This window comes from Lynx rufus, unplaced genomic scaffold (genome assembly GCF_022079265.1).
Source record: "Lynx rufus isolate CCGP_SWC_20201006 ecotype Redwood Valley unplaced genomic scaffold, mLynRuf1.p SCAF_16, whole genome shotgun sequence".
NCBI lineage: Eukaryota > Metazoa > Chordata > Mammalia > Carnivora > Felidae > Lynx > Lynx rufus.
In genome coordinates, this window is record NW_025814830.1 from 50,651,373 (window position 1) to 50,790,429 (window position 139,057).

The following is a 139,057-nucleotide window of genomic DNA, read 5'->3' on the forward strand; positions in this document are numbered from 1 at the left end:
TTGGGGATACTGGGAATTATGAATGTTCTGGGTACAGAGCAAACACTTCAGTTTAGCCAGGTCTAAATCACTCCGTACAGAATGCTTCAACTACTCAGCTCCCCACCCGGCAGAGCACAGTAGAAAGCAAATGCCCTGAGAATTTCATAACGGCTTTGCTCTCGAGTTAAGTAAGATTTTGCTGTCATATTCAATATGACAACATGTCAAATTAACACTCCCTCAATATAATATATCACCAATAGGAACTGTTCTCAAAAACTTCAGTACAAAAGCCATTTCAGAAAAGTGCTTAAAAATTAACTGGAGAAAAAGAACTAAGCTAGAGAAGTGGCCAAGGAGAGTGGAGGAAGGTCTTTAACCTCAAAGATGTAGTCATTTAAAACAAAACAAAACAAAACAAAGTAGTCATTTTATGGAAGGGAGTCACATCACAGATAGTATAAATCAAATTTTTAATATACTTATCTCCTGGGGAGTTTATTAAAATGCAGGTGCTCAGTCAGTAGGTGAGGGGTAGGGCCCGAGACTCTGTATCTCGAACAAGCTGCCAAGTGATGCTGACACTGCTGGTCCACGGACCACAGTTTGAACAGCCGGAGTCCAGATGTAGATGAAGGCCTAGTGAAACGAGAATGTTCCCTTTCTGCCGTTCCTGCCTCCCCACATCCTCCCAGCTCCTTTCATACCCACTCATCCTCTAGGAATGAACACTCAGTCCTCTAACTGTTCAAAGTACAACCATTCCTTGTGAGCAACGTCTCTGTGGGCTAAAATCTTACGCACGGGACACCTGCTCCCGGTAGTGCAGCTGATTTTATCATCTGAAAGCTTTCCCGATAAAAAGTACTTGAAAATACTCAAGAACACATTTCAAATGAAATGTGTGAGGCATAGCTGACCTTACAGGAAAGCACAGAAAATCTATGGAGGCTGAAACAGAAAACTGTAAGCCAAACAGGTAAATGCATCAACAGATGCGCAGTATCCTAGACCAGCCCCGTAAACCTAGAAACAGGTTTTCATACACAGGCCGGACAAAGATGGAGAACACTGGGTCTGTAGGAGGAGTGGTACGGAGATAAGAATCCCACGTGGTGCCAGCCCCCAAAAGGCACCCCTCTAAGAAAACGTAACTACCATAGGGAGACCAAAGCCTGACACCGTGAGCTCCAAGGAGAAAAAAAATTTTTCACCCAGAATTCATAACCATGAGTTTTCTTCCCTCACCTCATTACTCAAGTGGTCTAGGAATTCCTAAACGACAAACTTAGCACAAAAGGTGGCTCTGACTCCGTAATCCCTCTGGGGTACCTAAGCAGAGGCAAATACCAGAGCTCTCAAGGGTGTAGAGGTATTCTCTCTCTCCTCTCCCTGCATCTCCCCAGCTCGTGCTTCTGTTGTCTCTCTCAAAAAAATAAATAAGTAAATTGAAAAAGCAGCAGCAGTAGCAGCCTGGCAAAAAAAAAAAAAAAAAGGGGGAGGGAATGGGGGGGGCAACTGCAGCAAAAATTGCTGGTCCTATAGCTACTCCCTGTCCGCCATGATCCACACCAGCAAATCGAATACCTGACATCCTGCCTCTCCCCAGCCGAAGTCCATTTCAGATTCAAGTCTCACTGCTTAATGGATACCAATTCAGTAAAGCCTAACTGTAAGAGAATCTGAGAAAATGTGGGACTTGGCTTTCCAGATGAAGCAGTATGGGGAAGCACACGTAACTGACGCTGAGCAAGTTCATCAACCACAGACAGGGACTTCCTTAACCACGCAATGGTGTCTTCAAGAAACGTACTGCAGGGGCGCCTGGGTGGTGAGTTCAAGCCCCGCGTCGGGCTCTGTGCTGACAGCTCAGAGCCTGGAGACTGCTTCGGATTCTGTCTCCCTCTCTCTCTCTCTGCCCCTCCCCTGCTCATGCTCTGTCTCTCTCTGTCTCAAAAATAAATAAAAACATTAAAAAAAATCTTAAAAAAAAAAAAAGAAACGTACCGCAAACACGTCACTAACCAGTGAAATGTTCGGATTTAATGTCAGTAACAAAACTAGTCTGATGCTGCTATTAAACACTGTACTAGATGCCTAAGTGCAATTTTTTTTTTAAAGTGTAAGCATTAGAAAGGAAGAAGCAATACTGTTAATACATTCATAAGTGACATGACTGTCTACATAGAAATACCTAAATAATCTATAAACTATTAGAATTAAAAGTCAGCAGACTTTCTAGATATAAAATCAATATAAAGAAAGCAACTGCATTATACCCATAATAATAAAATAGAATATGTGATTTTTAAAGTACCACTTAAGAACAAATCTAGCAAAAGATGCGTAAGGTTGTCATTTAAAAATCATTTAAAAAGCTGGCGGGGGGGGGGCACGACTGGGTGGCTCAGTCGGTTAAGCTTCCAACTTCAGCTCGGATCATGATCTCACAGTTCATGGGCTCAAGCCCCACAATGGGCTCTGTGCTGACAGCTCAGAGCCTGGAGCCTGCTTTGGATTCTGTGTCTCTCTCTCTGCCCCTCCCCTACTCATGCTCTATGTGTGTGCCTCTCTCTCAAAAATAAATGAACATTAAAAAAAATTAAAAATCATAAAAAATGTATTTAGAAACATAGAAGACCAGAAAAAAATGGAGAGACGTATACCATGTTCATAGATTCAAACAACTTAATATCAGTGAGATGTATTCATATATGTCTGCAACTATTTACAGTATAATTTAGAAACTTCTAGCACAGTTGAAGATGTATCCTTACAGCTCAACAAAATCCAAGGTTTATACTCAAGAGACGCTCTTGCAGACTGCACAAGACATATAAGAATGCTAACTAAAGCATTTTAAAAGCAACAAAAATCCAGTGTCTAAAGTGACCATCAACGGGAAAATGCATAAACTGTGGTACAGTCATACAATGGAATATTACACAGCAGTTAAAATGAATAAAGAAGAGTTTCATTTAGCAACATAATTGTGAAAAAAGTGAGCTACAGAAGGCTATACACATCATGACAACTTCTCAACAAAATATTTAGACATGCAAAATCATACAGTTCATGTGTACTTACATATATATTGCAAGTATAAAAACATACATGGGAATGAAATATATCAGAGCAGTCTATAGTCACCTTTGATAAAGGAAGGAGAATGGGATTGGGGTGAGACATACAGAAGGCTTCACCCACATCTGTAACATGTTATTTATCAAAAAAAAAAAAAAAAAGACCTGAAACACAGTGAAACATTAAAATTAATAAAAGTTAAAAAAAAATTTAATTAGTAAAGCTGGATAGTGGGTACGCGGGTGTTCATGTAGTATGTAGAGTTTTCTGTGAACCTGAGAGGTTTCCTTTACAAAGAGAACGGCAAGGTTGGCTAGCTTAACAAAGGTGACACACGTGTGTGTGTCCCTCATGCTGTCAGAGGTGGTTCACACTGAGCGGGTGTCTTCCACAAGTTTCTTCAAGCGAGAGCAGCTCAGCCAGCTCGATCCCCCGCCCCGCCTCTCTATCATCAGTCTCGTTTTCAACGTTCCGTCTTCCCAGATGACCAGCTGGCTGTGAGAGCCGAGATGCGCTCGGAGGAAGGAGACTGCCCCCCAGGCTTCCAGCCTAGGCCACCTGCTCTACCTGGAATACCACCGAGTCAGCAGGCTGGTAACAAGGCTTCCTCTGGCCTCCCCCTGCACTCTCCACTATGGACTTTCTCCTCCAGGAACCTCACCGTGTGGGGGGGCAGCGTTTGGCAGATCTGAACCCCCGGATATAAGAGCACATAAAGGGCACCAATTTTCATCTGACTGTGGTGGCAAAGCCACCTCACCTGGGACTTGGGGACTTGTTCTTTTGCTAAGCACAGAAAGATCTCTGGTGTGTCCACCTGGCAGGCCAATGACATCACCTTTATAGATTTACCCCAAACGCTCTCAGAAAATGAACTTGGTGCTTTAAGCCAAAAACTCCATGGAGATTAAAGTGGTTTTAAACCCCATTTGTGCAGGGTCAGAAAAAGTTCAACTTTCTACCCTCATTCTAAGTACAACTGTGCAGTGTTTCTTGTAGTAAAACGTTAATAAATTTGTCAAGAACAGAGAATCAGGGCTCAGGGCAGTCTACAAAATTAGACTTCTCAGGAACACCTTGGCCTGAGCTCTTCAACTTGGAGAGACGGTCCTTTAGGACCCAAAGCCGCTAGAAATCCACACTAAGTACATCTATCCCTTCACTCCGTATCCGGCATAGCCCTACAGTGTCTTCCCACCGCCCTGGAAAGGAAACCCAGATTCCTCAGCAGGACTCAGGTGGTCCCTTGTGACGCGCACCCTGCCCTCACTTGGACTGTGTCCAGCTCGTTCAGCACTGTAGTACCAGCACACGATGAGGTGCCAGGTGCCTGATAAATGCAAGAGGACGTAGGACGTCTGCTCCTTCCCACCCCCTCTCCCTCCAGCCTCTCAGGCTCCTACTACAAGTGGCAGTAAAAAAATTTTAAATTAAAGAAATAATAAAAAATTAAAAAATAAACCAGAAACCCCCAGGAGGAAAGTGCACTTGCTCTGCAAAGGAGAGAGAAAACTGAGATTTCACTCGGATCCGCAGAGGGCTGGGAATAGCAGGCAACTGGCGACATGTCCCAAACCAGAAGAAGGTGGTGGTGTCGCAACAGAGAAGCAGACGGCCCAGTGCTGGGGCACAAATCCAGCCATCAAGGCACAGGCAGGTCCCATTTCCTCCCTGATCCACCTAGCACACGGTGACTGTAGACCCTTTGAACTCCAGCAGTCCTGGACTACAGGTGCTCCGTCACAGAGGGCACAAGGGTCTTGCGTTAGCGTACATTTTGGGGGACAGGTACTTTCAAGTGGGAGAGGTGACCATCAGGGGGCCATCAGGGAGGATTCTTTGCATTCTCTCTGCCCGGCAGCAGCGGCAGCGGTGCGCCGCAGGGGGCCGAGGTCAGCTGGTCCCAGCTCGGGGAGCCTCCTGTGAGCACCTCTTCCCAGCTCCACCGTCAGGGACGGGGACATCGGCTTGGCAGGCTGAAATCTGCCGTGGCAGGATGGACACCACAGAAAATAGCAAACGCTACTAGTGCCTTTTATTTTCCTTTTCCAGGGTTTTTAAACATTTACCAGACACGACTAGTTACGGAGAACCATGTTAGTGTGCCTGAGATGTGGGTCCCCGGAGAGCAGAAACAGAGCCCGGGTGACAGCAGCACATCCCATACAAACAGGTTACTCATTGCTCTCTGAAAGGAATACTTTCCATTTCCTATGGTGCTTCATTTTCGGTTTTGAATTAGTTTTCTGGGGGGAAAAAAAGCCCAAAACAAAACAGTATCCCTGTCGGCATGGGCCCTGAATCTCACTCACTTCTGCATCCTCAAAGATTTCACTCCACAGATCCCTCCTTTCTGGCATTCTTTTCAGGAGACCACCCTTTCCCAAGTGTCACTCACCATTTTCTTTCGATTTTGCAAGTCCCCCTCTCGACCTCACATTATCCTTTCCATCAGAGCCAAGCCCTTCCAATTACTTGTGTCCCTCCGGCTCAGCCCTTATTTAATCCAGTGACACTCCATCCTCTGGACCCTTCCTGCCCATCTCTACGGTTTGCCTTCTCTCCCTACACCTGCTCCTTCTCCACATATGGGGCTCCTTTTCTTGTCCTGAAATAGTCACGGAAATGCACAGAAGACACACCCAACTGTCAATTACTGGAGCCAAGGGACATCAGGGTGTGAAATCTATCAAATTTAGATTGTCTCGGTGTTCCACCGAAATGTAGTATTTACATAATTTTAAAAACTCAAGTGGCCCCGAAGTTTCATCTATAAAGCACCTCAGGCGGCGTGCTACCACCTCTGGCCCACAGGCTGCCAGCGGCCACACGCAAGCTGTTGTCTCCCAATTCCGTCGTCATCCAGACAACTACTACGCTCCGGACCTGCGTCCTCAGAAGCCGAAGAGCCATCTCCGCCCAGGGCCTTCCGCACACACCTCGAACCCAGCACTCTCCCCCACACCTCTGCTACCCCCCCCTCCCACTCCCACTCGGGGCAGGGCCCCAGCAGCATGCAGACACAAATGCCCAAGACCCCCTCGCCAGCCAGGCCGAATCCGTGTTCAAACTGCCCTCAAATCCAGCCATTTGTGTGAATTTCCAAGCCTCTTTGCTATTTCAGGCCTTCACTTACCACCCAAATTAGGACAAAAATCGAACGGGACTCCCTGGGTATAACCTTCTTTCTCCAATCTATCTCCTAAACCATAACCAGAAAGATCTTACTAAAATGCAAATTGAAACACATCGCCTTTCCAACTAAGGCCCCTCCATAAATCCCTAATCACCATATTAAAATCTGCAACTGGTCACAAGAGCATCGAAGAAAAATTTCCAGGGGCGCCTGGCTGGCTCAGTCAGCTGAGCGTCTGACTCTTGATTTCAGCTCAGGTCATGATCCCAGGGTTGTGGAACTGAGCCCCGCTTCGGGCTCTGTAAGGAGCATGTAGCCTGCTTGAGATTCTCTCCCTCCCTCTGCCCACCTCCCCAGCTCACACTTGCCTCCTCTCTCAGAATAATAATAATAAAAAAATAATAATAAATTCATTCGTTTAAAAAAAAAGAAAAAAACTCCAACTGAATTCAAAGACATCTTTTATCTTCCTCCACCAACAGCTCTCATACTCGTCATGTTAAACAATTTGAAGTTCCCTAGAATGCATTCCATTTTTACTCCATTTGTCAAAGATTACCTTGCTAAGTGGCTTTCTTGGAATGGCTCCTTCTCCTTGAAGGCTGGGTATGGATGCCCTTTCTATGTTTTCTATGACACCCACCTCATCATGGCACTACTATGCTACTGTAATAGTCAACTCATGCGTTTACTACAAGCATCTAAAGGCAAGATGTCTCATTTCTGCACCTGTTCTGACTGACAAGGAGGAAGGGGCTGAATAAATATTCGTAAATCTCAGTCTCAGAAAGGCCCTCAGAATTAATTCTACTTCTTTCTCCATCTCTCCAGCAAATGCCTGCTCCTCTCTGTGACCACCTTGCTCAGTGAATATCCAGCCCCTTGAACACCTCTTATGATGAGAAAAGCACTTATTGAACACTACTATCAACAAGGCCTCACTCTGGACATATACACAGACTTCACTAGAAGGTGCACACAGCTCACAATCTGTCGACATCTCAACTGACAAGAAGATCAAGACCCTGCTGCGGCTGTGGCTGGAAGCTGCTGACTTCTAGATTGTCACCAGTTTCAGAAACACCTGGCAGAAAGAGCCCTGGTGGGGGTGGGGGGGGGTAGGGGTGACCACTAGAAATGAATCTGGAAACAATAAAGTTGGGCCATTTTCATATAGTTAATACAGCTGAGACTCCCCCAAACTCTTTTTGCCCTAGCTTGTGTCTTCAATGTTTAAGCTCCAAAACCAGTACATTGTCAAAAAGGAGAGTCTAATGGGACCATTTTACCCTAATTGCAAGAAAGTCTAAGAGAACAGAGACCATATGATTCAAGTCAATTATTTTATTGAAGGAGATAAGTTACGCAAATGTTAACTGATTGTTGGCAAAGGGAGGGAACATGTTACAAGTCAGGTGTGTTGGCAGAAGGGAGAGAATACCTAAGGCTCTCTGCCTAACAAAATACTCAGAATCGGGGTTTCCGTATTTCTCCATGGCTTGATTTCTCATGGGTCACTTTCTGTCCAAAGGATTCTGGAGACCAAATGAGGTAAGATTCTTTCAGTTATCCACCAAGAGGTTTTAGGTCTTCTCTCAGCTAAGGCACCTAGTGGAAGTATACAGGCAAACCTCAGAGATCTTAAAGATTTGGTTCCAGACCACAAGAAAGCAAATACCACAGTAAAATGAGTCAAATGACTTTGCTGGCTTCCCAGCACATATAAAAGTTATGTTTACACTACCCTGTAGTCTAGTGAGTATACAATAGCATTACGTCTAAAAATCAATGTACACGCCTTCATTAAAAAATACTTTATTGTTTATAAGGTGCTAACCATATCACCTGAGCTTTCCGCAAGTCAGTCTTTTTGCTGGTGAAGGGCCTTGCCTCCACGTGGCTGGAGCTTCTGCATCAGCGCCTGCCGCTTCACCTTGGACTTTGAGGTTAGGACGACAGTCTCTTTCCTTTGCGCCTCACAAATCAATATCGGCCAATTTCAAGCTTTTCTTGTGCAGCTTCTTCGCCTCTCAGCCTCCATGGAACTGGAGAGAGTTAGCACTTTGCTCTGGATTAGGCTTTGGCTTAAGAGAATGTTTCCTCTTCTATCCAGACCGCTGAAACCTTCTCATCAGCAGTAAGTCCTCTCGCTCTCTTCGCATTTGCGTGTCCGCTGGAGGAGCCCTTTTGATCTCCTTCGGGAACTTTCCCTTTGCACTCACAGCTTGGCTAAATGATGCAAGAGGCCTGGCTCCGGCCTATCTCCGCTTTCAACATGCCCTTCTCCCTGAGCGTAATCACTTCTAGCTTTTGACTTAAAGTGAGAGACGAGGGACTCTTCCTGTCACTTGCACCCTTAGAGGCCAGCGTAGGGTTCCTAACTGGCCTAATTTCAATACTGCTGAGTCTCAGGGAACAGGGAGGCCCGAGGGCAGGGGGAGACGAGGGAAGGGCTGGTAGGTGAGCAGTCAGAACACACACAACGCTGATGAAGTTCACTGTCTTCTGTGGACACGCTTCGTGATGCCCCGAAACAATGACAATAGTAACATCACAGACCAGCCTAAGAATTATAATAGTGATTATAAAGTTTGAAATATTGTAAGAATTACCAAAATGCAATACAGAAACACGAGGTGAGAAATGCTGTTGGAAAAATGGCACCAATAGACTCACTCGACGCGAGGTTGCCACCAACCTTCAATTTGAAAAAAATGCACTAGCTGCGAAGCTCAATAAAATGAAGCACAATAACACGAGGTATGCCTGCAATTTATTTTTCAGATTCCTCTGCGGGATTAAAAAGTCTTTTTCTCATCGCATTGCCATGCTCCCTGCTCTTGGTCCTCTTTTCCATGTACTGGAAAATAAAAGGAAAGGGGAGAAAAGAGACAGCAGATTATATTACCATTTATATATCAGCTGAGTTAGAGATTTTAAAATATTTGCAAAATAAGTTGTTTCTGCTGATAAAATTCTTATTTGTCTTTTATTTCACTGAATCTGAAATTGCAAACACAGTACAGCACCTACATCCTAATAGATGCACAAATATTTACTGAATTAATTTCTTCCCAAAATATGAATTCAGGAAATATTTGAGTGAGTATTGTCCCTGTTCTTTAGGAACTCACGATCACACGCATCTAACCTCTGCTTGAACACTTATAGTTATGAGGAGCTCACTACCTTGAGAGGTAACCTATTTCGCTGTTGGCCACTTCCACTTGTTCCAAAGTGTTTTTTATGTTGAACCAGTGTTTCCATGTAAATTCTCCTACTGACTATTTCTTCTTGCCTGCTATAATGTGGCAAATATCTGGTTACAGATGACCCACTTACTACCTCTTTTTTAGGCTGAACATTCCTGGCTTCCATAGAGGTTCACAGAACATGGCTTCTGCCTTCTAATAGCTACCAAGCACCTTTTATAAAGTGCTTTAATATCAATATTCCTGATAAAAAAATATCACAACCAGAATTAAATACAGTGCTCCACACAGTCTGATAGATGTGGGCTACAGTGGACCTACTAGTTCTTAGGACCTAGACATGTTATTTCTATAAATATTATCAAGAGTAAATGGCTCTTGGCAACCATATTATCCTATTAGTTCACGTGGAAACTTCTAGTCAGCTAAACTTCCCAGGATTTTTTTCATTATAAAGAGTCATCAAACGGATTCTCCCCAAATCCTACATTTCTGTAATTAGTTGGATCTAAATGCAGTTTTCACCTGGAGGTTTTCAGCCTAGTATTCTGATCAGTAGGTTATTAAATAACAGGAAATACACAGCCTGGCACTTAGACAATGCACTCATTTAAAGCAGAGAAACCTGAATTTAAGTGTTTTTACATGGATATATGTACAGGTTTATATACACCAATACAGACATTATTTTAAAGGTAAATGAAGGGTCCCTATGAAAAAGGGGAAAAATATAAAAGTAAATTCAAGTTGAAAAAACTAAGTATTGTGAACAGCTAGACATCAAAATCTTTTAGGAGCCAGAGATACGGGAAGAGGCCACAGAAATGAAATCAGTGATAGAGAGCTAACTAGAGACCTGACTGGATCCCCCGCCTCTGACCCCTGAGACAATGGTGTGGAGGTTCATGATCAGTACATCTTCGGGTCCTGTAACCTCAAATACAGGGAGCTAGGCTAGATGATCTTTAAGAAGTTTCTGGATCTGAAGTTTTGATTGAAGAGTTATAACATAGCTTCTGGAATGACAGTTTCCGAAATTTTTTTCTTCCCCATCAAAGGACCACTTCAAATTACAGATGAAACACCAGGTCCCTTTAACCAAAATCATTCCTTTTATCTGTCATACATTAATTTTCTTCTGAAGATTTTTTGGGGGAAAAGGGCATTTCATTGCTTTAACAAGTTTTGGTTTTGTTTTTTTTTAAAGGCACTATTCTAGAACATGGAGAGATACATACTCGGAGAAAAATATTTGATATCTATTTTTAATCACATATGCTGGACTGCCCACCAGCAATCAGGTTGGGAGAAGGGTTTTAAGGGTAAATCTTCAGAATACTGTGTAGGTGGCCCAAAAAAAACAGGTTAAAGAGCAAATTATACTCTATATGTTAAGATATCCCCAAAGGGAGTCCAGATGGCCTCTGAATAAAAGAAGGAAAAGAAAAATATATGCATGTGATGTTATTCACAAAACTTCACTGAACAACGTAGATAGAATGGAAGCTCAGTTAACCAAAAACTAAACCAAACCGAACAATTAAGAGGGACAAAAAGGATGCTGCAAAAGTAATATTAGTGATTCTTTCAATAAAATGGGGAATGGGGGGGGCAGTAACACAGTGGCAAAGAGAGGCAAAGGGAAACTGGCCAGGTCCTTCTAGTTAAAAGCTTCAAGGAATAAAGTACTCAAATGGCACATGAAGGAAATGGTAGAGGAGCACGTGAGAGCGGTAAATGGTAAACCAGAAAGCATTAAAGGCAGAGAGGAAATAAATGAGCACAGGTTCAGAGGACTGAAGCATGAAAGTACAGACAGAAAAACATCCATAAATCAGGTAATGAAGCAACATAAAAACCACACAGAGGACTTAGAAAATAAGTCAAGGAGAAAATCTAAAATTTATATGAAAACAAAGTAAGAAAAATATCTACAACATCCTACCAAACGGTCACTAACGTCTCAGGACCGCCTGGGAAGAAAATTTCATATAAAGATCTAATCACCACACCAATGGCAAAAATTATTGAACCACAAGAAGAAAAAAAAATCTAAATTTAGGGGAAAAGGAGATCAGACACAACAGAAAGCATGTGAGAAATAAATCGCTGCAATGAACACCACAGTGTGGGCTTCGTTTTCCCATAATCCTTATGAAAACCAAACAAAGCCCTAGGTTCAGCTTTCATATAAACTAGCTTTACCACTGAAGAAAAACTCTTGAAAAATCAATTTAAAACACTTATACATGTACATGTTTGTGCAAAGAAAATGATGACCCTGAAGTGAGAACTCCAGAAATTTCTTCAAACAGTAAAGACACTAGAAAGGGACTCTAGGAAGAGAAAAAACAGACAAAACCAAAAAACCTCCAAAGCCTCAGATTGGAAAATACAAAAAACAAAAATATAGATGCTGGACAGCTTCAAATATTATAACTAATACCTTTCACCATGAGGCAAATAGGAAAAGAAGTTCAAAAATATGGAAAATGCAAAAAAACTGGAAGGCAGTTTTTAATAGTTATAGATTTTTTTAAGGTTTTGGACATAACACAATTCATGTGTGAAAAGAAAGGGAATTAAATTTCTTTTCGAGGCACCTGGGTGGCTCAGTCGGTTAAGTGCTGGATTTTGGCTCAGGTCATGATCTCACGGTTCGTGAGTCTGAGCCTCATGTCAGGCTCTGTGCTGACAGCTCGGAGCTTGGAGCCTGCTTCAGATTCTGTGTCTCACTCTCTCTCTGCCCCTCCCCTGCTCGTGCTCTGTTTCTCTCTCAAAAATAAATAAACATTTTTAAAAAATTAAAAAATACATGTCTTTTCAAAGATTTCAAAAGCACCCTACTATATGTCCAAGTCCATGTCATGGCCTCACACCGAGTTTAGGAAATGAGTGTTTCCAATCAAGTCAAACTAGATCCCTATGGCTTGTACGTGCCACGGTTATAAAGAAATTCACAATTTTAAACCTGTGAGGAGACCATGTCTGGCTCCCGGCATGTTCTATGAGGGAACAGGCCCGAAGAGTATCTGTTACCCACTACAGGTAATAGCTGACTGTCAGAAGTCTTTCTGCTAAACAAATTCAACTTCCCAAACCTTGCAATTCATACAGGAGAGTTACAGTGATTACAATAAGGAAGTTGTTTTCATTTATGTGCATGCAAAAAACAAAAAAAAAATCTTAGCAATGTTCTAACTGTCCCCAGAAAAGGCTTTTATTTCTCCTCTTGGTTTTAGGGGAGGATGTACGTCTAAAGTCAATTCTCTCTGTTATACTAAAATTCAGAATAAAAATTAATAATGGCAATATTGTAAAATATTGTTCAAAAATGTTCTATTCTACTGTTCAACCATTTTTATTCTTTAACACTTTTCTTACCTCATTCTTCAAGCATTTTCTCATCTCCCGATCAAGATCATTGCAATGACCAAAAAATTTCAGAATGCTGTGCTAAAAGGAAGAAAAGGGGTAAAATATTTCATCCCACAACATGCTAAGGTCTCTGGCACACAGAATTTAAATACTTATTCCTACAGAAATGGGTTTAATGTGTCAGCACATTGTTAATAAGCAAATAGGTAAGTCACAGGTATGAGGTGTACAAATAAATGGACTTATCCTGGCCATCCTAAAGGAGAGATAAAAGCTCTGTAGGTAGAAATGAAAAACCAAAGACTTTTCCTTACTAAAAGGGAAGGCTATTAAACTGCCAAAACCTCACAATGACAGAGTGTAAACAATTCTGTTTTCAAGTACCTCTGTCTTTAAGGGCATGTTAACATCACAGCACAATCCATCATCTACTACGGGCAGTGATGTCAAAGTGCACTGTGGCCATATTAACATGACCAGTAACTTCCTTCAATAGCAAACACTCTGTCCCACTGAAGAATTACCTAATATATGCTGAGTGCCAACACTATTTTCTCATTGGCCTCCATTCAAAATGTCATCAAAATACATCAGAAACATGTAACACTATTATTAAACGGTCTATATGGACCACATAAACAAGCCACTAATCCACAATATCAGAAAATCTATGTCTGAAGTTCAAAGTCTGCTTTCTTTGAAAAGCAAAAATAAAAATCTCCTAGTGGTTTCAAGGCCTATGACAATGATCATGGCAAAAAGTACAAATGCTCCAAAGCAGATCATGATGAAGGCTGAGGTCAAGAACACGAATTTTTAGTAGTGCCATAATTAGTGCGTTTGCACGTCACGATTTTTAAGGGTGCCCAGGACAGCATGGTGATGGCCTAAAACAACATGCCATAAAAGCTGAACTTGTAGTTATAATAGGCACCTGTTCCTTTTCTTTCCAATTAAGGCTTTCATGGAAACAGACAACACATAATTTATAAGCTATGCCCCTCGCTACTCTTTTCCCCCTGCTTCATCGCCGCTTTAAATGTCCTCTTCTGGTCCGGTCAATGAATGGGTTGGTTTTCCTGGCAAGCATTTAACGTAAACTGACATCTCCTACTGGTTGCCTAATGACCTTTTCAGAATAAGTATTTCTTGTGTATTTTTCCTAAACTATTTCTCTGACCACAGATGAACGGGAACAATGCATTTTCACACACTTTCTGGTGAGGCAGAAACAAAAGAAAGGATTAATGTTTAGAATGTAAGGCAGTATTTCACAGTTTAGTTCACAGTGATTCCTATCACCCCATACACATACATCTTATGTTTAAATCAAGGACAGCAGCTATTTTTTTTTCGCTTTCACCCCAATATTTAAGCCCAAAGAAATACACTCTTGTGACATTATGTGCAAAACAAACCCAGAACGCCCATGGACTGCAGTTCTCTTGCACACACAGAGCAAAGGCCTCCAGTGTGTGATGTCTGTTTCCAGAAAACCAAACTGGGCCAGTGATTGAATAAATGGGCAATCAATCGATATCTCGAAGACAAGGACTAGGGATACAGTAGTGAGGAAGGTGGACCTGGGCCCTACTCTCACAGAACACGGTCACAGAACAGAGTGAGTCAACGAACAGAGTGACTGTTATAAAACAGTTGTTCTCTGGGGCGCCTGGATGGCGCAGTCGGTTGAGCGTCCGACTTCAGCCAGGTCACGATCTCGCGGTCCGGGAGTTCGAGCCCCGCGTCGGGCTCTGGGCTGATGGCTCAGAGCCTGGAGCCTGTTTCCGATTCTGTGTCTCCCTCTCTCTCTGCCCCTCCCCCGTTCATGCTCTGTCTCTCTCTGTCCCAAAAATAAATAAAAAAAAAAACAAAAACAAAAACAAACAGTTGTTCTCCAAGTGCAGTCCAGGGGCACCCACGAGTTCCCAGGAGCTCTCCAGGGGGTGTATAAGATAAAAACTATTCTCCTGATAATCAAAGATCTTACTTGTTTTGTTCATTGTCATTCTCTCACAAGGCTACAGTAGAACTTTCCAGAGGCTGCTCAGAGGACAACATCATCAAAGACTGGACATGAGGCAGATAGGAGACTCCAGCTATATTCTATTAAGCCAGAAACCAAGGAGAATTGCAAAAATGCAAAAACAATGTCATTCTTCTGTTTCTTAATGTTTATTTGTTTTTAAGAGAGAGAGAGAAAGTGCACACGTGCACGCAAGCAGGGGAGGAGCAGAGAGGAGGGCGGACAGTGGATCCAAAGCAGGTCCTGCAATGACAGCACAGAGCCCGACGCAGGGCTCAAACCCATGAACCGTGATCATGACCTGAGCTGAAGTCAGAAGCTTAACCAACTGAGCCACCCAGGCTCCCCAAAAGCAATGTCATTCTTTTGACTCTGTCTTTTGTTTCAGAAAATAAGATCTTTTTTTGTGAAAAATTACTATGTTAACATGTACTGGATTTATTATTGTATTTTTATATACATTTACATTTTTTTTAATTTCTCAGTTTTAATTTCTATTTCAGTAAATATCGGTAGCTAGAGTCCACACACACAAAAGTTACTTGGGGTCCTCAAGAATTTTTAAGAGTGTATAGGAGTCCTGAGACCAAAACGTGTGAGAAGTACCTTGAAGTAGGAAATGGACTACGTATGGTGTTACTAGAGGACAGAGTGACAACACCAAGAGAATCTAGGCCAGGAAAGGAGGAAATGAAGAGGCAAGGACAGATTACAGAGAATAAAACCTGGAGGATGATGAAACCTGGTATAGCATGCGGGGAAGAGGAGATAGTGAGGAGGGCTCCAAGATAAGCCAAGGACAAAGCAAGCCCAAAGCCTCAGAAGAGAGAAATGTGTGCTCCACACAACTGCAGAAAAGGTCGCTGGGGAGCGAGGGGAAAAAAAGAGTGCCGGAGGGTGTGAAACCCAAGGCTAAGTAGGGGCCATGTTCATGAAGGTCCTGAAACAACACGAAGGAAGAAAGTGAGATCGCGTACCGCAGCAAAGGGAGCCGGTAGAGGGGAGCGAGGCCTGAACGTAGTTTGAACAGTCACTCCTGACGCGGTGTGGAAAGTGAGCGAGGGTAGAGAAGAGGACAAACCCGTCAGGGGACCCGGTTGGCCCCACGAGGAGAACACTGGAATTAACTGGTGTTCAGAACAGACACATAAATCGGCGGAACGGACTAGAGCCCAGAAATAGACCCAGTCATGTGTGGTCAACAGATTTTTGACAAAGGCAGCAAGTTAATTTAGGAGGGAAAGGCTGGTGTCTGCAACAAATAGTGCTGGAAAAACAATCCCCGTAGAGAAAGGAAAACACTGACTCCTACCTCATACCAGACACAAATATTAACTTGAAATGGGTCACAAACCTAAATGTCACAGCTAAAAGCCTGAAACCTTCGGAAGAAAAAAAGGAGAAAATCTTTGTGAGCAGGAAACACACAAAGATCCTTAGAATGCAAACAAACAGACAAAAAAACAAAACAAAAACAAAACCCCTCACAAACACTGAAAGAAAAAACTGGCAATTAGACTTCATCAAACTTAGAAACTGCTCTTTGAAGCACAACCTTCAGAAAGTGAAAAAGGATGCCACAGACTGAGAACATACTCACCACATGCTTGCCAATGTCTTCAATTGTCAAGACAGGGTCTTGAATGTCAAATGAAAACAATTTCTTAAAACTCAATAAAGCAAACAACCCAATTTTAAAATATGGGCAAAGAAAATAATATTAATTAAATAAGTAAATTTTTAAAATTAAAAAAAAAATAAACTATAGGCAAAAGACTGTATGAATGGTCAACAGGCACATGAAAAGATGCTCAAAATCAGTCATCAGGGAAACACACTCTAAAACCAAATGGGACGCGACTGCACACCCACAAAATAACCTTAAATATCATTAAAATAACGTACAAATAAAATAACGTATAACGTATAAATAACGTTAAGATAACGTTAAGTAAAGACTTATGATATCAATTCTGGATCTACATGTATGCTGAAAAAAGTCTGTCTCAAGTATATTGTCACCAACAACGTTCTTTGAACAAAAAATATCTAACTTCACAGATCAGAGGTAGTACTTACTACCTGTTAGCCTTTAAATTTTACTCATTTAAATGATACATACTGATATTATAATTTTATATATCTACAGTTTATGAATATCATGAGGAAAATGCATCATGCAAAGTTAAAGAAAACCACAAATGTTCCTTATAACTGTCTCATGCATCAATTATATGAAAAAAGCTTAATATCTGACATCCATAAAAATATTGGCTTAATTGAATATATTCCAAAAATGGGTTTCCTTTCCATTTTGGTTTTAACCATGGAATTTTACTTCCATTCCACTAACAAGTAAGTAAACCTGCCAAATTAGGCCAATCATAATTTAAACCTAGCTAAGATCTAATTATTAAAAAAAATTTCAATCTCCTTTAAACACAGAATGATGGACATCAAGGAAAATCTTAGAAAATTCTTACAATAATTGCATTATGATCAGAAGAGTCAGATTAACGTAATTGTTCTAACATCCTGTAATTAAAAAAAGGAAAGTATTTTATTGAAAGAACATGGGTTCTGACTGTTACATATCATTTCAAAAGTTCCCTAACAAACTACCATGCTTAATTTTTAGTAATCACGAATGGAAATGGTATCTGAAAAATCACAAGCATCAATTACTAATCTTTAGTAAGCTAAGATGCGCCATATTATCATTCCCCTTCCACCAGTGGAGGTAACATTTCACATCACTGTGTTGTACCTAAGTTTCATCTTTGCTTTACGGTCATTTTTCTGAACTCTTACATTTTTGTGACATTCCTTAAGCAAGTTAATCAAGACGTTGCATTCTTCAGTGTGCAAGTGTGGAGATAAGTCAGGATGCATCTTTAGGAGAAGGGATGGAGCGCAGCAGAGCGACCTGTGGATACAAGAGTGTCTTGAATATGTGTGACTGTACTTGTTAATGCGACCTAAAGCTACTTCAGTAAAAACCTGCAGTGAGCTTTATCAGAAAGGAAAGCTCACCTTAGGCAAATTATTAACCTTGAGCCTCAGCTTCCTTATCCAGCAGTTTAACAGATTCAGCAAGTTATCAGGTGTTCAGAGAACCTGCAGTTTCTAAAGAGGCCCAACCCTGGAAAGAAGTGCTCTAGCAGAAACGGCCAGCCTCTCTTAATAAGCCTGATTTCAATTATTTTCCCCACATTCCTGAAATTGATTACAACTCATTTTGTTCAGATGAAATTCTACAAAACAAGAGAACTGGTTTATTAATCCTTTTAAAATGTATACTCCTCTCAGAGGGTTAAAGCCCCATCAGTCTCACATTAGTGTGAATTAACATGGACTGTTTTCTTCCTAACATCTGGCTGAGAAAATCTAACTAAACAATGAAGAGAAACAAAAAGCAGATGTGAAAAAAGTTTTTCAGTTTAGCAGATCTGTCCATAAAACGCAATTATTAAAATGAAAGCAAGATGCTGAAATCCCAGAAATTAAATTTAATTGGTTCATTCACAAAGGAGAAAATTAGCAGCCAAGGTCAAAGGAAAAGCATTATTTTGAAGTGTTTGCTATAGTTATGTAGCACTATTTACCTACTCTTTTTTTGTAACCTATTCTTTTGAACTTGGAAAAGATTATCAAAAGAAAGAACCAACGATTGCTTTAATCTTCTAAAAGGTTTCAAGAAAGAAAACCTAAAATAATGACCTTAGGCAGGACCAAGAGTTCTTAGGTCAACAGCACAATTCATAAAAGAAAAAATTGGTAAAATCTTATCAAACTTAAAACTTTCTCGCTTCAAAAATATACCATTAAGAAAATGAAAAGACATAGGCATGGAAAGTAGAGCACAGGGAATGCGGTCAATAATACTGTAATATGCTTCTCGTGGTGAGCATTTCATGATGTATATAATAAATTTATAAAAAAAGGTTAAGCCACACTTTGGGTGATGATGATGTGTCAATGTAGGTTCAGTTGTAAAAACACACAACTCTAGCAGGGGGTTGCTGATCACGGGGGAGGTTGTGCATGTGTGGGGCAGGGAGCACATGGGGTCTCTCTGTACGTTCTGCTCAATTTTGCTGTGAACCTAAAACTGCTCTAAAAAATAAATATCCTACAAACTGGAGACTAGGGGAAAATATTTGCAAATCATGTTTGAAAAAGGACTTGCTACCTAGAACATATAAAGAATGCTTACAAACCAACCCAACGTTTAAAATGGACCCCCAGGGGCGCCTGGGTGGCGCAGTTGGTTGAGCGTCCGACTTCAGCCAGGTCACGATCTCGCGGTCCGTGAGTTCGAGCCCCGCGTCGGGCTCTGGGCTGACGGCTCAGAGCCTGGAGCCTGTTTCTGATTCTGTGTCTCCCTCTCTCTCTGCCCCTCCCCCGTTCATGCTCTGTCTCTCTCTGTCCCAAAAATAAAATAAACGTTGAAAAAAAAAAAAAAAAAAAAAAAAAAAAAAAAAAATAAAATGGACCCCCAAAATGGGCAAAAGATTTGAATACTTCACAGAAGATGGTACGAGAATGGTTAATTAAGCACATAAAAAAAAAGGCTGAACACCATTAGTCACAGGGAATTCAAACTAAAACCACAATGAGATACCACTCATTTCCACCCGAATAGCTATAATCAAAAAGTCAGACAATACCAAGCAATGGTTAGGATGCAGAGAGAACAGACCTCATGCATTGCTAATGAAAATGTAAAGTAGGACACACTTAATTTGGCAGTGTCTTAAGGAGTTAAACACATACTTACCAAATGACCCCTGACCACGGAAACCGCACTCCTAAGAATATACCCAAAAGAAATGAAAACATAAAACCACACAAAGACATGTATGCTAATTTTGACAGCATTATTCATCATAGCCAATACTGGAAACAATGCAAATGTCCAATAACCTGCCAACTGGATAAATAAATGCGGTATGCCTAGACAATGGAATACTATTTAGCAATTAAAAGGAATGCACGGACACAGGCGCCAACGTGGATGAACCTCAAAGCACCAAGCTGAATGAAAGAAGCCAGATTCAAAAGACTATATATGATTCCATTTATATGCCATGTGTAGAAAAGGCAAAATGGTAGAGAAAAAAAGCCGATGGTTTGCCTACACCTGAAAATGAGAGGATTATTTGTCACTGGCCACAAAGGAACACATCTGCGCGACGAAAGCATTTTAAAACAGGATTGTGGCAGTAGCCACACAATAGCAGTTTACCAAAATCACTGAACTCATGGTGGGTGAATTTTATGAAATGTAAATTATATCTTCACAGAGCTAATACAAAAACGTTTGAGAATTTCAAACTGCCTATCTACTTTCCACTCTCAACAAGTCCTTACAAATGTCTAAACAAAGAATTCCAGAGCATTACAGTATCCCTACTATTTCAGAACTCCATTTCCAAAAAGACCAGTGGATCACTGTTCCACTGAGTGACTGACTACACATGCACACACACACACACACACCACAAACCACAGCTGACAATCCCAAACCAGGCTGCTATGCCCAACTAAGTCCTTGAGTCTCTGAAACACATTTGGAAATGCAGCCAAGTTCAAGTTTTGTTTGCCTGCCGCTGACTACGAAGTCTTCTTAATGACATAATCTTTTCCCTCAGAAAAATGAGGCCTCATACGGTCTAGAAATTTAAGTTATCTAATGTACTATTAAGTCACTTAGAAACTGTCTTTTTATTTTGTAAATGTGACAAAACATTTTCACCTCTATCAACCAAGTCCTCAGATTTGTGCTTTTACAATTTGGAAACAAGCTTATGATGTACTGAAATGACCTCTTTGATTGGCCCATTAAATACTTTAGAAGACACTTTGTGGCTGAGATAAATACACCCACACTGTATATAAGTACAAATGCATACATACCACGATGTATATTTTTCCTCCCTCTGTTACAAAAGTTTATGCGCTGTAGACCCAGCCAGGGTACCAATAAGATAACTTCCTCTCTACTTAGTATCTTATGTAACTATGTCAAAGAAGAGAATGGTTTCATATAGTTTCCTTTTCCTATTCTTCTTGGTAAAAAACTAAACTACTACTTCTCAATCTACAGCTCCAAACACTGACCTACCTAATCCCTTACCTAACAAATTCCTTGCTTTATCAGTCATCCCCCCCCCTTCCTCCACCCCACCTTTTCAGTGAGATACCCTCTTCTTCTTTCCCTCTGTCCACCCTGTACCCACACTCTCTTCCAGCGCCCGGCTGGCTGCGCCTCCCGTTGGTGCTTACACGGGTGTACTGCCACACTCACAGCTATAAAACGATGCCACTGTTCCCACAACACTTGCTGTGAGTGCTGATATCTTCCAGCAGCCATCTTTAAAAGCCTATTCTGGGGCGCCTGGGTGGCAGGTGAGCGTCAGACTGCGGCTCAGGTCATTATCTCGCAGTTGGCGAGTTTGAGTCCCGTGAGAGGCTCTGGGCTGACCCGCTCGGAGCCTGGAGCCTGCGTCGGATTTTGTGTCTTCCTCTCTCTCTCTGCCCCTCCCCCATTTGTGTTCTCACTCTCCCTCTCTCTCTCTCGAAAACAAACATTTAGAAAAATAAAAAATAAAAGCCTATTCTAATAAACATTACTATAACTCAAAGTAATTTATGAGCTGAAGAAAACTAAATATATATTCCATATTCTTACTTTTAACATTCCTTCAAGGCCATGACTGTATCTACATTATTAGTGTAGAAAATAATTTTTGAACACTTACCACACACTGGGCACAAGTCTTCTAATCCTTCCAATAACTGTAAATTCATTGGAACCGTAAGAAATTGGCTTTTTTGTACTTCAAGTATGCATTACTCACATTTTCATATCAAAAATAAGTCCCAGGTCACATAGCAAGTGGCAGAGTTACTACTACCCAGTGCAATCTCTAAACCAGGAAAAATTATTCCCACGTTTGAAACAGAAAACTTCCCAGCAGTTTGTGGGTGAAATAAATCCAGATAGAAAAAACTATTTCCCAAAGAGCCTCTGGTTGGCTACAAGTCCAACAAGCACTAATTGCAGGTTCCAAAGAAGACCATGTAACATTATCCTGCATTCCTAGAAACAGAGGGTCAGTCTACCTCAAGAAGAAGAACAATACTGTATTCGTCCTGAGCAGCCAAGTCCAGAATATTGACAATGTGAATATTCCTGGAGAGACTGCTCAGGATGAAGACGGCTTTGCCTCTACTCTTAAACTCTTCTTCTCAGGATCCGTAAGAAGCTATTAATGAAACTGGGAATATTTACCTATTTAGGGAGGCCCCCATCAGAGTTGACAGATAAAAGGAACAACCTGGTTAAGTAGGAGAAATGATGGATCTGAAGGCAAAAGTTGTGGACTTATCTGTCCATAGGTTATAACACTTTGGTTACTTAATCTGACCTAAGTCTCTTCTTCCATAAAATGGTATTAGCTCTGGACCTATATCTCTGAGGGGTCATGAGGTTTAAAATAACACATGTGGGAGTATCTGAAATGGTAAGCAGTGAGCGTGACATTTGCAAAGTATTATTTGTATATGTGAAATGCTCATCACATGACGGGAAAGGCTGAACTGAATCTGCAATGGTGTTTCCAAGGTATTTCTGAGGACAGGTCTGGAAACCAAAGAGTGGAAGACGTCATCTTCCTGGAGCTGTCCAACAATGAAGCAAGCTGCAATGGGAAGTTCTCGGTTACCTGTCTTAATGAACCCCAAAGAGACTGGCTACATCAATTAAGGATGTCACAGAGTGTATTTCTGCACTGCATTCTTCAGTTTCTTCTCAAATCGAAGTTCACAACTAAACGATTTTAACCTATTTTCAGAAATGAAATTCGCAATGGATAAAAACTTATCACCACTAGGAAAATACAAAAAAAATTTCAAAAGGGTAATGCCAAAATAATTATGAACATCAGCAGCACTGATGAAACAAAGGTGAAGGGAACATTTGTGATTAAGACTTCACATGTGTCTGTGTGCACTAAGAAAGAGGAATAAATTCCATTCACACTGTTATGATTTAGACACAAAACTTCAGTCCCACTTTTACACTGGCATTTAGAAAACACCAGGTTAACTTGTCACAGTTAAAGGGCTTCCCTCCCCAACTCCACCCAATGCCTCTAGAATGCAAACGTTTATACTAAAACAGATGCTGAAACTCTTTAAAAAAATGTTCAGTTGTGACAATAACTGGGTGATTGGCCCCTGCAAAGCAATTTTAACCTTTACTTGGGGGTACGCTGGGAGGACAGAAGCAGTATGGTACTCTCACTAAAGACATAAAGATTTACAGTCTTATTCACCTGATTCTACCAAGACAGAGGTAAAATTTTCCTAATGAGTATTCCATGATAGATTTCAACCACCAGGTGGCACAGTTTTAAAAAATAAGCCAAGAAGTAAGCAATACACGACCTCTCGTAAAGAAAAAGGAGTAAGCATTTTAGTAACACCTCAGCAAATCTATAATCACGAGGAGGAAACCCCCTATTTTAATGTCACTTCTGTTTTCTTTCCAAAGATTTTGCTGTTTTGTGGCTGCACCAGAAAGAAATGTACTCTACAGTTGCAATTTCTAATGTCTTTTTAAAACAAAAAACAGGGGAGCCTGAGTGGCTCAGTCGGTTAAGCGTCCGACTTCAGCTCAGGGCATGATCTCACGGTTCGTGAGTTCAAGCCCCGCATCGGGCTCTGGTGCTGACAGCTCGGAGCCTGGAGCCTGCTTCGGATTCTGTGTCTCCCTCTCTCTCTGCCCCTCCCCTGCTCGCACTCTGTCTCTCTCAAAAGTAAACATCAAAAAAAAAAAAAAAAAAAGTAAAACAAATCCAGAAAAGTCCCTTGTTTAGAGTTTGAAAAATCTGTTCTCCAGGAAAAACTGTAAACTTAATACACAATGCTTTCTAAAACATGCATTTTTTAAGGCCTACTTTCAGAAAGCCCTGGAATTAGTTAAATTAGTATTTCTGCAACTATTTCAAACTATGCACCATTTTCAGCAGAAGTAGCAGACGCAGCAGGGTACCGCCTACCCTACAGTCTTCTACTTACCACAGTTGCAAAGGGACCCAATCTAAACATCTGCTATTGAGTGACTAGTGCTCCCAAACACAGACCATGCCCCACTGCTACCGAAAGGAACCCCTGGGCTGCCTGGGGCAAAGATCCGTAAGGCTCTCAAGTTCCACCACATAGTTTCCTAAGGAATGGAAGCTGCAACTCTCCCTGAACAAACAACAGTACTCAGCAGGTGCTGGGCATTCTGCCAAATCACCTGAATTTCAGAGAAAAAAGAATCAGTCCATATACCTCAAAGAACGCACAGGCTAGTGAGGGAACGTTCTTGTAAATGCACATAGTAAATGCCCAATCAATGCTTGCCAAATGTTGAATTCAGGATTATTGTAGAACTGAGAATTGGTTCACACCTCAACATAGTTAACAACAACAACAACAGCAAAAGAATGGAAATGAGTGAGGCTCATTTTAAATAAACTAAACACGTGCAGAAGCCTGTATGTACAGGAAAGGAGACACAAGGGTGTCACAACAGAATTCCTTCGCCAGCGCCAACCTCTTTTATGCAGTTAAGGTTTTAAATGAAAGTTTCCAGAACGCGGGTTTACTTAAGACTCTTCATTAAGCACCTTGCGTGAACCTACAAACACGGTAACTTTTAATTCCAATAAAAGGGACCCGAATGTCTACCTTCCTTGCAAAGTGTACTGATGGGGATCTCCATGGATTCTCGCTTCGCAAGACAGACTGGTGGCAACTTTCACTGCAGCTGACAGGTGCAGCTACATGCAATTTCTAACTCCGAGATGATAATAATAATCATGCGATTCATTGAGCGCTCACCGCTCCTAGTGTCAAACGCTGTGAATGGCTTCCCTTCTGACCATCGATGCGATGGGTTGTACCCATTTTACAAGCGTGGAAGCCGAGGCTCAAGGAGGGGAGGAGCCCACCCCATCCCCCGCCCAGGTCACTAGGCTCGCGAGTGGCGAGACAGACTGCAGCGAAGAGAGAAAGGTCTAGACCAAAGCATTCTCTAAACTACCTCGGCAACTGCCTGCGGGCGGAGGGCCCCGGACGCGCCTCCAGCTACAACCGCAAAGCACCCCGCGCGGTGGTCTGCCTCGAAGCAGGGCGAGCCACGGCCGCCCTGAGAACCAGGGACCTGACCTTCAAGGTCCCAACCTCCGACAGGGGCAGGAAGGGACACGGCGGGGAGCGCGCGAGCAGGGCACGAGAGGAGGGACAGGTGGGTGTCCCGCGGCCTCCCAGGACACCGCGGCCAGGAAGAGAGCGCTCCTCGGAACGACCGGGACTCCTGAGACTCACCCGACTCGAAGCCACACAGGGAGGACTGAAGTGACAGTCACCAGCGAAGGCTCCCCATCCAAAGGCCGGCAGCCTGGGCGCCGGAGTCGCAGCAGCTCCGGGTGGCAAAGTCCCCCGCGCCCTCCACAGCTGACCCGGCTCGGCTCGGCCAGCCCCCGCTGCTCCCGGCCTCTGAGGCGCATGCGCCACCCGGCCTGGACGGGCCCATTTGCGGGCGCTGGGGGGAGGGAGAGCGAGTGCACTGAGGCACGGCCGGGCCTAAAAACAGCAAACCGAGCCAACAAGCCAGATTTCGTGGCTGAGGTTAACTGCGTTTAACTAATGGTCTCTACCAACAAGAGTGATGCGGGGACTTGGCGAGTTTCACTTCTGCCGCTCCCCGACGCAGCTCCCTGTGCCTAGGGTACAGTCCAAAGATAGAGCTCCGGGGTGGGCGGGGCTGGAGGGCGACGGGAACTGCAATTGGTGGCTTTGAAGGAGCAGCGGGCGGGAACGGCTGCCGAGAAGAGACACTGCTGGAGATGACCGACTGTAAGAGGTCCGCGCGCGGCGTGGGATCGGGACCTTGAGTGTGGCGGGAGCCTCGAGAAAGCCACATCTCAGGCTTGTGGGGCGACTTTTTCACGTCTGCCACACGTCTCAAGGTGCGGGATTGGCGCTGGGCCTCGGGCAAGAAGTGGGGGACTACAGTTGAGGCCGGGATGAGAGGGCGGTGATACTATCCGTTACGTCACCTCCGCCCGCAGTGGGGCGGGGCCTTACTGGGATGTACGTCAGTTCCGGAGCCTCCGCCAGTTGTCACGTGGCGGGTTACTTTTGCTATCCGACCTTTGGGTTCCTGCTGTGCTGGGAGTGGGGTGTTTTGGTTTTTTTTTAAGTCAGCCTTGGCATCCGTTTTTTTTTCCGTCCGTGCGCCTGTCGTATTTTTCCTAATGCTCCAGTGGCAGCCCTTCCATGTAGATCTGCAGAAAAGTTACCTAAAAGGGCTCTTGTCATGCATTCATTCAGCAAATGTCTTGAGGAGCTGCTATATATATGTATGTATCTGTATATATGTGTGTGTGTGTATACATATATGTGTGTGTGTGTGTGTGTATATATATATATATATATATATATATATATATATATGCCAGGCACTGTGCTACTAAGAACTAGAAGTAAAAAGAAATTAGTCACAGGGAATCAGGAGTTTGTTCAAGGGTTTACCAGCTTTATTGGTGAGACTGAATGCTCTCTACCAGAAGTCTGTAGAATGGCATTTTGCAAACTTAACCCAAAATGAAGAATCTTCTGAAGCATTCTAAAAGTGCAAGCTCTCAACGCGCAGCTGGGTGCCCGACTCCACCCCCACCCCTCTCCCCCCAGTTCAAATTGATGGAGCCCTGGGAATGCATTTTTACAAGCCTACCCCCTCCTTTTTCCCCCTCCCCTGCCTCGCGCCAGTGTTTTCAGTGGGAGAGGTTTGTTTGATATATCAGTGACTGTTGGACCCTATTTCTTCCCAGGGTATCTCCTCGCACACTGCTTACGGAGAATATCTAATGTTTCATTCCACATGTATTTATCATTTAGGGATATAGCCATGAATAAGGCAAACATAGTTCCTACTCTAGTGGCTCAATATTTTAAGACAGTAATCAATAGGCAAGATCATTTTAGTTTTGTGAAGACAGTAAGCAACGGAAGGTGGGGAGATACCTTTAGAATGGGTGGTCAGGGGCGCCTGGGTGGCTCAGTTGGTTAAATGTGCAACTCTTGCTTTCAGTTCAGGTCATGATCTCAGGGTTTGTGGGCTCGAGCCCTGAGTGGGCTCTGCGCTGACAGCTTGGAGCCTCTTTGGAATTCTGCCCCTGCCCTGCTCACTCTCTTCGTCTCTCTCTCAAAATAAACAAATTAAAAAAAAAAAAAAAAGAATGGGTGGGCAGAATAAGCCTCTCTCAGTAGAAGCCATCTGAGCTGAGACCTAAATTCAAGAGTTACCCAGGTGAATAATGTGCATGATGAACCTGAATGTTCTCGGCAGGGGTAACTGCAGGTACAATGAGCCTTCTCTGGAAGTATCCTTCTGTACTAGAGGAACTAAACACCAATGTAGCTGGAGTTCAGAAAGCCAGAGAGAGAGAGAGAGAGAGAGAGAGAGAGAGAGTGATAGATGATGGGGAGGGAGGCAAAAAGCAAACCCAGGGCCTTATAGACCATGGTGAGGATTTTAGTGTTGACATTAAGGTAGGTTGGTCCTGTATCTGGATAAGAAAACAAATCAGAGTCCATTTTCATGATCTTGATCCTGTTCTGCTCTCTATTATTTTTCCCTTTCTAAAGTCCTAATAGTTCCCCACCTTTTTTTTTTTTCCTGGAAGTGTTGTTTTCAGTATCTTCTTAAAATCATGTCGACTGTCAGTATCTTTTTGGAAATGGGCAATGGTAATAGATTGTATGCGATGTTAAACACTCAAGTGGTAGCATTGAGTCACAGCCTGGATTCCTATAGGGGGATACTTCTCTCTTTGTCCTTTTGCTAATCTCCTAGGCATGGTGGAAGTAGATGAGATAGACAGACTTCTGCCCCTTTTCTTAAATTTGGATACCAAGGTCTCGATGCTCTTTCTTGTCAGATAGGCAGAGAATTTAAATTTAAATTCTGCAGACACCTTGCTTCATCTTTGTTGAGAAACCATGCTTGCTTTTGATGTGCCATATATATATTTTTTTTTTTCAGTTTATTTCTTTTGAGAGAGAACGTGCCCGCACACATGTTGGGGAAGGGCAGAGAGAGAGGGAGAGAGAGAGAGAATCGGAGAAAGCAGGCTCCGAGCTGCCAGCACAGGGCTCGACATGGGGCTCAAACTCACAAAAGGTGAGACCATGACCTGAGCCAAAATCAAGAGTTCATTGCTTAACTGATTGAGCCACCCAGGCACGCCTGTGTACCATATTTTAAAATGGGGGGCAGGGGGAAGATGCCCATCAGTGCCCCCAGATGAGGTAACAGTTGAGATCAGCTGCCACCCTTGGCCCACAGCTTCTGCCCTGAGGAAGGTAATGAAAGGGCTCAGAACCCCCCTTCCCAGTGCCACAGCTGTAAGACAGCCACTAAGAGATGCTCCTGAAGATCATTGCCCTTGTCTGTTGCTGAGGGAGCCATGCCACATTTGGGGCTCAAGACCTTTGGGATGGTTGAAGACTCTCCCTGTCAGGCAGCAGGCAGGGAAAGTGAGGTAATAACACTATGTTAGCTGGTAATCCCTTAAATGAGAAAGAGACTGCAGCCCTCTTCACCTCTATCTCTTACTGTGTCCTCTGGACTCCTGCATCCTACTGTTTATCAGCATCTCCTCTTGGAGGCTAACAACCTTCAAACGTACATGTTCGAAATGGAATTCTTGAGCTTGCCTCTGCCCACATCTCTAGTCTTCCCCAACTCAGGGGATAGCAGTTCTGTCCTTTCAGCTGCCTGGTACAAACACTGGTGTCACCTCTGGTCCCTCTTTCTCTCGTAACCCCACATCGAGTCCATCAGGAAATCCCGTGGGCTCTTTCTTAAAAGCAGATCCAGAATCTGACCTCTTCCCAACCCTCCCCCTCGGTCCACCATCATCTCCTACCTGCATTGCAGCAGCCTCCTACCTGGCTTCCTACTTCCGCCCTCCACCCCCTCCAAGACAGTAGCCAGATTGATCCTGGTAGAAAACCTAAACAGGAGCATATCCCACCTCTTCTCAGGATCTTCCAGCAGCCAGTGTCTGTCAGAGTAGAAGCCATCATCGTGGCAGTGACCCCTGGGCCCTCCGTATTCTCTGACCTTATTACCTCCTCTGTGCCTCCTTACTGTCTACACTGTGGCCTCACTGGAGGCATCCTTCACATCCTTCACTGTTCCTTGAAAGCCCCAGGGCTTTTGCACTTGCTGTACCCTTTGCCCAGCAAGTTCTTTCACCAGCCAGCCACATGGCTCACTCTTTCTTCCAAGTACGGGCTCAACTGTCACCTGTATGAGTCCTACTCATTCCATCCCCACCACCCCGACTTGTTCCCATCCTGCTCCACTTTAACTATGGTTCGTTTCCTAACACTGCTCTGTTCTCTCTGCAGCACTTACCACTTTTCACACAGTTTATGATTTTCTTGTTGCTTCTCTCTCCCCACTAGAATGGATGCTCACACTAGCAGGGTTTTTGTCTTTTTATTTTTTTAAGTTTTTATTTATTTATTAGAGAATGAGCAGGGTAAGAGCAGGGGGGTGGTGGGGGGTGGATGATCTGAAACGGGCTCTGTGCTAACAGCAGGGAGCCCAATACAGGGCTCAGACTCACAAACTGTGAGATCATGACCTAAGCCAAAGTCCATTGTTTAACCAACTGAGTCACTCAGGCGCCCTGGGATTTTTGTCTTTTTGGTTAAAGGTGTATCTCTCCCCCATGCCTGCAAAAGTGCCTGGCACACATGGGTGCTCAGATTTTGTTACGTGAATGAGTAAATGAATGAATGATTTACCTGTCGTTCCCATCAAAGATTAAAATACTCTAGCCTGTCAAGGAGAGGGAGCACTAATTTTTAAAACCTCCAAAGCCATTTAAATATGTGGCTTAAGGAGAGAAGAATCAAATCCTCCTTTTGAAACACTTTGCAGAATGACTGCAAAAAAAGGTAAACGTTTGGGTGTTTGACCTACAAATCAAAATCCTGGCTAAAAACATGCTGAAAAATTCCACTAAGTTAACCTTTGATATTTGATTAATACTTTGCTGTGCTGTTTTTGTTTTTATTGAAGTGCCAAAGAGATGGATGAAACTGTTGCCGAGTTTATCAAGAGGACCATCTTGAAAATCCCAATGACTGAAATGATGACAATCCTCAAAGCCTGGGATTTTTTGCCTGAAAATCAACTGCAGACAGTAAACTTCCGGCAGAGAAAGGAATCTCTCGTTCAGGACTTGGTTCTGCTCTGTGAGGTGATAACAGTGTTCAAGATGATGAACCTTAAGCATCATGCAACCCCTTTGGTTTTTTCTTTTTTTTTTTTTTTTAATTTTTTTTTTTTTCAACGTTTATTTATTTTTGGGACAGAGAGAGACAGAGCATGAACGGGGGAGGGGCAGAGAGAGAGGGAGACACAGAATCGGAAACAGGCTCCAGGCTCTGAGCCATCAGCCTAGAGGCCGACGCGGGGCTCGAACTCACGGACCGCGAGATCGTGACCTGGCTGAAGTCGGACGCTCAACCGACTGTGCCACCCAGGCGCCCCGGTTTTTTCTTTTAATAAGATTTTTTTTAATAAGGTTTTTTTTTTAATGTTTATTTTTGAGAGAGAGAGAGAGAGAGAGAGAGCAAGCATGAGCAGGGGAGGTGCAGAGAGAGAGAGAGAGAGAGAGGGATGTAGGGTCTGAAGCGGGCTCTGCACTGACAGCAGTGAGCCCAGTATGGGGCTCAAACTCAACAAACCATGAGATCATGACCTGAGTCAGATGCTCAACCGACTGAGCCACCCGGGCGCTCCAAAGGTTTTCTTTCTTTTTTCAGTGTTTATTTATTTGGAGAGAGTATGAGTGGAGGAGAGGAAGAGAGAGAATCCCAGGCAGGCTCCCTTCTGTCAGCACGGAACCCAGAGCAGGGCTCGATCTCAGGAACTGTGAGATCATGACCTGAGCCGAAATCAAGAGTCAGACACTTAACTCACTGAGCCACCCAGGCGCCCCACTTCCTTTTTTGAGTCTAAAATTTAGTGCATGGGGCGCCTGGGTGGCGCAGTCGGTTAAGCGTCCGACTTCAGCCAGGTCACGATCTCGCGGTCCGTGAGTTCGAGCCCCGCGTCAGGCTCTGGGCTGATGGCTCGGAGCCTGGAGCCTATTTCCGATTCTGTGTCTCCCTCTCTCTCTGCCCCTCCCCCGTTCATGCTCTGTCTCTCTCTGTCCCAAAAATAAATAAAAAATGTTGAAAAAAAATTAAAAAAAATAAAATTTAGTGCAGCTGCTAAGCTGTGAAGGGATGTGGGCTATCTACTACTACAGTGAGGAAGAAGCTAATTTTTGATTGGCTTTTTCAACTTCCAAAGAATGCCTACGTATCAGTAAGAAAGTGACCACCATGGGGGAAAATACAATCCATACAAGTTAAAATAATGAGAAGTATTCTTTTTTTACCTATTAGATTTTGCACCTAAAGATGAAAAGGTTAATACTCAGATGTGTTGGTAAAGTTGTATGGGAAGAGACCCCCTCTTTCACATATATTTATTAACTTTTCGTTTTAAAACAATTTCAGATTTTCAGAAAAGTTGCAAGCATAAGTATAAAGAACGCCCCTAGGGGCGCCTGGGTGGCGCAGTCGGTTAAGCGTCCGACTTCAGCCAGGTCACGATCTCGCGGTCCGTGAGTTCGAGCCCCGCGTCGGGCTCTGGGCTGATGGCTCAGAGCCTGGAGCCTGTTTCAGATTCTGTGTCTCCCTCTCTCTCTGCCCCTCCCGCGTTCATGCTCTGTCTCTCTCTGTCCCCAAAATAAATAAAACGTTGAAAAAAAAAAAAAAATTTAAAGAACGCCCCTATTCCTGTACATTCTGCCCTCATTCACTTTTAAATAGATATGCTTTATGACCCAGCAATTCCACTGTGGGAGATTTATATGGAAAAATTAATAAAAAACAAGGAGGTGGGGCACCTGGGTGGCTCAGTCGGTTAAGCGACCGACTTTGGCTCAGGTCATAATCTCGCAGTTTATGGGTTCAAACCTTGCGTCAGCTATGCTGACATCTCAGAGCCTGTAGCCTACTCCGGATTCTGTGTCTCGCTCTCTCTCTGCCCCTCCCCAACTCGCTCTCTCTCTCCCAGAAATAAACATTAAAAAATTAAAAAAAAAAAAAGAGGTATAAATATTATAATTGATACTCATATACTTAGGTACAAACATGTAAGTATTTATACATAAATAAGATGTTAAGTAGCCTTGTTTAAAAAATAAAAAATTGGGAATAGCTATACATAGGAGAATAAATAATGTTACGTCCACATAACAAAATATTCTTCAGCCATTCAATAAGATAAACTAGATCTTTATGCACAACATCAAAAAACGATATATAATATGCATGATGTCAATGGATGTGTGTAGGGCATTGGTTCTCAACCAGGACAATTTTGCCTGCAGTGTCTGGAGACATTTTTGGTTGTCAAACCTGTGGGAATACTACTGGCTCATGCTGGGCAGAGGCCAGAATGTTCCTTAACACCCTGGGACAGCCCTCCACACATAGAATTATCCGCCTCTGAATGTCAGTAATGCCCACTTGGGAAACCCTGATGTAGAGGAAGTTTAGAGGGATACAGCTGATTAAAAAACAAAACAGGAAGTTGAAAGTGATGAGTGAGGAGTAGATTGTGGGGGGAGGAGTGGAGAGTGCCTTTACCGAGACAGGAGTCGGGTGTATCTGCTACTTGGCAGGAGAGCAGAGATCGGTGACACTCGTTCTAAGCAACTCTAAAATGTGCTGTAAGTGTAGCAGAACCCAACTATCCCCCACGTTCACTCAGTATTTTATCTTCTCTTTCAGAGTAAGCGTGCAAGTCTCCGTGACGCAGCCCTTTTAGACATCATTTGTGAGTGTCGGTGATTTGTATTTACACTTACCCCATCCCCTTTTGTCAGAGAGGCAGTTCTGGATGTCAGTCAGGTGGACCTGGTTTCAGTCCCTCCTCTGTCACTTACCAGTCTCTAGTCCTTCACCCGGTCACATGGCTTTGCTAGGCCTAGACTCTTCCCAAGAAAAATGGAGAAACAATAGTACCTACTTCACAGGGTCGTTGGGAGGGTTAAATAAGATAATGCTTGAAAAGCTCTTTTAGCACGGTCACTGGCACACACTAAGCACGTTTGTTAGGCTCTGTATCTTTAACAGAAATTGAAAATAAATTTCCGAGAATTTGTTCCTATTACAGTGTAACTTGTTACCTCTCCTCCCCTTCCATTTCTTTCTTCCCCTCCCCCCCCCCTTGTACCCTAGGTTTCTTCTCTGTATTTTCTTCTTTAAGATGTTTACTTCCCTCATCAGGAGGCAACAGATTGTGGAGTCTAAGAACACAGACTCCAGGGCCAGATTTCTCGGGTTCAGTTCATGGCTCTGTCATTGTCTCCCTGTGAGTCCTGGCGGAGGCCCTTGACATCTCTGCCTCGGTATTATCATTGGACAAACCTTTATAATAATCATGATGTCACATAAGGTGACAGTGAGGATGAAATGAGTCCATGTCATGTTCTTAAAACAAAGTCTGGTATGGGGCGCATGGGTGGCTCGGTCGGCTGAGTGTCTGACTTCGGCTCAGGCCGTGATCTCGCAGTTCATGAACTCGAGCCCCACATCAGGCTCTGCCGACAGCTCAGATTCTGTGTCTCCGTCTCTCTCTGCCCCTCCCGTGCTCACACTCTGTCTCTCAAAAATAAATAGTAAACAAGGGGGTGCCTGAGTGGCTTAGTCGGTTAAGCTTCTGACTTGGGCTCAGCTCATGATCTTACAGTTGGGGCAGTAGGTTCGAGCCCCACACCGGGCTCTGTGCTGACAACTCAGAGTCGGGGGCTGCTGCAGATTCTGTGTCTCCCTCTCTGCTCCTGCCCCGCTCGTACTCTGTCTCTCTCTCTCAAAAATAAATAAACATTAAAAAAATAATAATAAAATAAATAAAGAGTAAACATTAAAAAACAAAAAAATTCTTAAAAAAAAACCCTGGTATTTACTAATTAATCATTATCAGTTGATATTAACTGCCTCCTGTGACCTGGGGCATAACAACATTCATCTCTATATTCCGCTCCGACTATGAAATAGCTGAATTCATTTAGCGCATCTGCCTCTGGTTGAGTGTGTCTCACTTTCAGTGACTGGATGATGTCTAGACCGTAAAGGGTAGATCCACATAGTTCCCCTCTCTCACGCATTTGTTCACATGTTCTTTGACTACTACCACGCAGTGGGCTGTATGCTAGGCACTGCTGGGTCCAACAGGTTGATTCATACTCTCTTAAGAGGCCTCAGTCTCGGGGGGAGACAGGTCACTGAGTCACACAAATGCATTCTCACAGACTGTCGCAAGTGCTGGGAAGGAGAAAAGGCAGGGGGTCTGTGAGACCAGAAGGGGGTCGGCCACACCAAAGGTTTAGGAAAGACTTCCTTGAAGACGTGAGCTGAGAGCCACAAAGGATGAGTGGCATTAACTAGGCAAAGGGGAAAGGGGACATAAAGGAGCAGGAGAGCAAAGGGCACAGCACCAGAAGGTCTTGGAGCAGGAGGGTAAGTAGGGGAGCAGAGAGAAGGCGGGAGATGGGAGTCCAGTGCTGCAGGAGGGGGTCAAAACAAATGAGGCATAGGTAGGGGGGTAATTCAGAGACTCAGAAGCCCCTCGAAGGATTTCACTCTTTATTCTAAGAATAAAGCCAAGCCCTCCAAAGATAATGAGCAAGAAAAGAATCAGGTTCTTGTTTTTTCAAAACTCTCAGTGCAGAGACAGGGACGAGGGAGGACGGGAGAGACCCAACAGCAGCCTGTTGGAGCAGCCAAGCAAGACAGGGATATAGCCTGAGTGAGATGGGAGGTGGGGGGATGGAGAGAAGAGAGCGGGGGCAGGAAATGCAAGGGTTAAAGCGGACTGGACTTGGCTGGTAGCTCAGTCCTAGCAGAGTGAGCTCCCGGGTAGCTTTAAGTGCTACGGAGGAAAGCAGTGCAGGGCACAGGGCGCAGTGGGCGGGTGCTTTCTTTGGGCAGGGGATCTGGGCAGGCTGCTGTGCATAGGTGGCCTCCCAGTAGAGACCAGAATGAGGGGCACCTCGAGCTCGGAGAAGAGGGCTCCCGACAAAGGGAACAGCCAGTGCGAACACCAGTCGTGAGGAGCACAGCATCCCTGTTCTGCTGGCTGAGTGAGGGGTTCCATGGAGGAGACCCGTGTGGGAATAGAAGAAATGGTCTAAGTAAGAGTAGATGCGAAACCTCTACTATATTGAGTAATTCTTTATGATATGTTTTAGTTGTCCGGGGGAAATTTAATCCACGTAAAATTTATATTTGAATAAAAATGTGTATGACGTAGTTGATAAGTTGCTGTTGTTTTCTCTGGCATCATATTACATTAAATACATATTTAAAATAGGTATGTATAAGCACGTTACTTGAGAGTTCTTTGATGTGATAGTAATAAGCTCTTCCCCCCTCTCTCAGATACTCAATTTCATCGGCACCAGAAAGTTTGGGATGTTTTTCAAATGAGTAAAGAACCAGGTAATGTTTTCCATTTTTTTTAATTTAATTTAATTTAATTTAATTTTTAGTAATCTCTACACCCAACGCGGGACTTGAACTCACAACCCCCAATATCAAGAGTCACATGCTTTTCCAACTAGGCCAGCCAGGCACCCTGGTGTTTTCCATTTTAAACTGAAGTTTATATTTTATATTTTGGCATTTTTAAAAGGAACACTAATATGTTCCTCTGAAATGTCTCTTCTTTTGGGGGCACCTGGGTGGCTCAGTTGGTTATGTGTCTGACTCTTGGTTTCAGCTCAGGTCATGATCTCATGGTTCGTGGGATTGAGCCCCAAGTCAGGCTTTGTGCTGACAGTGCGGGGTCTGCTTAGGGTTCTCTCTCTCTCCCTCTCTCTGCTACTGCCCTGCGGGCGCTCTCTCTCTCTCTCTCTCTCTCTTTCTCTCGCTCTATCTCTCACATAAATAAATAAACAAACAAAATTTTTTTGTAAATGTCTCTTCTTTCACAATGAGTAATTTCAAAATTACTCTTTTGTGGGAAAAATGAGAAGTATATTCAGTGACACTGTATCCCAGGTACCGGCAGCATTGGTATGATTAGATCAGTGTCCCTCTTTGACGTCACACAAAATACTTAGCTTCAGAGTCCTTGCACATGTATTTCTTGAACATTTGTCTTTATTGATTTGTCTTTACTTTCTTTTGACCTTGACAGGTGAAGACGTTGACCTTTTTGATATGGAACGATTCAAAAGTTCATTTGAGAAAATTCTTCGGAGAGCATTAAAAAATGTAAGAATAAAATTTATCTGAATCTCCACGAAATTCAATTTCAAGGCATCTGTGCAGTTAAAATTTGCTACTACCTTGGTTTGGGTTTGTAAGAATTTTAATTAATTTTAATTAGTAATATCCCATACTATTCTAGGCCAGATCAGAGATAAATCCTACTTCCTTATAGAAACTTTTCCTACCCCTTACCTGTCAATTTGAGGCCAATTGCTTCTTTCTCAAGAGGAGCATCACGGACCAGAACTATCTGGAGTGATGGAAATGTTCTCTGTCCACGCCACTGGTACACGGGCTAGTAACCACATGTGGCTATGGAGCAGTTGCAATGTGGCCAGCATGACTGAGAAACTACTACATTAATCTCATGTAACTGTAGTGAATTTCAGGCCAGTGGCTACGGTATCGGTCAGTGTCACTCTGGAGCACCCGTAGAATCTTCAGCTCCCCTCCACTGTCCACAGGTACCACCGAGTATCTTCTCGTAGGTTGAGGCAGTCATGTTTTTAACAGCCTCCCTTACTTCATTCTCTTCCCACCTCAATCTGCCTCAGTCCTGCTTGCATGGAAAGACAGGACCTATGACTGTCCCCGTGCTTTGGCTGCCCGCTCCAGAAGAGTGGTGTTCCCTCTTCATATGTAGACTCCACGACGTGGTCTTTATGTCTCTTCAGCTCACGCTTTGTGACGTCTGCCATACTTGTATGCACACCCTCGTCACTGAGCATCTTCCCTCATTTCTTTTCTTACGGAGACCCTTCTGTGTGACGTTTGAATCCCCCCCTACCCCCGCATCCTCAGAGGGCCCACCTGCCTTATTCTCTGTTCTCCATCCCATTTGTGATTGCTTCTCTACCGCTTCCCATTCTACTGCTTATAAGCATGCTCCGGTCTTGGTGGAACGGCATCCATTCTCCATGCTCGTCCTCAAGCTCTGTTCTTGCTACCACAACACTCTTGGGAGGAAATATTTATTTCTTGCCCCCGATGTGTCCTTCACAGGGAGGGGGGTCCCATAGGCCCAAGGGCACCGGCATCCCTCCACCATCCCCTTCACCTTTCTCTGGAAGGAGCGCCAACTTAACCTGAGTGAGAGCAGGTGCCCACAGGGACACACGTTCTCATCTGTTCGTCCAGGGCCAGCTCTGCCCCTACCAGTGGAGGCTTCCCAGAGTGGTTATGCCACCACTTATGTGATTAGGTCTGCCTGACTGGATTTTGTTTTCTGGAGGGCCACCTGCCTGTGGGTATGAGCCAGTCCCCATTTCTTAGTAAATATGTGTTGGCCTCACCTGCCAACTCTTTTGCCTTATTCTCAGTTGATCCAGAAGGACAGGGAAGAAGGGTGGTATTTAGTGGCCCCCTTCAAAACCCTTCCCCAAAAGACCATTTGAAAGAGTAATGCAGGGACACCTGGGTGGCTCAGTCAGTTAAGCGTCCGACTTCAGCTCAGGTCATGATCTCACAGCTCGTGGGTTCGAGCCCTGCATCAGGCTCTGTGCTGATGGCTCAGAACTTGGAGCCTGCTTCGGATTCTGTGTCTCCCTCTCTGCCCCTAACCCACTTGGATTCTGTCTCTGTCTCTCTCAAAAATAAATAAACATTAAAAAAAATTAAAAAAAGAAAGAAAGGGTAATGCATCCTCACCGGCTTCATGCTTAGGCCCTTTCCATTCTGGCCAGTGCTCTTGCTGCCATATTGAAACTGAATTTTAAAGGCAGCAGTTCTCACAGTTTGATCATCAACATCACCTGGGAACATCGACATGCAAACACCTGGGCTCCCTCAGACGCTGTAAGGGTGGGCCAAAGCCCTCCAGGTGCTTGCTAACGCCCAGTCAAGTTTGAGAACCTCCCTGTTCAGGGGCACCGGTGATATCACAAAATCCCATGGCCTGTTCTCTTTCAGCAGTAACGCCAATTGCAAACACCTCTGTGTGTGAGGCCTTGCGCTGAGTCCTTGCCACTCACTAACTCACTGCACCCTCCTGACGAAGCAAGGGTGGGTCCCACAGGGGCAGAGCGGCAGAGCCATGATTTAAACGCGGGCAGCTGGCTTCGAGGTCATACTCTTCACATCTACACTGGCAGGGTCTCACACCTCCACCTTCCACGTTCCAGATGCACAGCATCCATTTCTTGTGCTCGGGAAGGTCAGGTGTCAGAGAACAGCCAAACCCTCTTGATCCTGAATCTCTTGTCTTCTCCCGGTTGTCGTCAGCCCATCCTAAACTGCTGTTCGTGACCACCCTCCTTCCTTTCCTCCTGCTCTTCACTGGAGCATCACCACAAGGTTCTGCACTCAGCCCTCCCCTGGTTAGTTTCGGCTGCGGCGAGAGATGGGGGAGGTGGTGACAGAGTCCTTTGTCGTTTCCCTGTCAGAAGCTGATCAGTTGTCCGAACACCATTTGTTGACTAATTTAGCCTTTTCCACTGCGTATAATCGTTGGCTTCTTCAGATTCATTCACACTCTTAGGGTCCGTACTCCTGATATGTTTCTCCTCGTGCCCTCCTGGATCCCCTGCCTGCCTGTCAGGTGTCACCACCTGTAGTCTACACTCCACCCAAACCGAACCAGTCTTCTTCAAGCCCTTGAGCTCGCCATAGGCTGTTCCCTCTCCTTGGAACGACCTCCCCGACCTGGCCTTTGCACAGCTCGCTCTTCCCTATCCTTCCGGCCTTTGCACGGCTCACTCTTCCGTATCCTTCTGGCCCCCTCAGGGAGTGTCCCTGATCCCCCTGGCAGGCGGTCCTCTGTCCTGTGCTCCTGTCACCATATGCCTCCTACTTCCTGCTTTAATTGTCAGCCTTCCTCCGGACCCATAGTCTCCCTGAGAGGAAACCAACTGTGCTGCTCCCCTCTGACAGCATGAATGGCCTGGGCACAGTCTTTGCCACCTCCTTATCCACCTCCTCATTCCTTTAATAGCTGTAGTTTTAAAAATATTTAGGGACACCTCGGTGGCTCAGTCAGGTGAACGTCTGACTCTTGATTTCAGCTCAGGTCATAACCTCACAGTTTCATGAGTTCGAGCCCCACATCGGACTTTGTGCTTGCTCTCTCTCTCTCTCTCTCTCTCTCAAAATAAAGGGTGGGGCAGAGAGAGAGAATCCCAAGCTCCACACTCTCAGCACAGAGCCTGACATGGGGCTTGAGCTCATGAACCATGAGATCATGACCTGAGCCAAAGTTGGATGCTTAACCAGCTGAGCCACCCAAACACCCCTCAGTTATTAGATTTCTTCTCTTCCATCACTTCTGCATTCCAAAAGCTTTTCCCTCCTGAATGAATTTCAGGCAGACTAGTGGGAAAGGCTGGGTGAACAAAGGAGCTTTTTTACTGGTCAGATCTTCCTGCCCGAAAGGCCGGCAAATGCCCAACACCCTGGTGTCTTCTCTGTCTCCCCTCTTCCCCTGCCCTGAGCTGGACCACGTGTGCCAACCCCATTTCTCAACTACCCGAGGACTCCCAGCCGACTTCGCTGTCTTCCTCCTGACTTAACTAGCAGCTGGATAACCCCACTTTCCAAAAGGCTGCTGATGGTGATGTCATGCCAAGTAGAGTCTCCTGGTGCCCAGGACTGAATAGTAACTTGCCTGCTGCTCTACAGGAGGTGTCTTAACCTTTCTGTGCCAAGGACCTCTTTTGCTGTTAGTGAAGCTTATAGGCCACTTCTTGAAAGTCATTCTTTTTTAACTTTTTTTTAATGTTTATTTATTTTTGAGATGGAGGGAGACAGAGCGTGAGTGGGGGAGGGGCAGAGAGAGAGGGAGACACAGAATCTGAAACAGGCTCCAGACTCTGAGCTGTCAGCACAGAGCCCGACGCGGAGCTCAAACCCACGAACTGTGAGACCGTGACCTGAGCCGAAGTTGGATGCTTAACTGACTGAGCTACCCAGGTACCCCTTGAAAGTCGTTTTTAAATGCTATAATATAGAGAATTACAAGGAAAACCAAATACATGAAAATACCATTATTAAGGTATTAAAATACGAAGTCGTGCTGTAGTACTCATGTGCTTCTTTTTTTTTTATTTTTTTTTTTTATTTATTTTTTTTTCAACGTTTTTATTTATTTTTGGGACAGAGAGAGACAGAGCATGAATTGGGGAGGGGCAGAGAGAGAGGGAGACACAGAATCGGAAACAGGCTCCAGGCTCTGAGCCACCAGCCCAGAGCCTGACGCGGGGCTCGAACTCACGGACCGCGAGATCGTGACCTGGCTGAAGTCGGACGCTTAACCGACTGCGCCACCCAGGCGCCCCATCATGTGCTTCTTTATTAACGCAGTAAATAATCTCACAGTAGGTCTAAAAACAACTAGTTTCAAAGTAGTGATGGCATAAATGATATTTTTGAGGCATGTGCAACGCTATAACGGGGTGAGAAAATATTTGGGATTTGTCCAGACAACAGAGTAATAGTTCCTAACATTCTACCGTTTCCTTGCCTACCTTCACGACTGAAGGAAATGCCAAAGTTCAGTTAGTTTGTAGACATGCTGATTCTGATCAGGGCCTTCAGGTTACAAACTCTTGCCCTTGAACCAATGGGGTAGAGAAGCTGGTATGAGAGGGAGCCGGGAGCCTAACTTGGGGGGTAATGGATGGAGCCTGTGCTACAGGGGATCTGATCCAGAGCCTTTGAGGGTACGGTCTCTGTATGCCAGGGAGAGAGACACGGAGAGAGAGGCAGAGTCATTAATCGTATGTCTTACCAGGTAAAACTATTCAAAATACATTGTTCTTAGGAAACTTATAAAGAGTGGCACCTAGGTGGCTCATTTGGTTAAGCATCCAACTTCAACTCAGGTCATGATCTCACGATTCATGGGTTCAAGCCCCACGACGGTCTCTGTGCTGACAGCTCAGAGCCTAGAGCCTGCTTCAGATTCTTGTGTCTCCCTCTCTCTCTGCTCTTCCCCCGCTTGTGCTCTGTCTCTCTCTCTCCCAAAAATAATAAACATTTAAAAAATTAAAAAGAAAACTTATAAAAAAGAGACAAACTAAAAAATATGTTTCAATTGTAAAAGGGTGGCACATTTACTTTCCTTTTTTTACCTATATATCATGTAGCACAATAATGGTAATCTGTACTAAATATATTAACATAGTTAAGTACGTAGCAATTCTGTGTGTTGTAAGCTTCATTTGTTTCCCATGCTAAACTTTTTTCTGCAATGTTCAGTAACCAGTTATGACCAGTTTACGGCCAGGGTACCCCTGGCCAGCAGTACCATCCCAGGTTAGCCAAACCACTTAGGACACTTGGCTGGACTCATCTCCTAGTTCAGCTTGAACAGTATTAATCTGAGCTATCCTCAGTGAAGCGTGCTTTACCCTTGCTGTTGAAGGATGATATCTATTAAGGTAGTTTCTTGGGAAAATAGTAAAGGTCTGCATCTGGGCCTTACCTCTTCAGGTATCGGAATATCATCTTTACTAGAACAATGTGAGATAGAACATCTTAGCCCATTGATTTTTAACCTTTTTTTGGATCATAGACTCTTGTGAAAATTTTGGTAAATGATACCGCACCCCTCTCCAGGAAAACGTACGTGTGTGCCCAACCACACATCCAATTTAGGAAGGACACAGACCTCTTTTAAGCTTCTCCAAAAGCCCTTGCTTACATTATCCTCATTGTAGGCTAGAGAGGTTACCTGAATATGTTGAGTGCAACCGATATTCTCTCTCTGGTAAAGGTGAGCCCTCCACGTAGTGCCTTCAATCTTGATTTTCCAGGCTTCGCTTTTGTAATGTGACACAAGCCAGCAGAGGCCCACTGGGCGCCTGTCGGGGCCAAGCGCTGTGGCTCCTCACTCGGGCAGGTCAGACAGCCCCGCACACTCCACACCCCAACCTGGGGAGGGCTCTTTGTTTCATATACGGAGGGAATGTGGGAAAGCAGCCAGATGAAGAGTGGGCGGAGTCGGAGTAACTGCCTTCTTACCACCTGCTTTCTCTGGGGATCCAAGAGGGAGGAAGTAAGGAGACGTGGGCAAGCCAAATGCATCTGCATCGACTGCCTCCTGTCCAGAGTCTGACTTCCAAGGGAAAGCTGAATTGGGGGGCAGTTAAGAGTCTAGGAGGAGGCCATTAAGTTCTAACCCAACTGGCAATTACATTTAAAAGTTTAGAAAGATCTGTATTTTATCCATGAAATGGAAACCAAGTAGAATTTTCTATATTCTTGCCACGTAACTTTAGAGTAATCATTAGCATCTGAGCTAAATGCGTAAGAACATTTGGATTAATATATTTGAGCCCATTACTCCACAGAAATCTTACCATTAAACTTTATAGTGCACGCTAGGTCTGTGCTCGATGTCAAAAAGTCTTGTTTATAAATCAGGTATGCCATTTGTAAGCTTGCCTTATTTCATAAACTCTTACAGGTCAGTGAACAGTTTTTCAGGACAAGCCCAAGAAATTGTTGAAAAATTGTGATACCCTGATTGTAGGGTTTAAAATTTGTTTTCCTTCTGGGGTGCCTGGGTGGCCAGGTCAGTTAAGCGTCCAACTTTGGCTCAGGCCATGGTCTCATGGCCCGTGAGTTCAAGCCCCGCATCGGGCTCTTTGCTGTCAGCACAGAGCCCACTTTGGATCCTCTGTCTCCCTCTCTCTCACCCCCTCCCCTGTTCACGCTCTCTCTCTCTCTCTCAAAAATAAATATTTTTTTTAATAAAATAAAATTTGTTTTCTTTCCAAAAGACTTTGCAAGGCATAGATGTGTAATTCCAAACAACCACAAAACCTTTTCCCAAAGATTCCCAGAACACTGTACTGAAAACTACAGACTCTGCCAGATCTCAGCCTGTGTGCAAGGTTACACAGACATCCTTCACCCCTAAGGAGCACCAGTTGTTGGTGCTATGGATTTTTTTTTTTAATGTGACTTTTTTTTTTTTTAAGTAATCTCTATGCCCAGTGTGAGGCTTGAACTCACAACCCCAAGATCTAGAGTCACATGCTCTACCGACCGAGCCAGCCAGGCCCCCTGGTGCCACAGATTTTAATTAGGAAACTTAAATCTTCTTTTTATTAAGGTGACAGTCAGCTTCAGAGACGCTGAGGAGAATGCAGTATGGATTCGAATCGCCTGGGGAACACAGTACAGAAAGCCCAACCAGTACAAACCGGTTTATGTGGTGTATTATTCCCAGACTCCCTACGCCTTCACTTCCTTCTGCCACCTGAAGAGCAATGCACCCCTTCTGAGTCAGGTATGGAACCAATTACTATAAGCTATAGTATTTTTATTACCCTTATCTGCGAGGTCTATGTAGGTTTAAACTGCTCAATAAGCGTTTTATATAAAATGCCACATGTAATCCTTGATTTCCTAAAATAAGGAGCAGAAAGTGTTCTACAAGTGGGAGTGTAACACAAGTATTGGTTTGGAGCTCTCTTACTGTCTTTCAGTCTAGAAGAAATATGCGCTTCAGCGAAGGAAACAATCGACAGAACTAAAAGGCAGCCTACGGAAGGGGAGGAGACATTTGCAGATGACATATCTGATAAAGTGTTAGTGTCTAAAACCTTTAAAGAACTTATGAAACTCACCACCCAGAAAACAAATAATCCAGTTAAAAATGGGCAGAAGACATGAATAGAGACTTTTCTAAACAAGACATCCAGATGGCTAACAGACACGTGAAAAGATGCTCACCATCACTTATCATCGGGGAAATCCAAATCAAAACCACAATGAGATAGCACCTCACACCTGTCAGAATGGCTAACATTAACAACGCAAGAAACAACAGGTGTTGGCAAGGATGCGGAGAAAGGGGAACCCTCTTGCCCTGTTGGTGGGAATGCAAACTGGTACCCCCACTCTGGAAAACAGTAGGGAGGTTCCTCAAAAACTAAAAATAGAACTACCCTTTGATTCAGCAATTGTGCTACTAGGTATTTATCCAAAGGATACAAAAGTACAGATTTGAAGGAGCACATGCACCCTGATGTCTATAGCAGCATTGTGTACAATAACCAAAAAGTATGGAAAGAGCCCAAACGTCCATCAACTGATGAATGGATACAGAAGAGGTGGTGTCTACATACAATGGAATATTACTCAGCCATCCAAAGAATGGAATCTTGTCATTTGCATCAGTGTGGATGGAGCTAGAGTATATTATGCTAAGTGAAATAAATCAGTCAGAGAAAGACAAATATCATGTGATTTCACTCATATGTGGAGTTTGAGAAACAAAACAGATGAACATATGAAAGGGGGAAAAAGAGAAAGGGAAACAAACCATGAGAGATTCTTAAATAGAGAGAACAAACTCCAGGTTGATGGGGGGAAGTGGGTAGGGGATGGGCTAAATGGGTGATGGGTATGAAGGAGGGCACTTGTGATGAGCACTGGGTGTTATATGTAAGTGATGAACCCCTGAATTCTGCCCCTGAAACGAATACTACATGGTATGTTAACCAACTTGAATTTAAATAAAATGTTGAAAAGAAAAAACTAGAAACAAATGAGGGTAAAGCAACTGGACATCCACAAGGAAGAAAAAAAAGATTGTGTAGGCTTTGTACCCTTTACAAAAAATAAACTCAAAAATGGATCATAGCAGTAAATCTAAGACTATAGAAACTATAGAAATCTAAAACTACAGAAACTCCTAGAAGGTGGGGCACCTGGGTGGCTCAGTAGGTTGGGTGTCCAACTTCAGCTCAGGTCATGATCTCCAAGCTTTGAGTTCGAGCCTTGTGTTTAGGCTCTGTGCTGACAGCTCAGAGCCTGGAGTCTGTTTCAAATTCTGTATCTCTCTCTCTCTCTCTCTCTCTCAAAAATAAACAAACATTAAAAAAAAAACTAAAAGGGGCGCCTGGGTGGCTCAGTCGGTTAAGCGTCCAACTTCAGCTCAGGTCACGATCTCGCAGTCCATGAGTTTGAGCCCCACGTCGGGCTCTGGGCTGATGGCTCAGAGCCTGGAGCCTGCTTCTGATTCTGTGTCTCCCTCTCTCTCTGCCCCCTCCCTGTTCATGCTGTGTCTCTCTCTGTCTCAAAAATAAACGTAAAAAAAAAAATGTAAAAAAAAAAAAAAAAAACTAAAAAAAAAAACAAAAAACTCCTAGAAGGTAACATAGGAGAAAACCTCTATAGCCTTGGGTGTGGCAATGATGTAACACCAAAGGCACAATCCATTATAGAAAAATATATAATAATTGATAAGCTGAACTTCATTAAAATTAAAACTTCAGCTGTGCAAAAGACAACATCAAAAGAATTAGAATATAGGCCACAGAGTGATAGAAAATACTTGCAAAAGATAGGTCTAATAAGGGACAGCCTATACCATGATTTGTCTGCCTGTTACCCAGTATACAAGTGGGCAAGAACCCTTCTGGGTCCCTTGGCATGCGGTGCTCGATTCCACTGTTTGCACGGTGCCATTTTGGTTTCTGAATGGATGCTGAATTTTAATTGTTAATACAGGGAACGGAGGGATGCCTGGGTGGCTGGGTCAGTTGAGCATCCAACTCTTAATTTCAGCTAAGGTCATGATCCCAGGGTTGTGGCATCGAGATGCACGTCAGGCTCTGCACCAAGTGTGAAGCCTGCTTGGGATTCTCTCTCTCTCTCTCTCTCTCTCTCTCTCTCTCTTCTCTGCCCCTTTCCCCTGCTCACGCATGCACGCTCTCTCTCTCTCTCTAAGTTAAAAAGGGACATGTGATACCGAAATCACTGGAAAACGGCCACTGAAGGAGTGAATTCTGTGGTTATTTTGTATCACCAACAGTCATAAAATTATATTTTCATGTAATTACCTTATTGTAAAGTAAATCACAAAATATGTAGGATACAACCTCAGTTTGTCAAACTCAGAGTCTTGGATTCTGCCTTCTAAAGTATTATTATTGCCACCTTTCATCATCAGTCATTTCCTTGTTTGGGAAATAAATAAATGGTTACCTTCCATATAAGAAAAGGAAGAAGTAACGTGTGCTTAGTGCAAAAATTCAATCAAATACCATAGATATTATAAATATCGGGATAAACACGGTAAGCCTCATGGTCTTGATAATTTTCACTTCCAGGCGCTGACAGTTGCTAGCAATCACCATAAGATTGTGAAAATGGACCTCAGAAGCCGGTATCTGGACTCTCTGAAGGCTATTGTTTTCAAACAGTATAATCAGGTGAGCCCATCAGTGACTCTGTGAAGTTGTGTGCGTCTCCATTTTCTCTTTCACACTTGAGTTAGAAGCATCTGGGCAGGTGGGAAAGTCCACCTCCAACAGAAGGAGATCACTTCTGATATTACTGAAGCGGAGAAAGCTCTCAGTCAACATGAAAGGAAACAACGGTCCCCCGCTATCATCTTGTTATAATTGCATTGTGTTTTATACTGCTCATCAGTCATTAGAGCTTACGTGAGAGAGCCCAGCTTCCAAATGAGCTCTTCCAGTTAGAAGTTATTTTATCTTTACAGTAACTTGACACTGTCTTTTGAAGCTAAATTCTATTACTCCATTATGCAAGACAGAAGCAGAATTAATTTTTGTCCCATCAGCCAAGCAGGTAATAGAGGGGTTACAAGGAAAGGAGAAAGCGTCGGTTTATTAAGCTTCCCAATTTATTTATTTCTTAAGATTATTTGAATGCATTGTTTCCTCTAATGATAAAAGTAGATCTGGCCTTTTGCACAGACTCAGGGTTATTTTTCGCTCTGCATGGCAACTGCGGGCCCATATGTTTAGACCCCTGTAAGTGGATTGCTAATGCTCTCTGTATATCTCTGAGCCCTTAGATATGTCACACTTACGTATTTTCATCTGTTCTAAATAGAAAAAAGTGATGGCTCTCTGCAAGCCACTCTTTCAAGAAAAAAAAAATCTAACATTAAGTTAATGATTTTCTCCCATAGCAAACTCCCCCCCCCTTACCCACCACCCTTCCACCTGTTCTATGACAGTTGCATTCATTCCTAGGAAAATTCACATCGTCAAACACAAAAACAGTTGCTGCAGCGTGAGTAGGGAATGAGAGATTGGCTTCCAGGAGGAAAGTGGTTTTTCTAAAAGGAATGTCAGCAGGTGTTTTGTGGTGATGAAGGCGTAGCTGTCAAGCGGAAACATCACATGGCAAATACATTTAGTACCTGTGTCCTAAAGCCATTTATTATTTATATTTCAAGATGTTAAAATTAGGAAAAGATTCAGTTTTCTTTCTTTCTTTCTTTTTTTTTTAGAAGTTTGAAACTCACAACTCCACTATGCCTCTACAAGAAACCCTTGAGCTGGACATGCACAGTATGTGTGTTTTAAGATAAAACTGAAATTTGGAAGCACATCATTCCTTTTTAGAGTTCTATCACTCGGTAAAACATTTAATCACTAGGAGCCTGATTCAAAACTATTTACTGCTTTCCGAAAAATTGCAAATTAACTTTCTGCTGAAAGGGGGAAACCAAGCTCCCGTAGGTTCTTTCTAGCATTTACTAGAACGGCAAGTAGTAACACTAAAAACAAAAATTAACTAATAGTCAAGCATTTCTTTAGTGCCAGGAACCACACAAAGATGTTTACAGGTATCATTTCCTTCATCTTCATAGCAGTGCCCGAACAATCTCTTCATCGGGCAGCTGGGTTTCAGATGGGTTTAGCCACTTGCCAGGCAAAGTTAACACAGCTAGGAATTGCCGAAGCCAGAGACGAAATCCAAGTCTGTCTGAGTCTGGAGCCCCAGGTCAGAATGCGCTGGATAAACTGCTTCTGCAATACTCTGTTGTGACTGTGTAGCTCCTCACAGGTGGCGCGAGTCTGTCTGTGGAAAACCCAGGACAGCAGAGTAAACAACTACTGAAGAGTGGAGGGGTACAGCCTACATTTATGGAAATGAACATTTTCCTGTCTCTCAGCAATGATTTGGCGATAAAATGAGATAGTACAGCAATTATGATTTAAATACGTTTATGACTTTCCGATGGCATAGGAACCGCTGTTGATGTCATGTTAAGTAAAGAAAGCAGGATACAAAACTCTGTATTTTATAATCCCAGTTAAAAATACATATCTTTTTATTTGCTAAAAAGGGGGCTAAGGGTGCCTGGGTGGCTTAGTCAGTTAAGCATCTGACTTCGTGATCTCGATTCGTGTGTTCAAGCCCCACTTTGGGTGAGCCTCGCTTCTCTCTCTCTCTCTCTGTCTCTCTCTCTGCCCCTTGTGGGATTCTCTCTCTCCCTCTCTCTGCCCCTCACTTATTTGCGCCCTCTCTCGAGATAAATAAATAAATAAATAAATAAATAAATAAAAAATTTTAAGAAGTGAGGGGTGAGCTAGACAAAATATATTAAAACATTAACAATGCTTTTCCTTCATTGGTAGAATTATTGGGGATTTTTATTTTATTTACCAGCGTGCGCTTTCAGATTTTCCTATAGTAAGGAATTATTGCAATCAAGAGAAGAAACAGTAAACTTTCTTTTAAGTTTATTTATTTTGAGAGAGAGAGCATGCACACATGAGCAGGGGAGGGGCAGAGAGAGAGGGAGACCCAGAAGCTGAAGCAGGCTCCAGGCTCCAGGCTCCGAGCTGTCAGCACAGAGCCCGACGTGGGGCTCCACCCACAGACTGTGAGATCATGACCTGAGCTGAAGTCAGACGCTTAACAGACTGAGTCACCCAGGCACCCCAGTAAATGTTATCTTTAAATGACACAAGCCAGTTGAAAAGTTAGGAAGGAAAGGAGGATACTTTATGGATGAAAGATACTTCTAATGTCTGTTTTCTTTTGAAATCTTCCATGTATAGTGGATTCAAGGATCATTCATGAAAACAGAATCGAAAAAGAGAGAGTCCAGAGAGTGACTCAAGAAACTTTTGGAGACTATCCTCAACCAAGACTAGAATTTGCACAATATAAGGTGGGACATTGCTATAAACATGAACTATGAGTTATCCATATGTTTGTAAAAGAAAAAAAATTAGATGGAAAACGATAATAAGAAACTTTCTTTTCCTTTATCACTGTTTTCTTTTTTTAACTTCTCTTTTTTCTTACTGAAGTGGTGTCGACCCACAAGGTTAGGCCAGTGTCAGGTGTATGGTCATGGTGCCTGATTCTGTGCATCACTCATTGCTCACCATGATAAGTAGCGTCACTATCACTTTGTATTCTGTGTGATAAATTGAAGAGTTAAAATAGACGTCTTTATCATATGTATTAAGTTCCCATGTTAGCGAAGGAGACTTCTAGAAATTCTGAATTTGCCTTTTGATTTCATCTTAGGTACTCATTTAGTTTTGTGTAACCAGCTGTGATCTGTATTTTTGAGGGGAAAAAAGTTGTGAGCTATCCCCTTTCTAGCCCGTCCACACTTGCCTGTAGTCGGTGCTCATAAATATTCATTGAATAAAAGAGTGAATAAAGAAGTCGTGACATACCTAGACCAGTTGGCATCACCGGAGAGAAACCAGTAAGTAGCCTAGTCAATACTATAAACCTAGCTCATTCCAGAACTGTGCCACTGCCCACCAGGAAGGCCAGGCTGGGGGCAAGCCCATTGCCAGCATTAGAAAAATTCAAGATTTATATCACGATTGCCCCAATCTAATACTGGCACTCCTACTCATAACATCCTCCTCCCCTCTAGTAAATTCTTTCTGCTCTGCACCCCCTACAGTTATAGGCAGTGCTTTAAATCCGCCATTGATCTGCTCACCCAGGCCCAACACCTGTTCCCTTTGATTTGTTTTTAGTGGGAAAAGCTGATATCTTTCAAGTTGGGCTCCCTACATGACAGTTTTAACCCAGTTCCTTTGAACAACTCATAGTCTAGGACACTGGTTCATAGTGTGGTCTCTGGAGCCATCGTATCAGCATCCCTTGAGAACGGGTAAGAAATGCAGATTATTGGGCCCACTGCACCGTGGTCCTGCTGGATCAGGGACTCTGGAGGTGGGACCCAGCCATCTGTTCTTACAAGCTCTCTGGCTGACTCTGCCTACTAAAGAGAACCACTGAGAATAAGTAAGAATCTGCAAATCCCCCCGTGGCTACAATTTAGAATCACTCTGTTCTGTAACTCAGAGTGCACGTTGATTCATGCCTGCTCTTAATTTTCCCTACCTTTTCTATTTGAAAAACGTCAAACCTTCAGAACACTTGCAAGGACATTGCAATGAACATCCGTTTTCCCTTTGCTTCAGTTCACCCATTGTTAACATGTTGCACATTTCCTTTCCTTCTTTTTCTTGATTTCTTCTGAACTATTTGAGTTAGTTGCAGACAATACTCACCCTCTAAACATTTCAAAATACTGCCTGTAAATTTTAAGAGGCACTTTAAGGAAAAGAATTTTGAAATTAGAATCTAAGACTCCAGTACCTATTGAAGCAGCCAGTGGATATTTGATATTAAAGGATTGTTAGATTGTTACTAATTTTTCTAGGTCTGATACTGTTACAGAGGTGAAGGTTTTAAAAGGAGTCCTTCTGGAGCGCCTCCTCGGTGGCTCAGTTGGTTGAGCCTCCACCTCTTGATTTCGGCTCAGGTCATGATCCCAGGGTTGTGGGATCGAGCCCCATGTTGGGCTCTGCGCTGAGTGTGGAACCTGCTTAAGATTCTCTCTCCCTCTCTCTGCCCCTCTCCACTACTTATGCTTTCTCTCTAAAAAATAAAAAAATATTTAAAAAAAAAAAAAAAAGACCAGCGCCTGGGTGGTTCAGTCAGTTAAGCATCCGACTTCACCTGAGGTCATGATCTCACTGTTTGTGGGTTTGAGCCCCATGTCAGGCTCTGTGATGACGGCTCAGAGCCTGGAGCCTGCTTTGGATTCTGTGTCTCCCTCTCTCTCTGCCCCTCCCCTGCTCTCACTCTGTCTCTCTCTCTCAAGAATAAATAAACATTAAAAAAAAAATTAAAAAAGAGTCCTTCTTAGGTCTTTTCTAGGTACTGAATGTTTACAGATGGAATACCATCGTGTCTGGGGTTTACTGCAGAATAGTCCCGTGGCAGTGGTCAGTATGGAACAGGAGGTGGGCTGGTAGAAGACTAGCCATGAACTGATAATGGTTTCAGCCGGGTGACGTGCACATGGGGACTCATTGCCTGTGCTCCTTACTTTTGTGTATTTGTGAAATCTTCCATAATCAGGTAAAAACAAACCATGGTAGTGACTCGAAAGACATGACATTTTTACATCGAAATGACAGATTTCAAAAGATAGTGCTAATTTGCCAGTAAGAATGCAAACTAAATACTCAGGTGAAGATCACCTGGGGGTAGAATTGACCTCCAAGGTCTCCTGTGTGCGGGCACTGTGCATACATGGCATTTTGTGGATGATGCCTTTTGACACACGGGTTGCCCTCTACGTTTGCAGTTAGCAAATTAAATGGCTCCCGCCCCCGTCAATCCCTGTATTTCTTGAGGACAAGAATTAATGAAACACATCACCTGATTTAATTACAGTTTGCCATTACAGCTGATATATTTAGTAGTTATTTATAAATAAATTTGTTGACAGCTTGAAACGAAATTCAAAAGTGACTTCCATGGAGGCATCTTGGCTGAGAGAAAAGAGCCCCTCCGGTGCCTAATAAAGTTCTCTAGCCCGCATCTTCTGGAAGCATTGAAATCCTTAGCACCAGCTGGTAAGTAGTCAGCTTATCTTACAGGCGGGAAGAATTCACAACACACTATATCTGATCCTCTCTCTCTGCTGGCTAATTACCTCTGAGCTTCCTCCTGGCTCCCATCTGCTATCCCCGCGTGCCCTATTTTGCGTATATTCTCCTTCTGTACGTCACGGGGGTCCGTGATCCACCCACCCTCTAATCTTGGCCATTTTTAAACTGACTTTTTTTGTTTTTTTAATTTCAGGTATTGCAGACGCACCACTTTCTCCGTTGCTCACTTGCATACCCAATAAGGGAATGAATTATTTTAAAATTAGAGACAAATAGCATGTCTGTGGTTTTGTAAGCACACTTTTTCCTTGAATATATTGCATATGCATTTCAGTTAACAGCTAGCTGGACAGCTTCTGTGTATGAACTTGTGTTTTAGAAATTCATTCTTAATATTGACAGTCCAGAAATGTTCAATATGCTTGTTGGGACTGATTCTTTCCTCCTCCAGTGTGCACCCCGCTCCCCCATATCCTGCAAAGCATAGCAATTGTGGGCCTTTAAAAAGTGACTAGGTGTCCTTTTTCTCACTCCTGTCTCTCCTCGATCCTGGAGAGACTGAGTTCTAATTGCTGTTTCTAATGATTTTGTCTGAAGCCTTGGATCATGGAAAGAAATAGCAAGAAACTATCCTCAACTCAAAACTTTCTAGGAAAATCATAAAATTGGTCCCTTCAAAGGGTAGAGTTGGGTCTATTAAGTTATTGCAGGGAGTACAATATCAGATGATTCAGTAATATAATAGTTCCTGTGTAAGTATGATACCTTTCATAGTCTGTTTTATCCTACATATGGCATTCAAACTCACCATACTATACTGATTTGTGAATAAAGATTTAAAAACTGGTACGTCACTTCTGATGGAAATTCTTCGGTGATCATCACAATATAGCATGTCCTTTCTTAATAACATTTCAAACTCTACTCCCTGTTGTGTTCCACAAAGGATTTGGGGTATAAAGACGTTTATTTCAGTTACGATAAAATTAAAGGGTGAGGCAGTCTGGGCAAATGGGAAAGCAAACAAAAAGCAAGGACCGAATAAAGGTAGAGATAAAACTGACATGTAACAAGATATGAGTGCCTCCATCTGTTACAAGATTGAAAAATTGGAGCGATGTTAGCCAGTGGTCCGAGCAGAGAAGAAAACACCATTTGTGAATGAAGATATTCAAAAACTGGTACATCAGGGGCGCCTGGGTGGCTCAGTGGGTTAGGCATCCAACTCTTGGTTTCAGCTCAGGTCATAATCTCACGGTTCGTGAGATCGAGCCCTGCATCAGGCTCTGCACTGACAGTGAAGAGCCCGTTTGGGATTCTTCCCCTCGCTCTCTGCCCCTCCCCCGCTTGCTCTCTTTCTCTCTCTCTTAAAATAAACACTTAAAAAAATAAAAACTGGTACATCAGTTACTTCTGATGAAAATCAAAAACAGTCTCAGTATACAAAAATGTAAACACAATCAGAGAAGGGCTAAACAGTGCTTTATAATTTAATGGTATTGTCTATAGATTATAGGTACGTGAAAAAATATGTTTTTAGATTTAATTCACAAGTGGCATAGACACTTCAGTAATCTCAGAGTGAGGCACTGAGTCTGTTGGGGCTCAATAATACTAATTTCCTTGTAGACCATAGTCATGGTGTAGAGCATCTGTCCTTATGTGCACACACGTGGGAGGAGCTTCTGCTCGGTGCCTGAATGCCTCTGTTGGGTCTGCACAGAGGCCCTGCAGTCTCCCCAGGATGGTTTCTCACAGGCTCACAGCCGTCCCTGGTGCTTGGCAGTGATGTGCAAATGGAGGCTGAATGAGAAAGACACTAATCGTATTATCCACCCTACAGTGGAATCACTTGAGGCTCATCCTGTAGCCCTCCCAGACACAGGCACCTGCTTAAGGAAATGAGAATACATGGAACTCTATCTGTTGTGTACTTGGTGTTCAGTCTGCCCTCTGTTCTTCTTCAGGAGGAATTATTCTTTAGGTATAATTTGGTGAATTCCATGGAGGAGGTGAGTTCAATTTCTTCTTATGTCACTGTCTTGGACTGGAACTTCTGTTATGTGCTTGACGATCCAGAGACACATACTGCATTCAAATGCAGTCTTAGGAACAGATGGAGCGGTAAATGCAGACCCAAGGACCGCTACAGCCAAAGGAATTTATTGTGCTTTAGGTAGAGTCTGCAAAATTCAATAGCTAACGTTTATGGAATATTTACTAGGTCACTGCTAAGTATTTTATATGCATTATCTTATTTTCATAACAATCCTATATGGCAGGCAGAAATACCAATCTAATTCTACTGAAGTGAATACCAGCTCTTAGGCTAGTAAGTGGCTGTACCCACAATAACCCGAGGCAATTGGACTCTGAGACCCCATGCCAAAAGAAACAATAGCCTGCGGATGCTATCCCACACACATAGATGCGGGTTTTTGTTTTGTTTTTTTTTTTGGTCCCACAGTACTTTTAAAATCAGAATTAGCTTCTATGATGGGTAAAATAATGCCCTCCCTTCAAAGATGTCCACATCCTAATTCCTGGAATCTGTAAATATATATCACCTTACAAAGCAAAGGGACTTTGCAAAGGGGAGATTAGTCTGGATTTCCTAAATGGACCTACTGTAATCACAAAGGTCCTCAAAAGTGGAAGAGGAACAGGAGAGAGCAGAGGGAGAAGTCCGTGATGTGATAAAGACTCAACTCACCATTACTGACTCTGAGAAGCTGGACAAGGCAAGTAAACGCATTCTTCCGTAGAGTCTCCAGAAGAAATGCAGCCCTGCCCACACCTCGAGCTTAGCCTCATACTCATGTCAGACTTCTGACATACAGAACTATAACAAATCTATGCCGTTTTAAGCCACTAAAATTGTGGCAATTTGTACCTGTAGCAATAGAAAGCTAGCACAGCTGCTGGTATATAGATTGGAAGTTTTCACATAGAAACACTGAAAAATACATCTAGTGATGCCACACATGAGTGGCAGCTGCCCCCTTTAAACAAAGGATGTTTTTTTCCATGTCTCTGCAGTCCTCATTTCTCTCTTCTGTTTACACCTGGTCTCATGTGTGTTCATTTATGTGGTCCAGCTAGCCCTTCTAGGTACTTAGGTTTTGGAACCCTGCCCTGAACTATACTGTTTCCCAAATAGTGATCAAATTTCAGCGCTTAAGATACAGGCATATAAATCCACCCTCTCTTAAAATGATTAACTCAGTTATTAGCAATTAATTTGTATAATGTGACCTATGGCTAGTTACTTCTCTGGAAATTGGGGGAAAGCGTATAGTACATACCCGCTACACCTATTGCGAGGACAAAATGAGATACAAAATGTCTAGCGCATGGTAAGTCCTCAACAGACAATAGATGTAATTAACATACTATTGGCTAATATTTGGGTTGTTTCTAATCTTTGGGAAATATAGTTCCTGAACATACTATACTGATTTGTCTTCCATACAATTATTGCCCAAGGTTAAGTTTCTGGGAAGGTGAAGAACCAGTCAGTGGGACCAACCCCTTTGATGCGTTCGCAAGGGATCCCGGTGAAATTTTGTAACCCTCCCGCCTCAGCCGACGCGCCCTCCACGGCCCGCAGAGGGCGCCGCGGCCGTCGCGGCCCCGCCGGATGCTAATGAGGCTGGAGGCCCCGCCCCCTGCCGGAAGTGGCTGCGGCGGGAGGCGGGGCCTGCTGGCGAGGCCCTTCTGCCGTGCGGCAGCCATGGCGGCCTCTGAGGCGGCGGCGGCGGCGGGGTCCGCGGCTCTGGCCTCGGGCGCCCCGACCGTCCCGACGGCCGCGAGGGGAGCCGCCGCCGCCGCCTCGGGCCCGTGGGGGCCTCCCGGGCGACTGAAGGGCAGCCGGCCGCGACCCGCGGCGGCGAGGCAGCAGCCCGCGGGTCCGGCGCCTCCGGCCCGGGAGCTGATCCAGCCGTCGGTGAGCGAGCTGTCCCGGGCCGTGCGGACCAACATCCTGTGCACCGTGCGCGGCTGCGGCAAGATCCTGCCCAACAGCCCGGCGCTCAACATGCACCTGGTCAAGAGCCACCGCCTGCAGGTGAGCCCGCCGCGGAACGACGCCTCCCAGGGCCTGGCGCTCGGGGGCTCGGGCGCGCAGGGCGGCGCGGCCGGCGGCGGGGATTGCGGTGTGTGTGTGTGTGTGTGTGTGCGCGCGCGCGCGTGTGTGCGTGCGCAGCCCGGCCGGCGGGGTGTGTGTGTATGTGTGTGTGTGTGTGTGTGTGTGTGCGCGCGCGTGCGCGCGTGTGCGCAGCCCGGCCGGCGGGCATCCAGCCCCAGAACGGGCCAAACCGGCCAGGGAGTCCCGGCGGGGCAGAGTGGGAGCTAGCACGCAGGAACGGGCAGTCGGAAAACACTGTGTCATGTGGCTCCGCTGCCGGGCTCGGACGTGCCGGGACTGCCGGCCTCGGGCTTGGCGGCCCGGCCACTGGACCCCTGCACCTCCGTGGTCCTCCGCAACTTCGTGAGGCCCGGACCGTCATCCCCAGCCTCTTGATGAGAAACAGGTTGCGCCGCCGGACGAGAGCTGGGATTTAAACCCCGTCTCTGCTTCGAAAGCCCGAGTTCTTTCCACCACACCCACAATGCCTCCCTCGGGCCTTCGGGTTCTGCCCGGTGTTTAGGAGGGAGCTGCAGATTTGCCTCGAGGCACCGCCAGTTACGAGTTTCACGGTAGTGGTAGAATCGGGTTGGCTCTGCACCGAGACCTAAGGGAAATTTCTCCCCGCAGATCTTCTTTAAGAGGGGACCCGTACGTCAACATGACAGTAGTCTGAACATCGCCTCCACCGTCTGTAAAATGGGGCGCTGCGTTTTAACCTTTAGTGCACGTCTGCGGAAAATTTATGGAAAATCCAGATGTCCGGCCGCACCCTAGGCCTTTCAAGTTATAATTTCTCAGTCACTACAGTAGGAAGTTTCTTCCCACCACCTCTCGCTCACTTCGTTCCATGCCAACAGCGACATAGTTACACAGCATGACACTCAAAGCAAAGTTTGGTGAATATGTAGCTTTTGATGGTCTGGATTCACTCGGGAGTAAGTTTGAATTACCTGGCGTGTTGCACGTCCCTGTCTGTCTGTCCTTCAGGTGCATCGTCCTTGGAAACTTCCTTAGAGTCGGGCCTCTGATGAGAATTGAATGAGCAGCAGGTTTGAGGCTATAGTCCCTAGTCGGGCAGATGTGTGGCCCAGGAGAGGCAATCTCCGTCTAGCACCATGTTTCCCTGGGAAGATGGGGGAGCCCAGTCAGGAAAAGTGGGCGGACCCTGCAGGCCCTCAGAATGGTTTAGGGTTTCTTCCAGGACCCGAGTGTAGTGACTCTTCAGTGGTCTTTGGGAGTGGTCCTCAGTCCTGTGTTTTCTCTTTCCACGAAATTTTACCGAAATCCTTCCTTGTCTTCGTATTTTCACTTCAGTGGGTGAACTGTGTATTGCTAGGAATTCTGCGTCAGCTTGGTTCCCTGAGCTCGTATAGGACAGCCATCACCCGCCGTTAGAGTCATGTCCTCAGCGATCGACAGCCGAGACGCATTACGTCTGGAGTACAAGAGAAGCCACCGGTCCGACCAGGACCCTCCCGTGTTGGCCTGAATATCACTCTAACAAGCACTTGTCAACAGTTTTATTGTTCTTTTCTCTGGAATTGCTGTCTGCAGCTCTGTACTTCTCTAGACTTGGTGAAGCATAAAGAGCGTTTACTCTCCAGGACTAGTTTGATAGCATATAACAGGTTTATTTCTAATTATGTTTCTAAAACACGTGACGTTTAGGAATTCTGAAGATACCAGTACATACACAAAACATACCAACACATATGTGATGTATAACACAACGTACAAAATACAAAATATAACAGGCTTAAGGAGTATGTTTGAGGCACATACAGATTTTGATAGTCAAATCTCTACTTGGATTTGTCAAAGCAGCCGTATCTTCCCTTGCTGCTTCTGCTGCGTGAGGTCATTCTCCCACTTTCAAGGCACTTTTCGGATGTCTCTTGTCTGAAGACAGCACGGTGAACTCAAGATCCCTTTCCAAACTAGAAATGTTGAAGGGAAAAATGGTCTCTGCTGAGTTTCCTTCATAGGTCACGAGGGACACCTGTTTCAGCAGGAATTAAATCTCACCCAGAACCATCTCTCCCCGCCCCGCCCCCTCATCAAAGAGGCTCACTCTGCTGCCTTGTTCCGCCTTTCTAACCATGGCACCCAGCAACCCCCGAGCATCTGCTGTACTGGGGGAAAGGGGTTCATTCTCTCACGAAGGCAACCTGTAGGACAGAACAGCCGCATCTGTACGAGGGTGCCCCAGCCCCAGTGTGGTGAATCTTACCCTTGCTCTGCATCCTGAGTAGAAGAAGGCTCTTGAGTTCAAACATCACTCTTGACACTTGTCAGAGTATTAGAAGGAGGGAGGGAGGAGGGGAGGCCCGGGGACGTGAGCTGACTGGGAGATCCCTGTGGTTTTGAAAGCCATTTGGAGAGACTCCAGTGTCCGTCAAGTCAAGTGGGTGTGCCTACTTTCTGCCCTAAAGGTGGTCTGAGTGTATCCGCTTGGTGGGTTTGCATAATAGTCCGTGAAAAGTTTCCTTCACATTCTCTTGGTTACAGCTACTTGCATAATTCTAGTTCTTTCTTAGTGTTTTTTTTTCTAGATTTTGATAATCTTTTATTCCCTTCCCCATCTGTTGCTGTATGGTTCTTATTTTCTTTTAGAATTTCTTCACAAGATACCCTGCACTCAACCAAATAACTCCCTTCTTAATGTAAATAATTAACGAGCGCTTCTGAAGGGTGATGGGTAAGGATGGGGATTGATGTAAGGACGTGCTGCTTTTTGGTGTTATGTGGGTTCTTATGACCTATGTCTATATTCCATCTGCTGGAAGAAATTGGAAATACCCTGTCCAGCCTTGCATACAGGGTTATCCTTGGGAAATGAAAGCTGGGGCTTTGAGGGAAAGGAAGAGTAGTAAATGGGCATTTCTCAATTGTTAGAGATTCTTTTATTCCTTGTGTTTGAAAGCAGTGAAGGGGACAGGAGGGCCCTTGAAGATTTTCTTACTCAACAGCATTTATATTTTTAAAGCATGGCTTCAAGGATTTTGTATTATGTTCAGTGCAAGATTTGCTTTGAATGATTTGCCAGGAAGGTTTTTTTTGCTTTGTTTTGTTTTTTTTGTTTTTTTTTTAAAGCAAAGGGAAGGAAAGGTTCCAAGTTGCTCTATAGACTATACTGTACAAAGACTTCCGATTTTAAGTTTACAATAGGAGGACAAGAGAGCAAACTGTTTCCTTGGATGCTTTCTTTGAAGGCAGTGAGGTGCTAGAATACTTTTGCCTCTTTTTCCCAATTTTTGCCACTATTTTTACAGTCCTTTCCTTTTATCCTTTTTCCTTGAAGTGTTTCCTTCCTCCTCCTTTTCACTTCTTCTGTTTGTTTACTTTTTTCCATCTTATTTTTTGATTGTTTCATCTCAAAGTTTTTCTTTTTTCAAATTCTTTATGTAAAGTGTTTCATTAACATTTTTCAAATTTTTTTTTTTTTACTTTCAAATACTTTGTATGTAACATTTACCCAAAAAAGGAAGCACACAAAAAAGATAAATCACAAAGAGTCTGGTGAATTTTGTTCTTGAACATATATAGAGAATGCCAGAACAAAACATCACTTTGTCACTGCAGTTCACGCGGTATTGTGCCATCACCATTTCTCATCTTCCCCATTCTCATCTCAGCCTTCCTACCCTTTGGGCTTTCTGTCTCGGGCTGGAATGGGAAGAAAGCCCAGGAGCTGGGTGGAGAGGTGGCGATGGGGAGGGTTGAGGGGTTGGCCCTCAGAAAGCAGGAAAGTGAACAGTATCACGTTGTTGCTGTGCCTGTAAAAAGGCATTGGGGGTTGCAGGTATCCTGGTGCGGCTCTCTGTAGTGTTTCATCCTGGTGCATGATACACATTTGGCTTAGATGGCCTCTTGAACAGAGTCAGTATAACGCTCCAGGTTTTTCTGGACCGTTTACTCCGTTCAGAGCATTCTCACATGCAACAGAACATACAAAAACATTCCTCCCCTTGACAAGTTTGGAAGATTTTAAGTAGCCGCACTGGATAAGATGGGTAAAAAGCAGAAAGAGGTAAATGACAGAAGAGAGAGGTAATGCAAAGCTATATAGCAAGGGACTTTAAATGTCTCAAGTGAGAGAAATTCGGACTCGGAAAGATTTGGGTGTCACTAGAAATGTCGGAGTGAGGTAATGACATAATCAGAGCTATAGTGTAGAAAAATGAATCTGGCAAACTGTGAATGAAAAAGAGATTGAGGTTCTAGAAGTTAGTTGGGAGGTCAATGATAAAAGTGCACACCGCGAGTCAGGGCGACATCAACTAACGGTGATGGCAGCGAGAAAGGAAAGGGAGGGAGATGGTAGAAGACCTGTCACGAAAAGTAATTGCCAGCCCTTGGAAGCAACCCAGATGCTTACTAGTCGGTGAGTGGAAAATGAACTGTGGAACCTCCAGAGGATGGCGTATTCTTCAGCACTAAAAAGAAGTGAGCGATCCAGCTGTGAAAAGACATGGAGGAAATTTAGATATATGTGTGGACTGAACAAAGAAGCCAATCCGAGAAGGCTGCATACCGTATCATTCCCACCATACAACATTCTTGAAGAGGGCAAATAAGATTAGTGGTCGTCAGGGTGGGTTTAAGGGGAAGAGGGTTGGGGCCCCTGGACAGCTCAGTGGGTTGAGCGTCTGATTCTTGATTTCAGCCCAGGTCACCATCCCAGGGTTGGGGGACCAAGCCTCGCATTAGGCTCTGCACTGAGCATGGAGCCTGCTTGAGATTCTCTCTCTCTCTCTCTCTCTCTCTCTCTCTCTCTCTCTCTCTGTCTCTTTCTCTCTCTTTCTTTCTCTTTCTCTTTCTGTCTCTTTCCCTCTGCCCCTCTCCCCCACTCACTCCCTCTCTAAAAAAATAAATAAATTTTAAAAGTGGGGAGAGAGTTATCAATAAGTGTAGCACAGAGGATTTTTAGGGCAGTTGAATACTCTGTGAGAATGTAACAGTGGATACATGTCATTACACATTTGTCAAAAGCCGTAGAATATACGACAGCAAGAATGAATTCTAATATAAACTCTGGATTTTAGGTAATAATAATAATAGGTCATTGTAGGTTCACTGATTGTGATAAATGTACCACTCTGATGGGGGAATAATAGTTAATAGTGGAACAGGCTGTACGTGTTTGGGGAGGTAGGGGTAGCTGAAAACTCGTGGTGCTTTCTACTCCGTTTTGCTGTGAACCTGAATCTTGTCTAAAAAATAAGTTCATTAATTTTTTAAAAAGTGAACAGGAATATGAGAACATGATTGGGAGTTTGAAAAGGGATAATAAAAGGATTGCTAAGCAGAATTGAGTATGGATTAGAAGTGAGCATGAATTTTGTAGTGACCCTGCGGGCAGTTTTGTGCAACGTTGGACAGCCTGAGCATAGGAAGGGACCATCTTCCTGGCATATCACTAAAAGGAATTCGATGATGGTCGGGTGAATGAAGGATTTTTGTCTTCCTTAATATTCTCCCCACATTTCGTTTTCTTTTGCTGATAACACTAGGTGGAAAAAATATAAGTTAATTGAAAGTATTCCGTTAAAAACACAAAACAAAACACTAGATGAATTGGTGAATAGGATGAGTTTGGTGATAAGACATGACATCAGTTGTCATTAAAGCTGCCAGATGCCAGTGTTCTAACAAAAGAGCCTTTCAGTCATACTTTCACAGGTACAATATTTAATGTTAAGTACTGGTTTAGATTAGGTCATTGGCATTAAGTTGGCAGAAACCGAAAGAAGAAACAAAACTCTCCACAGCAAAGAACTCAGCAATAATAACTAATTGATCATGTGATAAGCACTGTTCTAAACCCTATTATGCCTACTTTACAGATAAGGAAACCTTCATTTTCTCAAGGTCACAGGAAAGTGACAAGGTAGAGAATTCAAACCATGGCAGTCAATATTCCAGAACCCGTGGGTTTAACCACGACACCCGAGGTTCTTAAGCTAGGTTGCACTTTGGGATCATATGGGAAGATTTAAAAACCAAATATGGATCCCTGGGTGCCTGGGTGGCTCAGTCGGTTGAGCGTCCGACTCTTGATTTCAGCTCAGGTCATGATCCCAGGGTTGTAGGATGGAGCCCCACATCAGGCTCCATGCTCCTCACAGAGCCTGCTTAAGTTCTCTCTTTTCCTCCCTCCCCCTCCCCCGCCCCCGCTTGCGTGCACACAGTCTCTGTCTCATGAATGAATGAATGAATGAATGAATGAATGAATGAAGTAAAATATTAGGTAGATAGATAGATCCCTAATCTGCACCCCAAACTAATTATATAAGAATACCTGGAGTTGGAACCAGGCAGAAATATTTTTTTGAATCTCGTGATTTTTCAGAGGCCCCCCAGGGTTGAAAACCTGTCCTACCCTGGACTGCCTTTCTAAAAATGCTCTGCATTTAGCATGCACTTGCTCTCTTCTTTAAGCATTAAGGCAATAGGAGGTGGTGTACAAAATAGTTTCTGCCCTTAAGAAATTCAGTTGGGGAGGGGCGCCTGGGTCACTCGGTCTGTTAAGCGTCTGACTCTTAATCCCTGCTCAGGTCACAATCTCACAGTTGTTGAGTTCGAGCCCCAAGTCAGGCTCTGCGTTTACATTGTGGAGCCTGCTTGGGATTCTCTCTCCCTCTCTCTCTCTGCCCCTCCCCTGCTGTCTCTCAAAAAATAAACTATAAAAAAAGAGAGCAATTTAGTTAGGGAGACAGGAACTCTAGAAGAAAAGGATGGTATTTAAGATAGCTTAAGTTAGTTACTATCTTGGAATTCAGACAAGAAATAGGTCCCTAGATCTGGGTGGTAAGCAGAACAAGGGAATGTTACTTATTGAGAATGTGATCTGGCCTAGGCTTTATGCTAATCTAGTACAAGATAATCCTGAGAGTTAACTATAGTATCTGTCTTAAAAAATGAGTAAACTGGGGGCGCCTGGGTGGCGCAGTCGGTTAAGCGTCCGACTTCAGCCAGGTCACGATCTCGCGGTCCGTGAGTTCGAGCCCCGCGTCGGGCTCTGGGCTGATGGCTCAGAGCCTGGAGCCTGTTTCCGATTCTGTGTCTCCCTCTCTCTCTGCCCCTCCCCCATTCATGCTCTGTCTCTCTCTGTCCCAAAAATAAAAATAAACGCTGAAAAAAAAAAAATTAAAAAAAAAAAAATGAGTAAACTGGTTCAGAGAGGTTAAATCCCCTGTCCAAGGCCACGCCCCTAATTGCTGGTAAAAATGATATACGGGGCTTTCAATGCCAAATGGCTTTTTCTACCATTGCATTCTGCCTGAAGGGAGCCAGGGGGATATAGGACAAATTGGGCCTTCATAGAAAGTGCAGTTGGAAGTGAGAATAATATGAGTCTGAGTAGGGTGGTATATGAAAAGGGAACAGAAAAAGATACGTCTGTAATTGGAGATTGGAGGTATAACACACCTACAGGTGATAGATACAAACAAGTTTTTGGAATATCAAATCTGCTACCAAATTAGAAAACAAAGGAAAACTATTTAAGGGACCATTTAACCCAAATGCATATGAATGTCTAGACAGTACAGTAGGGTTATAAAAGGATGGACCAGTGTGGAAGACATGGAGAACGAATTGAATTTAATATGGAAAGATAAATTATGTTACTGATAAATAAAACAAAAATAGCTTCTTTTCTCCTGTAAATGAGTGGACACAGACTCAACAAGACCAACGTGCTCCTCTTGGGATCCACTGGGAAGGCAAAGAGGAGTCTTAGCCACATGGTTATTCATTCCTCCCTTCTCCCGAAATGTGGATGGGAGAGAAGGAAGTGGACATGTTCCACAAGTATGAGTCCTTTCTCATCAGAACACTAGATAAGCAGAGTATCTGTGTGCTGCAGCAGCATGTGAGGCCCAAGTGAATGAGGACTTCGACCACGTCCACTTTGACCTCAGTCTGTAGTTTTTAAGTGACTAAGTTCTTCTTTCCAGCTTATCTCTTCACCCGGGCACAAGACCCAGCAGGCATAGCATCCCAAGACGGGGACCCTAGCATCAGGGACCACCTTCACACCAGTAAGACCCCCACATGACTGACCCCAGGACAGTGATCAACCTGACCTTCACTGCCCACCCGCACATACCTTTGTCTCACATTTTCCTTACATAAACCTGGAAGTATTTTCAGCACTTTGGAGACAGTCTTTGAGACACTAGTCCACTGTCTTCCCAGTTCTGGCCTCACTGAAATAAATCCCTTTCTGGTTTCTCCACCACTTGGCTCTCTGCCTGTGGATTTTGTTAGCGGCAAGTGGCCCGACCTGATCTCTTTGGGACCCCCAGAGCCAGGTGCTCTTGTACCCGTGAGTCCTGTTGTTTCCAGTGACCTATAGAGAGGTCCTTCCCCACCCCCTACCCCCGCCACTGCCACCACCATCCCCTTCCTTTAGGGCCAGACAGGAATACACTGGAGGTCATGGGTACCTTACACCTGCGGTATGTGGGCTCATCAAGGGCACCAAGACAGAACGCTTCAATTTAAATTAAGTCACCAGTTATTTTAAACTCCCAGCCAAAAAGTTAATCACGTACTTAATAACAAAGGATTATTAGGACGACATGATGTATATAAAGTGCTTAGAAGAGTGCCTGACGCAGTAACAAAAGCTCTAATAGTACAGATGATCAAAATGGTTATTAAATTTCACACATAGTACAGTGCCTGTGTTCAAGCTGTTGTATAAAAAGTTGTGTCAGCTAGCTTCAGCTACTTCAGGGGGCAGCGTGATGACCAGAGAAAAGTCAGGATGCTGTTGGGAAGGCCTAGACCACAATCAAAGGAGGTTTTTTCGGGGGCTCCCACTAATTGAGGGTGGGATGAAAGGGAAGGGAAGAATTAGGGATGATACCAAAATCTTGAGCCTCAGAAACTGTGAATATACACTTACAAACAGAGAGCCTGGCTTTAAGGAGAGAGATTTTGAGTTTAGAAGGAAGAGTTCTAAAGGAACGGATAGAAGATTTTTAAACAACATAGGTTTTTTGTTTTGAAAATTTTTAACAGGGGCAGCTGGGTGGTTCAGTAGGTTAAGCATCCAAATCTTGATTTCAGCTCAGGTCATGATCTCACGGTTCTGTTCATGGGATCGAGCTATACATTAGGCTTAGTACTGACAGCTCGGAGCCTGCTTGGGATTCTCTCTCTTTCTCTCCCAAAATAAATAAACTTAAGGAAAAAATTTAACAGATTTATTGAGCTACAGTTTCTTCACCATTTACTTATTTTAAGTGAATAATCTGGTTACTTAGTAGATTCACGTGGTTGTGCCACGAGCACCACGATCCAATTTAGAGCGTTATTAACCCTTAAAAGATCCCCAAGAAAAAGTCATTTTTTGTTTCTGCTCCCAGCCAGTTCTATTGGATTTTTTTGAAAATAAGCGCTCAAAGTAACTTTTTCTTTTGCAGGATGGCATAGTAAATCCAACAATAAGAAAAGATTTGAAAACCGTACCGAAATTCTACTGTTGTCCAATTGAAGGATGCCCCAGAGGCCCTGACAGACCATTTTCTCAATTTTCTCTCGTAAAACAGGTATTTTACTTGTCTTAAGTGTACTTCTCTGAGGATGAGGCGCAGGTGACGTAAACCTAGCGTGCAATCCAATCTCTTTCCAAATGTAACTGGAGAACTCTGGGAGAGAGCTGCTTGTGGGAATAGCCGGCCGCCCAAGAGTCTCCCTGGTGGGGGAAGCGTGAGTGGGGGTACCGCGAGTGGAGGAGACGTAGCTTGTTGTGGAGGTGAAGATGTCCGGGAGTGGGTTTGGAAGAGAGACCAGAAGACTGCTTCCTCAGCAAATGAGAAATGTGTGTCCAGCTGTCTCGTGTGACCCCGGGTGCCTCTGAGGCCAGAGGCGCAAAGGCACGTAGGAAATGGTCTCCTGAGGGAGACGTAGCTGCGGAGGTCAGGCAGAGAGTTCCAGCAGCAGCCAACTTCGGGAGGGGGCCCGGTGAGTGGGGACAGAGGTGCCTTAGGACTGGCAGAGCCTGGCGGCTGCGAGCCTTCCCCCAGCGTCTGCTGGAGGGTCCCGAGGAACGCGTGGCGGACCACCCCCGCCCCCCCCGCCTGCGGCACTCGTCTGGAACCCCTAAACGGTGGTCCCAGGAGGTTTTTGCCAAACCGTCTCCCACTTTTCCCAGAGCAGGAGTGACTAGGAGAAGAGGCGCGTGACAGACCGCAGCCTTCCCGCTTCTCCGTTCTCCTGGCGCAGACCGGCTGCGGTCTGTCCTGGGAGGTCAGCGCTGATTCGGGCGTGCGGGTCGCGTCTGAAATGTTTGAGCGCTTGCGGTTGCCCACTCTCCCCCCTCTGTGTTCTCCCCAGCACTTTATGAAAATGCACGCCGAAAAGAAGCATAAGTGTAGTAAGTGCAGCAACTCCTACGGCACCGAGTGGGACTTGAAAAGGCACGCCGAGGATTGTGGCAAGACCTTCCAGTGCACGTGCGGCTGTCCCTATGCCAGCAGGACCGCCTTACAGTCCCACATCTACCGAACTGGCCACGAGATCCCCGCAGAGCACAGGTAAAGGGGAAGAAGTGCCGGTCCGCAAGTCAGTGGCTGTGGGAAGAGTTTCAGGTGAAACTTCTGGAGAGCCGCTGTCGCGGGCAGAGAGGCGGAAGGACGGAGACAAGACGTGATGTGGACGAAGGGAACTTTCGGGAAAGCAGAGCTTTTCGGCAGGACTAGGAAAGGATCCGCATCCGCCTAACCCGGTTCTTCCTTATTCCTTCCCGGTTAAAAATACCAACTTCCAGCATTTCTATCAGAGGGATGTTAGATTGTTGAGTTCAGTTTTACCATAAAACTGTACCTCATTTTAAAGGTCAACTTTATATTTGGAGTAATAGCTTCCTACTTTAGGAACAGTAAAGGTTGCATTATATAATCTGTTCGCTTCCTTATGCTTCCAGAGCTAAGCTAAGCTGAGTTCTAGTACTTGGACGTATACCAAAAAAGGATGCGCTTTCTCCTTCCCTACTCACGTGTTTCTCTGCCCACCACCACGGCAGGCCGAGTTCTCAGAGAGTCGCGGAGGGAGGTCTCCTCTTCACCGGGTGAAGTCTGACCTCTGCCGTGGGTGTGGGGAGCAGTGTTTGTAAGCAGCTGAGGAGACGGCCCCCGGGTTGAAGACAGCTGCAGCTTACGCTCATTTTTCTCTTTTCACTCTGTCTTTGCTTTCAGGGACCCACCTAGTAAGAAAAGGAAAATGGAAAACTGTCTGCACAGCCAGAAGCTGTCCGGTAAGACCACTGAGTCATTGAGCAGTCAGCCAGCTCCAAGACCAGACGCTCAAGAACTAGAAACTTCAGAAATAAAACCAGTCACTACTTTGGAAGACTCTTGCAACCCTAATGCCGGAAAGCAGACTCTTACGACACCTCCAAGATGCCCTCAGAAGTTGCTTTTACCCAAGCCCAGAGTGGCTCTGGTGAAACTTCCTGTTCTGCAGTTTTCTCCCACGCCTGTCTTTGTGCCTACAGCCGACCCCTCGGCCCAGCCCGTGGTGTTGGGCGTGGATCATCAGGGTTCCGCGCCGGGCGCTGTGCACATACTGCCCTTGTCGGTCGGAACCCTGATCCTCGGCCTAGATTCCGAGGCTGGCTGTGTCAAGGAGAGTCTCCCTCTTTCAAAAATTGTGAATCCTGTTGCTCTGGAGCCAGTTAGCACAGGTGTTCAGGTGAACTTGGGTAAGAGCCTGTCCCATCCTTCACAAGAACTAGGAAACACATGTCAGAAGAATGGCCTTTCTTCAATCAACGTGCAGACGGACCTGTCTTACGCCACACAGCACTTCATACCTTCCTCCCAGTGGGCCGGCCCCGATTCCTCCGTATCTTCCTGTTCTCAAACGGATTTGACGTTTGGTTCCCAAGTCTCCCTTCCCATTAGTGTTCACACTCAGACATTCTTACCCGGTTCTAAGGTAACCTCTTCCATAGCCGCTCAGACTGACACGTTCGCAGGTGCCTGTTACCAGCCAGGTGGGATCTCCAGAGAAACCCAGACCAGCGGGATGCAGAGTCTGACAGACGGCCGAGTCCAGATGGACCAAGCCGTAATGTGTGGAGACATTTTTGAGAGCATCCATTCGTCCTACGGTGTTTCCACAGACAGTATCATAAGCAGCAGCCTAGTAGCAGGGACTGTCACTCATGGTTTGTCACCTCAGAACCACCCTAAGACTTTAAATCAAGATATTGAGAAATCCGCACCGCTCATAAACTTCGGCGCACAGCACAGTATGCTTCCTTCACAGAACATGACGGACAATCAGACCCAGACTATGGATTTATTAAGTGATTTAGAAAACATCTTGTCAAGTAACCTGCCTGGTCAGACACTGGACAATCGTAGTCTTTTGTCTGACCCGAATACTGGACCTGACACCCAGCTCCCATCTGGCCCAGCCCAGAATCCCGCAATCGATTTTGATATTGAGGAGTTCTTTTCCGCCTCAAATATCCAAACTCAAACTGAAGAGAGTGAGCTTAACACCATGACCACTGAGCCAGTCTTGGAGTCTCTGGACATAGAGACCCAAACTGACTTCTTCCTTGCGGACACCTCTGCCCAGTCCTATAGCTGTAGGGGAAATTCGAACTTCTTAGGCCTTGAAATGTTTGACACGCAGACACAGACAGACCTAAACTTCTTTTTAGACAGTGGCCCCCATCTGCCTCTGGGAAGTATTCTGAAACACTCCAGCTTTTCCATGAGTACAGATTCGTCTGACACAGAGACCCAAACCGAAGGAATGTCCGCTGCTAAAAGCATACCTGCCGTAGAGAGTAAAGTTCAGTTGAACAGCACAGAAACACAGACCATGAATTCTGGCTTTGAGACCCTGGGCAGTTTGTTCTTCACCAGCAACGAAACGCAAACCGCAATGGACGACTTTCTTCTGGCCGATTTGGCCTGGAACACAATGGAATCTCAGTTCAGCTCTGTAGAAACCCAGACGTGTGCAGAACCACACACGGTCTCCAACTTCTAAACGTGAAGTCTGTGCGCGGGTCGGCCTTTACAGTTTCCTTCCGGGTTCAGCGAATGGAGGGTAGGACAACAGTGTTAACGCCGTTGAATGTAGTTCCTGATGCGTTTACTTGGGTCCTTGGAGGTTCTTTGCCTTTTGTACTTGTAAACATGAAATTTGTGTATAAATGTGAGTGTATTATAAAGCGTAAGATGTTGATCTAAAAATGATTGTTTCTGTGTTGCCTCCATTTGCCCTCTCACAGTTAGTTGTCCCATCTTAAAAGAACAAGAGTGTCTCACGCCTGTAAAACCCATCTAGCACTTAGCTGAAGCCAAGCTTACCAGGTACTAGGGTATAGACTTTTCAAATCTGCAAAACATTTCAGTTGAAATGTGACTCGCTTGACTTAAATTGCACCTAAAATATCTGACGGTGTTGGAGAGAAATTCCTGTTTCCTGAGAGTAAATCTAAAGAACTCGGACGCCACGCAGCAGATTTGGGCACGAGTGCCTAGATGGCGTGGGGCTCCTGCCGCCTGCAGCTTCCTCTGCTTTGACCTCTCCCTTTTTTTCTGACTTGAAGACAAAGGAAAACTACAGCCAGCTTTAGCTTTTGAGACCGTCTTCAGGTAACCAATGCTTATTCTTCCTCCACACGAACTAGGAGTGATCCCAACGTAAGTGTACTGTGCTTGCCTCACAAGATGCGTTTCTGTACAATTACTGCTTCAAGGAGTAGCGGCCAGCCCTCAGTGTAAATAGTGATCCTTCTGGTCAAAGTGACCGTCCGTCATCCCAGCCGCGGAAACGCCGCGTTGTGGAATCGTGCCCAGTTAGCTCATCCTGGAGTGTGCCCTGTGAACACCCCTGCTGCTCTCCCCAGTAGGCGAGGCGGGGGCTCCAGAGCTGCTTCTCAAAGTGGACCCACAGGCTGGATCTGAGTTGTGTCTAAATGGTAAGAAAGACAATAATGGAGAGCGAAGAGGCCATTCCCCCTAAATCTCCGTACTTTGTGTAAGCTTGAATAGGGCAAGAGTGCAATCAGTTATTCTCAAGTGAATCTTCATCCACCTCTCATCTTTTCCTGGAGTAAGGAAAGACATTGGCCCAGCAAGGGTAGTATTTGTGCCTTGAGGATAAGAAGTACAGAACAGATCCACCCGCACTATGGGATTCCACATTTTGTTGCTTTATTTAGACAGCAATACCAGTCTTCAAAGAAGATGAAGACCAACTACTTCAGTAATCAAGAACATCCACGTTTTTAGATGGGAGCATGGCCAGATATGCTCTGGAGGTTTTCTCTCTTCAGGAAATCAGGAATTCTTGGTTGTTGGCCAACTTTCAGTCAAGGAAAAATCGGTGCAGCCCCTAAGTTTTCTAAGTTTATTTAAAAAAAAAAAAAAAAGTTCCTTCTGTGGCACATGCTTATGCTGCTGAAGACTAAACCCTCAAAATAAAACCTAAGGAGTAGACTAATAACTCATTAAATGGATGATATTAGTATTAATTCCTATCCCATAGAATAGTTGGTAGCGAATCAATAACTTATCCAGGACGGATGAACCTAACCTGATAGATAAAAGTTTGCTGTGGTCACAGTGGCCTATGAATATGGGTTTCAAAACAGACATAAAGCCTTAACTTAGAATTTCATTATGTTTTAGAACTGTCACTGCCTTAATGTTCAAACATTTATTTAAGTTCTCCTTGTCAGGGAGAAATGCATGTTCGTTTATGGCTTTTTGTAAATACAAATGCAGTGATCTTTGGCTTTAAAAAAAAATGTGGTTTTTTTTTTTTTTTTTTTTTGTCTGTGTGGAAATGTTTGTTAATTCAGCCAGTAGAGTTACTTACAGAAAATTGGAGCATGTCGTAGTTCTTCATGTAAAGTAAGAACTGTTTCCCTCCCAAACCTTAGTTATCTGAATTGTCCTATGATTATTCGTAAAAAATGAAATCCTGTGATTAAAGAGAAGTGAGAATTCTACCTTTTTTTTGTGTGAATTCTTTGACATACTCATAATGTGACCTATTTTGTTGCCTTGACATTTCACAGACCCCTTAGCTTCCGATGGTCACAGGATCAAATGGTTGTGCCTAGTTATGTTCATTACTGTTTTACCTTTGTTAACGACAATATACTAATTTTCCTCGTAGAAAATGAAAAGACACTCCATTACCAAACTTTCTATTATGATGTAGAGTTTTTATTTGAGAAAAGCTATATACCTTAGGATTTCATTTGTTGGAGAATTTTGAAGGGAATTACCCCCAATTCATGCATTTGCCAATTCGTGACTATTTTATTTACTTTTTTTAAATGTTTATTTTTGAGAGTGTGCAAATGAGGGAGGGGCGGGGGCGGGGACAGAGGACCCGAAGCGGGCTCTTTGCTGACAGCAGAAAGCCCGACGTGGGGCTTGAATTCACAAACCACGAGACCATGACCTGAGCCGAAGTGGGACGCTCGAGCAACTGAGCCAGCCGGGTGCCCCCAAGTCATGGCCATTTTATAATGGGGGTCCCTTTTATCTTTGTAAATAATGTAATGCTAGCTTAAGAGCAAAAACGAGAGGGTTACAACATGAGTAGTTCTTTGCTTAGTCACTGATTTGTGAAAAGCCAGATCAGTATGTTTCTGATTCCTTGATATAAAGGGGAAATGAAAATAGAAAATTTTTGTGGACTTACCTGAAAGATGCTGAGTAAGGCTTGAGGCTACTTTTGATCAGAGGAAAATGTAAGCATGTCAGTCTAGTTGTGAAGTTGAATTGTTTTATTAATAGTGGCAAGTGACAGGGTGATACTTTCGTGTAACCCTTTATGTCCTCAGTTTTAGATGGTTTATCTTAATTCCAGTCCAAACCTCACCAAAACCTGCCATCTACTATTGACTCCAAGGAGCATTTACTGTCCGGTATATTTAAAGCAGTGCTTCTCACACTGGTCTTCCAAAGGCTTTTAAAGAAAAGAGGAGGAGGAACTTGTACCTTTGGGGACTTAGGGATGAAGAAGTCTCAAGTGTTTATGCAGTTTTAGTTTCCTTACATTTCACAATATACGTGTGTGTGTTCCCATTGGAAGTGCGTTATAGTGTCACCAGATCTGTCGCTAGGAAAGCAGATCGGTCTTTTGGTTTCATACTCCCAACATCTAAAAGACTGTCAGATGACAGGAATTTCCCTCTAGTTTCTTCAGCAAGATGTTGGCTAGTGTAATGTTCTTATGGCCAAGAAGGTAGTCAACTAAATACCCTTGTTTTGCAGCGTTTAAATCCAAAGAGGTCTTTCCGTTGTATGAACACTGTTAACAGACACCCTGAGGTATTAGCTTACGTATTAGGAGAGGCAGGCTAAAGATGAAGGGGATTCCCAGTTTATGAGTGTTCTCGAACTAACACTACTATTTTGAGAGAACACGAGCAGGGAAGGGGCAGAGGGAATTCCAAGCAGGCTCCACACTGTCAGCGCAGAGGCCAACGTGGGGCTCACGCTCATGAACCATGAGATCGTGACCTGAGCCGTAATCAAGCCAGTCCCTTAACCGACTGAGACACCCAAGTGCCTGCACTACACTTAAAAATGTGCACGTTTGAAAGGAGCAAATGTCCAAACCATGTGAGTAAATAAAAGCATTGTCTATAGTACTTGAAATGTGAGAGTACCAATAGTCATTCATTTGTTTCAACAAGCCTGAGGAAAAAACCTGTGTTTTATATTGCCTTACTAATAACAAAATACACACATTTGTAACTTTGTTCTAAGTCCACAGAGTAGTGATGGTTGGCACAGGAGAAACTTTGCCAAGGCCCCTTCCACTAACTTTTGATACTTGATTGTAAAGCAGGTTAATATTATAGGTCAGGACGCTACAAAAAAGAAACAACGAAACAGAATAAGTGATACTCTTTTTTAGTTTATCGTGAAATGGTCAAATATTTGAAAAAACAAAAACCTTTGAAAGGAAAATGTATCTCCTTCGTGACTTTGTCATTCTCAAAGCTATACATGTCATTTCAATGTGAACAAAGGTTTTTTTGTTTTGGTTTTTTATTTTATTATTTTTATTTTTTATTTATTTATTTATTTATTTGCATAAAGGCCTGAGCTTATTAGCATGGTATAATGTCACTAAGACCTTGTTCCAAGCTTGGAATCTTCTTCCTGCTTTTGCTAACAGCTTTTTATCCTTTCCTTCCTGGTGATCTCTAAATAACTACCGTAATAAGTAGCTCTCGGACATTCCATTTTCCTGAAGTTACATTACAGAAATCAGTCATGAGGGTTGGGTGAATAGGCACAGAAACTAAGCCTCCAGAGTCATGAACAGTATCAGAACTAGTGGTGTTTATCCCAAATTAAATGTCTGATTTCTAGTTTTCTTCAGAACACATGCACGTTAAAACAAATTTGGTAATAGTCCTGTAGTGCTGAAAATAGACTGGCTTATAGTATGTTTTCAAGTTTTAAATTGTTTTAAAATCAAACAATTTCTCTGCTTATGAAAAGATACACAGGGAAGAAATGTCTGTAGGTTGAGCTAAATCAGGAACAAGAACTATTTTCACATATACGTGCCACGTTTTGCCGGGGGCTAGTAAGGAGTGGTATCCACGGTATTGGCAGCCTCTTAATATTCACACTGATTTAGCATGAGCAGTGGATGTTAGGAGTATTGCTTATACGTAAGGAATTCTGAACAATGGCATAAATTTTTTTTTTAAGTTTATTTATTTTGAGAGAGAGAGCAGGATAGACAGAATCTCAAGCAGGCTCTGTGCTGTCAGCACAGAGCCCAATGCAGGGCAGGGCTCGAACCCACAAACTGTGAGATCATGACCTGAACCAAACTCGAGAGTCGAACACTTAACCACCTGAGCCACCCACGCACCCCTCTACAATTTTAAGAGGACAGTCATTCATTAAAGGGAAATGATCCACTTATTTATATTTGATTTGATCAATACATTCAGAAAAATCACGTATCTCTGTTGGCGTTTTACGTACATTACCTCTTCATCTTCACCACGTCCTGTGTCTGAAATTGTTTCCAGCTTACAGGAAGGAATGGCATTCTCCAGCCCTTCTTCCTGCCTTATGTGGTATTTTCCACCCAGGGCTCCAGCTATTCCACACCTGGGAATTGACCTGACTGAACACACTCTGTTGATTGGTTTCTCCTTGGGTTGTGGGAGAAAATGATCCTTGACACCCGTGCATTTGCTCAGGATAAAGAGACGGATACCCAGAAGGGGCTTAGAACTCTTAGAACAGTGCCTTGTAAATTCAAGGGGATTCTTGCGCTGTGTGGCTAATAGAACTCCGGGCCGAGTAGTATTGACGGCAAGAGCGTGGCACTGAGGGTCTCCTGGCCCCAGGGTCCCATGAGCCTGGCAGACAGTGGGAGAGTGTTCCCTGTGGTACCAGGGATAGCCCTGATATGCCCTTGGTCACAGCCTTAGGAGCCCCTCAGTTTATTCCCCACCTTGTTTCTCAGTACCCCCCAAATGCAGCACCAAGATGGCACAAGAACTGGACCCCAAAGAGCCCCAGATGTGAGCCCTCCAGTTCTGCAGCTTGGCCTTCTTGGCCAGCTGGGGGTACCCACGGAGAGAGAGGCTGGGCTTCTGTGGTCTCTCTGGGTCCTGAAGCTCTTGAACTTGGAGGGAGGGAGAGTGAAAACCAATGTGATTGTGGGTCCAAATAGTTTCATAACATGGTGCTTGAAGTACGGGTAAATTTCACAATAATACAAAGGATAAATAGAATAAAGCTAAAAATGAGGGTAAGTCTCCCTGAGGAGCCAAAGTCCCGCATGCTTGCCCAAATGTAGCCAGACCTTCTGATTTAAAGCCTTCCCTTCGCTCTTCAAAAGTGCCACCCCCTCATCTCTCTGTCAGGACATCTGTCTGCCCAGGTCTCCCACCCCTCCAGCCCCTCCCTTGCCTCACCCAGACCCTCAGCAGCACCCCCAGGCCTCAGCCTGGCCTCATCCAGAAGGTGACCTCGGGCCCTGCAGGAGCCCTGGGTCAGGTGCTGCCACAGTTCCATCCGGTGATTTATAAGGTTTCGAGAAAAACAGGAGTTTGGAAAGTGGTTAATGACACATCCCAAACCAATACAACAAGAAATGAAACACAGCCCCGCTCTGTGCTTGGTTTAGAGAAGACTAGAGGATCCAAAACCCAACTGAGCCCATGTTAACATGCTTAACTCCCTTAAGTGGTGGGATTTCCCCCTGAAAGTTTTGTTGGTGACCTAGGACCCTAATCGGGACTGCATTCTATTAAACATTTAGCCTTTATCTAGACTTGGACATGGGGGCGCCTGGGTGGCTCAGTCCGTTGAGCATCCGACTTGGGCTCAGGTCGTGATCTCGCAGTTTGTGGGTTCGAGCCCCGCGTCAGGCTCTGTGCTGACAGCTGGGAGGCTGGAGCCTGCTTTGGATTCTGTATCTCCCTCTCACTGCCCCTCCCCCACTCACGCTCTGTCTCTCTCAAAAATAAACAAGCATTAGACTTGGACATCAAAGACCAGTCTGGATGTCCTGATTTAATCTGAATGGAAACAGGCAAAACCTGGAGTGATTTTTCTCCACAGAAAACAAGCTAAGCCCAGGCTAATGCAAATAAGGTCTCAGAGGAGTTTAACCAGGTTAATTGAAAAATTACCTAAAGAGATGCCAAATTCGAAACGTGCCTATCTGTTCACAGAGGAGTCTCCTAGTCAATATTTTGTTGGCCAAACTAATTATTTGCTTAAAAGGAAGGATACTACAAATCTTTGAATTTGGGCCCTTCCTTTGTTGAGACCTGCCCTCCTCTTCATTTTAAATTATTATGTTTACCCCCAAATCTATAGAATTTACAACCCTTATCTCAGCAAAATAATTTTTCTTAGGAAAAAAATATTCTGTTTTAAATCAGATCAGTGTTTTCACACTGCCTCGAGATCTCAAAATGTAAACACCTCTGGGCTGACTGGGCGAGGCTCTGTCCGTCACCTGCGCTGGTAGAGGCTTCCCTCCCGAGACACTCTCACCTGTTTTACGTGTACTGAGCTTAGTCCTCATCCTGCTCTTTAAAAGAGGGGGTTTGCAGAGCCACTGACTTAGGTGGGCGGGGGCCAGAGCCGGAGGGCCCTCACGCAGCATCGGGTCCAACACCGCCACGGTCCAGACACAGTGGGAAACCAGAGTGGCTTCCTGGGGGCAGAATCCAGATGGTTTCTTCACTCAGGGAAGGGGTGGGCAGGACCTAAAAACTGCCTCTAAAGTATAAAGAAGCGTCCAATCTCTGTAGGCAAAATACACCTTTTAATGACCGCTGTCCTACAACCATTTCTGCATTTCCAGTGTTCTGCAAAAACCACGAAACAGAAAAAGAAAAAAAACACCTAAACTAGAGACATTACAAAGACCAAAGCAGATGTTTACAAACACAGTCATATGTTCTGTCTACCCATCATGTGGGGGGACAGGAAGTCCAGAGTTCCAAGTACAACCTATCTTAAGCAAATGCAAACTACGTAATTACAGAGCAGCTAAGTGGTTACTCATATTACAAAATGGTTTTTCAGAGCATTTCTCTACATAGCGTGGTCACTTGGCACTTAAAATATAACTCATTTACAAATGTTTAATTTATATACAACTTTGGAAAATATGCATTGGGGTAAAATGAGGGAAGGAGGACAGGGGAAAGGAGAAAGTAACATCCCTATTCCGTGTCTGTCTGGAGTTGTACAGTTCCCAAATATTAGACGAAGGTAAGGCTGGAGGAAGCTTGAAGGGTGGCAATAAGAATCACAGCAACATTTAAAAAAAAGTTATTCTTAACCTGCTTCCCAAGATGGACTTTATAGACCTCACGTGGCTAAAACTTTTCCAGACGTGGAGACTAGCATGAGGCTATAAGTATATGAAACCCTGGCACACGCAGCATGTCGTGGATATGGTATATCCATGGATATAAGGTTAGGACACCTTGGACACAAGGATATTCATTTGGACATAGGCTGGAGTTATCTATTAAAGCAATGTTCCAGATCTTTGTTGCAAGAGAAAATGAAGCAACAAATGGATATCTGCCTGGTTCAAGAGATCAGGAAATGATTTGGTCTAAACAAGCCCTTACGCTAAGCTTAAGGCATTGGGGTGGGGAGGAGAGAGCCCCTGCCAGTTGGCTCAGGGCTGACATGGGCATCACTGAGGGATGGCCCTTCAGAGTCCCCGCCATCCGCATGGCTTCCAGCGGGGAGTAGAGAGACGAGGCAGGCAGAGGCAAGAATGGCATTACCCGTTTGCGTTTTGTAAGTGGCTAGGCAGCAGAAGCAGGTGACACATACATATGGGAGCTTTGAGAATAAATCAGAACCCATACAGCGAGGTTCAATTTCCCCTGGTTCTACTACCAAAAAAAGGACAGGGGAAGGGAGGGTGGGAGGAAAGAGTACGGCAGAAAAGAAGGATGGGACGGGGCGGGAGAGAGAGACAGGGAGAGGATGAATGAACTTCAAACAGTGGTCATTCCCAGGGAATTCTATTGTGGCAACTCAGAGGAGTCTGTGAGTGGAGACAGGAATAACAACTCTGCTCACTGTGAGGGAGGGCAAGAGAGTTTTCGGGAACACTTTGGTCTCCAACGTTTTGGGCCTGTTTTCCTGCTTGGCCTCCGTGAGAACGAGCTTTTGGGTGTTCACGGCAGGTCTTGGCTCCCTGGCTTTGAATTTGGCTTTGTAGTTTTGCGCCCCCTGTTTCTGCAAAAGCTGCACGGTGGCCAGACAGCGCACGTTGCCGGGATTGGGAGGGCACACCAGGTGTTTCTCAGGCAGGAAGGACCAGTGCAGGCAGCCCCTCTCGTGATCCGCCAGCAGGGGTGCGGGGGCCGCCCGGGGAGGGAAAGGCAATGTGTCATTGACCTTAGGGTGCTTGGCCAGCTCAACAGGTCTCTCTTCACCTTTCCCGTCAACCCTTTTCAGTCCACACGCACAAGCCACACACTCATCCTTTTCCACACTCAGCACCTTCTCTTCTGGCTGCAAGAAAAAGTTCTTACTCTTCTTACCCAGAACATCCAAGCCGTATGGGGGTGAAGCCTTCAGGGGAGGCAGGACTAAAAGGGCCCTGGAAGTCAAGGAGTCTGAGATGGAGGGACCCTGGCCCGGGCCCTTGCCCCTAATAGCCTCAGGGGTGGCCCAGTCTTCCTTGCACCAAATAAACTCCTTTATTTGCAGACTTTTTTTCTCTCCCTGACTGGAAGTGGGAAAGCAGATCTTGCTAATCTCCCTGGAGGTGGTGGTGGGGCCTCGGCGGGTCCCCTGAGTCTGGGAGGGGCTGCCTTGAGGCTTCTCCAGACCCACGGACCCCAACTTCCCCACCTCCGACTGAGGCCCGGCCTCAGAACTCCCTTGGGAGAGACTGACACAGAGGAAGCAGCTGCTGGCACTTTCTCTCACCCCCGCCTTTTTAAGCTTCTTCCTGGACCAGATGCAGGCCGTTGGAGATGTCCTTCCCCAGCCTTGTACCTGCAAATACAGCAGCATGTTACTACTCCCGGCCGAGCTGCTCAAATCTAGCTGCCCCAGCTCTGGACACATCCCTATTTGGGCCATCCTATTTGACCTGATATTTTTCTTAAAACTGACTCACCATTTTTTAAAAATTTTCACTCTATTTTAGCCTCATACTAAGTGATAGTATTGGTAATAGCATTTGTAGGAGTATTTGTTAATCTGAAACCCTAGCAATAGGGTTTAATACTAAAAGACTAGGCAAAAATACCATACATGGGCATCTTGCTGTGCTGGCTATATACTTTTTCAGATGCACATTAAAATAAAGCCAGAGCTCTTAAAATCAGAACTGTTTGTATTTATGGGGCACCTGGGTGGCTCAGTCAGTTAAGCATCCAATTCTTGGTTTTGGCTCAGGTCACAATCCCAGAGTAATCTGGAACTTTAATCTTTCTACGGATGTTTACAGACGTTCTGTCTCATCTACTAAACAGGTGTGCCTGATGAGTCAGCAAATGTCCTCCACCTCCTTGACCCTGAGTCACCAGAGCTGCTGCGTAAACTCCAGATCCCTGAGCTTCACCCCAACACACTAAGCCCATACTCAAAAGATGGACTTGGGCAGGGGGTTTTAAAAAAGCACCCCATGTGAGTCTTGGGTTGAGGCTGGTACAAAGCATTTGTATCTCCAGGGTGTTCAGGTGGCCTGACAGGGGATCCAAGTCCAGAGATGGGGGTCAATGACACCTGGCTCTTTTGATCCTCACAGGTAGGCTGTCACAAGTAGGCTAAACGTTGGCACAAAGGTCCAGATTTCTGCCAGGATCAAGAGCCAAGCTGCAACTGCAAGGTGACTGTGCCTCCCTCCGGAGTCCCCACAGAGCTCCCGAGTGGTGTGGGTGCCCCCAGGGCTCCAATAGGGAGAGACCAACATAGTGACAGGAAAGGCCCCTTGTGTCGGGCCGGTGTGGGCCAGAAGTGAACAGTCCCGAGGCACCCCATGCTGTGAGATCCCTTGGTTCTACACACAGGAACCGCTCGTAAATCGCTGCCAGCAGAGTGCTCTCCGTCCTCATTCACGTGCTGGCAGCCAGGCCCCCGGCACCAGCACAGGAAGTACCAAAGGGCCACAAGCCAGTGCAGGACAGGCCTCTGTCACACCTGCTGAGATAAGGCCGCCCAAGGAGCCGGGCAGGGCTGGGTGGCCGGAGAGAGTGAAGGGCAGCAGGTGGTTAAGCGGAAGGAGATGCTGTGGCACGATCATCCTCGACAGACCGTGAGCGGCAAACATACTCTAGGCACGGGGCACGTGCGGCATTTCTTTCAAGAAAATTCTTGAATTCTGAACAGCCTTTGGATATGTACACATTGCAAAGTCGTTACTTTCCAGTGGTGAACAGAACCTTCTAAACTTGGAAAGTCAGATCCTCAGGTACAACTGTCTGTAACACTGACTGATCTGGTGGGAGCAAGGCAGGGGTGGGTGGTGCCGCAGAGAGAGCACAAGACAAGGGTCCTGCAGACACAGCTCCATCAACCGCCAAGTGGGCTGGGGGGTTACTTGCTCTGCCGTGTCTTGGCCTCCATTTCCATAGTCATAATTAGATCAGGGTCTCTCAACCTCAGCACTTCTGACGTTTAGGGCGTGTTATGGATTGCATGATTGTGTTTCCCCAAATTCCTATGTTGAAGCCCGAGTCCCCAAAGTGATGGAATTTGGAGGTGGGGCCTTTGGGAAGTAACTAGGGTTGATGAAGTCAAGACGGTGGGGCCCTCATAATGGGATTCGTGCCCTTATAAGACGAAGAGGCGATAAGGGGTCCCTCTCTGCTTGCACCACCAAGGAGGGCCATGTGAGCACAAAACCGGGAAGAGGCTCCCTGCCCAGAACCCAGCCACGCTGGCACCCGGATCCTGGATGCCCACCGTCCATAACTGTGACAAAGAAACGTCTGTTGCGCGAGCTCCCCAGAGTGTGGTACTCTGTGATGGCACTCCCGAACGAACACAGAGCCGGGCCATTCCCTGTGGCAGGGGCTGTCCTGGGCACTACAGGATATGCAGCATGCCTGGCCTCAGCCCAGTAGACGCCAGTAGCACCCCCTTCCCCTCATCCCTAGTTGTGGGACATTGCCAAGCATCACCTAGGAATCACTGAACTTGATGCTAATAAAGTTCCGTTTACCTATGGAAGGTCAGATATCTTTCGACATCCTAATCTTTTCCAATGTGACATCCTTACAGTCCTAAATTTAGGATTCTAGTATTGATTCTAAGCATAGTTTAAGAATAAACCCACGGAGTTCTGAGTGGAACCACTAGGACGGAAATCTCATGTCTCTTGGGGAGCTTAGCCCAGCAGTTAAGGAGCTTGGGGTCTGGAGCCCAGAAGAGCTGGATTCGAGCCCTGCCTTGGCCACCGACACACTCTTTCACATTTTGGGTGCCTCACTGTCCTTGTCCCAAAAGTAAGGCCTCAATAATACGTGCCTCATAGGGCTGTTGAGAGGCTGAATGAACTGATGTGTGTAAAGCACTGAGTCCTGTGCTGCCCAGTACTAACTGGCCACAAACACCCAATAAAAGGTACCGCTATTATCATTATTTATATTGTACCTCTATTCCTAAACTTCCTGTCTTGATCATTTATCGATTTTTTGGGTAATAACTATTTTTGAAAAAAGCCAAAGGCCTGCACCAAAACACAGGCGTGTGAGACACCTCAGTGAGGAAGATACTCACGGCTTCTTCCCATCCAGTTCCGATGACGAAGTCACGGGCTTTTTCGTCTTGTTCAAGCGTCATGTCGCTGATGTGGAGAAGACAGCAAACGTGATTCTTCTCGCTTCTTTCATCTGGGCAAGTATAGGTTAATTCCGTTTTTTCTGGGCTTTGAGTCTCATCGTTTTCACTATTTTCTAACTCAGCCGCATTTTCCTGACAGAGATCCATCACCGTGATAGTTGCTGAAGGTTTTTAACATCTTCTTCCTGCAGCATGAAATGAGGGCTGAACTTAGTTTTTTTTGTTTTTTTTTTTTTTAATTTTTTTTTTCAACGTGTATTTATTTTGGGGACAGAGAGAGACAGAGCATGAACGGGGGAGGGGCAGAGAGAGAGGGAGACACAGACTCGGAAACAGGCTCCAGGCTCTGAGCCATCAGCCCAGAGCCTGACGCGGGGCTCGAACTCACGGACCGCGAGATTGTGACCTGGCTGAAGTCGGACGCTTAACCGACTGCGCCACCCAGGTGCCCCTGAACTTAGTTTTTAATACTGGTTTCTTAAAGATCAACTCGACAACTCGGGCGAAATAACGTCAAGACACATTCACGAAGAGGCCGAGAAGAAATATTACAAACGCATCCATTGCCAGCTATCGATATTATAAAAGATATGGCCAACTTGAAAGGCTAATGGGTTTAATTAAAGACCAAAGTTGGGATCGAGGAAAAGCAGACAGGGAGATGTCAGCTCGGTCTCTATCCCGGATCATGGCATAGAGCACAGCAAGGAATATAGGGTCAAGCACCCCTACCCTCCACTTCAAAACAGTCCAGATGCTACTGTGCGAACACCATGGGAAATGTGTTGAGCACGCGTGCAGCCCAGCCTCTTCTTTCCCTTTCCGGCAACTCTGGACACCAGGCAGAGGCTAGGCAGCATGTGGTCTAGACGAAGTCAGTCTGCTCACTAATCTACCCTGATCTACCCTGGATGATTGGTGTTCTTACGAAAAGGGTGATCTGGACACAGACACGCAGAGAGGGAGGCCGTGTGAGGAGGCCCAGGTTGAAGACTGCAAGCCACGGAGGGGGTCCCGGAGCAGATCCTTCCCTCACGGCCCTCGGAAGGAACCAACTCCGTCGATACCTTGATTTTGGACTTCCAGCTTCCGGGACCGTGAGGCAGTGCATTTCTGTCATTCAAGCCGCTCGGTCTGTGGTGATGCCATGTCATGGCAGCCCCCGTGCACACTAGTACCCCGTGTGGTGGTGACGGCGGTGGTGGCAGTGATGCTGAGGGTGATGCTGTCTATCCTTAACTGATGTTTTCTCAGGTTGAAAAACGGAACTTGGCATTGATAATCCAGTCAAAGAGATAGGAAAGTCATCGTCCTGATCAGGAGCACAGATCTGGTTGCCAAACAGCCAGGGTTCCAATCTTATTGCTAGCCGCACGACCTTGGGCCAATTACCTTTCTGGGTCTGTTTGCTCATCTAGAAGACGGGTGTGCTTATACTACCTTCCTACAGGCAGATGCTCCTCCTGGGGACCCCGCAAGCGGCAGAGATGAATCTCAGAGCCTGGGGACCTCCAATGGTCCAGCTGAATGCTGAGGGACAGCCAGCGCCTTCTTGAGCTTTCCTTGCTTATAATGACACAGAGGCCACTGGGATGACACACGTTGCTTTCTCTCACCCTGACGCGATCCCCGCCAGAAGCCCACTTGTAACATTTTCTGTTGAGGTAACTTCGTATAACGATATCTGTTTAATTACCATTTTGGCTTTTTCATATAGGCTTAAAGGGGCATTTTGATGCTAATAAAATTCCGTTTACCTATGGAAGGTCAGATATCTTTGGACATCCTTATCTTTTCCAGTGAGACATCAGAGGAAATGAGTGAAATCTGAAGGGGGAGAAAAAAAGGGAAAAAGAAGTGACTGAAAACCAGGAGTGCTATTCTCTTTAGAAACAGAAGCATGATTAAGGGCCAGACTGTGCAAACCGGCCCGGTCCTTTCATCTTGTAAAATTCCACTTCAGGCACGGCTCAGGCCAAGGAAGCTCCGGACCCGGTCCTGTTCTCTTCTGAATTACAAATACATTTATGCCGCACAACCCAAAGGACTTAACAAGTATGCAGTTCGGAAGGAAAAAAGCAGATTCCAAAGCAAAGCCACGTATTTAAGCGATAACTGTACGCGTGAGGTAAATAGAGAAAAGAGATATTGTTCAGGAGACATGAAGTATCGTTAGAATGTTCAAATCAATAAGAAAAAAAAAAGTTCTGTGCTTGAAGTATCTCTGCTGGCAAGGTGCTCACTACTTAGAAAGTCTGTTCAATGGCAAAGAGCTCTAATTTACTGGTTCTCAAAGTTGGCAGCACCTTGGAATCATCAGGCCCACATCCTGCCCACAGAGATCCTGATTCTAATTGGTCTGGGCCAAGTCTGGCCATCGCTATCGTAAAAACCACCCTGGGCGACCGTACAACGCAGCAGGGCTCTGAGGAAGAGCTTCCTTATAGGGAACCAGCACTGGCTGCCCTGCCCCCTCAATATCCTCCACTTGGCGTCCTCATTTTGTGCTCCAGAGCACGGCTCTGTGAGGGAAAGCCTTCCCAGCCATGGGTGGGCTTCACGAGGTCTAGGACACCTCTGAAAATGCTCAAGCCCTCTTCCAGGAAGGGGCCCGCATCAGTGTCACAAAGCCGTCTGTGGCTACAAAAAGGCTGAAGAGTCATCGATCCGAAGGCTGCCCGATGCCTCAGCTTTCCAACAGCCCTGTGAAAAGGCTGCACGTGCTCTTCTCTCTCTCAGGTTAACCATCTCCAGCTCCTCCGACTATTTGTTGGAGGTCATGAGGAACTGCGAAATCTGAGAGGAGGACAAGATTATCTCTACGTATGTCTATATCGAGACAAAGGAACAGCGGGGGCCAAAGAGGCGGTCTCGGGGAAGGCCCTGTTCTGGAGTCAGTGGAAGTCGGACCCAGTGAGGGTACTCGAAGTGCCTGTCACATCATATTCCAAAGTGCCAAAAGAAACCCAGGTGACGGTAATATTAAGTAATAAAAATAAGCGGTTACATAGCTCTTTTTACGCACCAGGCGTTGTTGTAAGCACTTTACATGTTTGTTATAAATACCGCATTTTGTGAGTACGTGACCCCTTTCATGGAGGATCATGGGAACAATATTGGCTCCTTGTGACCAAAAGTGAAGAATCATCTCTGAAGTCAGTAACCACAGTATCCTTAGTCAAATGGTCAGATTACTGCATACCAGATTGCGATGCTCCCCTGAGACACGGATGTTCAAGCTGGGTCAGGATGCCCCACTACTAAAACAGAATGTTGGTGGTCTTTTCTAATTAGAAAAAAAAAAAAAAGTCAGTTAGTGGAGAGAACAGTCTTAGTGTTAAATTTTTCTCCAATAATCGTGCCTTCAAGTTGTATTGCCCATTCTTGTCTTCCAGCTCATGTAAGAGATAACAAATAGAAATGTACAAGAAGTGGGATGCCTGGGTGGCTCAGTTGGTTAAGCGTCCAACTTCGGCTCACGTCATGATCTCATGGTTTGTGAGTTCGAGCCCTGCATTGGGCTCTGTGATGACAGCTCAGAGCCTGGAGCCTGCTTCGAATTCTGCGTCTCCCTCTCTCTCTGCCCCTCCTCTTCTTACACTCTGTCTCTCTTCTCTCTCTCTCAAAATTAAATACACATCAAAATTTTTTTTTTAAAAAAGAAAAGAAATGTACAAGAAGCAATTAAAGATCAGCTAAAAAGAGTGGATATGTGATTTCTTACAAATTGTATGCACTCTTACTTTGATGTTGAAATGTAAAGATTTGCATGGATGTAATAGTCATATTTTCTGAGAGTAAAATTATGGCTAGTTTACAGATGTGAGGTAAATCAATAGGTCATGCTATTCCACTTTCCTCACTTCCATGGAGCTTTACATTCCTATAACTGAGAGCTCATTACTTTAAAAGCATCTTTTTTCATTCCACTGGTAGCTCTAAAGATTAGAATGTTCTCAAAACAAGACATCTGCAAGCCTGAAAATTATGCCTCTCAGTTCCTGGTGTTGCTCCCAAAAGCAACATCTGATAATCCTGAAAATAACTGAAGACAGCTATTATTTCTTCAGATGGGAATCTCAAATTCCCTCATCTTAAGAACGCCCAATTGCCTGTCAATGTCTTTAAAATATAGTACCTGGAAATGAGGAAATATAGTACCTTTCAAATGAGTATTTGAAAAATATTTCAAATGTGGTCTGGCGAGAAATGTCTAGTTTGAAATCTGACTCTCTTTGCTCTAAAATCTACACCTACTAATTGAACAAAGATTGCTGCATTTTTTTTTAAGCTATATCACAACCTTGATTAACACTGAGCTTGGGGTCAACTATAACTTCTACATTTTTTTCCCCACATGAATTGTTAATAATCCCTGTCTTCTTCACTCCACATACATGCCGTTAATTTTCTTTTTGAATTGTTTTCTTTTTTCTTTTTTTTTTTTTTTTTTTGCTAGATATAGACCTCTAAATGGATCTGATCCTTCTAAAATTTTCTCCATGTTGGACCACCAATCCAACCTGCTTAGATAACAGTGAATCTGACTGTGACACCCCACAGTTTAGCCATTCCTTTCCACTTTAACACTCTACTAATTTGAGGGGCATACGTCCTCTTAAGTCACTGATAAAATGTTGGTGAGGAGAAGGTAAAGGACAATGCCATGTGGATATGCCTTGTACTTGGACGTTTATTAAGTACCAACCAGGTGTAAATTCACCTCGCTATACAATTATCTGGCCTACATGTATAAATCTCATCTACAGCATTCTTGATCTATCAATTTAGGCAATCTTTTTTCTTTTAGGTTATTTATTTATTTTTGAGAGAGAGGGAGAGCGCGTGAATGAGCGTGACGAGGGGTGGCAGAATGAGAGGCAGAGGGAGTGGGAGAGAGAGAATCCCAACCAGGCTCCATGCTGAGCCTGGAGCCCAATGCAGGGTTCGATCTCATGTCTGTGAGATCATGACCTGAGCCAAAATCAAGACTTGGACACTTCACCGACTGAGCCACCCAGGTGCACCCATTTCTTAAAAAAAGGAATTTTACCAGGCCTTATAGGAATTTACATTTACATTGATGTCTATTTATTTTTAAAATATTTAGGGGTGCCTGGGTGGCTCGGTTGGTTAAGTGCCTGACTTCGGCTCAGGTCATGATCTGGTAGTTCATGAGTGTGAGTCCCAAGTCAGGCTCTGTGCCAACAGCTCAGAGCCTGGAACCTGCTTTGGATTCTGTGTCTCCCTCTCTCTCTTCCTCTCCCCTGCTCGCCCTCTGTCTCTCTCAAAAATAAACATTAATTTTTAAAAAATTTATTGTCTATGTTAGGGATGATTGTCAGTTCCAAACAGTTCCAATACAACTGGAAGGTTGTGTTGAGAAGGATGTTAAGACTTGGACACTGGAGGAAAGAGGTCTGTGGTTGATTAACGATGTCAGCCAGGGAATAAAGAGAGGTAGCATGTGCGCCACCTATTTGCCATGGCTTATATAAAAAGATCCCAAATCCTTACTCTAGATTCCTACACCTGGCTGACACATTCCCAGGCAATTAACGGTGAGGGGAATGTTGATGGGCCAGGAGAGGAGGTGAAAAGCCCCGGCCGGGGGTTTAAGTCAAAAGCAAGCTATAATCTCTCAACTCCTTGCCACCACCTTGGCTCTACACCATGCCCTACTCCCCACCTCCATCTTCCTGGAAGTTTCAAGTTTAAAGGAATTTTCAATCTATGTCAGAATTTCAGCTAGGAGAGAAAGATGGTTTCCTGGCAGCCTCAGCTGGAATTCTGAATGGATGTTCTGTGGATCCTTAACAATGTATGGAAAGAAGAAATCAATGAATAGAAACACTGTGAGGCATGGTAGAAGTGAAGTTTCTTAATAGAGAGCTAAGCTTCAGGCATATGAAGTGGTTCAATAAGTCTTGAAGATTGGCTTGGGCATGCTGATCACTGGTAATAAAGTTTCTAAAGGAAAATGATTTGAAGACTTCAATCTAATTTACAGTTTTAGAACACAATTTGGCGGGGAGTTGAATCTTTGCCTCAAAGCGAAGCACATGCACCACTCGCACAATTTGTTCACGTTTTCAAGAGTATAAATCTTATCTCTCCATGTTAATTATCTGTGCCTTATACTTATTATGTGTCCACAGAACACAGCAGCTTTGATGATGCATAGAATGATTCCTAGGGGAATCATCCCTCCAGATCAGACCTTTTTTACTGCAGTCCCAGTCTCCCAGCTTTCCGCTCTTTCCATCCATTCACTCACTCAGTGCCTATTAGATGCCTAACTCCGGGGATAAAAGAGTAAAGCAACTCCTGTCTTCTGGGTATCACCCAGTTTACAAGTCTACACGAAAGCACAAGTCATCAAATACACGCAATCCACCTGTTGCTCCTAAAGCCTAGGCGTTTCACAGCGGACTCTTCTCTTTACTAGAATAGCCCCTCCCCTTCCCCCAGTCTCCTTCCCTTCTTCCAAGATCCTTCTTTGTTCCTTAGGTAGCTCCTTCTCTTCCTCCAGCATCCAGCAGCTCCTACCGTGTCACAAAAGATGCCTACTCTTCTTTCAAGAGTTGTCCTCTCCAGCAAAACGTCCCCCCTTACCCACGAGCCCCTCCCCTTCCTCCCTTTGCCCCTCCCCCACAGAGCTCCGCCCTCTCTGCGGCTCCTCCCACCGCCCCACCCACATACTCACCGCCCCCCTGGGCCCCTCCCACTCTTATTCCAGCCCCTCCCCCGTTCCACACTACCTCCCCCTTTTGCCTCCCGGCCTCGGTGCGCAGCTTCCTTTCGAACTGGGCAGGGCCTCTCGCTCCGCCGCCCGTGCAGTGGTCCGGGGCCTTGGCCGGGAGGCGGGGAAGCGGCCGCGGCCGCTCACACCCTTCTTTGGGGCCCACAGGATGGAAGGCTCCGGGACAACCAAGTACCCCCGCAGCGGGCGAGGGCGACAGTTGCCCCGGGTTACGGACGCGCTGGGGGCGGAGCGCGGCGGTGGGCGGGGCCCGCGGGGTCTGTGGCGGAAGTGACGCCAAGCCCGCTGGCGTAACAAAGCTGAGCGCGGGAGGCGCTGCTGGCGGACGGCCCTGGGCACGTGCTCCCGGCAGGCTCTGCGCGGCTGCGCACCTTCCACGGGAGAGAGGTTCCCTGGCCCGAGGTGGGCGCCCGAGGCGGCGTTTGAGGTAAGGTGTGAGCCCGAGCGCGAGTCAGGGAAGTAGACGCATCGGCTTCATGCCCGCCGGACGCTGGAGTTAGTAACGAGGACCGGCCTCCACTCACGGGCGCGCACTGCTGGCCTGGGCGGGATGGTGCTGGGGGGAGGCGGGGGCTGTCCCGCGCGTTGTCGGATGCTCAGCAGCATCCGTGGCCTCCACTCTTTAGGTTCCCGACTTTGCTAGCTGTCCCCAGACCGCCCCTTCTCCAGGAGAACGACTGCGGGAGGGTGATGCGGGCCAAGTTGCTAGTGGAATCTCCTCATCCTTAACTTTCTGGCCCCCAGTTGCTCAACGGGTAGGTGCTAGTTTGAATCCACCGGCGGCACGAGGGTAGCACCCGTTGAACTTGTCGCGGTACAGCGCTGTGAGGCGGGCATGGGCATTTTGTAAACGAACGAAGGGAAATGGCCGTGATCACATCCCGAAGTCAGATGAGGAACTGGAACAGTGGAAGGCTAGCCACGCCCTCCTCCTCTCCCTTTGGTCCTGTTACTTTTGGGCACCTCAAGGCGCAGCCAAGGCTGGGAACCTGTGTCTGGACTCAGCTCAAGTCTTATTCCAAAGCCCGTCTGCTTTCTAGTTTTTTCAAGTGTGAATGTTTGTCTTGTATAAATGCATTAGAATGTCTTTCACAGCACTGTGATTAAGAGGCATTTGGAGAGATGGCTTTGTATTACTGCTTTTGCACCGAACATACCGTATTAGAAAGTCTAGGGAGCCTATGGAAAGACTTGTGTAACATTGCTCTAGGATGTTACAACAAATACTTTTCTAGATATGACTTTTTTGGATATCATTTCTTTACCTACAATATGCATATTTGGATCTTGTTGTATATCACAACCTGGAAGTAAATGGTATGCCTAAAACAGTTGTACAAAACTGCGTAACTTCAGAGGCACCTGGGTGGCTCAGGTAATGGTATCACAGTTGGTGAGTTTGAGCCCCGCATCAGGCTCTGCACTTGACGGTGTGGGGGTGTGGCGTTTGCTTGGATCCTGTCACTTTCTCTCTCCCCCTCCCCCGCTCATGCTCGCTGTCAAAAATAAACATTAAAAAGTTACACCACTTTTTGAAAAGTATTGAAAGAAATGTAAATTTAATGAGTTTGATACCCACCAATACTTTCAAAATATAAACGAATTACAAGATGTAAATTCTTCCTTTTTCTACTTATTCATATTTGTATTTTTATTCTTACTACACAGAACTTTATTCTGACATTTATGGTCAAAGATTTATTGAGTAGTCTTGTCATTTTCCTGTTCAATAAAAGAATAATTCGAAAATCAAACTTAAATTTTTTTCATAAGACCATAAGGCTGAAACAGTTCCTTGTTTTTCCGGATTGAGAATTATCTCCATTCCTACTCATCTGACAGACAGTAGGAATGTATTACGTGTTGATAAATACTAAATTTATCAGTATCAGAAGTGTATCAGAATGAAATGGGTGGGGCTGTTCCTCCCCTAGTCCCAATTCATGTATCTGTGCATAAATATCACATACTGCTAGAATGAGATTCATCCCCAATTTTATTTAATTTTTTAATGTTTATTTTTGAGAGAGAGAGGCAGAACTGCACGGGAGGAGAGGCAGAGAGAGACGGAGACACAGAATCCAAAGGAAGCTCCAGGCTCTGAGCTGTCAGCACTGAGTCCGACCTGGGGCTCGAACCCATAAACCATGAGACCATGACCTGAGCTGAAGTTGGACGCTCAACCGACTGAGCCACCCAAGTGGCCACCCCTCCCCCACTTTTTAAATATATGTAACCTGAGATACCTTGTTCATTTGAAGATGCATATGAAAGAGGTTTTATTATAGCAGTTTCCCCCGAAGTTTTTTTTAACTCCTTTACACACAGAAATCACATAATTATTCACCAACAAAAAAAAAAGGAATGATCAGCTGACAGTTTGGTTAGGTCTTCACTTCTTTTGAACAAAATTTGAAATCACCTGACTAGCAGAAGGATTTGTTACCCCATCATTAAAGCTACTTTCTGTTTCTGGGAAGTATACCAAACATTTAAACTAAGTATTTTACTAAATGACTTTTTTTTTTTTTTATTTTTAACGTTTTATTTATCCTTGAGAGAGAGAGAGAGAAAGAAAAGAGCATGAGCGAGGGAGGGGCAGAGCTAGAGAGGGACACAGCATCTGAAGCAGGCTCCAGGCTCTGAGCTGTCAGGACAGAACCTGATGCAGGGCTCAAACTCATGAACCATGAGATCACGACCTGATTCGGAGTCAGATGCCCAATGACTGAGCTGCCCAGGTGCCCCACTCTTAATTAAACTTCACTGTAAGCACATTCTCATAAACACGTGGAAGTTGGAAGATCTGGTAACTGATTTCCTTCAGAACAGTGCCTGCATCCCCATTTGAAATAGGCTAGCAGTAATCACTGTTGAAGTTTAGCAGGTAAAAACCTGATAGGGTGACTCAGTAGAGACATTAAGGAAAAAGTGTGTTTAGCTAGTCATGCTTACAAAAAGCCAATATAGACTGAACCAAGATATCACAAACTCTAGTAGAGTAAGATCCCAGGGTCAGCAAAGGAAGGTTTCAAAAACAGAAAGATGGAGGCAGGACATCTTTGAAAACAGTATTTTCTATTTAATTTTGCTGCGAACCTAAATCTGCTCTGAAAAATAGTCCATTTAAAAGGGAAACAACAGAGAAAGGGAAAACACTGATGGGGGTAGGTGGTGAGTAGTAAAGCCATTTGCAGGGAAGAAAATTGAATCTGGGTGTAAAGTGAGGGCCCTCTGAGGAAGGCAGATGTGTGACTGGGTCTGAAACAATACAGTGATTGCTAAGCAGTAATGAAGACAGTTACAATTAGCATAATTTTTAAAACTGAAGGTGAACAGTGCTGGTATTTTAGCCCCAGAAAAATTGGAAAAATTCAGGAATTCTGATTTGCTGAGAGCTTATCTGAAATACCTGCCTCATTTTCATACTGGCACACCTATACAGAGAGCCCTCTAGCAGTTTCTTTCTTAAAACTTAACGCTTCAACTTCTTTAAACTCTGAGAGGCGATAATAAAATTTTTGAGGTGATAAAAACAAAATTTTTAATACTTCTTGGGTAACCTGTTCCATTTCTTGAGTTTTAATTATCAGCAAGCATTATTCAAAACTTTTTATTAAACTGCCCTATTAAGACCAAAACCATTCAAAAGGAATAGGAGATCAGAAAGTTAAATTCTGTTGATTTACTCTATGGAGGGCCATTCGATGCCTGTTATTTCTGGCAGCATTGTAATAGAAACAAGGGTCAAAATGGTTCTGTATTCTAAATAGCAAGAGTAAGTTGCCATAATGTTCTCCTCTTGGAGAAAACTCAGAGTGAGCCTAATAAGGCAAGTGTGTGTCTTTGGGAAAGGACAGGACAGAGAATAAACTGCCCACCTCTTTGAGATTACAATCACTGATGTACTTTCACTCTAGGACTGCCATTTTTCCTTGCTTCCCCCTCATTTAGCACATTGATCTTCCCTCCCCACCACCCCGATTCCAATTTAAGTATCTTTGTAGTAACATGAACTAAAGAACTGAAGAATGAACCAGAAAAGGTGAAAATCTTAAATGACTTCCCAGCTCTTTATGTGTCTTATCCTCTCCACCACCTTTTTTTGTGAAATGGTGGTAGTTATGGGTCTGTCCTTCTTAGCTCTGGCTATTATTTTGATCATCACATGTAATGTATGAGAATATCTTCAAAACGAAAGAGTAAATCTATGTAATTATTACTCATTTACTCATTCCTTATTTCCTAAGCAGAGAGTCAAATTAATTTTTAATAATTAAAAACTAACAATTATACATACAGGGAGACAGTCATCCAAGATACTTTGGGTACTTTCTTGATAAAGGTGCAGAGATACAGCTCAGCAGTGCCATGGCCATTAAAGGATGGTTTCTTTCTACTGAGGAGCAGGGAAGATTTACCTATTTCCTTTAGGTTTTCACTTTTGCTGTTTATTCACCGTCAGAAGGTGGTAGTATTTGAATACCTCCCTTTTCCTGCACCAACTGGAAAAATGATAGAGGTGTTTGCACTCGCTGTGTGTACTTATATTAGCAACCTAAAAGTATCACTGGGCACTGTAAATTTGCTTAAGCTGCAAAGAATATTCACTAAGTCAGTGTCAGAGCTCGTAAAGTTTCACTATGTCTACTGCTGTTCCCATTACTTGAAAACCTGAATGTGGTTTACTTACTTAAGGATGCTATGTGCTATGTTGATCAAACTTTTACCTTTCCTTGTTTTCCTTTTCTCTCTTCTAACTTAGCAGGATAAAAACAAAATAAGTCAGTGCTTTCCTTTTGATTATGTTAAAGATAACCAAAAAAATGGTACTTAATACTATCAGGCAATTAGGTCTTTTTTATTTGTGACTAAAAGAAAACATTTTCCTGGAACTCTTCATTGTTATGGCTTAAATTGCCTTTTATTTTTTATTTAGTGTTTAAGTGTATTTACTTATTTTGAGAGAAAAAGAGAGGGCACAAGAAGGGCAGAGAGAGAGAATCCCAAGCCGGATCTGCCCTGTCAGCACAAAGCCTAATGTGAGACTCCAACTCACAAACAGTGGGATCACGCTCTGAGCCAAAACTGGACACCCAACAGAATGAGCCACCCAGGTGCCCCTATATTTCCTTTACAAGGGGCACCTGGGTAGCTCAGTTAAGCATCTTGATCTCTCAGTTTGTGGGTTCCAGCCCCATGTTGGGCTCTGTGCTGATAGGACAGAGTCTGCCAGCATTCTCTGTCCCCCTCTCTCTGACCCTCCCCTGCTTACATGCACACTCACACACTCTCTCAAAATACATAAATAAGCTTAAAAAAAAGATACATATAAAAATAAATAAGTTCCTTAAATAACTTTCCATAAGTTAAAATTAGCATTTTCACAAATATTAGCAGAGTCACTAAATGAAATAGTAACAACAAAACAAAATACATGATTAATGAAGTTGAATGTTTTATTAAACTATTTATCTTCCTGCAAGGCTGTTGCTTCACCATATAAAAATAGCACCAGCAAGCACAGTATATTACAAAATTAAGATAATATTGTTCTTTATCTGACACTATACAACTAACAGACCTTTCTCCACTGCCATTTATTTCCAATGGACAGATCATTTAAGTATTTTGACCCCAATCCAGGGATAGATGTAAGCAAGTGAAAATTCCCAAAGGTTTAAGATGACATTGTTATCCTGGAATTACATAGTTTTTATAACTAATTTCTAACCACAGATAATTTCAGGATTCTGAATATTATAACTGGAGCCTAGCCTAAAAATCATAGGGTGTTGCAAAAAATATACATATTGTGTTCATAGGCAATGGTTAGAAAGTTAAGGGGTGTTTTCTTTCATTAACATTGTTGCAAGTAGTTTCTTTTTGCACTGGTATTGCTAAAAGTTGCCATTTTAAATCCTCTGTGCACCATTAATTTAAGACAACTATGCTAGATTAAGTTGTTTCATACTAGTTTATTTAGGGGTTCCATTTTTACTCCTCAATAGATTTTATGTATTTCTCATATGCTTCTTCACTCATCAATTCATCCAGTTCTGAAGGATTACTGAGTGTTATCTTGATCAGCCAACCTGCAACCAAAAAATAGTTATCATATTCCAAACTATCTTTTTAAAGTGTCAAAGTCAAATGTGTTCAAAATGTAAAAATTTCTGAGTGCCTCAAAACTTAGTATTCTTGACATAAATCACTCATTATTTGTTCAAGGAGAGTTATATTTTAGCCTTAACAATTCAGTTAATATCTTTGCATATCACAACTGAAAAGAATTAAAGCTGGAATAGTTTCCACCATAATGGATTAAGGACTCAACTTCACACCTGTCAGAATGGCTAAAATCAAAAACACAAGGAACAGCAAGTGTTGGCAAGGATATGGAGAAAAAGAAACCCTCATGCACTGCTGGTGGGAATGCGAACTCATGCAGCCACTGTGGAATACACTATGGAGGTTCCTCAAAAAATTAAAAACAGAACTACCCTATGATTCAGTAATCACACTACTGGGTATTTATCCAAATACGAAAACACGAATTTGAAAGCATACATGCACTCCCCTAGGTTTCCTGCAGTATTATTTACAATAGCCAATTACGGAGGCAGCCCAAGTGTCCATTGATAGATGAACGGACAAACTTGTGGTATATATACAATGGATTATTACTCAGCTGTAAAAAAAAAAAAAAAAAAAAAAAATTGCCATTTGCAACAACATGGATGGAGATAGAGAGTAGAATGCTAACTGAAATAAGTCAGAGAAAGACAAATACCGTATGACTTCATTAGCATGGAATTTAAGAAAAACAAACAAACAAAGGAAAAACACAGAGGCAAACCAAGAAACAGCCTCTTAACTATAGAGAACTGATGGTTAGCAGAGGGGAGGTAGGTGGGGGAATGGGTGAACCGGGAGCGGGGCATTAAGGAGTACATTTATCATGATGAGCACTGAGTAGTGTATAGAATTGCTGAATCGCTATATTGTACACATGAAAGTAATATATAACACGATATATTAACAGTACTGGAATTAACATTTTTTAAATGAAAAGCGAAAAACAAAAACTTTAAGTTGTCATAACCATCAACAACTAACATTGAAGGATCCAGATAGCAGACCAGGGACAGCTTTCTCTCCCAGAAGAAACACTGTAACTGCTGAGGTGAATGGCAGCAGAAAGCAGTAGTTGAGTTAGAGGGGGCAGGTGACAGGCAACAGAGAACTGCAAGCTAATCCTGGTTTGCCCATTTATTAGCTGTGCGAACTTAATAGATAAAACCTTTGGAGCCTCAATTCACGTACAAAATGGAGAAAATTGCTGCCCCCCATACTTCCCCAGGTTACTGGGAAGATGACCGTATGAGAAAACTGGCACCTGGCACAGTGGGTGTTCCTCTGCTGCCACCCACACCACACAGGGTGACTGGGTACTTCGTGTCTGAAGAGGAAAATAAAGAGTCCCAACGGTGATACCAAGAACTCTAAAATAAGGCAGTGCTTTCAATGACAGAGATCTTAAACATAAGCTTCAATACTGAGCTAATCTGTCTTTCCCTTTTTTTAAAGCAAAACATCCCTATTTACTATCAAAAAGTGCAAAAAGATGAAGTTAAAGTCAGCTGAAGCTTGCTTTATAACTCTAGGTTAAATGTTAACTGTAGCAATAATCCTTTGAAAAAGTTCTAGCAACAACTTACCATCTTCATAACAAGATTTGTTGACAAGTCCTGGATTTTCTGCAAGAGCTTCATTAATTTCAGTTACTTCTCCTGATAGAGGAGAATAGAGTTCACTAGCAGCTTTCACACTTTCCAAAGCACCAAACTCCTCTAAATTGAGAAAATTAAAGAAAATATCAAATATCACAAGTCAGTAACCTGAACATATAAAATACGGAGTAGCCACCTTTAATACAGGCAAGATGAAACATTCTAAATATCTTTAATTAAAAATAAAACCATAGGGGTGCCTAGGCGGCTCAGCCGGTTGAGGGTCTATTGATTCTGGCTCAAGTCATGATCCCAGGGTAGGACTGAGCCCCGCACTGGGCTCCACGCTGAGTGTGGAGCCTGCTTAAGATTCTCTCTCTCCCTCTCCCCCTCTCCCCAGCTCTCTCTCTAAAACAAAATAAAACCACAGATTTTTGTCATACTCCTGTCACCTGTGAGAAGGGTATAAATATCCTCAGTAAAGTGGATCTATCTGTTTTAGACAGAGTGACAACAAATGGTGATGTATCTGAATACCAATGTATTTAATAAGTTCAGTAAAAATTTTCTTTCAATTTACTGTAGCTCTGAAAAGAAAATTTTAGGAGATTCCAATAATGGTGAAGTATCTTATCAGACCAGCCTTCCTGCACATAACAATTATAAACTCTGAACAAAACATAAAACAACAATGATATGAAGGCTCTGTAGAGCGACTAAAAGAGAAGTCAGTCCTTAAAGGGGGCCCAAACTGGGTGTGATCCTGATTTGCATAATTTGTGCCGACAGCGTTGCCTCAAAGTGCACAGTGTAACTAGAACACAAACAGAAAACCAGTCTTAATTGCTTGAGGGATCAGAGGACAGAATGTGGGCCTGCCAAGGTGGCTGGAAATTGAGGGTTGAGATCCTTAAGAAGAGAGCCATGGTGAAGAGAAAAAGTCAACAGATCCTAAATTGACCCATAGACCCACATACTGGAATAAGCAGAGAGCCTAAAAGTAGCTATTATAAATATGTTATGTTATAAACATGTTCAGATCTTTTAAAAGTTCATCTTATGTTCATCATGAGGGAACACCTATAAAGAAATGGAATTTAAATGAACATTCTAGAACTGGAAAGTATAATAAATAAAATTAACTGGATGGCAGTAACAGAAGGGTCAGGGAATGTGAAGAAAGAGCATCTGAAATTAACCAATTAGATTGGTTATTTCAGTCTTTTGACAAATTTTTAAAGCACTGAAAAAACAGCCTCAGTCACGTGTGGGACAACATCAAGTGATCTAAAGTGAATGATAAGAATACAACATGCCCATATTTGTGGGTTATAGCTAATAGCGCTGGAAATTAATTAATATCTTTGGGTTTCATTTACAAAGAACATCTTAAAACAAATGACCTGGGTTCTAAAGATACTAGAAAAACATGAACAAAAACAGTTAATTTACGGAAAGTAGACAACACTTCAAAGAAGGAATACTGATTTTTTTCCAACAGCTTTTAGCCTGAAGAGAGGCACCAATCTGTGCTATGTGGGGCAGCCAAAATTCTGAAAGAAAATCTCAGTCTTAATTGGCGTTAAGGAACCAGAAGACAAGTGTTTGAGGCCACCACAGCTACTGGAAAGCGAGGTGGGAAATCCAAAAGAGAGAAACTAAAAGCCTGTGTATAAACTCTGCCCAGGTCTCTGAACTATCCCTCAGCCATGCATGCACCAGGCAGACTCCCAAGTGTCCCAGCTGAGGCCAGAAGAATTAAACTTCTATTTTAGCTGCTATCCACCACAAGGGAGACAGCATTTTACCATATGGGTAGAAAATACTTAGTAAGAAGTCAGAAAAATGAGAGCAAATTAAATCTAAGTTGAAGGAAGAAAACAAAGATAGGAGCATGAAACGGACTATAGAGAAAATTAACCATGAAAATTTGCTTCTTTCAAGATTAATACAGTTGATAAATAGCTACCAAGAATGATCAAGGGAAAAAAAAAAACACAAATTACTACAAATATGAAGGAACAAAACAGGGGTTCTTAACTGTAGATCCTGCAGATATAAAAGGATAACAAATGAAAAATGAGCATTTTTACACTGAATTTCACAACAGGAAATGGAAAAACTCCCCCCAAAACATAATAAAACCAAAGTAAGACAATGTAGAAAATATGAATAGCCTTATATCTATTTTTTTTAATGTTTATTGTTTTGAGAGAGAGAGACAGAGAACACAAGTGGGGGAGGGACAGAGAGAGAGAGGGAGTCACAGAATCTGAAGTAGGCTCCATCCAGGCTCTGAGCTGTCAGCACAGAGCCCGATGTGGGGCTCGAACCACTAGCCACCCACTCACACCATGAGATGATGACCTGAGCTGAAGTGGAAGCTTAACTGACTGAGCTACTCAGACGCCCCTGAATAGCTTTATACCTGTTAAAGAAATTACATTACATGTCAAAAACCTTCCGACAGTGAAATCATCTGACTCACAGTTCACTGGTTAATTCTGTCATTTAAAGAATAATACCAATCTTGCAAATTCTTTCAGAAAAAGGTGGTGAGAACATTTCCAAACTTAGTCCAAACAATATAACTAATTTCCAAAATTTGACAAATCCATTATAAAAGACCAGTATCTCTCATGAATATTAATATGAAAATTATTAATTAGCAAATCAAATCCAGTAGTGTATTTTTAAAAGACAGTTTTTGCATCATGTCTACCAGGAATGCAAGGCTAATTAAACACTTAAAAATAAATCAATCTTGGGGTGCCAAAGTGGCTTAGTCAGTTGAACATCTGATTCTGACTCAGGGTCTTGGGATCAAGCCCTGCATCTGGGTCCAGGTTGAACATGGAGCCCACTTAAGATTCTCTCTCCCGGGGCGCCTGGGTGGCGCAGTCGGTTAAGCGTCCGACTTCAGCCAGGTCACGATCTCGCGCTCCGTGAGTTCGAGCCCCGCGTCAGGCTCTGGGCTGATGGCTCAGAGCCTGGAGTCTGCTTCCGATTCTGTGTCTCCCTCTCTCTCTGCCCCTCCCCCGTTCATGCTCTGTCTCTCTCTGTCCCAAAAATAAATAAAAACGTTGGAAAAAAAATTAAAAAAAAGAAAAACTTAAAAAAAAAAAAAAAAGATTCTCCCTCCCTCTGACCCTCTCCCCTGCTTTCGTGCTCCCTCTTTCTAAAATAACAAATCTTATTAATCACATTAACAGAATAAAGGAGAAACCCCTATGATCACGTGAATAGATGGATAAAACAAATCTGACAAAATTCAACATCCATAAATGATAAAAACTCTCAGCAAACTAGATAGAAAGGAACCTCCTCATCTAATAATGGGCATCCATCAGAAACCCCACAGCAAACTATCATGCCTAATGATACAGTCTTCAATGCATTCTCCCAAGATTAGGAACAAGGCCAAGGCAATGATGTCTACCTTACCACTTCTATTCAACATTACACTGAGGGCTTGGTCTAGTGCAATAAGGCAAGGGGAAGAAATAAAATGCCTGAAGATTGAAAATAAGAAATAAAGCTATTTACAGATTACATTGTTTACATAGAAGATCCAAAGGAATCTACAAAACTATAAGAACAGTGAATTTAATAAGGCCTGAAAATGAAAGCAAAAACTATTGTGAAGTTTCAAGAAAAAAAACACACAGAGTACCTTTGCAAACTTGATACATGCCAGAGTTGCTCAAACTTTCTCGGCTCCCAGTGCCCTAAGTATCTGAGTAACTTACTTTTCATTTTTAACTACAACTATTTAGTGATATGTGGCTGCTGCATGCTATACAAGTTCGCCACCACAGAATCAGCCTGAACACAGCCACTGCCTTATTTGATGATCCTTGCTTATTTTCATGCAGTATTTGCTTCAAAGACACATTACCCAAGGTAACACAGTGAGATCTAATATTGGAACTGTTAATTCCATTGAGCTATCAGTTGTGTGGGGTCCAAAAGAGGTCAAAAATTTTAAATGTCCCACAGCACCCCCATGGCACTAGGGTGTATAAGATGGGAACTATGGGAACAGACAAAGATTTCTTAGAGAAGATACAATGTTCTATATATAAATATTACAACTTGCACTTGTTAAAAATTAAAAGCTTTTCAAAAAAAAGACACAAGAAAATTAAAAGGCAAAATCACAAAATATGACAAAATACTCACAAAAAATAGCCCTGAAAAAGGATTTGAATCTAGAATATATGGAACCCAAATAAATTTGATAAAGGCTTGACTAGAGACTAAACAACAACAACAAAAAAAACGTGAGTGGCAAAAAGCATGTGGAAGGGTGTTCAGTAATTTGTCATTAGGGAAAGATAAATTAAAACCAGTGAGATGTGCAGTGCCTACAAACTCTCATACTGCTAGTGAGAATGTCAAATGGTACAACCACTTTATAAGAAACTGCCAGTTTCCCAAAGTTAAACATATACTTACTACGTGTAAGCCAGAAATTCCACTTCTACATATACTTACCCAAGAGAAATGAAGGCATCTACAAAAAAGACTTAAACTGGAAATAATACAGACATCTATCAACAGGGGAAAGATTAATGTGTTACACAATGGTACACTATTCAACAAAATATGAACAGTAGGTCACAATATAAATAAATCTCAAAATCATGATACTGGACAAAAGAAGCCAGACATAAACTGTGGTTCCTTTTAAATGAAGTTAAATAGACAACACTAATCTATGGTGATAAATCAGAGAAGAGGTTGTCTTGAGAAGGGTTTTAATGGGCAAGGTTTATAAAGTGTTTGTCAAAACTCATGGAATTGTACATACATCATGCGTTTTCACTGTATGTAAATTGTGCATTAATTTTATAAGCACCTTTAGCAGAAAGTTTAAAGAGAGCATTCATTAGTTTAGGGATACTTATGTTAATAGAAGTTTTTTCAGCACAGAAAGCAAGTTCATGCTGCTCACTTGCTGGGAAGAGATGTTTGGAAACAGGATCTCCTGCTTGAGAGCAGCAGAGTGGATCACATTAAATAAAACACCATAAAAGAAAATAACAACTGCTCTCATGTATTGAACGAAGAAAAATGGACAAAGATTATCAATCACAAGGGTCTTATTATGATATCGGAAAAGGTTCCTACGAAGACCTTCAAAAAGAGGGATAGGACTACTGAGAGGCAGGAAGCAGAAAAAGTTCAAGCAAGATAAATAATGGGGAAAGTTTCAGCAGAAAAACTTATGGCCAATACTGTCAAAGATATTTAGAAAAACAGATACTTCAATTCTGTAGGGCTGTCTTCTATATGTCACAGAGCCCATAAATAATGTACCTGGTCCTACTAACATTATCAAGCACTCATCTTATGTTAAACATTATGCTTAATTTCACCTCAATCTTTAAACAACTGTGAGGTAGCTATTATTATTATTATCATCCCAACTTAAAGATGAGACTCAAATTAATTTCACCAAAATTACACAGCTGATACATTGTGGGGTCAGGATTCAGAATGAGGTTCTGACTCCTGAGCCCACTCTTTCCTGATATTCTTTACTGCCTCTAAAGAAAAACAGATTTTACCTTCTCATCCTACTTTTGGATCTGGCCATTTGAGAAAGTGATGCTTGAAGACTTTGCTGCCATTTTGTGACCTCTGACACAAAGAGGCAGAAACAGTAGGAAAAGAAGTCATGTTCTTGATGAACCTTCACTGTGCCAATAAGCCAATCCTGTATCCACCTATCTCCAGACCTCTTGAAGGAGATATAATAAACCTCAACTGTTAAATCTACTTTTAGATGAGTTTTCTGTTACTTGAGTAAAAAGCACTCTAACTGACCCTAGGTGCAAACAAGTTATTATTCAAGGTAAAGAAAACTTAAGGCATGAATCATATACCAAGAGGAGAAAAATACCTTGCTTGTTCAATTTTGTCCCAACTTCAGGCAGACTACAGTAAACAACATCTCCCAAAGCTTCCTAAAACAAACAAAACAATAACCTTTAAGAAATCAAATCAAACCTCCTAGTGAATAGAAACAAGCCAAACACCAATACTCTATCATTCAGACAGGGCATATTTTACACTTGAGGGGCCGCATTCTTTGGTTTTTCTCACAACTTTAAAAATGCAGAACTATTTTTAGCTCAGGACCTGCAAAAAAACAGGCCACCCGTTAGACTGGCCCACAGGCAGCAGTGACTCTGGTCACAACCTCCACCCCCCCATATACTAGAGCTCCTCCGAGAAGAAACACACCTTGTGCTTTTTCACCTTTGCAGTTTTGCTTAGGCCATCTCCCCTCCTGTATTTGCTGAAATCCTACCTACTGATCTGCAAATCATAGTCCTCAAGCCTTGTACTCCATGAAGACCTTGACTCTGTTTGTTAAGAAGTGAGCTCCCCATCAGGTCAGTGAGTTACAACCCTGTACTATTCATGCCATCCGTCCTGTGATGCTTTGTACGTTGTCTTCCATGTAGGAGATTCCCCTCATAAACTCCAGGAGGGGAAGACGACACTTGTACAGTATTGTACACAGCACGCTGCTGTACCGGGCCTCAGGAGGTACGCAGAAATGCCAGTGAAGATACAGTTGCCATTGATTCTCAGTGCCCCCTTTCCCCTTTCAGCCCCACCCTACACACAGACCCATGGAAAAATCATGGACTCATACTGTTACTTGCCTTCTCATTTTCTTCTGCATAATTTCTCAATAAGGGATCAGTGGGAGATTAAGAGAAAAAGATTGACTAAATAAAGGGTTCCGCCTTGGTCCAATCTGTGCCAATTTAGGTTTTCCTTCTGGAGCGTGTATTCACATGGATCATGGATGGTCCACAGGATCTACAAAACACTGTCAACACTCTAGCCCTTTACTTGCTCTTACTCTCTCCTTAGCTACCCCAAATGGAACAAACATCTCTTTCCTGAATAAGGTATGTTTACTTTTAAGTGTTAACCTTTCAGTAATCCCTTAAGACACTATATACTGCCCTAACTAAATTACATTTTTACTTGCTTCACCTAGGATTGATGTTCTTGAAAGAACTCAAAATACTAAGGGGCAGAATAAACAATTTTTAAAAGGTAGAGACAATCCAAATTAGGCAAGCGCAGACTGTTTTAAGTATTTCAAGACAATCCAGTACCTGTGCAAAATTGCTGATTCCCACTGTTCCAATACCATTTTCTGTTGTTATCCATTCATGTTTGTCTGTGAATTTACGCACTAAAACAGAAGACCAGTATTTCAGAAAAGCAGTGGCACCACTTGTTAAAAAGCACTTTTCGTATCAATGCTGTCTAAAGGCAAGACTTTCCCAGTATTTGTGTTTTACTTACTGACCCTGCCTTTCAGTACACTGCCCAGGAAAAACCAGATCTTGTGAAGACAGAACGTCTTCTCAACAACAGGATCATTTAGACAAAGGTGGCTCGATGTGAACACCTGCATCTTTTGGAGATTTGATTATTCCAACATTAGTCTAAATCACACATATAAACGATTTTGGGGCACATTTCAAAGTATACCTATCTATTAGTGATCTGTGTTACAGAATGTAGTCTGTTCCTCTATAGACGGATGTGGGTGAGGGAACATAAATGCTTATAATACTTATAAATGCTCATAAATGACTTAACCTAAAAAAAAAAAAAAATGCCTCTTTGGGTAGAGTTGACCTAAGAGGGCTTCACTGCAACTTGGTTATAAGGTGGAATCTTACAGGCATGAAAACGACTTGGATCAAATTATATAACTTGACTGAGTTCTTAAGATTTCATTTTAATTGAAATAACCTTGTCCTTGAAGAAAGTGGCTACTGTCATTTAAAGAAACAAAATTTTTTTAAAGCATATGCTATCTTCTTAAATATATATATCATATTCTGAGGCCAAGCATTTTTCCAAAAATAATGCATCAGAAGTTAATGGGAAAATGGTTCACTACCTCAAATCCTGTTTTAGAGTAAGCCTTGCTGGTTCACTCTTCCCCTTACCCAAAAGATAGTTGTACTTAAATTGCTTTGATTTCACAGCTCTGATATGCAGCAGAATGTAACTACTCCTTTCTTTTTCCCCTAATCATTAAAAAACTTCAATTTCGTATTCTTCACTGGAAGAAGTCGGAATCTGTCACAAAAGAACTTGCTTTGCTTCATTCCACTTAAAGTAGTTAACTGCTTCAGGTCAATCTGATCTCTCCATGTAAAGTTCATACTTGGTGCTCTGACTGCCACTCTCTCCCGGCACGGCTTTTTCTGGACTACTTCAAGTTTAGAACCTCTTTCCTGCCAGGAGCCTCTCTAGCCCTCCAAGCTTGGATTCTGGGGCCATCCAACTTACTCCCACAACACTGCACCAGTCTCCCTGAGTCCTGACCATACAAGCACAGAGCACCTGAAGAGCTACGCATACAGCCCCTTTGTCAGTTCTCCCCAGGAAGGAGACTAAGTACAAAGCAAGCAAAGCATGGTTTATCCCACTTTCACTTGTATTCCCAGTTCTAAACACCGTGCTTGGCAAACAGCACTCAGAACTTGAGGGAGTAAAATAACTTTTTAGTTTAGTTTATTAAGTAAAGGAGATTTTGAACAAAGTATCTACATAGGTATTTGGCTACAACACTCACTCCTCCCTGTTACAGCTGTAGAACTGGCTGATTACAATACCAATTATGAGCAGTTCAAATCCAAATACACCTTTTTAAAGTAAGGGCTGGACAACAGATATGACTTCTCTGAGACAACTGTCTTGATTTGGGCCTTGCCATCTTGCCTAATTGTAAAGATAATCTTAGGAGTAAGGCTGCCCTCACTCAGTTTAGCAATTGAGTGACCCCAGGTTTAGAGGAGAGGCAGCATTAGTAAGGTAAATGCATGAATGTCCACTTAACTTAAAAGTCCCTAAGACATTTTAGTAGACCAAGCTGTTGAGGCTAATGGTTTAATTCTCCTTTAACCCTTGGCCCAAAAGGGAAAAAGTGGACAAATTAGGTAAATAATTACTTTCTTCCTGAGCATTTAAAAACATCATTTTGGGCCTCAAAATGAGGTGTTTTCAGTAATTTATGTTTGCATTTTCTTCCTTTCAAAGTCACTATGTGGGGTGCCTTGCTGACTCAGTCAGTAGAGCATGACTCTTGATCTCAGGGTCACGGGTTCAAGCCACACATTGAGCATGGAGACTCCCCCCCCCAAAGTCCCTTCTAATTCCCTAGCCAGATAACCTATATTAATATTGGCCAATTATTTTTTATTATTTGATCCTATATTTCATAACAAGTAACATTTACCAAGGACTTACTATTTGTCAGGCTACTTGTACAGAGAGGTTACATTTCATTTCATTTCAGCCTCCCAACAACTTTGTGTGGTAGGCATTATCATTTCCACTTTTCTAATAAGAGACTCAGAAGTTAAGTGACTGCCCCAGATCACATAGCTAATAAGAGGTAGAATCAAAATTGGAACTTGGGTCTCGGTTTTAAAAACCTTGGTGTTCAACCAGATCATGGGTGTTGATATTTTGGACAATATTTAACTAGATGTAACAGTGAATAACCAAAAAAAAAACCAGACTTTAAATTCAATTCTTATCTGAAATATGCTTTCCTCTTGTATGCAAATCGGTAATTATTGATATGTGTCACCAACAGAACTAAAGGAATATATTAGCAACGAGAGAGTAGCAGCTTTATGTTTCAGACTGGAATAAATGTTATCAACTCTTCCAGTTCCAAACAGGTTTCTGAAACAGTCAATGAGACAACAGCCATCACAGACCTCTTCACCCTAAAGTAAGGAGCCTGAGTTCTTGCAGGTGCAGTTAGTGTCTCAAGCATTTGCACACGCAGTAAGAAAACGTTTTCTGCAGCGATAATTGCGCTAAAATATAAAGTATCAGAGATGACCAAGATATTTGTGGGCAGGGCTCCTGGTTATTTCAGTTTCAAGTCCGTGTGAGGCCTCATTTCTGTCCCAACACATCCACGATTCAATAGACTTGAGCAGAATGTATGAGTCCAAAAGGCTATATCACTGTTTTTGTTTTTGGGAAATGGCCAAATCTTCAAAGATATGCTCGCTTTTGCTGGTAAAAATCTAGCTCCCGTGCTTTAATTTCACTAAGTGCTCTTGCTTTAATTTGACTTCAGAGTTCTCAGTGATAGCCCACATAGCAAACTAAAGCCTACTATGTCTCCACTTTTAGAGCCCACGATACACACATATGCAAGATAACCTAAGGTCGCGAAGGAGCCAAGCGACGCTTGCCCGGTTTTCCAGCAGCGAGCGGTCGCGCGTGTGTGCCAGGCTTCCTCCTCCTGGCTCCCCAGCCCGCAGGACAAAGGCTGCGGTGTCGGCCACGCCACTTAGGGAGGCAGCATTGGCCACGCAACCGGAGATCCCAGCAGTAGAAAGCGTGGGCAGTGGTCGCCTCGCTAGACCCGGGTGGTCAGCACAGGAGAGTCGAGGTAAGCATTGACGAGGGGACGGAGGCGCCCAGCCCATTCCCCCGAAGCGGCCGGGCTCACCCCACGTGCCCGCCCGCGCTTACCAGACAGCAGAGCGGAGCCCGTGCGCAACGTCCGGACGGCGCCCGCCCTCAGCCCCCAGGGCCGCGGCAGGCAGGGCGCGGCGGGCGCGGAGGCGGCGCGCAGGCTGCAGGCCGCAGACCGCATGCTCCGCACCGCTCGTAGCGCCATGTTCGCAGAGGTGCGGGGTCGCGGTGCTACGTCTCGGGAACCCCGGCCGAAGGGGGCGGGGCGGGGGGCGCCCCGGACTGGAGCGAGCCGGAGCGAGCCGGCTGGTCTGAGGGGCGGGGGCGGGGCCCGGGTGTGGAGGGGCGGGGCCTGGTAGGGCAGCGCGCGGGGGCGGGACTCCAGGCGGGGAGCGACCTCGGATAGGGCGACGCTAGAGAGGGGCGGAGGGCCTGCGGTCGGGGCTGAGGGTCAGGGGCGGGGCCTACTGCGCAGGCTGAGCCCTACCGGGCGGCGCCGCGGGTCGCTGGCTGGGCTGGGGGGGAACGGGCGGGGCCTAGTTCCCGGGAGTCAATTTCCCGCAGTGAAAGTGCAAGGTCAGCAGCTCTAGCTTTGCTAACCTGGGGGACCCGCCCCGGCAGGGAGAAGGGTTCCGGCAGAGGTTGGCTTCGCAGGGCGGGCATTCTCGTGCCATTGGGTCTCTGAGGTCCTGGGAAAGATAGAGTGTCCCCATTCCGGTTAAGTATGCTCCCGTGCTTCTACAGAGGATCAAGGTCACCTAGATCGGGACTCATAGCCAGGTCTAAACAGAATCATTCTCAAAGGAGACTGTCGTTGGGTATTGGCCCAGGTAGCTCTGACACATAGTTTCTGTTTGACTTTGAGAAATACTGGAAGCAATCCAGGACCCCACTTTATTACTTTACCGATCCCAAGAGGCCTGGGTACCCCATGCAGGGGACAGACAGAAGCTCCTAGAGAAGCAAAGACTTGTCCAAGGGTCGGGAGTGTCTCCTTGGTGGAGACTGGATGGGAGCCAGTTAGCTAATGGAGGAGCAATCAAAGGGCAAAGTTGAAACCCAGCATGGTCAGTTCCTTGCTTAAGTAGCCAGCTCTGGGACCAAAGCCTTTCCAGAAAAACAGAAGTCCTGTCCCCATCCAAGGAGACAGAAAATAATTAAGTTCTGGGAAAGACTTCACCGTCAACACAAATTTTGTGGCGTGGGCAGGAATCAGTGAAGAAACAGTGGAGTGAAAAACACTTCAAGCTCCACATCATTATTACAGATTGTCATCTTCACATATTCCTTATTATACACACCTTAAAGCATGTGTGTATGTGAGTGTGTGAAGGGATGTTTGAGAGACTTCCATGTTGTTGTACTGAGCTTCCACCCCACTTACAAAATGGGCATTGTTAGCACATCTGTGCAGTGCTTGCAAGGGCTGTCATGCTCCAGTTTCCTTTTCCTTGCTATATGCCTGGGACTGTGCAAACATTACCTTTTTAATCCTCTCCAAACCCCTTTCTGATACGTATTACTTTCGTTGCATAGATAAGGAACGGGAGGCTCAGAAAAGTTAATTGACTTGCCCGGGAGTGGAATGGGGAAGGCATGTCTAGCTTTAGCAGCTGCTAGGTGGCAGTAGCAGGACTTGACCTCTAGTTGGGCTCACGGTCAACTGCTTGTAAGGTCTGCCACTTGCCTCCCTTTGGGATGCTGACTGGCTCACAGTGGTCTACTCCAGACTGCAGATCTTGGCTAGCTTCTCATATCAATATTCTGTTTTTATTGTTGTTTTGTTATAAGCCAATATAGCACAATGCAAACCATGCCCTAAAATATTTATTCCCAGCTCTACTGATGTATTTGGTGGGAAGAACAAGGTCACATGTCAGTCTGTGACCTGTATCACATGCCCTTCCACCAAAACAATAGGCAGTGTGTCATTTTTTAAAATCTAATAAGTATTGAGGCTAATCACATTATTTTTTTTCCTAATTGATAATCATTGTAACATCCATGGCTTGAGATTTAAAAGGTCATCCCACTGCACGTTTGGTACAACCACCTGAGAATTGCCTGTGATCTTTTCTCTCAAGAGTGTCAGAAGGGGTCCACTCATCTCTTTAAGCTTTTTTTCCTCTCATAGCAATACAGTTGAAGGAGTTGCCAGTTTGATATTTACAGTCAGAAAAGGAGTGGAGACTAGATGAATAACTTACACCTTCTCCAGATCTTAGAGCTTTTCATATTTAAAACAAATAGACTGGAGTGCCTGGATGGCTAAGTTGGTTAAGCATCTGACTCTTCATTTTAGCTCAGGTTATGGTCTCCCATTTCAGGAAATTGAGCCCCATGTCGAGCTCTGTGCTGACAAAAGCCTGTTTGGGATTCTCTCTCCCTCTCTCTAAAAAAATAAACATTTAAAAAATAGATAGATAGATAGATAGATAGATAGATAGATAGATAAAACAGACTGTGTATCTGGGTAGGTTTCTGTGCCAGTGTATTGGGGCCTGTGTGTATACCGTGCTATGGGTTGTCTGATGAGCATCCCTGCACATTTAGCTCACGTTCATGCGTGACACAATAAACAATGGATGATGGGCTTTCAGTTGGATAGAAGATGATGAAATCCCCGAGGTTTTGTGTATGTTACATGTTATGTGGCTCCTTGTGAACGATCCTTTTTTTATATTCAGGGTAAGATCCTGATTCAACTGTCCTAAAAAGACATTTAAGCTCTCATCCAGATACACTTGATCTTAGCCAAAAGGCCGAGAAGCGATAAGCTCTCATCCAGATAGAAGCCAGTAGTTCAGCTCCAGGGTTGATGAAGTCAGTCATCAAGCACTCATGTTCCTCTCATCTTTCTGCTCTGCTGTCTTTGGATTGTTCCCCATGGTGTCAGAGTAGCTGCACAAGTTCCTGGAGTGTTGCTCAGGCCAGACCATGTCTAGCAGCATAAGATGCTGTCTCTTTGTGTCTCTTTTTATTGGCAAGTAGACCTTTCCTGGAAGTGTCCTAGAGACTTCAGTTTTCATTGGCTGGAACTGGGTCGTGTGACTACCCCAAATCCCTCATTGTCAAGGGAAATGGATTAGTATCCAAATCAGGATTTACATTGATGTGGCTACAGGGGCACTTTCCCATGAGTCTCCTGGGAAAGGAGTATATGGCTACGTGATCAAAGTTGGGTTCTGATAGCAAAGAGGAAAGCATGGAATGGATTTGAGGCAGGCAACCTAGAGGAGGTATGTGTGTGTGTGTTGGGGGCGGGAGATGAGTGAGCTAGAGAGGATATGTGAGGTGCACTCCCCTGCACGGGGGAGGGGAAACGTGCCCTTATCCACACAGACACCTAAACACCTTTTATTGTCTAGATCCGTGGTTCTCAGAATTTAGGGCATGGTTAGCAAGTCTGACTGCACATTGGAATCACCTGGGGAGGCTTTAAAATTATTGATGCCTGGGGGCACCTGGGTGGCTCAGTCAGTTAAGCATCTGACTCTTTTTTTTTTTTTAAATGTTTATTTATTTTTGAGAGAGAGAGAGAGAGAGAGTATAGGGGAAAGGAAGAGAGAGAGGGAGACCCAGAATCTGAAGCAGGCTCCTAGCTGTCAGCACAGTGCCCAACGAGGGGCTTGAACTCAGAAACTGAGAGACTAGCCAACTGAGCCACCCAGGTGCCCCAAGCATCTGACTCTTAATCTCAGCTCAGATCTTAATCTTGGGGTCTTGAGTTAAAGCCCTGTGTTGGGCTCCACACTAGGCATGGAGCCTACTTTAAAAACAAAACACAACAACAACAACAACAACAACTTTGATGCCTAGGTCCTAGGTCAAAGATTCTGAGATTCTGATGTTTGGGATGATGTTTGGGGCATGCAGCCAGGCTTGAGAACCACTGATGTAGATTACCAGTTCCCAAAGTATCACCTAAGGAACACTAGCCCTGACTGAGGTGCTTCAAAACTGGATGCCTTGGTCAAAAAGTTTTGGGAATCATTGCACACTTTAGTTTGTGTGCTTGCCTCATTCCATGAGACTCACAATGCATATTTAGCATGTTAAAAACTCTCACAGTTCCCATGCTAAAGAACTTGTGTAACATTTATAATCTAGTGTTTGTCATATTTATTTGATTCAGAAACATTTCTGGGGGAATGACACCTATTATGTTGAATTTTGTCCCCTAAAGAAATAATGTTGAAGGCGTAACCCCTACTAATCAAAATGTGATCAAATTTGGAAATAGGGGTGTTGCAGCTGTGATTAGTTAAGATGGGGTAATAATGGAGTAGGATGGGCCCTTAATTCATTGGACCAGAGGGGTGCTTGAGTGGCTCAGCAGGTTAAGTGTCTGACTTTGGCTCGGGTCATGATTTCTCCGTACAAGAGTTCAAGCCCTGCATCGGGCTCTGTGCTGATAGCTGGGAGCCTGGAGCCTGCTTCAGATTCTGTGTCTCCTTCTCTCTCTGTCCCTCCTCCACTCACACTCTCTTTCTCTCTCAAAAATAAATGAACATTAACAAAAACTAAGTAGGACTAGAGATCTTATAAGAAGAAGAAAAGAAACACAGGGACAGACACACAGGGAGAAGGCCATGTGATAACATAGGCAGAAATTAGAATGATCCATCTATAAGCCAAGGAATACCAAAGGACACTAGAAGTTAGAAGAAAAGACTCTTCTCCAGAGTCTTTAGAGGGAGCCTGGCCCCATTGACACTTTGATTTGGGGCTTCTATCCTCTGGGATGGAGACCATAAATTTCAATTGGTTTAAGCTACCCAGTTTATGCTACTGTGTTCCTCTTGAGAGGAAGAGAGAGAGAGAGGGAGAGCGATGGCCATTAACACCTCTTGGACACAGTTTGAGAAACCCTGAAATAGAATCATTCAGCAGCAATCCCCGACCAACCAAGAAGATGAAATAGTCCGTAGAGGTCATTTTTTCCCCCAAACTCCAGACAGTATTTGTTTTATTTCTAGGAGGAAATACATTTGAACAGTCTATGACAATAGTGGCAATTGAATGTACTTAAGCGTATATTTTTCTTATTTTTTTTACTTGCCAGGCTTGGTGACTTTTCTGTGGACACAGAAAAACATTGGCCTGTCAGGCTCTGGGCTGATGGCTCGGAGCCTGGAGCCTGTTTCCGATTCTGTGTCTCCCTCTCTCTCTGCCCCTCCCCCGTTCATGCTCTGTCTCTCTCTGTCCCAAAAATAAATAAACGTTCAAAAAAAAAAAAAAAGAAAATTAAAAAAAAAGAAAAACATTGGCCTGGAGAGACTGTAGAATCACTGGGAAGCATAGGCCCAAGGCTCTGGCCTTCCCCCTCTATAGATGTTCGTGTGTGGATGAAGAGCTTAGAGCTTGGGTGCAGCTGACACAGGTACAGGGAGGCCGGACCTCTGACAGCAACTCGGGCTGTTCCCTGCCACTTCCAGGGTCCTCTCTTTTACATTTAATGCCCAGGAAACTGAGTATTTTCGCCAGCAACAAATCGGCAATCTCTCCTTCCTCCGACAGCTGTAGAGGGAAAAAGAACCATACGACATACATAGAACCATTCTCTTTGGGGGGTTTCTTCCTTCCTAAGGGGAAACCATGGTTTTATTGTTCAACTTGGTCTCTGCCAAAGTCACTGCACTGTGTAGAGTCAGTTTTCTGTTGGGATTCCCCTTCTTCTGGGAATCCCAGGGGTGTGTGCTCCCACCTTTACCCTGATGTTTCTTCTTCCCCTGTGATGAGAATGACAGTATTCCCTCTACCACCCCCAATAGGGGCTGTTAGGAATGTATGTACAAAGACCCTCATGCGTTGCTGCTGGGAACGTGAATTGGTGCATCTGCTTTGGGAAATAGCTTGCCGTCTTCTCAAAATTTAAACTTGTTACCATATGACTTGTTGAAACAAATTTCTGGGCCCAAGATGGAGCTGCTCCAGCCTGGGGTGCCGTGTCAGCAGACTGAAGCTTAGAGAAATTTTGTATCCCTGTAAATGCTTCCCTTTATCAGAATGCAGTATATCAGGTTAGCCAACCTCCAAACACCAAGCCACCTCTGAGCCCCATACTTCTTTTCTTTTCCATCTCGCCACAAACAAGATTGACTGTGTGGCCCCAGTCAGTCAGATATATTTTCATTTTTCTCTTCCTTGTTCTTTCTTCTTTTATCCTGTAAAAACTTCCTGCCTTCCACCCCATTTGTACTTCTCTGAATAGAGACTGTCCACTTCATGGAGTGTTAAGGTTTGTATCACCTAACTTGTCTGCCTTAATAACTTTTTAAAAGGTTTCAGCCTTGGCTGTATACTAAAATCACCTGAGAAGATTTCAGAAATACACGTGCTTGGCTCATTCACCCAAGGATTCTGTGTATATTGGTCTCAATGCAGCAGCAGGCATCCCAAAAGCCCCCACGTGATTCTAATGTACACTCAGGGCTGAGCATCACTGGGGTCATGAACCAAGTGCCACCTTGGGAATCCGGAGACCCGATTCTAGTCTGCCCTTCATTTGTTTGTATTCTTGAGGAAGGTATTTCCTCCTTCTGGACCTATTTCCCCTCCCATGAAATGAGGGCTTTGAGCTACAGAGGTCTCTCACGTCCCCCTAATGTCTAGTGCTGCTCAGTCACTTCCTACTTCAGGGTCAATGACTGTTGAAGAATAAGCCAAAGGGACTCACCTGATCATATTTTTGCTCCTCATTGAAGGCCACCAGGATGACAGAGATGAATAGATTCAGCACCACAAATGTCATGAAAATGATGCAGGACCCAATCAGGAAGGAGCCAAGCACTGGGCTGTAGTCCAGGACCTGTCAGGAAGAAAGCCAAGAGTCACCCCCAGAAGTCCTGTGTCCTGGTAGCCACTTCCCCATAGCCATCCTCAGAGGGAAAACTGGTTCTCAGACTAGGCAGAGCCTGGAACCAGGAAGGATCCCTTTAGTCTGGCAGCTGAGAGCACGGGCATTGCTCTCAAGAGCTGCCAAGAGACGGGGTGCCCGGATGGCTCAGTTGGTTAAGCAGCTGGCTTTGGCTCATGATCATGATCTCACAGTTCGTGAGTTTGAGCCCTGAACCTGGCTCTGCACTGACAGTGCAGATTCTCGATTCTCTCCCTCTCCCTCTCCCTTTCTCTGCCCCTCCCCTGCTCTCTCTCTTTCTCTCTCTCTCTGTCTCTCTCTCTCTCTAAGTAAACAGAACAAAACAAAACAGGCTGCCAGGAAAAGAAAAAGATAGCACCCCCTACTCCCTACTGCCGCCATTTCCAAATATAAGGCACCATTTCTGGCTAGGGCTGGGAGCGTTCCCTTCTAGAGACCTCCCAGCCCAGTCCTCTCCTAAGTACTCAGTGCATGATGTTCTCCTGTAAGCAGGGGTTCCCAGGGCAAACTATGGGCCCTAGTATGGGGCTGTCTGCCTAGAGGAAGGGGACTGTTTATTTGTCCAAAGTTGCCTTGTGCTTGCCAGGCCATGGACCCAAGGGGTGCATCCATTCAGGGAGAGACATTTGAGGAGGGTGCTTTTTCTCATTTTCATAAAGGCTTGGTGTAGATGGCCGTGTCCATGTTCCCCCGACCCCACCCCATTACCTCCTCGTAGTTAAAGATTCCTAGCTGAAGGCTGATCATTGTTTCTGCTGCATCGAAGAGGGTTTTGTAGGAACGGAGTTTCCAACCAAATATTAAGTTTGACTGTAATGGAAAGAGTCCTCATGAACAGGAAAAGAAACCAAGTGACCTCCCCACCCCCCACCCCCAAAGCCTGTTGTTTGACAGAGTCTCTGTTCTGGGTCAGCCTTATCCTTGGCCCCGCAAAACCGTACCTATGGGGGCTTGCAAGTGAGTGTGTGTGTACCTACCCAGTTCTGTAAGGAATGCGTATCCCCTTCTGGGGCTCAGCACCACCCACTAGGCCACTACTGTGTTTACTCAGATGGCTGCAGTTCACTCAGGTGACTCAGTGATGAAACTGGGCTCTCTGAGGCCCCAGCCTCTTTGCTTTGGGGGAGTTGGGTTGGATGACAACAGGCTTCTGCCTGGGCAGGGCCTCCCCTATACTTCCTCCTCACCACAGCACGCTTCCCTCCAAAGATTGCCGCTCTTATGTCAGGGAGGCCCAGCACTCCCTTTGCTCTGAATTGGTGACTTCTCATCTCCGGACACGGCCAGTGTCCCTGTAGCTCTTATACTGCAGATGGAGGACTGAATAAATCCATGTGAATTAAGGGGTCCAGTGAAGTACTTGTGATAAAACCAAACTCCAGCTTTTTAGCATACACCCCCCATCGCTCCATCAGTGCTCCTTACCCCATTTCTGAGGGTGGGAGAGGGAGAGGCAGTAGTTAGGTAGTGGGGAGTCAGGGTGGAGGTGATAGGGACAGGAAAAGGATGGCTAAGGAATGGGGAGAGGGCCAGAGAGAGAGTGGTAACTAGGATAAGAGAGACCACTGTGTGGTGTGCAGCTCAGGGATGGTGGAAGGTAAGACTGGATGGGGCCAAGGCAAGAACTGGGAGAGGGGCTGGGGTGGAGAGTGGGTCAGGATTGGGTAAAGGGGCACGGAGGAGTGAGAGCTGTGGTATTATGGGGAACGTGGACTTGGAGGCGATGGGGGTTATATTTAGATGGAGAGCAAGATGTGGCAGAGGGTCTTTGTTTCCCACATAATTGGTAATAAAAGAGTTGGCAGTATTTTTTTTTTTCATTTGCAAAAGAGACGTGACTGCCAAAATGCTCTCAGTGTCAAGGGGCTGAATGAAATGATTTTTGGCCCTGTTAAGTTCATGCCTAGTGTAGGGCACCAAGCAGTGACATAGCCTACCCATATGTAGGCTAATCTCTGCCCAATTCATCTCCAGCCCCTCCCCTCCACCCCCCCCACCCCCCCTTAGCACAGAGCGAATGCTCTATGCGTGTCTGAGCATGTGGAGTGTCAGGAGAAGTGGCGTTTCCAGGCAGGGTCCAGGTACAGAAAGGAATCCTTTATTGGAGGTAGTTGGCCCTGTTGGTCTTAGAGATTATACCTCCTTGCTCTTATCCAGCCGATGTCTCCACCCTTGCCATTTGGGGTGGCCAGTTTATGAGCCCCCAGCTGCAAAGCCCTGGACTCAGAATATCCACCGTCTCCCCCAGGTTCCAAAGTCTTAACGCTAACCCTCAGTGCATGTGCCCCTCCACCCCCCCTCCCCCCAACGACCACCACCACTGAGAAGCCTTTGCTTCCAAGGAGACCAGCCCCGAAGGTTTTACCAAAGGAACCACTCACTGCAATGGAGTAAGCCAGAAGCATGATAAGGATGACGATGATAAATCCTGAAATGTCCCCCCAAGCACGGCGCAGGGCAGATGTGATCATGTTCATTTTGGGGTTCAACCTGAGCAGATGCCAGAGCTTCACTGTGGACAGCAGTACCAGGAAGGCAATGATGTAGCCGAGGGCAGCATCAGCTGCTGCTGTCTCACTGAAACTGATCCCCCTGTAGGACCAAAAGGGAGGGTGAGTCTCAGAGACGGTGAGAAGCTCAGCCAGAGCTCATCTGGGCTGTCAGGATGCTGGATCCTCAGCCCAGGATGCAGGATTAGATTTATCATGATCTCAGAGCCCATCACTTCCCACAACAGATCTGGGAGATATAAGGCTAGTCCAGTTCCCCAGCTATGTAATGATGAGACGGGGATGACAGTGATGGAGATGAGAGTAGAGATGGTGATGGTGGTGGGGATGATGGTTATGATAAGGGATGACGACAATGATGGTGATGGAGGCGATGTGGTAGGGACGATGATGGTGGTGGAGAGGGTGATGGTGATCGTGGTGGGGATGATGGTTATGATAGGGATGACAACGACAATGACGATGGAGGTGATGTGGTAGCATGTTGATGGTGGTGGTGAGGGTAATGGTGATGATGGTAGTGATGTGGTAGTGATGGGGGTCATGGGACCATTACCTACCAGTTTTGGTTAATGGCTGCAGAGCTATGGAAGAATGGCAAAGGACGAATCCTCCCAGGGTCAAGAAGATGGAACTGAGGGAGTTCTGTGAGCCTCCCCTCCTGGTCTGGGGTTACTAGATGCCACTTCCTCCCTCATATTTGTCTGAGTGTATGTCCACATTACCCTTACATTTGAAGGAAGGATGGAAGAATCATTCAGTTTCTGTGCTGAGGGCCTGATGAACCTCAGCTGTGTTTGGCCTTCGAGACCACTGGCTGAGGCAAGTGTTTCTGTCTTTGTTTCATGGATGAGGACGAGGAAGAGTTGGCACCAGGTCACCCAGCTAGTAACATAGCGATACAACTCGTGGTGGAAGAAAAAGAGTTGGATCCAGGCCTGACTCCAAAGTCTGGTTCTTCCCGCCATCCCACCCGGCCCTTAATTCCCCTCCGTGCCTTTGTGCTTTAAATTCAGTCTTGGGGCGCCTGGGTGGCGCAGTCGGTTAAGCGTCCGACTTCAGCCAGGTCACGATCTCGCGGTTCGTGAGTTCGAGCCCCGCGTCCGGCTCTGGGCTGATGGCTCGGAGCCTGGAGCCTGTTTCCGATTCTGTGTCTCCCTCTCTCTCTGCCCCTCCCCCGTTCATGCTCTGTCTCTCTCTGTCCCAAAAATAAATAAACGTTGAAAAAAAAAAAAATTAAAAAAAAAAAAATTCAGTCTTAATATTGGTGTGTCGTTCAAATGGTGTAGACCGTTATCCGGTGACATGGATGGAGCACAGGTTAAAGAACAAAATTATATGATCTCAGGTTTTAAATGCATTTAATATACATATATAACGCCTGAGTGAAAGCTGTCCTTTTCCCTAATCTCCTGCCCTCCAGAATCTTCCTTCCCTTTGAGCATATGGGGCCGCTGGTATAGATGGCAGCTTCCTCCCTTGGTTCCCGCAGCATCTTTTTCCTGTCTCTCTTAAAACACCTAACCCTCTCTTGTGCCATTTAATTGCTCATATGCGTGGAAAAGTAACTACATAAGCCCTCTTTTGTGATGACGGCTCTAATTAAAGCATGGTTCTCAGCCTTGGCTGCAGGTTAGAATAACCAGGGAGACCATGAAAATACTGGAGCGGGGCTTGTCCCCAGCACTGACCTAGTAGGTCTGGGATGTGGCCTGGGCATCAGGGTTTGCTCATCTCCCTGGGCAATTCTACTGAGGAGCCAGGCCTGGGAAGCACTGGGTTGAAAGGAGACTATGAAGCAAATCACTTGGTCTTAAAAAATACTTTGAAAATTCAGGATCTGGTTATAGAATGACTTATCTCTTCCAACAAGCAAACGAAGCTTACAAGTGTCTGAAATTAACACAAAACTTTGGTTAATTGATGAACCAGATGCAACTGAGGGTTTCGTGTAATTCCACATTTTACTCTGGTTTCTGTCAAAAGTGGCAGATTTATATTTTCTGACACTCAGTGTGAAGAGAACTCTCTTACTATAAGATTGTTTTATAACCCATCTGAGTAAAAACCCTGTCTATGTGGATATTGAGAACCAAATATGTTTTAGGTCACGGTGAGGAATTATAAAGCGTGGTTACTGTAGGGGGACAGTGATGATTTACAAATCACACTGGCTGTTAATGGTCTTAATCATGTATAACCTAAAACTCACCACTGTTTCTTCCTAGAACTCAGGATTTGTTCTCTAAGCAGGAGTTTTTCTGCAAAGGGTCAGATGGTATGCATTTGAGGCTCTGTGGGCCAGATAGTTTCTGTCCCAGTAACTCCGTTGACAGTTGTTATCAGGAAAGCAGCCATGGACAGTATGTAAGGAACAGGTGATGATGCAGTGTTCCATTAAAACTTAATTTACAAAAACAGGTGGCGGGCTGGATTTGGACCCCAGGTCATCTTTTGCAGATCCCTTCAAGAGTTCAAACACCTTTAAGTTTTAGAAATGCTGTTCTGCATAAGATTTACAACCAGCTTAAGTAAAAAATAAAAGCACTTCTGATAATTTCTGAACTCAAAGAACTCAACTGATATGGAGACCTTTCTGTGGAAGGGTGCCTGGAGAGAGGGTGGAACTTTTGTCCTAGACTTGGCTGGCGCCATGGGCGTGGTACAGAGAAGAGCTCAGTGAGGGTTTGTGAGTTGAATGAGACCATCTAGGGTGGAGGTTAGGAATGCAGAGTTCTTATAGGCCCTGCATTTCCGTTTCCAAATTCTGTGACCTTGCACAGACATCCTTTCTGAGCCTCAGTTTCCTTATCTGTAAAAAAGGGATGTTGATAGTATTATCTTTTAGAAGTTTTAGGAAGATTAAAGTAGATGAGATAATCCTTTTAAAGTGCTGTTTTTATAACAGTATATGGCATCCAACAATACATAAATGTTAGCTATATCAATAAAATCACTGAGTCAAGAAACACAGTGGTTTGATGTAAGGATTGGGATCCTGGAGACTTACAAGCTAGGTTTCTTGTTGTTGTTGTTGTTTCCTTTTTAATATATTTCCTTAACACTTTACTTTTAAGCAATCTCTACATCCAACGTGTGGGGCTCAAACTCATGACCCTGAGATTAAGAGTTGCAAGCTCTACCAAATGAGCCAGCCAGGCACCCCTTCAACATTTTAAAACAGTTATTTATTTAAAACTTTTTTAGAGAGAGCTAGCAGGGGAGGACCAGAGAGAGAATCTTAAGCAGGCTCAGCACTGGGCATGCATGGAGCCCAAAGATTTTATTTTTATGTAATCTCTGTACCCAAAATGAAGCTTGAATTTACAACCCCAAAGTCAAGAGTTGTGTGCTCTAGTGACTGAACCTCTCACACAAGGTAGGTTTAAATTACTTCTCTGCCACCTTTAAATGTAGGGCTTGAACTCACAACCCTGACTGAGATCAAGACCTGAACTGAGATCAGAGTCAGATGCTTAACTGATTGAGCCACCCAGGTGGCCCCAGGCATAGCTTTCCTGACCTCAGAAGTCATTTCAGGCCCTCTGCCATCTTTTGAATGAATGTACGGACAAAACAGCCATTATCAGGCCAGGAGGTAATTCGATCCTATGAAGGACAATCAACAATGATAAAGTGAAGACTGACCTGGCGCACATTTCTTGAGTTATCTTTGCAGGATCTAAACCCCCTTGAGTACTCAGATACCAGACCAACTAAAGCCAGAGAATTGACAATGCTGACCTTTGCCAGTCCTAGTGACTTTGACTTGGACTCAGCTACACTAAGATGACTTCTGCCCCGATTCCACGCTGTATTCTCCATTGCGTAGCCCCTTCAAGAATATGTATTCACCCTTCCCTTAAAACTACCCCATTTTTGTTATTTGGAGAGACCACTTTGGGAAAGATCCTTGATGTTCTCCTTTATTGCAAGTAAAATGCTTCCTTTTCCTATTCTTTGGTTTGGTCATGTCTTTTGGCTGGATGGTTCCCAAGAGGCGAACCTACTTTTGGGTAATAATAACATCTACCACCTTGGGTTCTTATGAGGATCTGGTGGGTTAGTACATCCTGCCTAACAGAGTGGACCCTTTGTAAATGATGTAGGACACTTTGTAGCAGATGTAGGTTGACTGGCGTTCTGCTACAGCTTTTGGGCAGGGACCTTACCACGGTGTCACAAGGTCTTTTGTTTTGGTAGGATTTGCAAAAGTAAGCTTTGTTCCATTTTGTCATAAAAGAGCCCTCTCCAACTGTGTATGCTTCAGGCCCTAAACCTGAATTTAAGTGGTAGCTTTAGTTACTTTTTAAAGAGTGACCCGTGATCCTCTGAGGGTCAACAGGATTTCAAAAGCCTTCCTCTGGGGGCGCCTGGGTGGCTCAGTCTGTTGAGTGTCCAACTTTGGCTCAGGTCGTTTCAACCCGTGTGGGGCTCTGTCCTGACCGCTGGGAGCCCGGAGCCCACTTTGGATTCTGTGTCTCCCTCTCTCTCTCCCCCTCCCCCACTCATGGTCTGTCTCTCTCTGTCTCTCAAAAATAAATAAATGTTAAAAAAAAAATTTGTTCAAAAGCCTCCCTCTGACCCTGGGAACACAGAGCTGGAGGAAGCAGATCTAGTGTGGGAGTTGGGAGCTGAGGCAGAGCCACTTACTCCTTCCCATGGTTCCGGTAGCGCTGGATGTCACGTTCTGCCAGGACAGCCCTCTTCACAAACATCGCCAGGGCGCTCCAGCTGGCCAGGATGATGGTCAGCTCCAGAAGATTCCACTTGCTATGGAAATAGCGCCACCTCTGTTTCCTCATGAGCTTGCCCTGAGAAAGGAGCTGGAGGTTGTACCAAATGCTGTGGCCAGAATTGTGGCTCCCCACCCCTTCCACCAAAGCTCTCCCAGCCACCCAAGATGACCCTCCAGCAGGGGTCTACTGTATCCTGGAGAGGCTCCTTAAAGCCCTGGCCCCACGTGCGTAGAGTGCCTGGTGCCTCTCCCCAGCACTATGCACAGACCCCATCTGCCCCATCACCAACTCGGGCTGCGGAATTTGGAAGGCACGGAAGAGTAAATACAGCAAAAATAAGAAAAACATTTAATTCTCTCTGATGCAAAAAATTGGGGAAGGAGACAGACCCTCCCACCCTTTCACAGGGTATTTACTTCAGAAAACTTGTAATTGTGAATTCTTTCTCTGCCCGTTTGAGGTGCGTGTCAATCTTTTTCAAAGTTCAGCTAGCCTCAAGAATGTTTTTCTAAAGGACCTGGGAGCTTTCTGTCTGACATGTGATCATGAAGGAAGGTAGTGCCCTTCACTCCCAGTTTCCCCAGGAGGGTAGGAGCCAAATGGCAGGCACCTGGCTCCAAATTACAAAATTACCTCCTGTTGTGAATATATATGTTTATTTTTACTTTTTTTTTTTTTAATGTTTATTCATTTGTGAGAGAGTGTCAGCGGGGGAGGGCAGAGAGAAGGGGACAGAGGCTCTGAAGCCGGCTCTGTGCTGACAACAGAGAGCTCGATATGGGGCTCCAACTCATGAACTGTGAGATCATGACCTGAGCCGAAGTCAGACACTCAGCAAACTGAGCCACCCGGGTGCCCCTATTTTTCTTTTGCTAAAGATAGTTAGCAAACACAAGTGGCCACCCCAATTACCAGGTGAATTTAGAGTGGACTAGTGGGATAGATATGCCATAAATCCTCTTGAGGATTAATTAGTGTTTATCTTAAGAAGGAGTATGTAATGGGTCCTATCTGCCCAGCAATATGCAAGGGTGAGATTCCTTTCTGTTTTTGGAATCTCTTAGTGGATTGCCTGGGATGTTCCTAACTTCTAGTTTAATGCTTATTCAATAAGAAAAGTTGTTTTCTTCGAGGGAAGTGGACAGTTATTGTTTAATAGGTACAGTTTCAATTTGGCAGGAGGAAAAAAGTTATGGAAGGATGGATGGATGGATGGATGGTAGTGATGGTTTTTACACAACAACGTGAATGTCCTTAATGCCACTGAGTTGTACATTTAAAAGTGGTTAAAGCGGTAAACTTTGTTATATATTATATATACGTGTTTTTATGTATATATAATACGTAAGATATAAAATATACACAATTAAAATAACATATAGTATAACATAGAACATACACAATGGTATACATAATCTACCACAATTAGAAATAAATGAATAGATTAGAAATAACAAATAATATAATAAAAATAAATAAATTAGAAATAAATAATTTTGTTAGTTGTTTTTTTTTTTTTTCCTTGACCTTTGTGCCTTTGTGGAGAGGTTTTCTAGATTGGCCAGAGACTTTGTTTTTAATTCTGTTTCCTCATCAGGTGTTGCAAGTCAAAAGGAATTGTGCTGTGTAAGTTCTAGGCCTCCCCCACTATCCCCCCCCCCCCAACCTCCACTAAAGAGAATCTTCTATTGTCTGTTCTATTTCCCTCCTCCTACTCACTCTTATGGAGGAAGGACTCCTGTTTGGCTAAGTACACCTCCATCATAAAGGGACGGAGAGAGATTTTAAAAATTGCTTAAGCAGTATTTTGAGAAAGATATGAGGGTTTTGGAAAGAAGCATTCTGAAGCAGCTGCAGGCAGAGGGTGAGGGCAGCCCAGAGGTGGGTAGGCAGATGGGCCTCCTTTGATGTTCTAGAAAAATGCAAAGACTTAGGTTGTTCTTTGGTAACTGTTCCCTGTTTGGTTTGAACTGGCGATGTTCAGAGACCCTGTGGGATCCAGGTTTATGAGCCTCATGGTGAGGCAGAGTGTCAAGTTCAGGGGTTAGACTCTCTGGGTTCAATTTTGGCCTTGGATAAATTACTTAATGTCTCTGGACTTCAGCTTCCTACTCTGTGAAATGGAGCCAATAGAACCTTTCTCTTGGTATTATAGGAGAAATTCCATGCAGCATTCTTAGCGCAACGTGAGTCACGTGGTAGGCACTCAAGGTATCATCCTTATTTTCAAGCGTTTGTCGTGGCTGTTGAGCAGGGGTTGGGGATGTCCTTTTAAGAGACCTGATTTGCATTTTTGGTGGGGGAAGGGGCAGGCCATATCCCAAGCTTCAAATGAGCTCCCCGCCTCCTCAAATCCCCATCATTATCAATGTCTGTACCTTCATTTTGCAACATGGTTGTAAAAGTGGCAAAGGGGATTTTTTTTCCTAATTCCCAGGGACCACAGGTGAACCAGACCACAGGGAGCACAGTCACCTGTCTGTGTCTCCCACCTATGACATTTTTGGAAGGTCTCAATTCCTCTCCCTTCCCCATCCGGGAAGGACCAGCCTCTGAATCTTAGTTCCTGAGAGGTGCTGAAAGTTGGTCCTTGAGCTGGGTGGGTCCTCATGACTACAGAAGGACCGGAAAGTTGCCATGGCAAACAGGCAGACAGAACCTTTCCCTCTCCCTTCCACTGGCCTCATTCCAGGGAAGGTGTGTGAGATGGGACAGGCGCACTGCCACCTCCAGCCCAGGGAGCCCTAGTCTACCCCTCACCTGCACAATCATGTAGTAGAGAAGGAACAGGAGGTAGATGACCTCTGCTGCTACCACGAAGGGGTGCCAGCCGTCAGTGAAGGGGTACAGGCGCAGGCTTTGCAGGTTCGCATGTGCAAAGAAGGTTCCTGGGAAGAAAAACACGTTCTGCTCATTACTGGTCACCTGCCTGCTCAGAGCCACCGCTTCTGACCGGAAGTCATCTGTGCCATGATGCAATCTCAGGCCCTTCTTAGGACTGGCCAGGGCAGAAGAGAAGATAAAGGTCCTTCAGACCCAAAAACCCAAGGGACTGGACAGGGACACACGGGGGATGCCAACGACAATGCACTTGTCAAAAAGGATGCTGGGAGCTGCACGGGGAGAGCCGTCCCCTACCCTCTGCATCTGGTAGCCTCCATTTGTGCCCTCAGTCACCTCCAGCCAGAGCACAACTGCCCACTTAACATTAATCTGCTCCAGGCTGGCTCACTTTTTTTTTTTTTTTAACTTTTTAAGTTTATTTATTTTGAGAGAGACAGTGTGAGTGAGGGAGGGGCAGAGAGAGAGGGAGACCAAGAATCCCAAGCAAGCTCTGTGCTGTCAGCACAGAGCCTGACACGGGGCTCGAACCCACGAAACCATGAGATGATGGCCTGAGCTGAAACCAAGAGCCAGATGCTTAACCGACTGAGCCACCCAGTTGCCCCAAGGCTGGCTCACTTAAAGCCAATTCACCTAAAAAGAGTTCACTAAAGACCGATCCATCTATTGACCAATATGCCTAAAATTCAACCTTCTTTTGAATCACCTTTCATCCATTTGTGTATCTTTTCTTTTTGGCAGATATTGTAATGATATTTTAGTTATCTTTTAAGAAAAAAACCAATCTGACTAATAAGGCTACTGCCTCTGAAGACAAAGCCAACCTCAAGAATGGCAGAATGGAGAGACACAAACAACCTGAGTCCTTGCCGACATCGGTGGACTGCTTGAGCCAACCAGACCTGACAACCACCCCTCACTTTTCATCTTTTAGAAACATATAATTTAATCAGGTGTGTTTGGGAACAAACTGTTTAATTGGTCCTAAGAGCTGCAAAGGTGGCAAAAAGAAATAGAATATAAGTATACAAATAACCATCCCCCCCATAAGGATTTGATAGAAGTGCTTGACGATGTTGTCAGTGGCCAGTGATCATAGAAGTTGAAGGCCTTTTGCTTTTCACTTTACACAGTTCTGAAATTTAAAGAACTATAGACATGTATTAGTTTTATTAAAAATGTAATTTGATACTAAAAATCATTTAATTTTTAAAGGAGAGGTGGTTGAATTTTAGGAAAATTGATTTATTAGCTGAAGAGGCTTTAGGGCCGCATTTTCAGTAGATTTTGAAAGCGTTAAAAGAGGGAGGAGGGCAGGTAATGGGGAAAAAGATCAGGGCACAGTACATCTAGTTCAGGGAAATGTTTCTGAAGCTCTTGTGTCTCACGTGTATTTGTGTGTCTGTGTGTGTTGGAATATGATGTAAAATGTACTTCATGCTGTAGGTTGAGGTACAGAGTAGTAAAGTATTATTTTAGATGAAATTATCTGTTCCCAGGTTGCACCCTCCCCAGCTCTTCCCTGCCAGCCCCTCAACCTGCCTCCCCCAGATTGGGAAGCTCAAGAATATGAGATGCTTTCAAACCCCAACTGCGTTCCCTTAGAGTGTCTTGGGAGACAGGCCAGAGAGAAGTGAGGGCAACTAGGAATAAGGCTGGTGCAGCCCTGGAGCCTGGCCTTTGGGTGCCTGGGGACAACCAAGACCCGCCCCGAATCTCCCAAACAACCATTTGCCCTGGAGCTCTGGCCCTGGGGCACCAAGGCCCAGCCTGGTCAGGAGCCCTGGCCCAGAGGGAGGGGCGTCTGTCTTGCAGAACGCAAGTGGGGTCACAGGCGAGGCTGCCCACCCAGGGCGCCGGTCTCCAGGGTCAGAGTGATGATGCAGAACAGATTGACATTGGCGTTGTAGACCGTGAACTCCACAAAAACGGCTCTGGTCAGGCTGTCCAGCCAGGTGTTGTCAAACAGGTACTGGAGAATTCTGTAGGAAGAGGAGTATTTAGAGACATCTCCATCTGCGGTGGCTCCCTACCCGCTCTGCCCCGGGAGAAAGCCAGGGCTTCCTGTGGAAAGTTTTCCCTCTGACTCAGCTCCGTGCCCTGGGCCACAGGGCCTTGGGACTGCTCCTGGGAGTGATCACAGTTTCCCACCCATGGTGCAGTGTCTTGGCACCCATGGTCTCCTGGCTGTCAGAGCAGAGGTCCTCCAAGTGTGGTCCCCGTACTGCATCTGCCTCTTGTGGAAACTTGTTAGAAATGCAGATTGCCAGGCCCCACCCCAGATCTCCCAAAACAGAAACTCTGGGGGCAGAGCTTGGGGATTTGTGCTTTGATGAGCCCTTCCTTGGATTGTGATGCTTTTTTTTTTTTTTTATTGTGATTCTTTTTAAAGTTCGAGGATCACCGAGTAAGAGGAAGTGCGTAGAAAATCAGGGGCTTAGGTAGTCAGCCGCCGCTGTTGAAATCTCTCTTGGGCTGGCAGTTCACATAAGACCAGTTTCTGGAGGTGTGCCCACTGCTGTTGCGGAAAGAGCATGTACTACATGGACCTGGGTTCAAACCCTGACTGCCTTGCAGGCAAACTAATAACCTCTCCATGACTCAGTTTCCTCCTCTACAATGGTGTTGACACCAGCTTGTCAGGAACATTGTGAAGAGAAAGTGTGTGTGTGTGTGTGTGTGTGTGTGTGTGTGTGTGTGTGTGTCAGCAATAACGATGGACCTATTTTTAAATATTTTAAAACATGCCCTGTCTCCAGTGGGTCTGTATCCTGCTTGGTGTACAGAAGAAAGAGTATCAGTTGTTCCAAGTGGCAGGAAAACACCTTTTGTGCCGAAAGAAACTATCCCTGACCTGTCCTTAATCCCAGGGGTCCCCTGCCAGTTGTTCTCCTTGGGGATTTGTTACCAGTGTTCCTCGGTTTTGTAAGAATACAGGGAGGAGACTGAGGTTCACGTGGATTCACTAACTTGCCTGGGTCTGCAAAGTTAACAGGAAACTGTGCCAGGGTTTAACACCTCTGACGCTCGAACCCTCGAGTGTGCCGGGAGAGGTGGTCTGCATGTGCCCTGCGTGTCCTTGCACCACCATGTTGGGTGTTCCAGGAGTGCAGGGTCCTCTCTGGGCTTTACCCAAGCCATTTCTCGAGGCTGTGTTTATAGTGAGCAACCTCAGGAGACGAAGGTGAGATGGCATCCTTCAGACAAAGAGCAGGCTCGCTTCTGCTACCGTAAAAACAGTGAATGCTCCAAACTCTGTGTTATTCTCTGGTCCTGTAATTCACTGTGCATAGCAGAATTCTGGGTAAGGTGAAGAGCCTTAATCGCTTCCCGTCTGCCTGGTGGTGGACAGCTTTGTGTGGTTGGTGGAATTCCCCATCCCTACACTGGCTCCAGCCGAGGCCACCGGACTCAGCCCACGAGCCTGAGGGTGCTGGAGAGGGACCTCCCCTCCACCTGGGAGACTGCAGTGTCCAGGGGCCTGGAAATCCCATCTGCATACTTCAGAGGCCCCCAGTCTCTCCCCATAGCAGCGTGAATGGACTTGGCTACACCCCCCAATCAGACCTGGACTCTAGCACCTGGCTTTCCTTGGCCACATGTGAATCAAGTGAGTCTTACCTCGATGTGCTTCTGCGATCGGTCCCCAGGGGGGCCACGTAACCGCCTCCCCGGTACATGGTTAGTTTGCCCCAGAAGGGATACCCTCGGCGCTGGCTCTGGCTCTCGTACTGCCAAGCCCGGGAGAGGCCGCTGCTGTTGTTGAGGGCGGAGGCATTCCAGCCTTCCCCATAGTCTGACAGGTCTTCAACATCCAGGGAGTAGGGTGCACGGCACCCATGACGAGAAGCCTGCAGCTGTGGGGCACGAGAGCAAGAGCTTTCCCGGACCCTCACTTGGCGAATCTGGGCACTGCCAACCAGCCTGGAGTTGCCATCAGTGACAAAGCCTGGAGATGAAAATCCAGTAGGTCAGTGTGGCCATCAAAATCATTTTCGCGCATTCCAAGTTCCCCGGCCTGGACGCTAACATGAACTTCAGTGTAGCCGTCGTGAAATAGTCAAGAGTAGTTCATGGCCAACCATAGGACACATTCACCACCATCTCCCTACTTAGGCGTCATCCAGTTCCCACATAACTTCTCTTGAGGAATGGTACGGCCCCCATCCAGTCATCACCTTGGAGACCCTTTGTGCCCTTTCCCTCACTGCACACATCCCAGTCGTCAACAAGGCCCGTCAACTCTCCCTCTTCAGTGTTGTCTGCAGCCATGCCCCTCTCTCCGTCACCCTAGCCCATCACTCCTGCATCAGCCCCATCATTTCTCCCTAGCATCCTAACTACTCTCTGCTTCAACTTCCACATGATTCCAGAATGATCCTTCTTAAACACAGAGTTGGTTGTTATTCTCTCGTGGAGAAACTGTCAGTGGCTTCCTGTTTGCCTAGGCATAAACTGTGGACTTCTGAGGCTCTTCATGATCTTGCCCCTGTTTCTGTCTCCTGCTTTGCTTCTCACTGGTCCTCAACTCCTAGCCTACACCCAGTGCTTTATAATTCCAGGAATGTGCTGTGGCGTTTCAGGCTTGCCTTTTCTCATGTTACCCCTTCTGCCTGGGTTCTGCCTCCGTGTAGCCAATTCGTGCTTGGTTGTCTCTCGTTCAGGAAGTCCTCCACTCTGCACCCAGGGAGCTTTAGGGCTCCCGTCTTGTGCACACACAGCCCTCTGAGGGTCGCTCCTTCAAAGCATATCGCCCTGTGGTTTTCGGTCGTCTGTAATGCTGATGGTGACAGTGACCCGTGCCTGTTCTCAGGAATATGCACAAGGGGGCTGACACACGTCCTGGGAGAGGGGAGAGTACCTGGGTAGTGACTGTACAGGTTGCTCACGAGGGTGGTGTTGGCCCATGTGAAGAACTCCTGGAAGCCCAGCACGGCCGAAAAGCCTTGGGTGAAGCTGTGCTCGAGGTGTCTGTTGAAGTGGTAGGTGCTAGGGTCCCTCTGCCCGTAGGCGACCAGCAGCAGCATCCACAGGAAACCCAGATATGCTGGGAAGGGAGGCATAGCCCTGGTCACACAGGGGCCCCAGTCCCAAGCCCAAGGCAGGAAATAGAATGGCGCATAGCAAGGCCTTGTAGACCAGCTACTCGCCAGCCCCCCCCGCCTCCCCCCAGTGACAGTGGAACCAATCCGTAGACAGCAGAAAGGAGTAAAGTCCACAGACCAGAAGCCTCCTGCCTGGGTTCCAATCCTGGCTGCGCCACTTCCTATCCATGTGACTTTCACAAGTGACTTACCCCTCTGCCTTACTCTCCTTGTCTGTGAAATGGGGACAGTTCTATTCACAGGGTTGTGATGAGGGAGTCAATAAATTAATATTTATAAACCACTTAAAAATAGTGCCTGCACAGAATTTATGCTCCATAAATGTTTCTTAAAAAGAGTCTTTTAAAAATGGGCCTCTGCCATGTTGCAATGCTGAGGACAGAGCAATGAAAATGACCGTTGTGTTCCCTGCCCTCAGGGAGGTTACCTGTAGACAGGTGAGTGTGATGTAAGGGCCCTTTAGGTACAAAGATTTCGTTTAGGATGCCACATACCAAAATCTTAGGGGGATGCAGAGCCTTACTGATCCAGAATCTCTGGGTCCAGAGCCTAGGAATATACATTCCAGCAGCCCCTGCCTGGGATGAATTGGGACTCCGCCCGTACCCCTTTGCTCTCTTTATTCCGTACATGCTGCTACTTCTATGCAAGCTTCCCTGCTCTCCATTTGTCTGGCCGTAATGTGCTCAGCCAGTGGGAAGGCAGGCTGGGAGTGCTGCAGGGTCAGTGTCCTCCCTGGAAGCAGCCCTCACCAGTGACCTGCGAGTGCCAACTTGGGGCCGTGTACTACATACTCCCACAGAGGTCCCAAGCAGGACTGAGCTCCAGTTCCCACATGGAACCCACTCGTCACCACATCTTCTGTTGCCCGCCTTCTCTCTTCTGTACTTTCCTTTCCTCTGCCAGTGGTTCCCAGGATCACCTCCCCAACCAACTGCTTGTACCCAAATCTGCTTATGGGAGAACCCAGACTAAGATATACAGAAGCTCCTGGTCAACAGGAGCTTGGGGAGCTTTTTTGAAGACACCCACTCTTTGGGCTGAGAATAAAAGAATAAGGAATTAGCCCCAGAAGGAAAGGTAGGGAGGAGGGGAGGCACATTCCAGGCAGGTTAGATTAGCCTGTGCCAAGGCCTGGGGTCCGCAGAGGGCAAGGAGTCCCAGGAGCTGTAGAACACGGTGTGACAGAGCTCAGGGCACACGGGCCAAAAGAGGTGACCCAGGGTGGGCAGAGCCACAGTAGGGAGCTCAGATTTTACCCTAAGGTTCATGTGAGGCCACCAAAGGATTTTCAGCAGGGGGAAGAAGCTGGGGCGAGTTGATATTTAGGAAAACAGGCCCAGAGGCAGTGTGGGTCTGTCAAAGATTGCACCGTTGGCTGTTCAAGTCTTTGCTGACAACCAGCAAGTGGGGAGACTGCTTGTGGGTGACCTTGCTGCCTACCCAAGATTTCTCTGATGAAGGCAAATGCCTTCTGTTCCTTGAGGTGTGTAGTTTTCATCTTCTCGATGTCAGTGGCCAAAGGTGGCTGGTAGATGTCCTTTCTGCTGCACCTTCGTGCTCGGAACAAGGCAGAGGGGTCTGTGAAAGCAAGGACACAAGGACTGTCCCCCAGGGGGCGGTGGAGCTGCCCTCTGCTTTTGCAGCCAGGAGCCATTTCCCAACACTGCCCTCCACGCCTCCGCCCCTCCATCCCCACACCCAGAATTCTGCCCCTTCTCCTTCTACGGAGAATTCTCCTTGTACTGAAAGCACAACACTCCCCCCGCCCCCCCCCCCCCCCGTGCTCTTGGACTCTGAGATAGATCCCAGTGCTCTGAAATTTTGATGGATGGAAGAAGGAGGGTAACTAATATTTCCAAGTCCTGTCATGTCTAACTAAGTATCTTCTTTTTCCAAGCCACTTTACTAAGCTGTAATTTTCGTAAATATTCCCATTGGAAGTCTACAATTCAGTGATTTTAGTAGATTTATAGAGTTGTGCAACCATCACCACAACCTCATTGTACAACATTTTCATCAACCCAGAAGGTTCCCTCATATCCCCGTGAAGTCAGTCCCCACTCCCACCCTCAGCCCCATTAATTTGCTTTCTGTCTCTATAGATTTTGTTCCTGGATATTTCATATAAATGGAATCATGCAGTGCATTGTTTATGGTGTCTGGTTTCTTTCACTTAGCATAATGGATTGGAGTCCATCCATGTTGTTGTGTAATTAGTATTTAGTTCCTTTTTTTTGGTATGGATATACTCCTGTATGTTTTTATCCACTCATGTCTGGATTTTTCCTAGTTTTGCCTATTATGAATAATGCTGCTATGAATGTTCGTGTACAGGTGTTGGTATGGACGTATATTTTCATTTCTCTTGGGTAGATTCCTAGGAATGGCCATTTGGCTGTTTCAAATGAACCCGCTGTGGACATGTAGCTACAAATTCCTGCATGAAAGTAAGTCTTCATGTCTCTGGGATAAATGCCCAAGAATGTAATCGCTGGGGCATATGGTAAGACCGTTTTTAGATTTGAAAGGAACTGCCAAACTCTTTTCCAGAGTGACTGTACCATTTTACATTCCCAGAAGCACTGTGTGAATGGTCCAGTTTCTCTGCATCCTTTTCAGCATTTGCTATTATCACCGTTTTTCACTTGAGCTATCCTGATAGGGGTGTATTGTCCCCACTGTCTTTTGAATCTATGCCTTTCTTTCCACCCCCACTACCAGTACCTATAATCTGTTGTCTGGACCTTTCCAGTAGTCTTTTGTTCATTTGACCCAACACTTCTGGTCTCCTAAAAGCAGTTATAGTAATGTTTCTCAAACCACAAGATAGATCATGCCTCTCGTATTAACCCTCCAAAACCCCAGCATTGACCCAGGTGCTACAAGGCCCTGCTCCCCACCTACCTCTCTGCCCACATTTTGTTTTTTCCTCCCTCCCTTCTTCGTTCCTTTCTTAGAGAGAGTGCACACAAGAGAGTGTGCGGGGCAGAGGAAGAAAGAGAATCTCAAGCAGGCTCCATGCTTGGCACAGAGCCAATTAGAGGCTCGATCTCCCAACTGTGAGATCATAACCTGAGCCGAAGTCGTAGGCTTAACCAACTGAGCCACCCAGGTGTCTCTGCCCTCATTTTGAACCATTCTCCCCCTAATTCCCTATGCTTTGGCTACACTGTCAGTAGTCCTACAAAATGACAAGCCCTGTCCCACCTCAGGGCCTTTGCACGTGCCCAATGTGCAGTCCCTCCCTGCACCAGGCTCCAGGAACCAACAGAGGCACCACCTCAGCAGAGAGGCCTGCACTCTCCCGTTCTCTCCGTAAGTTCTCACATTGCACACTTGCATGTCTGCTTGTGTTGTTTACTTGTTTAATGCGTCTCCCCCAGTGGGCTGTGCTTTCCAAGGGCCAGCTGCTCCATCCAGTGCTGTGTTGCTTGGGGTGGGAGCAGGGATTGGCTTCAAACTGTCAAGAGGAAACCTTTTCAGGGTCATGAAGCTGCTCCAAATCTGAATTGAGATGATGGTTGCAAAGCTCTATACATTTACTAAAATCAGTGAATTACACACTTACAGTGAGTGGATTTTATGTAAATCATGTTCCTGAGCCATCGAACTGCCTGGCACACAGCAAGTACTCCCTGAGTAGCTGCCAAAGGAATGACTAAATGAATATTTAATTGTTCTGGAAGCTGGTGTCTCCTTGGACAAAAATTACTCTTTTATCTTGGGGAGAAGATTTTAATGGACCTTTTGGATCTGCAGAGCCAAAACCAAGAGAAAAACAAACGCAAACCCTACCCCAGAGTGGAAGGATACTCTAGGAGGTAACCCCGCTGTATAATAACATCTGTACAAGAATGTAGCTATGTCTTTGGTTGATTTGTTTGTGTTTTCTTTTCCCTGAAAGTCAGAGTCTCTGCGTGGGACTATTAGAGTGTTGATCCTGTTCTGTTTGCTTGTTTTGTGTGATGGTCTTGTTGTAGGCATTCTCTGGAGTGTGGGTTGGGAAGTGAGATATCAGGTTGCAGGGAAAGGTGCTGCTCCGTGGCCCTCCTCCCACAAGGGTCAGCATGGCTCTGTTCCAATAAAACTTTGTTTACCAAAACAAGCAGTGGGCTCCATTTGTGCCCTGGGCTGTAGCTTGCAGACCCTTGTCCTGGAACTCTTTGCAGCCCATCTGCAAGCGTGTTCTGTTTTGGTTTTCATTCTAAAGGCCAGGGGCCTGGGCCTTGGGGGAGAAAGCTGCTTTCTTGGGATTACACAGAGAAGATGGCCATGCAGAGCACGGCCCCCAAGGGGCCTCTTTTGGCCAAGGGGTCCTGCTTGGGCGTAAGAGAGAGGGCTGGGGTGGAGAAGAAACAAGGTTGCCCTGGAGACAGGGAAGGAGTCATTTGTTTTTGGATGGGTCAGGGGTACTTCCCCAATCAGGGGTGAAGGAATGTTGGAGCAAGAAGGTCAGCGGCTGGGCCCTGTAGGGCTCAGCCTCATCAGTTTCCAGGTCCCTGCCTCTACCTGTGCACCATTACCTGGGCCAAACGGATGTCCTGGGAGGGAGGCCACGGGCTCGTCCTCATCCTCCACTTCCTTTAAAACCAACGCGAAGAAGGCAGCAAAGCCCAGCACCTGGGAAACACCCATCGTGAATCCCAGGCCCGAGCTGGCACCTATCAAGTCCTGATCTGGGAGGAGTCAGGATCCGGGTCAAATCTGTAGAAACCTTGCTCTGGGGAAGTCAAGTGGGAACCAGCCCATCCTGTGCCAGGAGGGGGCGTGGCTATGAGGCGAGAGGGTCGGGGCGGGGCGGAGGGGGGTGGCAGCACCTGGCCACCAAGCAGGCAGAGATAGTGAATCTTGGGCTTTCCGTACTTTTCAGACCGAAGCCTTTCCGCCTGCGCCCTGCTGCTGCCAGAGCTCTCTCTTATCTCTCCTACTACCTCAAGTACTGAGTTACATCTTCCTCCTCCCTCCACCCCTCCCTCCTTCCTCCTGCATTGATTCACGGGCACATGCAGGGGAGGGGCAGAGAGAGGGAGAGAGAAAGAGAATGTCAGCACAGAGCCCCACTCGGGGCACGAACCCACGAACCGTGAGATACTGACCTGAGCCAAAATCAGGAGTCAGACACTTAATGGACTAGGCCACCCCCGGGAACCCTATATCTTCTGATAAAGGCTATTTGGGGCAGAACTGGGGACTAACTGGTAAAATGGGGATGAGGGATTTGGCAAATCTTGTAAGTATAAAGAATCACTGTAAATGTCCCCTCCTTTTGCAGGTGCCCCACCTCCCCCGACACACACAGCATTCCTCCTCCCTGACTCTGTCCAGCGGGAGCTGTGGCTCCACGCTCCAGGCCGGGGCTCAGTATTTCTCCAACTCTGGTAGTAACTTTACATTTCAGAAATAGGAGTGCATCTTCCAAATGATGCACACATTTAATGACTTGGTATTTTTCTTTTCTGAAGGTAAAGTTCTTGTAAATTGTTAGCCTGTCTCACAGTTAAAAGGATCTTAGAACTGAGGAAATACGGTTTTATTCATATTTTACACATGTGCCCTAGGGCAGGATTTTGTGACCTTACCTTCCTAACCTTGGGTTCTCATAAAACGGAGGCAAGGACCCTCCTGAGGGTGACTGTGACGGGGACGTACCACATCTTGGTAAGCCTCTAGGCCTGGCCTAGAGTCTCAGTCCCAGAGCCTCTGTCCCCAAACTCGGATTGTCTTGGCAGTTAATGTCATCATTGCCAACCAGGTGCTGTGTAAACTTGTAATGAATAGATAAAGGGATGGTAGAAGCCTAAGGACAGGTCAGCTGGCAGGAGGGAAAGTGTGGGCACAGGGGACCGGGACAGCCTGACCTTCAGAGGCTGGGTGACAAACACACTCTCCACGAAGGAGACGGCCACGGAGATGAGCCATTTGAGGGAGCTGGCCCGCCCGTAGTGCAGGCCGTAGAGCATGGTGAAGAAGGCTGCCACGCCGCTGGTGGCCGCCACCAGGAGCCAGCCCCCCAGGAGACACCACCAGGGCAGGCCGCGAGGAGGCTTGCTCGCCATCGGGGAGCTGAAAAGGAGGGGGGTATGATCAGGGTGGCGCACCTACCAGGCTCAGGTTCACATGTCACTTCACCCCACCAGCTGCATGACTGTGGCTGAGCTCCTTGACCTCTGAGACCTCAGTTTTCTCCTCTGTATCTTGTACCCGCCTCAAAGGGCTTCATTCTACATTCCATCCGGTTTACATACTTTTATTCTACTGAGGTCACGTTTATTCGGTGCTTTACACAGATTTGCTCCCATTACTCACGGGAAGCCTAGATGGCTGGTACTATATAATTTTTTAAACTTTTCTTTAATGTTTATTTATCTTAGAGAGACAGGGGGACAGAGGATCCAAAGCAGGCTCCGTGCCTTCATTGCAGAGCCTGACGTGGGGCTCCATCCCATGAGCCGTGAGATCATGACCTAAGCTGAAGTCTGACGCTGAACCAACTGAGCCACCCAGGTGCCCCGCACGTTTTTTTATTATGAAAATTTCTCATCCTACAAAAATCAGTTAGCACTACAAACCCTGAACAATTAGTTTCAACAACCAAGGGATGACTGTTAGACTCATTTCATCTACCTTCTCTTTCTCTCTCTCTCTCTCTCCCTCCTCTCCTCTCTGTCTCTGTCTCTGTCTCTCTCTCTCTCTCTCTGGGATATTTAAAAATAAATTCCAGACCTAATATAAAAGCATCCCTAATTACTTCAGAATATTTCTCAAAAATGGTCATTTTCTTACTGAATCACAGTAATAAATTTTCACACCTTTCAAAATTACCAATTCCTTAATGTTGTCTAATAACCTGTTTATATTCACATTTCACTGATTATCTTTAAAAATGTATTTTAGGGCGCCTGGGTGGCGCATTCGGTTAAGCGTCCGACTTCAGCTCAGGTCACGATCTCATGGTTTGTGAGTTCGAGCCCCGCGTCGGGCTCTGGGCTGACGGCTCAGAGCCTGGAGCCTGGTTCCGATTCTGTGTCTCCCTCTCTCTCTGCGCCTCCCCCGTTCATGCTCTGTCTCTCTCTGTCCCACAAATAAATAAACGTTGAAAAAAAAATAAAAATGTATTTTAAAAATGTTTTATCTTTGAGAGAGAGTGTGTGCACACGTGAGCAGGACAGGGGCAGAGAGAAAGGGACAGAGAAAATCCCAAGCAGGATCTGCACTTCCAGCAAAGAGCACAATGGGAGGCTTGATCCCACGAACATGAGAGTTGGACGCTTAACTGACTGAGCCATCCAAGCACCCCTAAAAATGTATTTTAAGTTTGACTTAGGAGATAGGAATTATCATTCCCATTTTACAGATGAGAAAACCGAAGCGCAGAGAAGTTGAGGGACTTGTCCAGGGGTGCACAGTTAGGAAACTGCCCACATGAATATGGCTATCCACTGTGAGGTGCTCTACCAAGGGCTGAAAACTGCCTTTTGGCAAACTGCCCTGTTCAAAGCCTTCCTCCCTGAATTTGTGCAGGAATCCTGAATCCCTTCTGCCTGCGAAGATCTGGGTGAACATCCTTCCAAGGTTGCCTGGGCTGCCTTCTCTCTGCAGGCCCCTTCTCTGGTGCCCACTCAGCACCTGGGGGGAGTGGATTACCTGGCGTGTGCCTGGGGTGGGGTGCCCAGCCGGTCCGCAAGGCGGCCCTTCAGGGTCTGCAGCTGGCTGAGGGCCCGGGCGTGGCTCTGGCACTGGGAGAGGCCGCAGGGCCCCACCAGCTGAAGCTCTTGCTCCATATGCCCCAGCTGAAGGTAGAGACACCGCCTGTAGGCATCGTCCTTCCGAGGGTCACTTGGGCGTGGCACCTGTTCTGGAGGACGAGGGAGAGAAAGCGCCTCAGCTGGTGCCGAAGGACAGAGCGGACAGCCCGTGTCAGTGACGGCTTTCTTGTGTCGAGCGCTTGCTGTGTGCCATGCCGTGAGAGACCTGGGCTCAGAAAGATGGGGAGAGGTACCAGGCTCCCATGGCCAGTTAGCACGCGTAGGCTGCTCTTAACCTTTTAGCAAGGGCGCTCTCAAAGCTTCCTTCCCCATGGGCAGAAGAGAACAGAATGAATGCCCATCACTTGCTGCCACAAGAGCCAACCGTGGGCTAATCTTGTTCTGTCTCTGCCCCGCCCCCCAACGTCCCCCACTTTTTTCTTCTTCTGGAATACTTTAGAGCAAATCCTCGACATGGTGGTGTCTCATCAGCAAACATTTTGATATATACACGATTTGCCTCCTGCCAAGATTTGCCTGGTGTCGGTCTTAGCCTTTTGTTTTCAACTTTTTCTTTTTTTTTTTTAATCATGAAAAGGGTCCAGCCTACAAAAGCAGAGAGTGTGAGGACATGACCCTGTACACACCCACGGCTCAGGATTACCAGCTCGTGGCCACTCATGCTTCACCTGCACCCAGCCCGCCCTCTCTCCACGGGGATGATTTTGAAGCAAATTCCAAGGCCCAGGTCATGTCCCTAAATATCTCAGTATGCTTCTCCATGTGCTTCTACGATGTGCTATAATGCTACAGCGCGCTTCTAAAAATAAAACCACGGTGTCACTGTCAGCCTTTGAAACAAGTGATGATAATCCCTTAATAGCACAGAATAGCCAGTCACTGGCCAAATTCCCTTGATAATCTCATGAATGTTTTCCCACAGTTGGCTTGTTCACATTTCGGCTTCCTAAAAAGTCAAACAAACAAAAAACCCATAAAGATGTTTTTTGTTTTAAATGACTCCTTGCAAGAAAGAAACAACGTTGACATTTCCACTGTTGTCCATGTATTTAAGGGACGCATGGCCTCTTCCAGCGGAACCAGGTCTGGGTCTCTGACCCTGAGCTGGGAGGCGGGCACCAGGGGCACCTCCTCCTGGGACAGTAAAGAGCGCAGGTCGACTGGACCAGCGTTTGTCTTTGCAAGGGGTACGTGAAGCCAGATGTGGGAGGTGACAGGAGAGAGCACCCCTGCCCCACGGCTCCCCGGCAGTCACCAGTGAGAAGTGAGCGGGAAGGTAACCTGCCGTGTGAAGAAAGGTGCAGCAGGGCTCGGGCTAGATGCAGGGGAAGGTCTGGGGCAATGTCGACTCTGTCTCCCTGACTCAGGTCTCCTCCCTCACCCTCCTTCCTGGGTCTGCCTAGCCGAGGCCACAGCTACGGGTTCTGACATCAACAGCCTTCAGGTTGCAAGCCCTCAGGCAGTGTTTCTGGAAGATACCATCACTCCCTATCAATCATAACACCACTGAAGACCTGCTTTATATCAGGCTGAGCACGTGTCTTGTGACCTCATTCAGTCCTTGAAATGAGCCAAGAGGCTGGATGGATCAATCCTCCTGTTTCATAGGGGAGGAAGCCAAGTCACAGGTTGAGCAACTTGCCCAAAGTTGCACAATTGCTGGTGCGGCTGTGAGAGCCCCGGGACCTGGCTGGCTCCAGAGTCCACGTTCTGAGGCCTCTGCTAGGAAGACCAAGCCCCAGACTCAAGGCCAGACGTCTAGTGCAGGCATCAGCGGAGCTCCTGCAGGGTCAGCCTTCATAGGCAGCCCAAACCCAGCTCTCTGGAGCATGGGGGTCAAGGTGGGGCTGACCGTGGGGTCAGCGTGGGCCCGGCCATGAGGGCTGTAAGTGTTAACAGTGAGGAGTTGGGATCTTGTCTTGAGGGCACTGACTCTCCACACTCGAAGTGTGCTTGAAAGTTGCCTAAGTGACTAGTTAAAATGCAGATTCTGGCCTCAGCCAGAAGCTAATTCACTATATCAGTGGTGGGACCAAGAGTTTATGAATTCAAATTCCCCATTCTGTAGACTCCGTGTCTGTATTCTAAACAAGATTTACACAGTGATCGGCCTTGTGTGTTAAAAATGGCAGCATTCTTAGCCCACACTATCCAGTATGATAGCCACTGGCCCCATCAATTAAATTAAAATTAATTAAAATTACCATTAAAAAATTCAGTTCCTTAGTCACACTAGCCACATTTCAAGTGCTCAGGAGCTAAATGGGGCCAGTGGCTGTCATACCGGATGGCACTGATACAGAGCATTTCCAGCACTGTGAGAAGTTCTATTGGACAGCCTGTTCCAAACACTGGCAACATCGATGTGGGTGGAAGATGAACAGAAAAGGGGCAAGTGGGGAGTCAGAGAGAGTAGTCCAAACCAGAATAATGTGCCTTATATAGAACTCAATAAAAATGAAATGATGTTACTAAATTTTAGCGGAATACTGTTTCAAAAAGCTCTGAGTTTGAGACCTGCTGTTTTTCTGCCAGAGAATTAACCCAGTATTAAAAGGGTGTTAAAGACACACAAGTACCAAACGGAGATTTGCTCCCAGAAGGGTTGGAAGAGAATGGAGGAGTGACTTCTCACGCTGCCACTCCGTGTTCTTTACTGTCTTTCTACTGCCCTGTCCACCATCTTGTGCCCTGCCCCTTACATTTGGAAATGGGTCTGGTTTGACTTTGCACCCCCCAGCACTTCACAGAAAGGAAACTGAGGCGTGGAGAATTGAAGTAACCTGCCCCACATCCCACAGTCCGTTAATCGCAGAGCCAATACCCAGAGTTGTCAGGGTGGCCAATGCTCCCCTTAACACATAGGAAAGAACATGCCTTT

The 139,057-nt window shown here is 45.0% G+C and overlaps 6 protein-coding genes and 1 long non-coding RNA gene across 14 annotated transcripts; 2 read left to right on the forward strand and 5 right to left on the reverse strand.

Moving 5' to 3' along the window:
• Window positions 1-7,531: 7,531 nt before the first annotated feature.
• CMC2 (C-X9-C motif containing 2) lies at window positions 7,532-25,552 on the reverse strand. 4 transcript variants are annotated; one of them, XR_006961914.1, is made up of 5 exons: window positions 25,202-25,552; window positions 17,630-17,744; window positions 12,799-12,870; window positions 8,901-9,062; window positions 7,532-7,810 (listed from the first exon to the last, which is right to left on the reverse strand). XR_006961914.1 is itself a non-coding variant. In XM_047078807.1 (4 exons), the coding sequence occupies exons 1-4, from the start codon at window positions 25,381-25,383 to the stop codon at window positions 8,976-8,978; spliced, it is 456 nt and encodes a 151-aa protein (XP_046934763.1). In that variant the 5' UTR covers window positions 25,384-25,551; the 3' UTR covers window positions 7,532-8,975. The 4 variants fall into 4 exon arrangements, 2 of the variants coding, with proteins under 2 accessions (XP_046934763.1, XP_046934764.1); XR_006961913.1 differs by having other exon boundaries at window positions 8,048-9,062; window positions 25,202-25,551; XM_047078807.1 differs by having other exon boundaries at window positions 7,532-9,062; window positions 25,202-25,551.
• Window positions 25,553-25,702: 150 nt separating this feature from the next.
• On the forward strand, window positions 25,703-53,031 carry CENPN (centromere protein N). The gene is made up of 11 exons (XM_047078810.1): window positions 25,703-25,845; window positions 29,976-30,156; window positions 32,747-32,792; window positions 35,399-35,458; window positions 36,159-36,235; window positions 43,284-43,460; window positions 46,291-46,392; window positions 47,445-47,505; window positions 49,006-49,118; window positions 51,723-51,849; window positions 52,079-53,031. The coding sequence occupies exons 2-11, from the start codon at window positions 29,986-29,988 to the stop codon at window positions 52,159-52,161; spliced, it is 1,017 nt and encodes a 338-aa protein (XP_046934766.1). The 5' UTR covers window positions 25,703-25,845; window positions 29,976-29,985; the 3' UTR covers window positions 52,162-53,031.
• A 2,587-nt stretch (window positions 53,032-55,618) lies between these two features.
• Window positions 55,619-71,009, forward strand: ATMIN (ATM interactor). The gene is made up of 4 exons (XM_047078811.1): window positions 55,619-55,951; window positions 65,452-65,577; window positions 66,365-66,564; window positions 67,225-71,009. The coding sequence occupies exons 1-4, from the start codon at window positions 55,619-55,621 to the stop codon at window positions 69,035-69,037; spliced, it is 2,472 nt and encodes an 823-aa protein (XP_046934767.1). The 3' UTR covers window positions 69,038-71,009.
• Window positions 56,864-67,231, reverse strand: LOC124511517 (uncharacterized). Its single transcript, XR_006961915.1, has 4 exons — window positions 67,026-67,231; window positions 65,498-66,802; window positions 60,393-60,473; window positions 56,864-57,951 (listed from the first exon to the last, which is right to left on the reverse strand). It is a non-coding gene; the product is annotated as an uncharacterized LOC124511517 (long non-coding RNA).
• A 5,308-nt stretch (window positions 71,010-76,317) lies between the features above and the next one.
• Window positions 76,318-88,289, reverse strand: CUNH16orf46 (chromosome unknown C16orf46 homolog). 4 transcript variants are annotated; one of them, XM_047078813.1, is made up of 4 exons: window positions 88,101-88,289; window positions 82,407-84,625; window positions 81,277-81,524; window positions 76,318-78,546 (listed from the first exon to the last, which is right to left on the reverse strand). In XM_047078813.1, the coding sequence occupies exons 3-4, from the start codon at window positions 81,484-81,486 to the stop codon at window positions 77,575-77,577; spliced, it is 1,182 nt and encodes a 393-aa protein (XP_046934769.1). In that variant the 5' UTR covers window positions 81,487-81,524; window positions 82,407-84,625; window positions 88,101-88,289; the 3' UTR covers window positions 76,318-77,574. The 4 variants fall into 4 exon arrangements, with proteins under 4 accessions (XP_046934769.1, XP_046934771.1, XP_046934770.1 ...); XM_047078815.1 differs by lacking the exon at window positions 82,407-84,625; XM_047078814.1 differs by lacking the exon at window positions 88,101-88,289 and having other exon boundaries at window positions 83,097-84,823.
• A 5,771-nt stretch (window positions 88,290-94,060) lies between these two features.
• On the reverse strand, window positions 94,061-106,639 carry GCSH (glycine cleavage system protein H). Of its 2 annotated transcripts, none has more exons than XM_047078819.1 (5): window positions 106,387-106,639; window positions 102,981-103,060; window positions 101,744-101,807; window positions 95,824-95,895; window positions 94,061-94,197 (listed from the first exon to the last, which is right to left on the reverse strand). In XM_047078819.1, the coding sequence occupies exons 1-5, from the start codon at window positions 106,532-106,534 to the stop codon at window positions 94,100-94,102; spliced, it is 462 nt and encodes a 153-aa protein (XP_046934775.1). In that variant the 5' UTR covers window positions 106,535-106,639; the 3' UTR covers window positions 94,061-94,099. The 2 variants fall into 2 exon arrangements, with proteins under 2 accessions (XP_046934775.1, XP_046934774.1); XM_047078818.1 differs by having other exon boundaries at window positions 95,824-95,955.
• Window positions 106,640-111,657: 5,018 nt separating this feature from the next.
• Window positions 111,658-136,837, reverse strand: LOC124510772 (polycystic kidney disease protein 1-like 2). Its single transcript, XM_047077418.1, has 14 exons — window positions 136,807-136,837; window positions 136,055-136,445; window positions 134,269-134,473; window positions 132,934-133,030; window positions 129,851-129,988; window positions 128,164-128,349; window positions 126,924-127,251; window positions 125,151-125,284; window positions 123,219-123,346; window positions 120,373-120,533; window positions 115,591-115,801; window positions 113,918-114,019; window positions 113,009-113,140; window positions 111,658-111,849 (listed from the first exon to the last, which is right to left on the reverse strand). Exons 1-14 carry the CDS (start codon window positions 136,835-136,837, stop codon window positions 111,658-111,660), a joined length of 2,436 nt encoding a protein of 811 aa, XP_046933374.1.
• Window positions 136,838-139,057: the final 2,220 nt, after the last annotated feature.

Excerpts from the sequence above, each read along its gene's own strand:
- CENPN (XM_047078810.1), top strand. The coding sequence starts at position 29,986 with ATGGATGAAACTGTTGCCGAGTTTATCAAGAGGACCATCTTGAAAATC. Across the intron at positions 36,236-43,283 it reads TTCGGAGAGCATTAAAAAAT|GTGACAGTCAGCTTCAGAGA; the intron begins GTAAGAATAAAA and ends CTTTTTATTAAG. Across the intron at positions 51,850-52,078 it reads GAAATCCTTAGCACCAGCTG|GTATTGCAGACGCACCACTT; the intron begins GTAAGTAGTCAG and ends TTTTAATTTCAG.
- CMC2 (XM_047078807.1), bottom strand. The coding sequence starts at position 25,383 with ATGCGCCTCAGAGGCCGGGAGCAGCGGGGGCTGGCCGAGCCGAGCCGG. Across the intron at positions 12,871-17,629 it reads TTAAGGAATGTCACAAAAAT|CACAGCATTCTGAAATTTTT; the intron begins GTAAGAGTTCAG and ends TCTTCCTTTTAG. Across the intron at positions 9,063-12,798 it reads GAAAATGCTTGAAGAATGAG|TACATGGAAAAGAGGACCAA; the intron begins GTAAGAAAAGTG and ends TTTATTTTCCAG.
- GCSH (XM_047078818.1), bottom strand. The coding sequence starts at position 106,534 with ATGGCGCTACGAGCGGTGCGGAGCATGCGGTCTGCGGCCTGCAGCCTG. Across the intron at positions 103,061-106,386 it reads GGGCTCCGCTCTGCTGTCTG|TGCGTAAATTCACAGACAAA; the intron begins GTAAGCGCGGGC and ends CTTCTGTTTTAG. Across the intron at positions 101,808-102,980 it reads GAATCAGCAATTTTGCACAG|GAAGCTTTGGGAGATGTTGT; the intron begins GTACTGGATTGT and ends TGTTTGTTTTAG.
- CUNH16orf46 (XM_047078815.1), bottom strand. The coding sequence starts at position 81,486 with ATGGATCTCTGTCAGGAAAATGCGGCTGAGTTAGAAAATAGTGAAAAC. Across the intron at positions 78,547-81,276 it reads GAACTGGATGGGAAGAAGCC|GTACAAGGCTGGGGAAGGAC; the intron begins GTGAGTATCTTC and ends CTGTATTTGCAG.
- LOC124510772 (XM_047077418.1), bottom strand. The coding sequence starts at position 136,837 with ATGAGTGGCCACGAGCTGGTAATCCTGAGCC. Across the intron at positions 128,350-129,850 it reads CTTCATCAGAGAAATCTTGG|CATATCTGGGTTTCCTGTGG; the intron begins GTAGGCAGCAAG and ends CTCCCTTCCCAG. Across the intron at positions 125,285-126,923 it reads GATCGCAGAAGCACATCGAG|AATTCTCCAGTACCTGTTTG; the intron begins GTAAGACTCACT and ends CTCTTCCTACAG.
- ATMIN (XM_047078811.1), top strand. The coding sequence starts at position 55,619 with ATGGCGGCCTCTGAGGCGGCGGCGGCGGCGGGGTCCGCGGCTCTGGCC. Across the intron at positions 55,952-65,451 it reads TCAAGAGCCACCGCCTGCAG|GATGGCATAGTAAATCCAAC; the intron begins GTGAGCCCGCCG and ends TTTCTTTTGCAG. Across the intron at positions 65,578-66,364 it reads AATTTTCTCTCGTAAAACAG|CACTTTATGAAAATGCACGC; the intron begins GTATTTTACTTG and ends TGTTCTCCCCAG.